This window comes from Pelobates fuscus, chromosome 1, assembly GCF_036172605.1.
Source record: "Pelobates fuscus isolate aPelFus1 chromosome 1, aPelFus1.pri, whole genome shotgun sequence".
NCBI lineage: Eukaryota > Metazoa > Chordata > Amphibia > Anura > Pelobatidae > Pelobates > Pelobates fuscus.
The window spans coordinates 34,276,610-34,420,788 of NC_086317.1; the positions used below are offsets into that span (position 1 = coordinate 34,276,610).

The 144,179-nt window shown below is 40.4% G+C and overlaps 1 protein-coding gene across 2 annotated transcripts; it reads left to right on the plus strand.

The window, feature by feature from the left end:
• The first annotated feature begins 22,305 nt into the window (after positions 1–22,305).
• RUNX1 (RUNX family transcription factor 1) lies at positions 22,306–111,074 on the plus strand. 2 transcript variants are annotated; one of them, XM_063447473.1, is made up of 6 exons: positions 22,306–23,684; positions 32,164–32,320; positions 53,391–53,495; positions 77,165–77,356; positions 103,486–103,647; positions 109,002–111,074. In XM_063447473.1, the coding sequence occupies exons 1-6, from the start codon at positions 23,415–23,417 to the stop codon at positions 109,493–109,495; spliced, it is 1,380 nt and encodes a 459-aa protein (XP_063303543.1). In that variant the 5' UTR covers positions 22,306–23,414; the 3' UTR covers positions 109,496–111,074. The 2 variants fall into 2 exon arrangements, with proteins under 2 accessions (XP_063303543.1, XP_063303552.1); XM_063447482.1 differs by lacking the exon at positions 77,165–77,356.
• The last annotated feature ends 33,105 nt before the right edge of the window (positions 111,075–144,179 follow it).

Here is a 144,179-nt window from a genome sequence, read left to right on the forward strand (position 1 = left end):
GATGTTGCAGTTGGGGAATGCAGCTGTGGATGTTGCAGTTGGGGAATGCAGCTGTGGATGTTGCAGTTGGGGAATGCAGCTGTGGATGTTGCAGTTGGGGAATGCAGCGGTGGATGTTGCAGTTGGGGAATGCAGCTGTGAATATAGCAGTTGGGGAATGCAGCTGTGGATGTTGCAGTTGGGGAATGCAGCTGTGGATGTTGCAGTTGGGAATGCTGCTGTGAATATAGCAGTTGGGGAATGCAGTTGTGGATGTTGCAGTTGGGGAATGCAGCTGTGGATGTTGCAGTTGGGGAATGCTGCTGTGAATATAGCAGTTGGGGAATGCAGTTGTGGATGTTGCAGTTGGGGAATGCAGCTGTGGATGTTGCAGTTGGGGAACGCTGCTGTGGATATAGCAGTTGGGGAATGCAGCTGTGGATGTTGCAGTTGGGGAATGCAGCTGTGGATGTTGCAGTTGGGGAATGCAGCTGTGGATGTTGCAGTTGGGGAATGCAGCGGTGGATGTTGCAGTTGGGGAATGCAGCTGTGAATATAGCAGTTGGGGAATGCAGCTGTGGATGTTGCAGTTGGGGAATGCAGCTGTGGATGTTGCAGTTGGGAATGCTGCTGTGAATATAGCAGTTGGGGAATGCAGTTGGGGATGTTGCAGTTGGGGAATGCAGCTGTGGATGTTGCAGTTGGGGAATGCAGCTGTGGATGTTGCAGTTGGGAATGCTGCTGTGAATATAGCAGTTGGGGAATGCAGCTGTGGATGTTGCAGTTGGGGAATGCAGTTGTGGATGTTGCAGTTGGGGAATGCAGCTGTGGATGTTGCAGTTGGGGAATGCAGCTGTGGATGTTGCAGTTGGGAATGCTGCTGTGAATATAGCAGTTGGGGAATGCAGTTGTGGATGTTGCAGTTGGGGAATGCAGCTGTGGATGTTGCAGTTGGGGAATGCTGCTGTGAATATAGCAGTTGGGGAATGCAGCTGTGGATGTTGCAGTTGGGGAATGCAGTTGTGGATGTTGCAGTTGGGGAATGCAGCAGTGGATGTTGCAGTTGGGGAATGCTGGTGTGGATATAGCCGTTGTGGGATGCTGATGTGGATGTTGCAGTTGGGGAATGCTGCTGTGGATGTTGCAGTTGGGGAATGCTGCTGTGGATGGAAGTTGGTGACATCTACTGTCTCTGTCAGATGATGACGAATGGCCTTCTACTTCCTGACGGTTTACCGGCTGATACTGTGAATATGACAATTAATGGTGATCATCCAATAAGCAGAGATTATTATTATTATAATGCTTTGCTAACACTTTAAACATTTGATACAAAAAAATATTCCTATGCTTTCCTTTCTCATCCTTTAAAAAACAATGGCACAGATGTTCACAAAGTATTAGCTGTTATTTAATTACTCGACAATAAGACAATAAAATCCACATTTGACAAAAATCTAAAATCAGTCCAAGTATTTAATAGACAGACAATAGACATAAAAATCCTGAGAACTTTATGTTGTCAAAATGAAAACCAAATCTTGACCAAGCTTCTCTTATAATTAAATCAGTGCTAAATGTGGCTAACCATCAACATAAACGTTATATACTTTCATAAACTAAACAGCTGATAATGCAGTGTAGCATACAGTAGATGGTCATAAGACAAGCATTGGGTATGACACAACTGCACAAATATATTCACAAACTAGAACTAAGTTAATACGTTTGATCACACATTAAAAAATACTCTGTAAAGAAATCTAATTCTTGCAAGTGATGTTTAGCACGTACATTTTTATTTGCTATTTATGCCGGTAACACAATTTTTTTAATTTTCGTTTTGAACGGTTAATAAGGTAAATTAAACATAATTAAAAATATTGCAAAATTAAAATTGCATATTTTTTTCACACAGTTCATTTTTTACGATTATATTTCAGTTGTGACTGGTTAGTACATGCCCCCCAAAATGAAAGATGATTTGTAATTCTAGGGGGGATTTTATTATTGATTTTGTCGATATTATATGCCTGCTATCGATGTGGCCTGAGAGGGCATTGCATAAATAAAGACACTGAGCATTCACTTTATTTCCCTTACTACAGTAACACTGAACCAAAAACCATTGGAGTTCTAAGTAAAAAGCAATTGTAAGAGCAATATTTTAAAACTGGAGCGGTCACCATGGAAACCAATGGAATGTTTACAGTAAGTTTGCTCCACTTTTAAAAATATGCCCTAAAATACTTAAAGGAAATGCTTGATACATAGATCTTATCCAGGGCCGGTGCAAGGATTTTTGCCGCCCTAGGCAAAAAAAAATTTGCCGCCCCCCCCCCATATGTCCAGCCCACCATGTGACATCACAATGCCCCGCCCATATGCTCTGCCATATGGGCCAACGCCAGTCTTCACAAAGTGTCTTATCTGAAAAGACAGTGTGTTTACATTAAAAAGCCTACAGGCACAGGCTATAGACACCAGAACCACTACATTATGCTGTAGTGCTTCTGGTGACTATAGTATCCATTTAATGTGAGGTAAATTAGAGATTAGTGCCACTAATAATATATTGGATTGCCTACTTACCACCAGATGAGGACAAGAGGCTGATGATGGGCTCAGTCTGGCTCCACAGGTCTGGTGTAGAAGAGGCTCTCTGGAGACTGTTTTTAACAGTGCTCACAACAATTAACGAACAGGAAGCAGCTCCGTTTTTTTAGGGCCCCTTACACAGCTCAAGGTCTGGGCCCCCAGGGGGCATACGCCTACAATGCCCACCCATAAATCCACCTACATGGCCCATCCATGAGTTGGGGATGTTTTATGTGTGCAATTTGTGTAAGGGATGTAGTGTGTTTATAGGGGATGTAGTGTGTGTTTGCGTGTAAGGAATGCATTGTATGTTTCTGTGTGTGTGTGTGTGTGTGTGTAAGGGGTGCAAGGTTTGTTTCTGTGTATGTAATTGAATGCAGTGTGTGTCTGTAAGGGGTGCATTGATTGTGTAAGAGAACGTAAGGGATGAATTGTGTGTTTCGGGTGTGTCTGTGTGTGAGTAGGAATGCATTGTATGTTTCTGTGTGTGTGTGGGGGGGATGCATTGTGTATGTGTGTAGTGTAAAAGAGAGGGTTTGTGGGGGTAGGATAGGGACTGAGATGGGAACAGCTTTCTTTTTTTTAAAAAAAATTCATAGTGCTCTCCCCTCAATTATTGATTTCCCCTTCCCTTCTGTCCCTCCGTGTTCTCCCCTTCTGTCACTTAGTGCTCTCCCTTGGCCCCCTGTCCCTCTGCAGTCCCCCTTGGTGGTCTTCTCACTCCCCCCTCCCCCTTTAGTGGTCCTTCCTCTCCCAAACCCCTTAGTGGTCCTCCCTCTCCCAAACCCCTTAGTAGACCTTCCCCTACTCCCCCCACCCCCTTAGTGGTAATCACCCTCCTCCCCTCTCCTTAGTAGTCCTCCCTCCTTACCCCCCTTAGTGGTCCTTATCCCCCCTCCCCTAGTGGTCCTTATCCCCCCCAACCTCCCATAGTGGTCCTTATCCCCCCCAACCTCCCATAGTGGTCCTTATCCCCCCTCCCTCCCCTAGTGGTCCTTATCCCCCCTCCCCTAGTGGTCCTTATCCCCCCTCCCCTAGTGGTCCTTATCCCCCCTCCCCTAGTGGTCCTTATCCCCCCTCCCCTAGTGGTCCTTATCCCCCCCTCCCCTAGTGGTCCTTATCCCCCCCCCCCAACCTCCCATAGTGGTCCTTATCCCCCCCAACCTCCCATAGTGGTCCTTATACCCCCCCATCCCTCCCCTAGTGGTCCTTATACCCCCCCCATCCCTCCCCTAGTGGTCCTTATACCCCCCCATCCCTCCCCTAGTGGTCCTTATACCCCCCATCCCTCCCCTAGTGGTCCTTATACCCCCCCCATCCCTGGTGGTCCTTATACCCCCCCTCCCCTAGTGGTCCTTATACCCCCCCCCCTCACTTAGTGGTCCTTATACCCCCCCTCCCTTATTGGTCCTTATACCCCCCCCTCACTTAGTGGTCCTTATACCCCCCCCTCCCTTAGTGGTCCTTATCCCGCCCCCCTTCCCTTAGTGGTCCCGATACCCCCCCCCCCTCCTCCCTTAGTGGTCCTTAATACCCCCCCCTCTCCCTTAGTGGTCCTTAATCCCCCCCTCCTCCCCCCCTTAGTGGTCCTTAAACCCCCCCTCCCCCTTAGTGGTCCTTAACCCCCCCCCCTTAGTGGTCCTTAAACCCCCCCCCTTAGTGGTCCTTAAACCCCCCCCCCCTTAGTGGTCCTTAAACCCCCCCCCCCTTAGTGGTCCTTAACCCCCCCCCTTAGTGGTCCTTAAAACCCCCCCCCCCCTTAGTGGTCCTTAAACCCCCCCTCCCCCTTAGTGGTCCTTACCCTCCCCTCCTGCCCATGTAGCGTGGCCGGGCGGCGCGGAACGCGGGACAGGAACCTTTGTTTCCTGTACCCGGCCGCCGGCGGAATCACAGGAAATGCTCACTGAGTGAGCATTTCCTGTCATTCCGCCGGCGGCGGGTACAGGAAAAAAAGGTTCCTGTCCCGCGTTCCGCGCCGCCCGGCCACTCTACATGGAGAGACCGGCAGGAGGGAGCGCTCTGCGCTTCCCTCCTGCCGGTCATAAACCCGGCCGCCCTCCATGCAGCAGTGCTGCGCCGCCTGGGGCTTGCTAAAGCGCTCAGGCGGCGCAGCATGAGGAGGCGCAGCGGGGACAGGGATCCGGCGCCCCCTGGTAAGTTGCGCCCTAGGCGGCTGCCTAGGTCGCCTTACAGGTGGCGCCGGCCCTGATCTTATCATACCTTGTGATTAAACTCAATGATACTGATTCTGAAAGCATTTTGCTGCACCGACTACAGTCTGTTAAAAATTACATTGGGGGATCAAAGTGATCTGAAAAACTTCCTTTATTTTTATTCTATAATCTGTTCATATTTATGAAATTGTTCTACAAATGGTCTAAAAAAATCAAATCCTGCCATTTTTCACAGAAAAGTAAATTTCAGAAAAGAAGCCCATATTTATAGTGGAGGGGTAAAAAAGGCAAGTGAAACAAAACACTTGTCTGGCACAATGGCATTCATTCAAAAATAAATAATACTACTTCTATAAAACTACCACAACAAGAGGACATAGTCTTAAATTAGAGGGGCAAAGGTTTAAAAATAATATCAGGAAGTATTACTTTACTGAGAGGGTAGTGGATGCAGGGGCGGGCTGGGCCGGGGGGCAGGGAGGCAATTGCCCCCCAGGCCGCCCGAAATTCTTTTAGGACTGGCCTCGGTGGGCCGGCCCTTTAAATGCTGCAGCCGCCTGAGCAGAGCGCTCAGACGGCTGCAGCAGCTTCTCCCCTCCCTCCCCTCCCCTGTAGCGTGGCCGAGCTGCTTTCCGGTCCGTGGTCCCAGCCGGAGTGATGGGAAGGTGCACACTGAGTGTGCACTTCCTGTCAGTCCGGCCGGTTACAGGAAACAGAAACTCCTGTTCCGCGCGGAGTTTCTGTTTCCTGTAACCGGCCGGACTGACAGGAAGTGCACACTGAGCGTGCACCTTCCCATCACTCCGGCCGGGACCACGGACCGGAAAGCAGCTCGGCCACGCTACAGGGGAGGGGGTAAGAAGAGGGGAGGGAGGGGGTGAATAAGAAGAGGGGAGAGGGTGGGGTGAATAAGAAGAGGGGAGAGGGTGGGGGGAATAAGAAGAGGGGAGAGGGTGGGGGGAATAAGAAGAGGGGAGAGGGTGGGGGAATAAGAAGAGGGGAGAGGGTGGGGGGGATAAGAAGAGGGGAGAGGATAAGAAGAGGGGGGGTTAAGAAGAGAGGAGAGGGGGGATAAGAAGGGGGGGAATAAGAAGAGGGGAGGGGGGGTAATAAGAGGGGAGGGGGGTAATAAGAGGGGAGGGGGGTAAGAAGAGGGGAGGGAGGGTAAGAAGAGGGGGGCAATAAGAGGGGAGGGGGGGTAAGAAGAGGGGGGGTAAGAAGAGGGGGGAGGGGAGAGGGGGGAATAAGAAGAGGGGAGGGGGGGAATAAGAAGAGGGGGGAATAAGAAGAGGGGGGAATAAGAAGAGGGGAGGAATAAGAAGAGGGGAGGGGGGAGTAAGAAGAGGGGAGGGGGGAGAGTAAGAAGAGGGGAGGAGAGGGGAGGAGAGGGGGGTAAGAGGGGATGGGGGAGTAAGAGGGGAGGGGAGGGGGAGTAAGAGGGGAGGGGGGAGTAAGAGGAGGGGAGGGGGAGAGTAAGAGGAGGGGAGGGGGAAGTAAGGAGAGGGAGAGGGGAGGGGGGAATAAGAAGAGGGGGGGAATAAGAAGAGGGGGGAATAAGAAGAGGGGAGGAATAAGAAGAGGGGAGGGGGGAGTAAGAAGAGGGGAGGGGGGAGAGTAAGAAGAGGGGAGGAGAGGGGAGGAGAGGGGGGAGTAAGAGGGGAGGGGGGAGTAAGAGGGGAGGGGAGGGGGAGTAAGAGGGGAGGGGAGTAAGAGGAGGGGAGGGGGAGAGTAAGAGGAGGGGAGGGGGAAGAAAGAGGAGGGGAGGGGAAAAGGAAGTAGAGGAGAGGGAGGGGGGAGTAAGAAGAGGGGAGCGGGGGTAGGAGGAAGGGGAGGGGGTAAGAAGAGAGGAGGGGGAGTAAGAGGGGAGGGGGTAAGAAGAGAGGGAGGGGGGAGTAAGAAGAAGAGAGGGAGGGGGGGTAAGAAGAGAGGGAGGGGGGGTAAGAAGAGAGGGAGGGGGAGTAGGGAGAGGGGGAGGGGGGAGTAAGGAGAGGGGGCAGTAAGAAGGAGGGGAGATAAGAAAAAGGGGGAGAAAAGAGGGGAGGGGGAATAGAAGAGGGGGAGGGGGGAGTAAGAAGGAGGGGAGATACGAAAAAGAAGAGGGGGAGTAAGAAGGAGGGGAGATACGAAAAAGAAGAGGGGGAGTAAGAAGGAGGGGAGATACGAAAAAGAAGAGGGGGAGTAAGAAGGAGGGGAGATAAGAAAAAGAGGGGGGTAAGAAGAAGAAGGGGAAGTAAGAAGAAGAGAGGGGAGGGGTAGTAAGAAGAAGAGAGGGGGAGTAAGAAGGGAGAGGGAGGGGGAGTAGGGAGAGGGGGAGGGGGGAGTAAGAAGGAGGGGAGATAAGAAAAAGAAGGGGGGAGTAAGAAGAGGGGGAGTAAGAAGGAGGGGAGATAAGAAAAAGAGGGGGGTAAGAAGAAGAAGGGGAAGTAAGAAGAAGAGGGGGAAGGGGAGTAAGAAGAGGGGGGAGTAAGAAGGAGGGGAGATAAGAAAAAGAGGGGGGAAGGGGGGGAGTAAGAAGGAGGGTAGATAAGAAGAAGGGGGGGGTAAGAAGAAGAGGGGGGTAAGAAGAAGAGGGGGGTAAGAAGAAGAGGGGGTAAGAAGAAGAGGGGGGTAAGAAGAAGGGGAGGTAAGAAGAAGGGGGGGTGTAAGAAGAAGAAGAAGAAGGGGGAGTAAGAAGAAGTAGGAGGGTTAAGAAGCTCGAAGGGACAGCTCTATAGGACAGGGGGCAAGACAGGGAGCTCTTTCACACTATGCGCACACACACACACACACACACAATGCATCCCTATACATACACAGAAACACACAATGCATCCCTATACATACACAGAAACACAACATGCTTCCCTTACACACAGAGAAACACACAATGCATCCATTACACACACACACACAATGCAACCCCCACGCAAAGACAATGCATCCTTTGCACACATACACAGAAACAGACAATGCAAACACACACACACACTGCTTTTCTTACATACACACAGAAACACAATGCATCTCTTACACTCAATGCACACACATACAGACACACACCTTGCATCCCTTATGCATACAAACACAGATTCACACAATGCATCCCTTACACACAACCAGAAACACATAATACATCCCTTATACACAAATACACACTGCATCACCTGCACAAACTGGTATCCCTATAAACTACATACCATAAGCACACATATTAGATCCTCTACAATAACTCATAACACATCCCCTACACACTCCACTCCCTGTGAGCGAACTCATGGGTGGGTGGAACATATAAGTGGACTTATGAGTGGGCCTTATGGGCATACTCACCGTCAGGCCCTGGGGCCCAGACCTTGAGCTGTGTAAGAGGCCCCCAAAAAATGGAGCTGCTTCTAATTCTCCCAGAACATTGAATTTTGTGACCACAGTTGCAAACAGCCTCCAGAGATCCTGTTCTACACCAGACCAGTGGAGCCAAACTGCAGCTCATCATCATCCTCATCTAATTGTAAGTAGGCAATCTAGTATATTATTAGTGACACTAATCTATAATTTACCTCACATTAAAGGGACACTATAGCTTAATGAAGTGGTTGTGGTGTCTAAAGCTGGTCCCTGCAGGCTTTTTAATGTAAACACACACTGTGTGCAGCACTGGCGTTAGTTCATATGGCAGATCATATGGGTGGGGCATTGTGATGTCACATGGGGGGGCGGCAAATTTATATTTTGTCTAGGGCGTCAAAAATCCTTGCACCGGCTCTGATCCTGGGCAGGTGCACCAGTCTACTGGTGACCCACAGGAGGGGAGTTCACTGATTGCACTGCACTCTCCTCCTGCCCAGACCCGTCTTAACCGCAGTGCAAGTGCCCTCTGCCCTCTGCCCCTAATTTACAGTGGCTCACACTCACAACAAGCAGTGCCTGGAGCCCTTTGCAGAGACGGAAACAAAGAGGTTCTGCGGCAGCTGGCCGTCCTGCAAGCATTACATTAAACAGCTGTTCCCCATGCAGCCACAGGTGGCCTTGTGCTGGGAGACTGTGATTACTCTTCCCTTCCTCCCAGCCTACAGAGCAGCGCATGGGGGAGAGAGAGGAGGAGGCATGATTTAATCTTACAATAAATCCTCTAAGCAAACCTTTATAAATTTGGGGGGATCAGCTCTGTTTCCACAGTTTATTGGTGTCTGATGTCTGTATTAATATTGAGGGATGTCTAAGTAGTAACGTCAGTGTGTGTCAGCAGGGCCAGCCCTTGGGGTGGGCAAGCTGTGCGGTCACGCAGGGTGCCATGACAACAGAGGCACCCGGCGGCCAACACAGCTCACAAGTTGGGTACACCAGCATATTTAATTTAAACGATTCGCTGGTGGTCCACTGGTGCGCACCAGCAGTAGGTGCAGTCAGATCATATCCTCTCCCTCGTGGTTCCAGCGCTCAGTTAGTGAGTCAGAGCACAGGCTCAGAGATTCTCAGCCTGTGCTCTGACAACATTGAAAGTCAGAGCCGTGAAGGAGCGGGTATGGCAAAGAGCTACTGATTAGCATAACATCAATATCCGTTATAAAGCCAGAAAAAGGTGGGCATGGATGGTGAACTGATTTGGTGGCGCAATGGGCCACTTGACTGGTTTTGCCCCCCAGGCCTAAGGCTGCCAGCCCTCCCCTGAGTGGATGCATGGAATAGCCTTCCAGCTGAAGTGGTAGAGATTAACACAGTAAAGGAGTTTAAGCATGCGTGGGATAGGCATAAGGCTATCCTAACTATAAGATAAGGCCAGGGACTAATGGAAGTATTTAGAAAACTGGGCAGACTAGATGGGCCGAGTGGTTCTTATCTGAGCATTTCAAGCATTTAAAACCAATTTAACAAGCAAGCCGAAGCACTCAGAAATTCACTGGGGTATAAATGTCCCTGTCTGCCCAGCCAATCGTTCTTATGGGCCATAGGGTCTATGTGCAATGTGTCTGTAGAATAGACAGGCTCTCCAACTTTCCCTATTTAGAAAGTACAGTCCCTGTTTTGGGTTAAAATACCTCTTTTCTATCCTAATGTTCCTATTTTCTAGGAGCTCCATATTACCAATGCAGTCATGCTCTCCCAACCACAAGAGAACAGGAACTCAAATTCAGATTCTATAATTGTGCTCAATGTAAATTCCGACTCCACAGTGATGAAGCCCCTAATATTGATGTGACATCACCTATAGAGTTCTTGCACCATAAACACTACCATCAGCTCTACTGGTCTGGCATTTGGAATATCCCTCTATTTAAAAAAAAAATAATCATCGTAAAACACAGCAAGATTGTTAGACAATACCCTGTAATGACTTGGTAACGAAAGAGTTAAAGATCGTCAGCGATAATTACAGTATTATTATAGTATGTAATCTGAAACTGTTTCTTCTTCTTCACCACAAAGATAAAGCTGTTTAATCTACACCGGACTTTACAACGCGATTTCCTTCTGCTTGTTACAATCTGTAACCAATCCATTGCATTGGGTGCCCCACCGATAGGCCTGGGTAGCAGCTTCATCTGTGGTTATAAATAGTGCAAGTGATGCTTATTCGTGGTCAGTGGCATACTATCGCACGCCACTTACATTTCTCTCTGTGAATGAAATAGCTTTGTGGTATTATCTCCGAGCAAAGCCTCAACGAAAAAACCCACAGCATAGATTTCTTACACATAGTAACTGACAGATTACTGTCTTAAATGTAATTTGCAGAGCAAACACTGATAGATCCCTATCTCAGCTGTATCTGCAAGCAGGGCAAAATGTTTATATGTTACTATGTGTTCTATTACATTTTATTTGATAGCATTTCATTTTCAGGCCTCATTCGCATTAACTCAAAGAATCCTGCCCATCACTCTCAGCCTATCACTGCACTGCAGAAATGTAAATTCAACAAAGTCAATTGGACTGAGGAGGGGGTCTCTGGGGGGCTGGGAGTAGTCCCAGGTTTTGTCAAGTCATTCCAAAACAATTTGACAAAGACCTATAGCACTGCATACGCAGGTTCTTCAATACACCATAAACACTCAATTAAGCTGTAACAGGTAATAACCAATGTTTAATTTAAAGGAGCGTTTTATGCATCATAATTATTGATTAAAATTAAAAGGTGAATTCCTGTTGCCCATTCACCTACACAGCAATATACAATCAGAAAGCTGCCACATATAATACCAGCACCTTGCTGCTCTCAATAGTTGTCCTCATCCTAGAGATATATGATGCTGCCCTTGTCTAAGAGTTTAGGAGAGCCTTCTGTAAGTACAGCAAGTAGAGATATTATGCGGGAGTTGAAGGACATTGTAGTCCTTTCTACTCACTCGATGGTGATGGCACCATGAGGTTTCACTTAAATGTTATCTCATCCCTGACTTCAAAGTGAAGGGACAGACTGGGTACAAGGGTGGGTTGTCATATACCCACTCAATATTATTAGCATTTATAAAGCGACAACTCATCCTCAGATACTACATGCACACAGGTCACACACAATATGTGTGCACAGACACAGTAACACACATATACTAAGTTGAACACACACTTACTTACATCACATACATATAATACACGTTTATAATTACTTACACACATCCACGTTTATAATTACTTACACACATACCCAGTTACAGACACGTTTACAATCACATACATGCATACCTATTTTACACACGTTTTTAATAACATAAACATTTACCCACAAACTCACACAATCTGCATAATGTAAAGACGTTCTTCTGTTTTGTTTTGTTTGTAGTGTATGAGACTGCATGTACTTGACTGGCCAGGCATAGCAGAGAAACAAAAAACAAAACATGAAATATATAACTGCCATGTTATACAGAGTCTCATGAATTCATAGGTCTCAGCATAGCGCCACCTGTGCCCACTCAGCCCCAATGCAAAGGGGTGATAGATACTCTATCAAGCTACACGGTATATGCATTGTGTACGTAGTGAATGTGAAACAAATGGTGTCATGTTAATTAGCAGGAACAGCCAATCATTCGGCAGCAATATACCTATTATAGAATGACACTGGATTGCATCTGTCAAATGCCATCATTTCCTATTTGACTAATTGTTTGAAACTTAATGCAGGACTTTCAATGGGTATTTAAATTGCTGAATATTTGTTTTAATTAGCAGCGTATGCATTCACATTGCTTTTTACTGGCAAGATTTAATATTAATGTTATTGTTTGTTTTTTTCTAATAGGAAAACGACACAAACTATAGTTCACTGGCATGGGGAGCAACGTTGGCATTTATTATTTCTATTATCAGAATGACTGTCAAAAGGCTGGGTATATATACCACCTAAAATACAATGTCAACTCGGTATATATATATATATACACACAGTCACAAGATTAGAGATATATTTATTCATTCTTTATGGATATTTAGCATCAATTAAACATTAGCTATTAGTCATGCTTTTATTAAAAAAAAAAAAAAAAAAAGAGAAAAGAAAACCAACTTAAACCAACTTGCTTTTTTTTATTATTTGCATTTCAGAGCAAGGATGTTCTGGCACAACCTGGCATACAATGCAAATTCTAAGTGTCAGGGAATAGCTGCAAATGATGCACTTACATGGTTATGACAAAGCCAATCACCCAGTCAGATAAATGTGTTTGCATATAGTTTCGAAAGCACTTATTGGGGACAGAAAAAGAGGAAATGTCACTAACCTAAATATGTTGGTTTTGCTTTTAAGAGGAACTGCCATTTCTGGAATATTTGCACAACTCAATAGCAAAAGTTATTTAGTAAAAATCAATCATTATGTTTCCAAGCATGTAAGCCCATAAGAGTGCTTGTAAACAGGGGGAAATACAGGCCAAATAGCATTACATAGGTATGCAGAGTACATTACGTTAGTGTGTTTATGCAGACTAAATCACTTTATGCACATTTTGCTCTGAAAACGAAGGCCCCATTTTAATATTGTTGGATAAGCTTTTAAAATATTCTTTTGAAATATTATAAATATAAAAAAGTATATCATATATTAAAAATATTTAAACATATTGCAAAATGTAAATATTTTTCATAATATTAAATAATTATTTGTCCAAGTTTATCTAAAAATATTAAATCATTTGAACAGTTTATTTCACAATAATAAATGAAGGCCTAGGGCCTTTACTTAATAAGCTTTCTAAATTATTCAATACTGTTAGTTTAACTTTCCAAATGATGTATCTACAAAATTCCAAAAAGGTTTAAAGGGACACTATAGACACCAAAGCAACTTTAGCTTAAGGAAGCAGTTATAGTGTATCGGTCATGCACCTGCAATCTCACTGCTCACTTCTCTGCCTACTGGACCAGCACACAGAATTGCTGTAAAGGTAAGTGTTTTAAACTTACCTCCCCTCACCTTATTAAAGGGGCAATCCATTATCCAAATACAAAAATACATTTTAAAAAATCACTGATTAGTAGATATATCTCCAATGAAAACATGCATGCATTTAATTAAGTGTTTTTTTTCATTGGTTGTACATCTAAAAACAGCTTGCGAAATCTGCAGCCTTTCCATTATAACCCCGCCCACACTTTCTGTGGCTGTCCAATCACAGACTTCCCAATGCAGCTCAATGAGAAGTCTTAATTTATAAAAGTTCTAATATCTATAGAATTCTCATAACATTTCGTACAGTTAAATAATACATAAAGCTTTTCAGTAAGCTACAGTGCTTTAAGGGTCTGGACTGTCCCTTTAAGAGTTTCAATAACAAATGTCACCATGTCATAAATAAGGGTTTTACTTCAAATCCTGTGATTCCCATATTAAAGACTGGAATAATGAGCATTTAGTTACCAAGCTACAGTTGGAGATTACCTGCACAAACTCCGAGCAATAGGCTGTTACAGGGCTGATATTATTCAAAATATAAGCATTTATAAAATTGCCTTAATTTCATTATTTTGGGCATGCCACGGAGTAATTTAAAAAGAAATACTAAATGTATATGCTATCCCTTCAAGTTACAAATTAATGATACAGGTATTTTTTTTATTTTTTTTTTTACAAAAAATACATTTCAGTAATGAATGCTAATACTGACATCATGTAACTTGAATTACCTGGCTCATTTTTACAATTCTCACCTTCCCTAAAATTATGATTTAGAGAAAGCTAGAGGTCTGAATGAATTTAATATGTTTTTAGCTGCAGGTTTTTTTTTTTAGAAATATCAGAAAAATGTATTTGTCACATAGACAGCAATCTCCAACTCATGGTTCGAAATGGGAAGAACTGGAATGCAACTCCCATCATGATGTGGGTTATAGTAGAAGCAGGTGGAATGGTAAAATGTTTTTGTCTGATCGTAGATTTGGCACATGTTTTTATTTATTCAGGTGACATTAAGAAAGAATACAGAGAGTTGTGCTCTCTAAGGAAAACATTTGGGAGATATTTAAAGAGGGACAGACAGAAATAAAGGGAGATAATCAGTTATGCAGGAACCAACTTACTGTAATAAATATAAAAATCCTGTCCTGGTCACTGAGCAGAGGGGCAGCTCACTAGCAATGCAGACTCAGCTCTGCATACATTAAACCCCCTCATCTGTGATGCTCTGTATACAGTGAACCCCCTGATTTGCGATGCTCTGCATACACTGAACATAACGTTCTGCGATGCTCTGCAGAGTGAGCCCCCTGAAATGGAATGCTCTGCATATACTGAACCCAATGTTCTGCGATGCTCTGCATATTCTGAGCCCCCTGATGTGTGATGTTCTGCATACACTAAACCCCGTGACCTTTCCATGAGTATTGAGAACCAGAATTCATCAGCCCAGCCCCCCCGCCCCTTAACACACCTGTTATGCACCCAGTAAGCACCAAAATAATAAGAACACATGGGAATAATGTACACAATCTACATATTAAATACAAAATTAGTATAAAAAATATTAATAATAATAAATAAATAAATAAAAATGTGATTTTATTAAAAATGTCTTTATTAAAAAAAAACTACAATAAAATCTGCATTTTTCGTTCCCTCGCAATGAGTTCAACTGAAATAACAATGTATCCATTCTCCCAGAAATCGCAATAAATGAAAAGATCGCGATCCGTTTATTTCAACAAATTCACGCAATTAGTAAATAGCTATTCAAACAGTCTGTTTATCGGGTAAAAATAGGACACAGTTATTGGTTTCTCTTTTTGTAAGGTAGACAGGTTCAGCAAATGATTGCACAAATTAAAGCATAAATACGTAATAAAACAAACACCGGCAATCAGTATTATACACAAACAGATCCATTTATACACACAGACACACACACACACACACACAAACACACAAACAATGAAAACAAAAATAGAGCGATTGAGAATTATACAATATTTTAATTTGTGTGTTTTCTCAAGAAGGAATAATTCACACTTAAAATATATTCAGATGGTATTGGAAACACATATTTTTAACGACTCAAAAAAAAAAAAAAAAAAAACCGAAATCAAAACAAAAATCCCACAATTGCTGTTCTTACAGTCTGGTTACAATAAAGATAATTATGTATATCAATGAGATTCTCTTATTCGTTAAATCATTAACAGCAGTCTCCCATACACCAGTAAAACACATTGCAGACAGAAACTGGCACAGTATTACAAAATGTATGCGACTGGCATATTATAATATCAACTAAAGAATTATTCTGGTTTTTTTTTTTGTTTTGTTTAATAATTGTTCATTTTTGAAGACTCACATTATATTACCACTGGACGAAAATAAAAATAAAAATTAACCAAGCCACGTCAGAGAAATAACATGTATATAACATGTATCTGCTGCTTCCAAACAATGCTTGAAAGGGTTAAACAGGACATTACAAAGCCAGGCTAGGAGAATCAGTAAAATTAAAATCAAATAGTGTAATAGTAGCTGAATGTATTTTCTTGTTCGTTATTTTTAGTGATTTAATTAGAAGTGATTAAAAATAACGTTTAACCCTTTAAAGGCAAGAGGTCAGCACTTCAAATAGGAAACCCGTAGTGATGCATTATATAGATTATAATTATTATTATTATTATTATTATTATTATTAATTTAGGAAGAGATTTTGTGCTCAGCCTGGTTAGAGCGCGTGTACCCGTTAGGTAAACATTGTTCTTGTACTCTGTAGATAGAATGTGTGTATTTAATCTTGTTTGTTCGTTTTTTTTGTTGTTGTTTGGTTGTTTTTTGTTAATTTTGTTTGATTTTTTTGTATGCTTGTTTTTCTTTTAGAAGATTGCTTAAAGAAATCCGATTATCCGATGTTATAGAGAACATATTGGTGTTAGTATATGTGCCTGCAGGGTGCTTGCCTGGTCTGTGCAAAGTAAGCAGGTCTTAAACCAGAACATGCATTTATGCTTCATGTCCTCTCTGGGCTAGCAGCAGGTCTGTCACTGCCCCCTAGTGTTCAGTGTTAGGACCTCCACTTAATACAGTAGCTAACTGGGGGGAGGGGTGTGCTGGATTGTTTTGTATTTTAATACCTTCTCTCCATTCTCTCTTTCTTTTTCCCCATACATGTTTCCCTTTTGCAACTACTTTTTTTTTTTTTTTAACGTGTATCTTCTTCCTATTCCCTTAATTTTCTTAAAAAAAAAAGGTCTGAGCTTGCTTCATTAGTCTGACTCATTGTCATAAGTGAATAGCCTTGGCTTTCATTTCCTCTAAGAGTCATTATAAAATTCTACACTTCAAAAAGTTAATAAACTTTAAAAAAAGGCTATATCAGTCCTAAACTCCCCCCCCCCTACCCCCCCTCCCCACTTCCCCCTACCCCAACTGAATGTCTTTTTTTTTTATTATTTGTGACATTTAAAAGCATAGTGATCCTATGAACACATCATGATTAGGTCATGGTTTAATGGTAACATTTTAACTCAATGTTTTAAAGTCAGGCTTGTATAGGTTCGTACATATATGTTCTGACACTATAACTACATGCGTCCATTTGATTTTGTCGCATTGACGAAAGAGAGCACATGAATTTATTAGCAATTTGCAAGATAAAAATTATAATAACCATTCAAATCAAAGTATGGTTAGACCTTAATTAGTTAATTTTGTCATGCAGAAAGAGTTGTAATGTCATTAAATTACACTTTCGATGTGCTACGCAATTATTAATTGTGTGTGTCTAACAGGTTCCTTTGATTACATCGTCACAGCACCCTTTGCACCTATGTAGGCTACAAGGGTGTCAGGTTGCATTTAAGAAATGCCAGCAGTAATATTTACTAAACAGTGAGAAATACGAGAGATTTCTCATTATCTTTAGCACTTTGCCAGTTTATTTTTTTAGAGGCAAGAGCTTCTGGTACTAAAGACTTCCTTTCGTATAACTTTTTTTTTTAATTTTTTTGTAATTTAAAGTTTATTTACTTTTTGCAGAGGCAATTAACGTTGGGGAAGGTTGGGGTACAGAAATCGTATAACTTTTTATTTACTCACATTAACCAGGATAACAATATTGCTCCGTTGTACTTTTCAAAATTCAGTTTAGGTCAGTAGCACCAGTACAGCTCTGTTAAATGTTCAATGTCTGGGATACAGAGATGACTAAGTTTGAGGTCAGTGGGGATATTAGTGATACTTTGACTGGTGAAGGACTGGTGAAGGACTGGTGAAGGACAAGTCAATAGCTTTTGGCATCCCATCATTTTGTGTTGACAAATAGTTTGCATTATTAAAACTTAAAAATCCACGTTAGAAAAAACGAATCTCCAGTTAACATGGCTTCCAGTTTCTCTATGTTGTCCTCCTTATGTTTTCAATTTAGTGGCCAACCCACAATATGAAATCTCTCCACATTTTCATTGAACAGAAACCGGGATTCCCTAACCCTTAAAATCTTTACTGTTTGACACTTTGAGATTATTTGTTGGGTACTGAATTATAATTGGGGAATTAATGAACGTACACATATTTGTAAAACCAATACCAAGGTTGTGTCAATATTCCGTAAGTTTGCTATCTTTGTTAACTGGGGTTCCTTTGCGAAATTGTGACCCAGAGATACCTCTCTGTCAGGTATTCTTACTATAAACTTAACTAGCTTAGTCCTGTTCTACTTCCAGCTGTGGGCACATGATTTTGTCTTGTTGCTCACTCTGGCACTGCCAGTGCCAAGGCATGTGAACCATATGTCACAGGTTTAAGGGTGGATGAGAATTCTTGAAAAGTTTTTCTGAAACCCATATAGTTGTGGTTCTCAAACAATTCCGATCTAGTGGGAACAACACGAACTGTTGTGCCCCGAGGATCAGGTTGGAAAACACTGACCAAAAGGGCAAATCGTAGGCTTCTCAGTCATGTTGGCTTATTATCTAGGCCAGCTCTGTGTGGGCTTCTGGTTATTCTGGTCTTGGACTCTATATCTCCCTTATATTGTGGCAAATGAGCAGCTGCAAGCGGAAGAGGAGGAAATTGCATCTAACCAGTAACATGCCAGATGACTAACAGGGCCGGTTCCGGAGATTGCCTGATCCCCCAGAGCTGGCCATTAACCTATGGCTATTGCAGCCATTATGACCATTGCAGCAGGGCATTTAAACAGGCTTGCCAATGGACAATCTGGGCCTGTCATATGCGATGAAGTGTGTTTGTGAATTTAAAAATACTAATAAATAGTTCACAATAAAAAAAAACCAAAAACTTTTGTTCCATGTTTTTGTAAATGTTCAACTGGCTAATATCCAAATTATAAAGAAAAAAAATATTTTAGTATAGAGTTGCATCATTTGACCCTCACACTAGAATTATAATAAGGCCATCAACCTGCTTGGAATGTACGTACATAGATTATTTTATATTATATTTATATGCCTACATTGGTGAGGTTGGGGATGCTGATATTAATAGTTGTTTAGAAATTGTTATACTGGTAATATTTATTAGTTTAACCCCTTAAGGACCAAACTTCAGGAATAAAAGGAAATCATGATCTGTCACACATGTCATGTGTCCTTAATGGGTTAAATTCACCGACCCAACCTCATTCTCTTCTCCCTGGTCCTTCTCAGTGTATTTTCCCTTTTAGACTCACAGCCCAATAAAGATTCAACCTTTACTTCAAATCTCTCACATTGGTCTTCCTTCAATCTCCACAACCCAGTTTGGCTTTGGTATATTTTGCCTATATATTGTTTTGGCAAAATGTGTAAAAGTTGACAATCAATTTGCTATAGTTAACCATTTAGTAAATAACCTTTATACGCACTAATCGTAACACTATATTTTCTACCACAGTATTAGTCCATTGAGGTGCATAAAAAAAAAATTATGCAGTTTCAACGAATTAACAGTTATTATTCTACATATTATTTTTACATTTATCACTTCGCCAGACAATTTAGAAATAACCCAAAAATGCAAGTTTGGCCCATTGTCAACCTTGTTTTGTCCCTTTTACTTGTTTGTCTCATTTACCAATTGTACAACGCTGTATGATATGTTGACGCCATAAAAATAACAATGATAATAATAAAAAGTAGCGGAAAAAATTTGAACATTCACTGATCTTCCAAAAATGGCAAAGACATTAACTTGAGAATAAGACGGAAACAACATTTGGATTCAATTAACAAATCTATATCCGGATATATAAATATATAACTATCTGTGGCTGAGTTGTTTTTGTCCTAATTAAGTCAAAATCTTAAAAACGTGTTTACTTGACACCATATTTTTCTATTACTTTTTTCTCTTGTGTACGAGCGCGTGGGGATTTAATAGTTAAGCAGGTGATGTGATGTTACACAGCATATGGGGTTCTACGGCCTCTCCAATCACCCAGTAATTTGTCACTCAATCAATTTTCCTTTCCTTCCTGCCTTAGGCCCAAGTCAATAATGAATAAAGCAACTGCTAAGTGTCCTACACAGTCACACTGTATAAAGAAGAATGATTTATTCAAAGTATTCACACTAGGACATATCTCTTAAAAACAACAAAGGCTAAATACTAATACACCAAACAACGTATAGATAATGAAAATAAAGGTATTATAGAGAGGTCCAAACTTACAGCATCAGATCCAGCTCTAATATGATACAATGGCATCATCGAGAAATTAGAGAACCTATGAAGAGAGATTAGACCCTGTGGATACATAAATCTAGCAGACTAAATGGAAGGATTAAAGTGAAATAAGTGAAATTAGCAACAACAACAACAAAAATGCTGGTCTGATGATCTGAAGATTTGAAATTACCTTGATTCCTGATTCTCAAAACTCATAGGGAGAATTATATGTAGACAGTCTTACAGGCACCCATAATGGGCCATCAGCCTAGACCAGGGGTAGGCAAACTTCAGCACTCCAGATCTTGTGGACTATATCTCCCATAACGCTTGTACAGCCATAAAACTGGCAAAGCATCAAGGGAGATGTAGTCCACAATATCTGGAGTGCTGAAATCTGCGTACCCCTGTCCTGGGGGATATTCTCACTAGACGGGGTTAACACGCAAGATGTTTTAAATGAGGCCATGACATCATTGATGTTTTAAATGAGGCCATGACATCATTGATATTAAGACATATACGTCTAGACTCCAGGGTCAGTGTATTAGATGGTTGCAATGAAAGCCAATATATTTAATAGTCATTACTTGGATCACATAAAAATCCAAAATTATTTGGGCGTGTATCCCCAATCTATTTGTGAGTTTGTATTTTCTACTTTATTAATTGATCTATTAATACCTTCTTTTAATTACATGTATCATGTATGCAAAATGTGTATTTTCAACCCATTTGCAACAATGCCACGTACCTTCCAACATTTTAAGCAGACAACTAGGGGCACTTTAATTTTAGGGGTGTGAGTGAGGGTTTGGCTAGGGGCCAGGTTATTTAAAAAAATTTAGGATGACTTCCTAATAACATTTTATACAACTAAAATGTAATTTGGAACCAATTTTCCAAACACATTTATTGTAGTTTAAAGACACATTACTGTGAGTATTATTGCTTAGGAGCTCTGTGATACTGTGAGTATTATTGCCGTAGAGCTCTGTTATACAATAAGACACACCATCAATATGGAGCTCCCAGAAAAGAGGGACATTGGGATAGAAAAGTGGGACAGAGGGATATGGGTCTCATAGTTTTTAGATTTGACAAAAAAAACAACAACTTTGATATATATTCTAAACTCTGACTTGCAGTGAAGTGGATAGCTTATAGTTACATTTTGGCCAGAGAGCTGAATAAAACATTTCTCTAACTCTGCTACTTGGTCCCAAATCAGGATTTTCAAACTTTAACGCCTCCCTCTCCACCAGATTTTAAGGAACTACAACTTCTCAAAATATTTGAATTTAATATATGGGCAGATAATTATGGGATTTGTAGTCCAACAAAATATAGGCACAACACTGGTCTAAATGTTGTAGCTCAGATTGCAACGCACCGCAATTACTGTTTAGTGAATAAATCCCTTAACATATCACTGGTGCAACAAAAAGGAATATTTTATTTTAAGGAAATTTAAGGGAAAAAAAATGTTTTGCTTGTGTTGCCATAGCTTTACCTGCAAGATAGGAGGTACATTGGTATTAATAGGCCATCCTGCAAGTTTACATAAAACTTGATTCATAAACTTTAGGTTTCCACCTCTTTTGTTTTTTGGGGGGGTCACCAAGATCAAGTTTTCAGCAAAGTTTTTAAGGTGGATCAGTGAGCAGAAACATTTAATTGGGCTCCCATGTTAATATATATTCATGTACAGATGAGCATGATGCGACATGTAGATCATAAGAGCCAGCGTGCCAAACCTTAGCCATCAACGTGCTAGACCAGAGCTAAATATCAGGCTTCCTATGAAATACAGCCTGCATAGCCACTCATCTCATCTCCCCTGCCGGGTTCTTAGGAAGTGAACCCCTGGAATGTTAAAATCATGCTATAAAATAAACTTTTAAAAAAAAAATATTAAGCGGAGCACAAACCTATTCCAGAGTGCAGTTTAAAACCTTCATCTCAGGGAGTAATAAATGCTGTGTTATCAGCGTACCCTCACTCACACTGTATAGAACAGAGACTTTACTCACTCAGTATAGAAAGGCAGTTCCCTATATAACACATTGACTTTAAGGGACATTAAAACATTTCACGCCATATTGCACTGGTGGCTTCCCCCAGGCACCTGGTGAAGTGTGCTAGCAGTTAAATCGAATTATACAGCCGGGTCCCAGTAAGAGCCACCCTTTTGTGAGCAGCGCGGCGCTGACACAGGGCTGACATCTTGTGGTCGCCCGGCAGTCGCAGCGTGTCCTCGCACCCAAGGCATTCCACTGACACCCGCCCAGTCACAGTAGCTGTGGGAGGGGGGGCGGTGCAGACCTGCTGCCAGCAGCTCCCGGGACGCGAGCCACGCCCTGACTCAGACCGGAAAGCTCTGTCATTGGCTAAACCGCTCCCCTATGCAAATGAGCCCGGGGGGAATGACATTCCACCGGACTCTTACTGTAAAAGCGAATTTATTTCCAGTCAATCTCATTCATAGACCAGAGAGGAGGACACATCACTGCTGGTCCAGGCTGCAGGAAACTAAATAGCTCAATCAGGAAGTAACTCAACTACTTCAAGACACATTCTCTCCTCATGCTTGCTTTTATTTTATTTTATTTATTTTTGTATTCATTATTTTTGTTCTACTTGTGATAGCATGAAGCTTCCAAGCTTGCTACAACTTGACATGTGCTGATGAGAGGGGGCAGGAAGCTATGCCAGATCCACCTGATAGGACCCAGCATCAGAGGAGTTAACTGTCTGTACACACACTAAAAAAAAAGAGAAAAAGAAACTCAGGTTGAGTCAACAGCTCATTGTTTAGGATTTGGTTTTATTGTGTGTACCCATGATCTACCCAGAAAACCACAGAACAAGCCACAAGTTCAACCAAGAAGCACTCTCCACAGCCCACTCCACCTCCATGGGAAGCCACTAGTTGGGATGAGGAGCAAGTCCTGTACCCTTTGTATAGAGAGGTGTCCACAGCCACCCAACTCAAAGCAATTGGAAACACACAGGAGAAAAACTACTGAAAACTGATCTTATCTCCCTGTCTGTCTTTATACAGCTTGTACTGGATTTTTTATTTTTTTATTTTTGTGCTGTGTTAGAGCTATGTGTCAATCTTTGATGAATTGAATATTCCTTGTGATTGGAAACCCACACCTCTCCCACCACAGCAGATAGCTCCTCACACCCAGAAAGGGGGGGGGGGATCTGTTTGTTGCAGAGGGTTAAAGGGGGCTACAAACACCCTTATTATTCTCGGAAGAAGACACGAATGTATTTTGTGTTTTATTGGGACTTTAGAAAAATAACTTGGAAGAAAAAACTCACCGGATGGTAGTCCTGTTGAGGGTATCAGGGTAAATGGGACTGTGAGATAAACAAGAAGTGAATATTAAAAAGTTTGGGGGAAGAATTGCTCAATCAGAGCCGTGAGACTGTAGGGAGTTGTTGCATTGCTTAGAATCTTGCCTGTTGATACATTGTTGCCGGTCCTGCTGGGGCACACGGGGCTGTTGTCTCTGAGCCCCTGGTCACATTTGGACTCATTATTTTTTAGGTTCTGACCCCATTATAGACATACGTTTTCATTCACAAGGCTTGTTGTGATGCGTATCCCCGTAGATACCAGCACCAGCCGCCGCTTCACGCCGCCCTCCACCACTCTGAGCCCGGGGAAGATGAACGAGCCACTGACGCTGAGCGGCCCGGACAGCAGCGCCGCCCTGGTGGGCAAACTGAGAAATGCAGACCGGAACATGGTAGAAGTCTTATCTGACCATCCTGGAGAATTAGTCCGTACAGACAGCCCCAACTTCCTCTGCTCGGTGCTGCCCACCCACTGGAGGTGCAACAAGACCTTACCTATTGCCTTTAAGGTAAGACATGTTCTGTTCAACCTGGTGGCACATAGTCAATGCATGCATGTCCCTATTTAAATATCTTTATATGTGTGTGTGTTTGTGTGTCTCTGGATATATCCTGGCAATACTGAAGGGTTTAAGACCAGTATGGGGTGGGTGGGGAAGAGAGGGGGGTCTAAGGCTCTATTTACTAAATTCAGAATTGTAGCAAATTAGAATCCAAAGTATTAATTTACTAAACAACGAATTGTAGCAAATTAAAATTCGAATTGGAACGTTTAGGCCAAATTAAATGTTTGGGGACAATTCTCCATCTGTGCTATATTCACAGATTGTCTGTTTTGGCTTAATTTTTTCCATTCACATTTAGATTCAATGCAATTCCAAGATAAGTGGATTGCCCTGTAAAAATGGCAAAAGTACATAAACAGCTGATTTAGAGAAATTCCCCAACCCAGCTATAGTCACATGGCTGTTTTACCCCCCTAAACGTTCAGTACAGTTCAGTTTTTAGTGAATATACCCAATGAGGTATATTCATTAGTTACCAAACTGTAATGAATTAAAGACCAAATTACAGAATAATCTACTAAAGTGAGAATTAAAAGCAAATTTCACATTTGAGGCCAGATTAGCAGAGTGGAACGAACGCATAACTGACTTTGGGAATTTTTCCAATTTGACTATTTTGACCTTAAATTTATCATTTAAAATCAAAATTCTCACTTTACTGAACAGGTTAGCTGTTGAATAGTTTAACGCTGGCCTATTTCAGCCTAAAATTTGCAATACCCATGCAAGATGACCATAAACCCTGTTTATGTGAATAAGACCTGACAGTTATTCCAATCGGTTAGGACTAGCAGTTAGCAAAAATCCTTATCATTATATTTCTGGCTTGTCCTTTCCCATTTCATTGTTGTGAAGAAAGAATTTAATAGACTTGTCACGTTTTATAGTCTATTATTACCCGAAGGTAAGAGTTTAACGAACCAGTACTTTTAAAGTATAAATAACAATCTACCCAGAGTCTCCTGAACTGGTCTATTTTCCTCGGTTTTAATTAACTTTTGTAACTCAGTTTTAATTAGCCGTGAATATACTCCAACAGTAAAATCCACTGTAAATCAGTTCTATAAGGGTTGGCGCCCAATCTGCCTCAATGAGGAAGCCAGAATCTTTAGGGAGAGCCAACTTACTAATTGTTCGGAGGTGTTAGCCGTTATTTATGGGGTATGAGTAATAATAATGATGACTTATGGAAATGGATACATTGAGGCTAGAATAAAATACTTTCCCTGGTCTTATTAAGAGATTATTCACTAAACAGTGTGACTGGTGGCAAATTATCTGAGTAGCTAAATTCTGGGTAAAATAGCCAAGCTGTTATTATAACGGAGATGACATTCTTCCAAATCGGCTATTTTGGTACCAATTTTTTTTTTCTCCTTTCACTAGAATTATCTGTTTATTAAATAAGCTCATTAGTAATTACTTAAGTCACCTGTCTTGTTCTCATGGTCTCTCCACATTCCCGTGCTACTTACCCCTCATATCAATTTTACATTCAGCAAATACACCAGTAGGTGATACCCCAGGTGTTCCCATTTCATCTTACACCTTAACCTCATGAAATTATTCTGAAATACTTTTGGACTGTTTCCGGCTTTAAAAACAATCCAAGGTGGGGGACACTCAAATGCTCAGTAAAATGACCTTTAACCAAAATAACTTGTAGGGCTCAGTTAACCTCTGTTTGGCCAACAACACAGCTTTGCAAGTAGTCGTGGTTATGTATGCATATATCCTTATATGTGTGTGTATTTATAGTATTTATAGTGAATATAAATACTTTAGATTCAATGAGATACACCTTTCTGGGTAGGAACCCCCTTTTCGCCAACTGAGTTCTTTGTGGCATAGATTCAACAAACTGTTGGGAAATTTAATTAGGGATACCGGTCCTTGTTGAAATGATAGCATCACACACTTTGAATAAACTATTCAAAAGAATGGTTTCCGCCAGTCCCGTTATATCATGTCAGTTCAGGTGAGTGATCTCTCATGAAGAGCTTAACCGCATCTATAAATATATTTTTTTTAGTTTTTAGGTTTTAGTTTTTTTTAGAGGACTTTCTATGAAGGACACCTGTATGTCTAAGTTACATATGTACGGTTATCAGTAACATTCCATTGGTTTCTACGGTGATTGCTCCCCTCTTACCATGTCATCCCAGTATAGCATATTATACCCATTTCTCAATGAAGAATATCTCGCTAGTTGGCAGTCGCAGTAGTAATCACGCTAACTTTAGAATATAACTGATTTGCATAAGAGTGCAAGCTTTCAAGACAACTTAGTCTTGTCTTACAACATTCTATCAAACTCAGTTTATTTATTATTTATTTATTACTGGTATTTATTAAGCACCTACATATTCCGCAGCGTTGTACAATTAGGGCAGAACGTACAATACACACAGAAACATACAAAAGGTAGGGAGGGCAGTCTATGAGCAATCTACGGCCACTTTCTTGCCCTATAGTGTCTCGCAACAATTTAAAGCCATTTTTTAAATTAGAAACCAATTGGGTTTACACAAAAGGTTTATCAGACTGCTAAAACTGAGCAGCTGTGGATACATTAATGTGCTATTCTTGTTTTACCTGTAGTTGCTTGATCACTTTTTTTGGCACAGTCTTCCTGTGTTCGTCACCAAATTAACATATCCAATAAGCCTCCAGTCTTTCACATTGTCCCGAACTATATAATGCTCATGTTTCAAACCCCCTAGATACCACACTGCTCCCATTCTCATGTCTGGACTGTTTGATGTTTACAGGAAGAAATATATTCCTGTAAAATATTTTAACACAAGTTCTGACTCACTGTCCTGAAATGTGGCTGCTGAAATCTTTGAAAGGAGAGGAGACCAACTAACTGTTTTATTACCTGATAAAATGTACTTACCTAAAAAAAAATAACAAAGACCTCAGACTGAACAAGTCAATATGCGTAGCGTAGAGGGGTTTATTAACTAAACAGCAGATTGTAGTGAATTTCAAAATTCAGGCCAGAATAATTCGTTTGGAAAAATTCCAACTCCACTAAATTCACAGTTCGGCTATTGTCTGAATTTTGTAAATTGATTTTTTTTCTTTTTTTTTTTTTTTTATTAGCCACTGTTTGCTGTTTAGTGGATAAACCCTAGAATATGTCATGAAATAAATTTGGCTCAATTTCAAATAAACTTTTCAAAGCCCCTAATTAAAACTCTGGTATGTTTGTGTCACTAGGATAACTGCAGTTTAACATTATATATCCAAGTTAACATCTAAGTAATTCAAATTGACTTATTTATTATAGGGAAAATAAGTGCACACATATGTAAATATATAACGCATGCATTCTATACTATATTGACTAAATATGAGTATAAATCTAATATCACCATATACTTAAAAGTAAATATTCATTTAAAAAAAAAAGTTTTTAAATTGTTAATTTACATACTGGATTTGTTAGCTTTTTTAGTTTAATTATTACTCACTTATGAAGTGCCAGCACAGAGCCCAATAATATAGACTTGCCTACTCAATGATTTCTGAATACCCGTCATGTAGCATTAATAGCTAATAGCTAATAGCTTGTCAGCTTCATATAAAAAAAATCCCCCAAGTTACTTAATATACCTGTAATTATGCTGTGCCATACATGCTTTAAATTGAAGACAGTTTGACAGCAAATCAGAAAACGTATTTTAAACGTAAGACACATTTTTATAAAAATATATACAAATGACGTTTCTTTCTCTCTTCTTGTTTAAGCATGTTATTAGTGCATGTAAAATATATGGTCCTTTATTTAGAGCTTTTGAACACCTTATACTTTTTATTCTCTTTATACGCTGCAATTTGATTGGCAAGGCATACTAGTCCTTGTTTTGTATATGCACAATTATTATACAATCATTTTAGGCAGACGATGCTGTATTTATAGGAAGGTATTTTAAAGTAAGCGAAATATTGGTTACTTTTAATTTTTGTGTATATGCTATTTTGTAGGTATACATAAGGTAGGCAAAAAGTTGGATTGTGGGATATACCCTTTTATAATGTACCATCACCCTTAATACTCTTAGCACTTGGAATTTACCCCCTATCTCCCAGATACTGAATGATATTTTGTAGCTATAAATATATATTCTAGAAGAAATCTCATGTATGTGGTCTGCATTGTGTTTTCTTTAATAAATCCAGAGCTGGTTGCCCCATTGACGAATTTAGGGCTTATAAAAAAAGGATAAACCTTTATCACATAATAAAATCTAGTCCTTTTTGCACTAGAGCAAGTATAGTATCGCATGCGAATAATAATTATTGCAGATCAAAGGATCTTCTCCAAATCTTGGCCTCCCAGGCTACAATATAAATATTTTCCTAAAACCATAATTTCACACTTTTTTCTAATGTGTTGGGTAATAGTTGTTGTGTAAACGTGTGACACCCAAAAAGGGCTTTATCAATCTGTTACTATGGCATGACTATGTATATGGTTAAAAAAAAAAAAAGTGGCCGGTTTGGTTTCTTGTGACGGGCGACTGTTTGTCTTTCATCCTGCAAGAAACGTACTTAAAATAATTATAGATTTTTGCAGCTCATTTGAGCTTAGCTCGAAAAATAATCTTTACCGCAAGCATGCCACTTAACCACTTCACTACCAGAAGAAGATTCGGCTTAATCTGTGGTTTCCTTTGGTTAGAAAAGTAAGATGTATAGTGACTCTTATTTCAATTATAGTGAGACATTTAAAAAAATAAGTATATATTGAGATGTAAGCTGTGCTGGCTATGTTATCCTACCCGGTTACATGGCTAGGTATGGTAATACCAAAAATTTTTAAATATGTAAATTAGACAAGCCCTCAAGGGATGAATATAATTGTAGATAATTTTCGATACGCTGCTGCCTATAAACTTTATATAGACTTAGTGGTTTATATACTAGAAAGGGAATTGCTCTAAGCCACTTTGTAGACCATGGTAGCAGATTTAAAAAAATTCTCTAACTTGGCAATATTAGAAATGTTTTCTAATTCGTTTATTTTGGCCTACATTTTACAAGTCAGTTGTCGATGATTCTGTAATTACGTATACGCTTTAATCAATTCACGAGTAGTCAGTGTGAGTGTGTTTGTGTGAAAGAGAAGAGTTCACTCTATGGTTCTAATATAGATTTAACATTTTATTAGGTGAGAATTAATTTTAGTTATCACGCAAAGACATACCGGCAAGTGGAAATGGAAAAAAATAAAATAAAAAACAGAACAAAAAACGTAGATAATGGATAACTTGGATAATGTTGTGTATGATAATTCAAGTCTTAACAGGTGTTTGGCAAGCAGAGCATTGCAATGCTTTGGAGCTGAAGGGGTTAATCCTTGTGAATCTATTGTACAGTGCTGCCGAATTTGTTGGCGCTTTATAAATGCCGTAGTCATAAAGAATATTTTGTTGTAGAGGTATACCTGTTGTTACAGTGAAACAAAAATGCAAATACAAAAGAAACCTGTCAGACTACATTAAGAGACTATGTGCATTACAATCAGTCCAAAAACAAAGGTGAACATATCTCATGGAGAAATAGTATGGGATAGCTGGTAATATAACCACTATTCAGGATTCAGAGATTTTTTTTGCCACTTTAGGTTTTTTGGCCTAAAAACTCAGTTTACTGAATAACTCACAGTCTTTTGACATTTGGCCTAACAAAAAATGTTAGATAGGAAGTGAAGAAACCAAATTATAAAATAACTCAAAATTAAATTTATGACTATAAATATATACATCTTTTTAGAAACTCTGATTTTTAGGTCCTCTATGCTATATATCAGTTGTGTCATTTAAGTGCCTACATCACTCTGCAAAAAATCTGTTTCTAGGAAATTAAAAATTCTAGGACTTTATTAACCCACTAACCATTTAAAAGCTGCTGTTACCGTAAACCCCTCTTTTCTAGATGGCTAACCCAGTACAGTGATCCAAGGGTTAACACAAGTGCGGTAATATTCAAACGACATGTAATACCGGATTGAAAACAGTATCCTTCCCCCCTCAAATCAAATTAAAGAGCAATCGAATTAAGAACAATTTAAAATATACTTGTTTTACATCCTTAAGGTCAATTCTTAGCTTTAGAGAAAATGTTTAGTTTTTATTAAATAAACCTCCCATGTTGAAATATTTGTTGCTGGGTTTTATTTTGTGCAAGAAAATATGCTTTTCTGTGAAAGTCTGAACAAATTAAAAAGTGATTTTGCAAACATACTGAAAGTATGTCACATGTCACATGTCGAGAGGACAAGAGAGACTCACATCCTGAATTAACTGGTGCGGGTTGTTCTTCACTAGGGTATCAAAAGCTAATTCGGTAGATCAGTCAGTGTATAATATGCTTTTTACTAACTGGAAAGAGCTTGAGTTCAGTAAAATGCAATTTGAACGATAGGAAAACAGCAAAAACAAACAAACAAAAAAACAAACAGATTAAACAGACAAAAAAATAAATATTATTTTCTGGGGGCGATTAGCAGATGACTTTGGGCTATCATTGCTTGATCTAATTAGAAAGGAATTGCAGGTCTTCATAAAATTTGTCGTTTTACACCTATTTCTTCCATTTAATATTCCTCTGTAGGTTGAAGTACAGTAATTACAGACAGCAAGCTTACTACTAATCCTGTAAGGCTGAACATATCAACAAAACACTGTCAGCCCACACAAGTCTCTGCTCGTCAGTTGGGTCTGTTTTCTTCGAGTTTGTGTACATTCAGCCTTTGCTAAAAAAAAAAAAAAAAAAAACCCTCTAAAAAGCATTGGACCATTTTTTTTTCCATCGCTTTAGATCTCTAATTTCTATTTTATGTCTGTGTCTTTTGAGAGACGAGGTATTTAGCTCAGTCTCTGAACTTCTAAAGTGTAGACTTTCAGGTTTTCATAGCCTTTTGTGAACCAGTTCCTGTTGGCGGCAATTCGTCCGTAAGAATTAAATACAAAACAGATCTTTACTGTGGCAGTACAGTTATGTTTGAGAGAGAACAGCTAATTTTAAATGAGCAGACAGTTTCTGAAAACGTGGCCACATTATTAATACGCCCAGGGGTCTATCCACTAAGCAGTGACTTGGTATGAGCTGACGTTTGAGGACCAGCTGAACAGCAAACTCAAGGCCCGAATTGTAGATGTAAAATCTTTTTTATACAGAATAAATCTTCATCTGTTTTTTTTTTATTCAAATATTTGTCGTAAAAAATGTTTAATTGCTGTTCCTTGAGATACATAGGTGTGTGTGTGCATGTATGTGTGACTGTATGTATGTGTTTATGTATGCACACATGCACGTCTACAGACAGAATGTGTATATAGCCACCTCTATCTCCCCATCCTTCTGTATATCTCTCTGTATCCATAAACATGTTAACAATGTAAAAATGAGTAATAATTATTTACTAAGACTGACCTGTTTTGGTTGAGCCTGCGGAATATGGTTTGCTCAAAGTTTGTGCTGTTTGGGAAATAATTTATAACAAAATAAAAAAAATAGCACATGCTGTAATAAATGGGGAGTAGGTACAGGAGAATGAGATATGTTTGAGCTAAATATATGAAATAATAACGTGACTGTGGTTTAGGGGAATAATTATGAATGTACGTATTTGTTTCTCTTTTTTACATTTTCCTGTAAGATTTATATTTTTTATATATAATATATATTGGTAAAGGTATTTAAAATAAAAAAAAATGGGGTGAAGTATAGCCTAAAAAAAAAAACCCTCTAGATTATTTAGATCAATTTGTTGCAGTAAAAATGTAAGACAGACTGCTCACTGTTTTCGAGGTTATATTTTATTTACATCATACCAACTGTATTTACACAGAAAGCCGGAAAATATACACGTTTTAAGGTAATGTTGCCTTCAGAAATATTGCTTGGTAACACACATAGCTAAACAAACCAATACCCGTGTATTATTGTTCAATTATAGTCCCGGCCACATGCGACAGTTATAACATTTTATTTCAAGACACTAATAAATTGCTTATAAGGATCTGATGAAATCTCGGAAAAATCCAAGATCCAAGGCGTACCGTAAAATAGAACTGTTATGGGAAAATTTTATTGATGGGAAGCAATTGCATCCTTTGCCTCTCTGGATAAACACCCGTGAAAATGGAAATGAGTGTAGATTTTTCACTGACTGCAAAATTGTTCATACACTTTGCATAATAACTACTTTTTATGTATTTGGATAGAAATGTGTTAATCAGTCAATGTGTTGTACCATCAGGACCAACTTTGCCACCATGCAAAATAATTTTATGGGTGGAGAACTTGTATTCCTGATGTCTAGGCTAAAAATCTCTCCTCAACCAACACTCCACTTTCTACTAAATACATTGTCTTCTCTGACTAAATCAGCTTGTTTTGTCCACAGGTTGTGGCATTAGGGGATATTCCAGATGGGACTTTGGTGACGGTGATGGCCGGGAATGATGAGAATTATTCAGCAGAACTTCGAAATGCAACAGCAGCTATGAAGAACCAAGTGGCTCGCTTTAATGATCTGAGATTCGTTGGGCGATCTGGAAGAGGTAATGGTATTATCAATGTAATATGAAGAATAATTATCACACGGTTAATAATGTCAAGATATATACTGTTAGTGCTAGACTCATGCAGGCTACTGAAAAGGTTAAAGAAAACCGGCTGTGGGTTTTCAGTAAACATTTACCTTGTAAATAATATGATATAAAGCTCAGTGCAGGTGTTAATGTGTATAACAGTGTAATGTTGTCTACAGACTACTTGTATTTAGAGCAGTTATCTATTCCACTATGCTTAAATGTCATAAGGAAGACTATAGTGTTAGTAATACATGTATTTCTTACGCTATAGAGCTCTGCTAACTACCTAGGCAACCCACCCCCCTCACCCCCTCCCCATTGGCAACAAATAGTTTTTACTTAAAAGACCACTATAGGCACTCAGATCACTTCAGCTCAATGAAGTGGTCTGGGTGCCAGGTCCAGCTAGGTTTAACCCTGCAGGCTGCAGCTGAAAAGATAGCAGTTTCAGAGATACTGCTATGCTTACACTGAGGGTTAATCCAGCCTCTTGTGACTGTCTCACTGACAGCCGCTAGAGGCGCTTCCGCGATTCTCACTGTGAAAATCACAGTGATAAGACACTGACGTCCATAGGAAAGCATTGAGTAATGCTTTCCTATGGGCGGTTTGAATGTGCGTGCGGCTCTTGCATTCGGCGCTGACTCGGCAGGGGGAGGAGGAGAGTTCCCCAGCGCTGAGAAAGCCCAGCGCTGGAGAGAGGTAAGTGGCTGAAAGGGTTTTAAACCCTCCAGCCCACCTGGAGGGGGGCCATGAGGGTGTGGGGGACCTAAGGACTACTTAGTGCCAGGCAAACGAGATTGTTTTCCTGGCATTATAGTGCTCCTTTAACGTTTAGCCCTCGCCATTCTGGTGTCTTTACTGATGCTCCGCCTCCCTGGCTGAGATCATAAAGATTGTTGTTTTTTTCCAAACAATACAAATCTTCTCTATAGGGCTAGTGCACATGCGCGTTAAATCACCACACCGTGCCAATCAAATGCTCCTTATGAGCGGAATTTGATTGAGACCCGAAGCGCCTCTGTTGGCTGTTCCTACAAAGTGGCAGTGCATTACATTGCATGGCAGAAAGGGCAGGGGTACTGCACCCACACCACTTCATTGAGATGAAGTGATCTGGGTGTACTTAGTGTCCCTTTAAGGGTTTTGCAGTTTGTAAATATGTAAAAAATATAAAAAGTACAATACATAGCAACTATGTTTTCTAAAGGTTTTAATCTTCATTTTATAAAATCATCGCCCCTACAAACTGTCATAAGAAATATATAGATCGCCTCTTAATTATGTTTACTGAATGTATTGTTTTTGTGTTACTGTTGCTTTAAAAGGTTCTAAAAACAGCATCTTAAATCATCCTATTCCAGTATAAGTCGCAGTGATGCACTGTGTAGTTTATGACCTTAATATACACAATGAGATCATCTGGTTGCCACTGAATTTGTTTGTTTTTATGTGCTTTGCAGACATTGCGAAACAGTTCATTGTACTTACTAGTCGTCCAGTTAGCAAAATCTATCTATCAGGATTTTCCGTTGAAGTCCTGAATTCCAGACAAAATACTTCGATGTAATCCTGCTTTTCATTAAGAGCTTGATATATTATAACATAAACATGGAAGGGACCCACTTACTAAACATTGAACCTTGTTCATTTACTGCTTCGTATACTGTAAAACAAATGGGTTTATTGAATAGATAGTCACTGAAAACCCGACCTGCAAAGCTCTTGGCAAAAATCTGATGATTTGGTAACATTTCCCTGCTCATCTATAGTCACAGTCTGTCTATTTAGCCAAACCAGGTTCTAAAGTGTGAATGTAAAGTGAATAAAAAGTGGATTTCCAATGTAAGGCCAGTGTAGCCAAGCTGAAAGTATACCGAAAATCACCTTGAACTCCCATTTTTTGAATAAGCCTGCGTGTTTTAACAGCACATTTCAGATCTCTACACTTTATTGATTAGTATGGAACGTACATATGGAACGGGCCTATTCATTAAACAGTGCACTAAGGGCTTTATATCGTATAATGCAGATTATAAAGTAGCATATTCACTAAGCAATGTCGCCTATTCATCAAATTCACCATGTCAAGTCTGACTTTATTCTCACAGGGAAGCCCCTCTAGTGGTTGTCAGTATGACAGATATTAGAGGTGTGTGTAACCCTGCAGTGTAAGCATTTTAGCTTCTAAAAAAAACTGCACCATTTTACGTTATAGGATTAAAACTACAGCCCACTGCATTCAGACCACTTCAGCGAGATGAAGTGGTCTGGGTGCTCTTAGTGGCTCTTTAAATAGACATTTTGTTTGTTTTTAAAAAAGAATACAGGTAGCCCGAGCTGCAGAGATCTAAGAGAGTGATTTTTATATAGAATGGTCAGGGTTATATTCTCACTATAGTAGAAACATACTTCCCAACTGCCCTGAATTTTGTAGAATATTCCCAGTTTTGGGACTCCCTCCATCATGTGGGCCCCAGAGAAATAACAGTACGTGCATGTTTTTACTACTGCATGTGGTCAGATTAGCTCACTTTGTACAGGTAATAGGATTACCACATTTTGCATGATTTCATGGACACAGTATCGCTTCATTGTGCTAATGGAGAGCACATGAAAAGGGCTGCCCTGCAGTTCGTGTTATTCAGCAGTGAATAAAATTAACTAACCGTGCCAGCTCTTTCCAGATTCCTCCTTGAGTCAACAACCAGTTTCCCTCCTGTAGCTTATTAATGGTATATTCTGAAGGGCAGAACTTTTCATTTGCAGTCCATCAGAATGTTGAAAAGATGTGGGTCCTGGAAAACAGGGTGGATCTATTAACCAAAGTTTGCTAAAGTACTTGGCAATTTTACTGCAATGAAGTATTTTAACATTTGCTTCTGCAAGGAAATCTTTTTTAATATAAATTGTAAATCCGTTGAAGCAGAGTACGATCAAGTACTTCAACGTGCTTACTAAGTTACTAAATGTAACAGGACACGGCAAACCGGCACATAAGGTAGAGAGGGCCCTGCTCACAGATTTACACAGTGATTATAGTCTGCAAAATGAACTGACAATTTGCAATAAGAAAGCACTGACGTGTAGATTGCATGATTTAGCCCACATGCTAGAACCATTTAGTCATATTGCAGAGGCGTCAAGGTGACTTCACAAATATCTTGAGGACACGGATTCAAGTGATTGGCATTTGCACAGCAGCTCATGTAGTATTTTATTTATTTATTATAAAATATTTTACCAGGATGGATACATTGAGATTTCTCTCGTTTTCAAGTATGTCCCGGGTGCACAAAAAATTGCATTGTTACAAAAGGATACAATATTAAAAAAAACACAACATACAAACAATATATATATATATATACATACACACACATATAAATTTAACATATAACAGGTGATAAATATATTCAACCATGACACCTTCAAACTACATTCATGGTGACAGCTTTTGTGGTTAAATCATTTTACAAATTGAATACGCTTACTACACAGCGCTTGCAACCCAAGCTGTAGAATAGCTTGTGCTTGTGAAAGAATCTAGTACGTGTTGTGAAAACTCAACCCTGTGTGATACAAAGTGCTAATTCCTGCATTGGGTGACTGCATTGTAGACATGCTTGTGTAAGTCAGAATCCTCAGTACAGTGTGTTACAATGTCTATACAACGTGATCAAGTCATTTTTCATTTCTATCTGCACATTTACTGATTGAGTGACAATGGCACCACATCAGAGGTAGGTTGTGTATAGACAGTGGGAGTTCCTTGCTTTAATAAAAGTTTGTTTGATCAGACAACAGCTTGCGAATATGCGAATATTAACATTACCACAAAATTCAATATAATAATTATTGCAAATACCTAAAATAAACACCTTCAAATCCTTATATGACTTGGCTTGCTTTTTGTTCCCAAGACCACAGGGGAAAACAAAACATTGCCTAAATATAATTAAATAAATATAGGGGTGTATTTACCAAAGGTTTGAAATGCTAATTGGAGATTTCCAGTTTCCAATTCAGCTGACATTTTCCAACCAGTTTGATATACCTTTAAAGGGACACTATGGCTTTAGGAATGTAAATCTGCATTGGGATTCTGATGTGCATGCGTGGTGAGCGTTGTGCACATCAAAAGAAAATGCTTTTCTGTGAACTACAGCCAGACTGATTTTCCTCTCACACCTCACCCCTCTGTCAGTCCTTACATTGGCTTCCTGTATCCTATAGGAGTCAATTTTAAAGTGCTAACCCATAACTATAAAGCATTGATCATTTCTAGCCCCTCTTATATCTCATCACAGATCCATAGGATCCCTTCTCGGTCTCTCCGCTCTGCCCTTGACCTTCTCCTGTCCGCTGCTCGCACCGGTACAGCCAACTCATGCATGCAGGACTTCTCGTGGGCGGCTCCCTTCCTATGGAATAGCCTGCCTACAGCCATCAGACTCTCCCCTAGTCTTCAATCGTTTAATAAGTGCCTTAAAACCCATTTCTTTAGGAAAGCTTATGGCCTCCCAGAGTAACCTCTACCTCACATACCTGTCTCTTGCTCTCTCCTATAGGGCAGTGCTTTACTCTCTCCTCCAGCTCTGCTTCTCTCCCACCTTATTTGATTGCTATTTCATGTCCTAATGTGTTTTACACCCCACCTCCTATAGACTGTAAGCTTGTTTGAGCAGAGCCCTCTTCATCCTATCGTTCCTGTAAGTTTTCTTGTAATTGTCCTATTTATAGTTACATCCCCCCCTCTCATAATATTGTAAAGCGCTACAGAATCTGTTGGCGCTATATAAATGGCGATAATAATAATAATAATAGCTGCTGCATTATGTGACCATGTTTTTTCTCGGTCAGTGCAGTGGACGCACTATTGGCTGTCTGGAAGAATATTACAGTTTCTAAGAAAACTGCAGTGTTTTACAGTGACAAGACCACTGCACCCAGACCACGTCATTGAGATGAAGTGGTCTGGGTGTCTTCACTGTTGCTTTAAGTGACACATCACATGCTGCTCTGATGTTTTCCACTGAACATGTGGTTTTTTGTTTTTTTTAAACCATCATTACATTTAAGAACTGTCCACGGTGACTTATTAGCAGTAAGTGGGTATTGCCTGCTGTGCAGTGTAATTGAAATGATCACTCCCAAAGTAAACTAGGGTCGTTCTGGCTAAATCATGTCGTCACACAGATGGCTGTTTTAGAGGCATAGTGGAAGCTTTACCAGATCCGGTCAGATTGTGAGTGTCACCATGAAAATGGCCACAATGTTAACAATTATGTATATATTTAAAAACACATCTTCATATAGCTAGTCACTTAAAAAATATTTATAAATCAAAAAAGAGGCCAATTAACTAGCGGTGAATTAAGTAGTCATAAAAGGGGGAGGGGGATATTGTGCACATCTTGTATTAAATGGGTTAAAAGAGGGTTAACGTGTCCCCCCCCCCCACCGAATTTTTAGAATGTTCTCAAACACAGCCGTTGGAATAAGCCCCTCCTCCCTTTGCATGTTCCTGCAGCTTCCTGTTTTGTAAACCGCAACAGGTTTGCAACCACAAACACTTGTATAACAAAAGAGGAATAACTGTATAGCAAAAACAGAAAAACATGATGTAATATCACTAAAGTTATAACTGTTGCTTGTCAACAAGACTGGACTAAACTGCTGCTATATTCCTTAGTGTCTTGGTAACCGAGTGAGAACAGCTAGCCACAATCCGACCTCTCAGAGATACACAAATTAAATCGATACTTCATTGACTTTACCACCCAGCCACACATTTCGGATGCATTAGGGAGATAAAGCAAAAAAAAAAACAATTCTCCCCAATAAATGTCCACGTTTTGCAGGAAATCTATACATTCTGTTTCATCTGCAGTTATGTCCTCTTCTTTCGCGAACTGGTCTCAGCCAATCCTCGTTTCCCATAAACTGCATTCCATGATAGTTTACTTGACAGGTGAATACAGAATTCAGTAAGTGGCCACACAGATGTCACATCTTATGTGCAGGACGAGGTACATCACCCCCTTGTAAACTTTATTTTCTCCGTCTGTATTGTGATAGCATAGCAGCAGAGGTGGGGGAGAGCCTCCCACATACCCCCCACCTACCCCCCAATATGCTAGACATGTTTGTTAAAGAACATTAATATGGTTTGACAATAAACTGCGATATGATACTCGCATAATCCTTCCACCAGAAAGGCTACAATAAGCGATAGTGGTTATAGTGTGTAAAATGACTCTTTAAGTGGACCTGTCATATTTCAACTACCGTAATTCATTTATCTGACAGTGTATTTGTATTAGAAACATTTTTTTCTGTTAGCTTGTAATGTTTTTTTTTGTTAAGTTATAGCTGCGGAAGCGTCGGTCTTCCTGATATCCCCACTAAAGGCAATCACAGAGACATGGCACCCAGACCACTTTATGCTATTCTTTAAAGTCATTTGGGTGCCTACAGAGACTGCCTTTAAATACTTAGAAGAAGAAAAACAGAACATGGAGACATTACAAATTCAAATATTATTTTTAATAATGGGTGCTTACATGTACCCCAATTAACACTCTTTAACAAATATGGGTAATAAAGGGGGACTTTTACATAAATTAATAAACAGCCTTGTCCACACCATTTTAAATACCATAAAGTGACGCAAGAGAAAACGCATTTTAAATGTGGCAAGAGGTATTAATATGATGTTGCCTGCCATTATTTTCCTCTTACAGCTTGGTGGCATGACTTTATGGGACACATTTATCTCAAACTAAAGTACTGCGATGATACCCTGTCTGTAAGGGTTAATAAAATTCACAAGGGCGTTAAGTACGAAGTAGATGTGATGATTCCCATATCTAAAGCGGAAACATCCGAAGATGTTAGATAAATAAGCCTGCTTCCTCTTCTAGAAAACAAATCATCTTGTTTATTAAGATCCAGTAAAATGACTTTTGTTTGTAAGGCTTAAGGAGTAATGTTGACAAATACATGTTAATTTCCATAGAACTGCTGAGTCTCACTTCCCTTTTAACGATTAGAGACAACACAAAAAGTCTGCAGAACATTACATTAGGCCATGACCCTCAACTGTAGTTTAGAGTCAGGTTGGTTGATAGTAGCTAACACACAACACACTAATCCTCTCCAATGTCCCTGCTTTCTGACAATACTGCACAGTCTGTTTAATTTAGAATTTCTTATCTCTTTTAATAGACTTCGAGAGCAGGCATGAAGTTCAATTAACAGAGCAGTTGATAAAAAGTAAAATGTCTAAAGCAAGTTAACATCTGCTTGAAAATTTAAAAAAAAATTCACGCAGGCTGTGTGAGTCACAGCCAGGGGAGGTGTGGCTAGGGCTGCATAGACAGAAACAAATGTGATTTAACTCTTAAATGGCAGTGAATTGAGCAGTGAGACTGCAGGGACGTGATCTATACACCAAAACTACTTCATTAAACTAAAGTTGTTTTGATGCCTATAGTGTCCCTTTAATAATTATTGACATCTTTACAGCTCCTTCTAAACTGGCATATCCATAAAAATCGTCCTGGTCAGGTGTGCCCAAATATCACAACTTAATTCAGAGCAAATACTTTTCCGGCCAGATGGTGGCACGAGACATTATTGACGTCCTGTACAATGCTTTATCAATAAGACAGTTTATCAATAAGACAGTTTGTCAAAGGGGCAGATTTAGAAGCAATGTAAGAAAGATAATTTTCCAATTTCCGGAGTATTCTGTGCTTTGGCCAGAGTTTGTCCTAGTGTTTTTGCATACAACTACATCATTTTCAAGATGATATATTGCAATATATTACGTATACAGGGATATTTATTAAAGTGAGAATTTAAAGTTCAAATTCAAGGTAAATATAACCGTACAAGACACATTCTCTAAGTCAGCTATGCTTCCAGGTCAGCTTCTTTGGCCTTACATTTAAAATCCACTTGGAATTCTTACCTTAGGGAATAGCCCTGATCATTTTTAAAAAGCAAGTTTCACTTTGTTAAATTATTGTTGAACTTGCCTTTTAAATGTGCATTAGCGTTCCAGGGGATGATAGGCAAAGAGCCTGCAGTATTTGGGTGGCTGTTAACAAAACAAGTTTGAAGTAGGGAATTCAAAGAATTTCAAATTTTAAACTAAAAATGCTGAATTGAAATCATAGCTGACTTGAAGAATTTTTCCAGTTTTCTAATTTGTCCTAAAATTTTAAATTTATACTGAGCATCTGAATATTCACACTTTAGTGTAAACTGTGAGAGTATTTAAATCATGTATCGATGATGAACCGGTGAGAGTGAAAGAAGGAAGGAAGGGTGAGAGAGAAATGTAATATTAATAGTGATAAAATAGAAAAAGCAACACAATTAGCGGAGGGAGGCGGGAGAGAGCATTCTGCTTGCAAGGGGGAAGACTAGCACGTCTGACGCTAGCACGCTGTGCACGCTAACAACCAACGCAAAATATGCACAAAATTGACATTAGGCAGTTTGGAACAGAGTTCTGGACTGCCAATGTCTGGTGTGCTTGGGGTGCAACTAGCCCTCAACACATACAGACTCCTACAACCATAACCACTTCAATTCACCAAAGTGGTTGGAGTAACCCTTTGAGTATACCTTTAAGCAATTGTAAAATAACAACAACAACAAAAAAACAAATTAAATTGTCTGGATCTCTGTTGCCCCCTATCTTTGCTAAAACGGGCAGGAGCTCTGGAATTAAACTTTATAATTCAGTAAAGCACCGAACAGCTAGCACAGGTAAAAATATCCACTACATCTGACTGACAGTTTGGAACATTCAGGGTTAATTTAGTTAATGTCCCCTTTGCTCTGCCTTATACTGAGTTAGTGACTAAATTATTCTCACAATGCTGTGCTGTTTTCCTAAGGTGTTAGCTGTTTGCCTTTCAATGCATGAATTACAATGTTCTGTTACTGTGTTTGCATAAACACTGGATTAAGTCTAATGTGTCTGGTTTCTTAAGAAATTCAATGTTACACACATTTTTTTCTTTCAAACTTAGGACCGAATACAATAGCTTTCTATATTTCATTTAACCACTTCTGGAATTCTAGAAATATGTAACGCCACAAATCAGTTTTAATCTCCGCAAACATGAAACCATATTTTATTTATAACATGCCCTTAAACTGAATAAGTCAATTAATTTCCATCAGATATTGATATAGGCCGCAAATACACTAAAATATAATATAATAATATAAACACCTAATTTATCCTGAGACGAGTTAGTGTATTTTTCCACTCATTTTTCCCCGAATGGTTTAATGGTGGGGACTAGTGGTATTTACTATGAAAAATAATTCACATTCAGCTGAGAACCACATTATTTTTGCCTGAAAATGTAACATAATTGTACCTGCATAAAAAATAACATAAAAAAAAACATAAACATAAAACATAAAAAAAAAACAAAAAAACATATACGGTATATATAATATATTATATTATTAGGGTCGATAATTACGTTATAGAACAAAACCATAGAACAGAAAACATGACTTGGAGGAATTTATCAGTTAGGCTATTTGTATTTTTGCCTCAAACCTGAAATCCCAGATAAATCACAATTTAGTGACTAACTCTCGAAATGTCAAGTTAGAACCTTTTTAGATACGGCACGATAAGACATTCTTTACGCACTTCTTTGCCAAACAGAGAAAATGATTAACCGGAGTAATATTGTAACGCGTGCTGAGTGCTTTTACAAAGAAAATGACAGCTGTGTCACGGTATTTTTTTTCAGAAATTGACATCTGACAGGTTTTATGAAAAGCATATGTGAAGCATTTTTAACAGGTGCATTCTGTGCTCCTCTTAAATAGTCGTTTCCACTTAAATAATAATATACATTATGGTACCCATATAAAACTCTGATGGCATTTATACAGGCATCTGTGCATTCAACTGGGAAGAAAATAAAGGGACACTATAGGCACCCAGACCACTTCATCTCATCGTCCCTGTCCCCTTTACCCTGCAGCTGAAAATATAGCAGTTTTAGGGACACTGCCCTGTTTATATTGCAGACTGCCACTACTACTGCCACTACCAGACAGCCACTAGAGACGCTTCCTGCCGTATCACAGAGTTTAAGTCCATGAAATGACGCTGGACGTCCTCACGCTTGAGGACGTCCAGCATTTTGCAAAATCTCATATGACAGCATTGATTGAATGCATTCCTATGGGGAAGGCCTAATGCACGCGCAGCTCTCACCGCGCATGCGTATTAATTTCCCTCTTGTGACGATGTTAGATGGGGCAGAGATGGAGCCAGCGCCTTGGGACATTTGTATTCCTAACACTATAGTGTTCCTTTAAACTGACAAAAAAAAAAGTACATATTCAGAAATATAAAATAGTTAGAAAAAACTGTGGCATTCTGGCTGTCAATATACCACAATCTGGTGTTTAGTCAATAGTCTTTGCTTTATTTTATATGCATTACTAAGCACAATAGAGATATAAAACTCATTTATCTAGGCTATTGTAAGGAACACAGCAGGTACCATAACCACTTCAATATATTGCCTAAGGCCTGTAGGTGCCAGGTCCCACATCAATGCTAAACAGTTTACTCACCATTTAGCGTTTACAGACTTTAGGCACCATCATCACTGCAATGACTTGAGACATCATTTAGTGAATAAGGACCACTTTCTTTTTTGACAGTTCTTGATTATCTCTACTTTAATTGTTTACAATAAGCACTGCCAGTTCTGAACATGGAGTTTCAAAGTGAAAAGCGTAATTTATGAATCTTCCTTATAAATGGCTGTGCATGCTTAGATTTCATTTTATTTGAAATAATGATTTTAGTAGCTTATTTCCGTAACTTTTTGCAGAAAAAAAAGTTACTTTTTGCCTTAGTATGTGAATACACCTTTAATTGGCCAAAATTGAAGAATTATTACAAAATCTAATTTTCAATGTTTTGGTCACCATTGAAATTCCGTGCCATGTGTGCTACATTGTAATTGTGAAATGATTCCGTTCCCATCATGCTTTGCTGTCTGTTTGCAGCTCCCTTGTCATTAGGTATTGGTTAGAGGCGCTGAGGCTTGCAAGCCCTGTGTGATGTAATGATCAAGTCTGAGGATAGATGTTGGGTTTACCGCAGATTAATACAATAGACTGAAACTGTGTGTTTGTTCTGTGTGTAATATTTGTCTTAGAATAATGCTGGCTCACTGCATTTCAGACACGAGTGCCAGTGTAAAATAACCACTAATTTGAATATGGAAGGTTTTTTTCTTCTCCTTTGTCTGTGAGCCACGTCTGTGGTCTCTGAAACCACCATTTCTTCTTCCAGTGTGTACGACACGGTTCATCCTCTTTAAAGACAGATAATTACACTGCGGGGCACTATATTTCAGTCAACAATGTTACTTCATGTTCGTGTAAAATGTTAATTAACCACACCAATCTTTATCAACAGTTCTCTCAGTATATGCACATATCCATATTAAAGTGCCTGCTTTTATATAGCTTCTTAGAAATGTTCAATAATCGCGTATTTTATTTAAAATACATTCCATGAGCTTGCCACTGCTCCTACGGTACATATATATTCCTATGGAAAATATTTTAAATAAAACACACGGCTGGTAATAGCCTAAAGATTGTTCTACTTATGTTAATTAATCAGTTCTACGCGTACCTCTCTCCTTGGTTTTTGTCAATCCGAGTTAGGGTCCTGTGATGGGGAGAGCTGCTTTAGACAGGCATTGGTCAGACTTCCAAAATACAGAACAAGAACATTCGAAGGGGTACAGCACAAGGACACTACTGTGACCAATTGATACAGTGTACTACTGTACACTTCATTCTAAACCGGTTTCATAATTTTTAAAATCACTTATCGTAAAATAATGAGATACAAAATGTTGAATATAGTCATATGTTGGATAGCCTGATAAATATAGAGAGATTTATAATAGTGAAGTATGAATTATACTCTTCAGCTGGCTCACTCTCTCCAGCAGCCCCAGCAAAGCCCTACTTATCTCTAAAATTATGGCGGCAGCCGCAATTGGCAGGACCAGCTGAAGGTCTGGAGCGGTGGCTCCAGGCCAGGATCCAAGCAGGGTTTTTAACAGGAGTTTGACTCCCATTACAGACAGTGAAAAGTTAAGCCTTCGGTTGGGTGGCCTCAGAGCAAGACGTGCTGCGTTCATCCAATGGAGGACGTGGGTACGTCAAGGACAGCTAGTTTTAGTCAAACCTCTAACAAAAAAAACAAAATGTGTGACCAAGAACCTAAGACAGTCCGTGCAGCCTAATAGAAGCATAATCACAACATTATGATGCAAAATCTGTTAAATCTTTTAACTGACTCTTTCACTGTTTCTAAATCTGAATGATTTCAGTTGAAATTCTTGCTGTGTTTTCCTCTGCCGACTCTCATTGACTGAACGTGCGCCCTATTTGCTCCGTATGTTTCTCAGTTATTTTAACAGATAACATAAGCTACACAGTCTGTTCCTATAAGGATGAAGTGGAAAGCACTGATTGTATTGGCATGTTCCTGTTGAATCTTGGCTTTGAAGTAAACTTCTAAAAAAAAGCCATCTCCCTGCTGTTTTATGAATAACCCGATGGTTGCAGACAGTGTAGCCCTGTGCAGACCTAGGGAGACGGAGACCTGTGTTTTTCTCTACCAGACAGCTCGGAAAGAGAGCAGCAGACTGTTACTGGCTTGTTGCCAAAACTACAACCATTCATGTCAAGTTCAACAAGCTACTGGCAAAACCGGCTTGTCTTCCTCCCAGACCACCCAACTGAGGCTTAACCTCTTCATTGTCAGCCAAACCTCCAAAACAATGCTAGTCTATGGAGGATTATTGACTTAAAATGTAAAACATTAAAATAGATAAAACTCTTTAAAAAAAAAAAAAAAAAACATTGCAGTCTATTGTGAAAAACAGTGGTTCTTGCCTTTATTGACAGGAATCCGTATTATGTACCTGACATCAACTTGGCTACCCATTCTTTAACTGTAATGTATATCAAAATCAAAACTAATTCAGAAAAACATGACCCTTCCACACTGTGTCAGTGTTATAACGGTCCGCAGTGCACCAATAAGCAGGCTATGATGCTACAGGATACAGTAAGCAGTTTAATGTGGGCACTTGCATGTGGTCGAAACCTGATGTTGTGTCCGTTGCAGAAGATGAGGACCAACAGGAAAGGTTTGGGTACCCAATCTTTACTCCTTCTTTCTGATCAAGGGATTCACAATCACTTCTTGGGAAACTGTCTATAGTCTGGTTTCGTTGTTGATTGATAACCTGAGTTGTCCATTTGGCCACTTTTATGACTGAAACAAAGTATAGACCACCGGAGATTGTTCGGAGTTCCATTGGTAATGCTATCGAGAGTGAGTCTGAGCTTGTAAAAAAAAAAATTCCGTGTAAGCAGATCAGTTTTGCCTTTGGTATTAATAAGGCCCTATTGACTTTGTCATGAAATTGAAAATTTATTCTGGTCATTATTTATGAATGTTACTGGCAAATTGTACACTGTATGCATTTAAAAAATCTTTTTGTTTAAGTTTAGTGTTGGGTTTTTTTCTTTAGTTTTTATAATATTTTTTTTCCTCATGTTTGTGTTAGAAGATGAAGATTTAAAGATTATCTTTTGTTGGGAAATTTTGTGTCCGTCCGCCAGCTGGTTGTGAGTGGTGGGGGTTGTACAGAACCACATACATACTGCGCATATTACGTGATCAATCTTTTAACTGAACAGGTTATGTAGCTTCAAAGGACCCACGTTTCCTTTTCTAATTCACCTCTTATATGGAAACGCTTTCTTCTTTCATAGCTTAAGGGCCTGTAATTTATTGCTTGGGGATAAAATGTGAATGAGACATTCTTTCGGTTATTACAAAATGCTATGTTACATTCAGTAGTCAAGGTCAGGGAGGGATGGGTGGATGGATGGATATCCATCCATCGCTGACCTTGGCTACTGAATGTAATATATATAGATATTTTGGTGTGTAGATAACTATATATAGGTAGGTAGATTAGTAGGTACATAAATACAGATGGGTAGTTATATAAATGATTGATAAGACATAATTTGTTACTAGTGCTGGTAATTCTGACATACTATAAATTGTTATCATTTTATAAATAAATTGTTATAATTCATAAGCAATAATTGAAAGACCATTTTTTTGTCCTTTTTTAAATCTAGATTTTTTTTGGTCCATAATTTGCAGCTGAAATTCTTTAGCTGACGATCCTTACCCATTGCTGTGAATTTTAACAAAGAACTTAATATTTAATCTCTTTTTTCCTTTGAAAATGGAATGGGATGTAAGCAGGAAACACGATGCACAGTCAGTGATATGGAAGATTATTTTAAGTGGCTACTTTTGTAAAACAAGCATATAGTTTGTACAACATGTTAGTGGCAAGGACTCCGTATTCATGTACAAGTCATGACACAACCTGGACTAATTTCTAGGTATCTGTTCCCCTTTTAAGAATTTCCCTTTAAGTTTAAGCACGGTGGGGTGATGTCTCCCGAGGGGTCGCAAATCTTCCATTGATGGAAATAAAATGGAAAACTCCAATCGGTTCACATTGACATATCTCATCGTAATGTAACATGGGATTTCTTCTGTATCTTCAGCCATAGAAATCAATGCACTTTCACGCTTTAAAACAAACGCGGCTTTCGATGGAAAGTATAGTCAGAGAGCTTTATTGATTCAAAGTAAAAATTAAAAAAAGACTGACGATATCAAGGACACAAAAATATTGCATAGAGTAAAGCAGCTTCATGACTTTTACGTGCATAGGCAGAGAATGATAGAACATTGTAGGAAACAAAATACGTAATAGCTTCACAAAAATACTGGTGGCATTCGTTTTTAATTAGATTTTACCTTTTGGTAGTTTCTTACCCTATAGGGTTTATTTACTAATCTGGGAACTATTGGGAATTGGAATCTAAAACTGCACTTCAGCTCACAGCCAGGGCCAGATTAATATAGGGGTTATTGAAGCTGAAGCTCCAGGCCAATGTATTGCAAAAGCCTAAAGGTTGCTGGACGGGTTGGTTTTTTTGTGATCTGCTGCTGCACAAAATGCTGGGTGCTATATTCCTAGCATGTGGACAGGGAGGAACTAATGGAACGTAAAGTGTTCAAAATATCTTTCTATCAACTTTATATGTTAATCTCTATCTGGTCTGTGTCCTGATTAGCAACTGGGACGATGGAAATGGGTCCTAGATCTACACATAGGGGTGAACTATCTCTTCACCAAGCTCATTGCATGCAGACCTTCTGTACCCCAAAGGATGAATTCCCAGTGCCCATTTACCCATAGAATGAATTCCATTGAATTCCCGGTGTCAATGTGCCATTTACCCATATGATGGATTTCCAGTGCCCATTTACCCATAGGATGAATTCCATTGAATTCCCGGTGTCAATGTGCCATTTACCCATATGATGAATTCCCAGTGCCCATTTATCCATAGGATGAATTCCATTGAATTCCCGGTGTCAATGTGCCATTTACCCATATGTAGAATTCCCAGTGCCCGTTTACCCATAGGATGAATTCCATTGAATTCCCTGTGTCACTGTGCCATTTACCCATATGATGGATTCCCTGTGTCATTCTGCCATTTACCCATATGATGAGTTCCATGTGCCCCGTTACCCATAAGATGAATTCCCTGTGCCCCATGACCCATATGATGTGACCCCTTCAGTCCCTTGTTTATTTAACAAATGTATCTTTCTCAGTCTGTTTGAAGATTTTATAGGCTTACAAAATGTCCAGTTTATAAATGCACACATGCCTGCAAAGTTTAATTGTAGATTGAGGTCAGGCATATGACATCAGGCCTATTGAAGCTGAGAGAAATATACAGCTGGGGTCTCTGGAGCCTCTAATCTCGCTCTGCACATGCTGCCTGCATGCAATGGGAGTAAAAGTCCACACAGCGCCATTGAGATGACATGGGGGTTATTTATAAAGATTTGTGAATTGCAAAAGTGGAGCAATAACAGGAAACATGTCATTGGTTTCCATGGAGACTGCTCTATATTAAGTATATTAAGGCCTGCTCTATATTAAGTATATTAAGGCCATTGAGCAGGGCCCTCAATCCCTCTGCTCCTGTGTTAGTCCACCCATTGTACAGCGCTACAGAACTTGTTGGCGCTTTATAAATAATAATAATTACCGTATTATCCCGGGAAATACTCTTTGTAAATAATGCCCATTGTGTCTTTAGAAGGGTTACCCTTCTACCTCTACTTCATGAAAAAACTCACGCGTACACATTGTCTGAAATAAAACCATATTATGTGTCATATTCTGAGTAGTAAAAACCTAACAAAAACAACTCTAAATAAATACATCATTGTGTTAACGCATTTATGTAACTTATTACGTAATTGAACAATATCATGGAAAGTATATATAATATGCTGGAGAACTATAAACAAAAGGATTATTTTATTGCACAAATGAGAATCCTCTCATTTTTCCAAACTTACTCAGATTTGAAAGTGCAGACACATCCGATTAACATTTATCATATCAGAGCTCCATTTGGACTATGTCCAACATCTCCACTATAGTGCTTTATAGATAAAAACAGGTAGCAGCACGTTATCTAATACCAATTAGCATCTGCGAGAATACAGAAAGTGATCAGTTTTACATTTTCATGCTAAAACTTTGTTTTCCCTTTCTTGAATGTAAACATTAGCATAAAATTAAAACATTGTTGTACGTGTATTTGGCTGCACTACTGAGAAATGTATCTACCTTTCAGGCAGGGGCAGACTGACAACTCGTACATATATTCCCAGATATTGTGTATGGGGTCGTCAAAGGATGCTACACTCTGGAAAATTGATCAGCTGCCTCCCTAGTATCGCCTCTGATTTGTATTTTCCCCTGAGATGTTGTTGAGAGTGTGCCTGCTGCAGATCTGATGTGCTCGAAGTTCGAAGCGGGAGAGATCTTAGTTGAATGATCTAAAAAAACTTTTTTTACATTCCACAGCTGTCTGTTCAGAGGGAAGCGCCACGGTAAAAATATCTTGTTGTTTTCAGTGTCAGTGTCTCGCATGGAGCCTGAGGACACGAACGGAAGATGCCTGCTGTTACATGTGTCTTTTGCCCTAAATACATCAGTTTTTGTCACCTTTTTAGGACACTTTCCTAAACCAGCAACCTAAATCGACTTTGATTTTTAATCTCATCACAACCCACCTTCAATCCACTAATAAGTCTTACCTTGCCCCAATGACAAGAGCCTTATTATTAATATACGTATTCTTTGTCTTCCTAACCAGTTTCTTCACATTTTGAGGAAAATGGCACAAACAACCTTTTCTTCTCATCACGACAACAACCCATTTCAGTCCTTACATTATCAAAGCAGTCTACAGCTCTCACATGCAGAACTTCCGCTAGATTACCCAATGCTGTGTAAGGCCTACTCTGCCCTATTTTTAGTATTATTATTATTATTTATATAGCGCCAACAAATTCCGCGGCGCTGTACAAACTATACAAACATAAAAATACGCCATAATGATAAGTATCATCCAATATATATTTTGCTGAAGCTGGTAATTATCTTAGAAACACCATAGACCCCTATATTTAGACCCTGACCCTTAATTTTTAATAATGGCATCTGCTTCATTTAACCCCTTAAGGACCAAACTTCTGGAATAAAAGGGAATCATGACATGTCTCACACGTCATGTGTCCTTAAGGGGTTAAAAGGACATGTAGCTGTGTTTACAAATACTTAAGACAGTTATTGTCTCTTGCTGGATCCCCACTCTCATGATTCTGTACCTACCAATATGCTGAATTGGATGTTGGCTAGGACAGAATTATGGGGGATGTAGTTCAGCAACAACCAGAAAGTAAATGTTAGATATCCTTTTTGATTTACATTATAAAATTAGTTTTCTAACACCTTCATGGAGAATTGGGAAAATTAATTACTTTTCAGAGTCAGTTATTTTGGTGTAATGTGTGATTCCCTGATAAATGTTTCACTGTCCCTGATTTATTGAATAGCCCTACTTATTAAAGGCTTTATGAAGCTCCTACGACTGCAACTCCCACTATTCTCAGCGAGTTTACTGCCATCTCCATTATGAAACATGCCAACTTTTAATGACCAGCTTCGGAGTGCCAGATTTGCTTTGAAAGAAATGTCTTGTGAATTCTTATCTGATCCTCCTAAATTTTTCGTAATCCTACCCACTTAACAGCAGATTTCCAAATATGCAGTCATAGCACATCCTGGTATTAACGTTTCAGGCTAAATTATTTTTGAAAAAAACAAAAACCACATTGATCCGTGCGCTTCATGGGAAAGAAGTATATACAGCGTTTGTGTCCAACCCCTTTATACAAACATTTATGAACAGCAAATATTTATGATTCACACAGATATCTAGCATTTTCTAAATAAGTATTACCTAATCATGCATTTGTATTGGCTAATTGCCACAAAGGAGGGGCACCAAGTATTTATCCATTCTTCATCACCATTTCTGTCACCTCCACCCTGTATGCTGTGCAGAAGATAGTGTTACCCCACAGGGCATCTGAGGCCTTAATTTTATACACTTGGGATGGTCGTCAACTTCCCAGTGCACTGAGAGGACAACTATTTTCTATCACATTTTAATAGAATCTTGTTATATTTATCGATTTCAAATGCAGTTCTAATTGTTTTATTTTAGGGGTCTGTTAACTAAACAGTGTGGAGGGGGGTGGGATAACAACTAACTTGGATTTAATATGCAATTCTCCTATGACAGTTTACATTTGAAAGGTTGATTTTAAAAATAATCAGAGCTCGCTGTTTAGTAAATAAACCCTTTAAGGTTGACACTTAGATATTGCAGTCCGCTACAGCTGGAGTGCTGAGAATTGCTGACTCCTGCAGTAGTTATTTGATGTATGTGCACCAGAATGAGTTCTGTTCACGAAGGGCTGTGCCCTTATACTGTCACGATTACAATGCTCGGTATTTTTAATTACTGGTTTAATGGCCATTTTTTGAAAGTGAATCAGCTGTTTCGGTCTAAATTTTGCACTTTGAAAAATTCGGATTAACTCATCATAACTCACAGTTTAGGTAATAAAGCCCCGTTTCGTAAAGAGGGTGCTGTGATTAAGTCATGTTACTTTGTGTCATTCAGGTGGTGTAAGGTTAGATTTTATTCTACGTAAAATTTTTCTAGCCTTGTTAGTAAAATCACAAAATTTAAAAAGTAAAAATGTCTATTGCTCAGATTACTGGGCCCTTCTTCCAATGCTGGGACAGTCTCCTTGTAGCAGCTGATCCTCCTCTGATTACATAATCAATCCTGATAATTTCTATCCAATCAGATGCTTTTCATAGAGAAGCAGCGAAGACACACCGCGCATGCACAGCCAAAACGCGGGGCTTGTCTATGACAGCATGAGACGATTAAGTGGTTTGAAAAAGGATCCAAAAGGAGGAAGTGGTTCTAGTGGTTCCTTGACATCCAATAAAGACATGTTTTCAGCAAAATGTAACGGTTTAAATTGTCTGCGGAACGGATTGTGTCTGTTGATTAAAGCCACCACATTAAGAAGTATTGGTTTTGGTGCTTAGATTGTACAATTTGAATACCATATCCAGTCATCCACCCATTAGGAAATGGATCGGCATACTGATGTTAGATTCTGTATTGCTAAGTACCACCAAGTCCCTATTTGTGCACAAAAAGACAAACAGCAGGGCTAAAATATCCACTGACCACTTTATGAACAGCAAATATTTATTATGATTCACACAGATATCTAGCATTTTCTCAATAAGCATGACCTAATCATGCATTTGTATTGGCTAATTGCCACAAAGGAGGGGCGCCAAGCATTTATCCAATCTTCCTCACCATTTCTGTCACCTCCGCCCTGTATGCCGTGCAGGAGATAGTGTTACCCCCACAGTGCATTTGAGGCCTAATTTTTATACACTAAGTAAGACACTAGCCACTGGCGAGTAAAAATTTAACCCTGGCAAATACAAATGCACTGCTGTTGAGTGTGGCATACATCTTCAAGGCTTACAGTGGCAAGTACATTTTAAGGCCTGGCTAGTAGTGTAGGATTTGAAATTATAAGTCCTGCTACCAGTACATCAGGGGTTAAAATGAGCTACAACCACTTATCCATAGAGACCATTTACTGATCCAAACCAGTAATTGTGTCTAGCTATATAGTATTAACTGTAAGTTTAGTTTTTGCTAATATTTTGTCACCTACCAATAATTGCAATTGTTGTCTCTATTACAAGTTACTACTCTGCTGCGTATCAATGCATTATAAAGTCTCTTGACTGCTGACCCAAATACCAAACCCGTTACCCCCAATAACGACATGACACCTGATTGTTGGGTAAGGGCAACGGCCACAGCTTTATTAAACTTTAACACAGCCAGCATTTCCACCTGTCAGCTGTCGGGGTGACTACCCAACAGACAGATACTCCAAGTCTTTATCCAGAGTTCGTACAGCCTGCCTTCGGCCATCAGCCCTAGCAGGCTGCGACTCCCCAAATCCTTTCCGTGCATTACGTGCGCTGGCCAGGAACTCCGCCACCGCGATGCCGGCCCTCTGTAGACGGAACAATAAGTTATTGATATATTCTGCGTGCCATCTACAGGACCTTCTGATAATACGCACACAGCAAACAGCGCTGCCTATCACTTTTATAAATTTTAAATAAATTGGCCATAAAAAGTGATTTGGATTTGGAACGATTCAAAGTGCTATCCACAGTCCGAAATTCCTCACTATCACAATTTGAAGATGCTTTGACATCGTAAGACACTTTCCACCATACCCACCTTAATAAGCTGCCGTAGTTCTGATACTAAAAGTATCTCTAACATTCTTGTGACATTTGCTTTAACAAATCTTTCTCATTATTTTCTCATTTTGCAGGGAAAAGTTTCACCCTGACCATCACCGTGTTCTCCAGCCCACCACAAGTGGCCACATATCACCGAGCCATTAAAATTACCGTGGATGGACCTCGAGAGCCGAGACGTAAGTAGCACTTTAGCCACCAAATTCTAAGGGATATCATCAACTGTCCAATGTATTCCAGTATGTCCGGCATGTCAAACAATATCTTCTGCTACTAGATGTATTCATTCAGTCACAGTCTAAGGCAACGCTACATTATTTAATTATCTTTGTAAGATCATACATTGCTATGTTAATAATCGTGTTTATCTGTCCTGTGATGTAAAGATTTGGATTTACCAGGCGCAAATATAGCTTGGAGGAAAGAGGAGACAAGGGGGATATGATAGAAACATTTAAATACATAAAGGGAATCAACACAGTAAAGGAGGAGACTATATTTAAAAGAAGAAAAACTACCACAACAAGAGGACATAGTCTTAAATTAGAGGGACAAAGGTTTAAAAATAATATCAGGAAGTATTACTTTACTGAGAGGGTAGTGGATGCATGGAATAGCCTTCCAGCTGAAGTGGTAGAGGTTAACACAGTAAAGGAGTTTAAGCATGCGTGGGATAGGCATAAGGCTATCCTAACTATAAGATAAGGCCAGGGACTAATGAAAGTATTTAGAAAATTGGGCAGACTAGATGGGCCGAATGGTTCTTATCTGCCGTCACTTACTATGTTTCTATGAAATGGTTTGCACAGAGCAGGAAGGAAGTTTCATAGTTATAAAGTGCAAGCTAATTTCTTTAGTAAATCCACAAGCTCGGCTATTAAAGAGTCAGTTCTTTTTCTAGCCCTAAAATCAAATCACCGTACCCAATTTAGTGCCATTCTCACCCATTTCAGGCAACCTGTATCCCAACAAGGAGAAGACACATTGAGCCCAAATACATGTCTTCTTTGCCCTGTTTACGGCCCAGATAAAAAAAAAACTAATAATCACTATTTAGTAGATATACCACTATTTAATTATGCATTTTATCATTAAAGGTATATCTAAAAAGCACGTGCAAAAGCTGCAGAGCCTTTGCAAGTCCTCCCCAATGCAGCTCAATGAGAAGTCTTTGTAAGACAGATGCTCTGAGTAATTTTCTGCCTCTTGAGTTTAACTACACTGAGCTAACCAAACCAGGAAGTAACAGGATTGATTGTCTGAATGGCAGCAAGAGGGGTGTGGCAAAGTTCATTTATACAAATACAAATTTCTATTAAAATCTGCACTTTTTGTGAAAAAAAAATGAAAAACAGGGGGACACACTCTTCACACATAAAGCATTTCATCAAACTCAAGGACCTTAGGTGTTTGGAGTGTTCCTTTAACACCCATTAAAATTGCTCATTTTAGATCAAAATGGCAGATCCCAAAAATATCTACAAATAATTTTTTGTTAGCTAAACCATTTAAGCCTAAAATTTGCAATTCCCTCCCCAGGCCTTTACAATTCCTTACTTAGTGAATAAACCCTATTTTTCTTTTTAAGTGTTAACATTACCTCTTTCCCTTTCCCGTGAATACTTTACCAGCTCTGCGAGTCACAACCTGTAACTTGCACAGCCTGGCTAATAAAGACTTAGCTCGGACTTTGTTAAATCCGATGTGGCAACTCCGACCGACGCCAGTTTTGACACCACTAACATTGGCAAAATATAGATTTAATAAGTGTCTCCACACATTCAAAGGGAATATTGAGGCCAACACAAGTCACCTTGTTCTAGCACTTTCTCAGATCTTTTCCTGCCTCTCCCCATGTTTAAGGCCTTCTGACCACAGGACCACAGGATAAAATAAGAAACAGGAGCTGACAAGACGAATAAAGCAGTAACAAAAATATTGTGGTTACAGACGCATGCTTGCCGCAGCCACGACAAGTTTCAAGCTTTGTACTTTCCACCTTATGTTACTGTATAATTTACAAAATCAGGAATTCTGTAATATAGTACCGCACGCTGGCAGTAGGAATGTAATCCGCTGGGGCACGCGTTTTTATGCCAGACAGCCAAAAAAGATTCTTTTGTCCTTTTATATCTTTGATACATTTGGAGGGGGCTGTGAGTTATGAAGAAGCAAAGGATGAATGACTCGCTGTCCCCAGGGCAGAATCTACATCTTTCACATGTACGTTTTTTTGTGAAACAGATGTAGTTAAGGTCCGTTAGTCTTTTGGAGGCTGCATTCTATTTTTATATTACCACGGGCAATAATTGACTTCCTTTGCTTTAGAAGAAAAAAATATATATATATCCCAGAATCCTACTGTGAGATTGCGCTTGTGAATTTTCTTAAATATATACACATAAAGACATTTGTGTGCATTATTTATAGATTTTTTTTTTTGTTTTTTTGTTTTTTTGTAAAGCGGAGATTGATGAGTGGAGTAATTCTATACAGCCCAGTCACATATGTGTTAGCAATTTCCTTCAGAAGACAGAAAAGACACATTAAAAGCTCTCCCTGTCTCCTGCCTACTTAATATTCCCGGTATATGTTAGAATTGCTTAATTTTTCAAATTCTTTACAAAAAAACTTCCCCTGCAGCACTTCCACTAGCTGCTATACACATGGGTAATTACTGTATTTATCTGACGTTCGGTTTCGAAGGAAAAAAAGTTACAATGACAAAGTGCAGAGTAATGTATCGAGTAATCCTAAAAAATAAAACAATCTAAAATGATGCCATAATCCATCGTGGACATTCGTTGGAATAATACAGTGGAACCTCGGAACTCGAACTGAATCCATTCCAGAAGGCTGTTCGAGTTCCGATTTGTTAGAGAACCGAATCAACATTTCCCATAAGAATGAATGTAAATTTGATTAATCCATTCCAGACTCCCCAAATTACAGCATTTTAACACATTTTACAGTTTAAGAATACTTTATATGCATAAAATCATATAGGAAAATAACAATAAACACAATGTACAGTAAATTAAATAAAAATGTAACTTCACTTTACCTGTAATGATGAGACTTGATGGCGTAAGTGGGAAGGAGAAGAGATATTATTGTTTAAATGGGGATAGGTAACTGCTCTTCTGGCACTTAAATGTATCTAATTGAACATGTTTGTAGCATGATTTGTTCAGGTACCGAGGATCGTTCGCGTAACGAGACATTTTTGTTCGACTTTAGAATTGTTCGAGAACAGGACTGTTCGAGTTCCGAGGTTCCACTGTATTAGAGCTTCAAAGATTAAGTAGGGAGAATCGATTAGTGGTTGAAGTACCATTGCTTCCCAAAAGAAGTGCAAAAAGAATTTTAAAAAAATATACGAATCCAACTCAGCACATTGTGTAGCAGGTATAAAAGGGCCTCAAACACATACATAGATTTTTCATTTCAACCTCAATTTTTTTCACTCTCTTTTTCAGTTTTTATTTTAAGTACATTTTATTTATGAATCTTTAATTTGCTGTATAATATATAGGCTGCATTTATCAAAAGCAGCTACTGTCCAAGCGTTGGTTTGGCTTTGCTGCGTAAGATCCATTTAAACCACAAAGTACACTGCCTGGTTTCCATTTTCCAGAAAAATGCTATTTTTGACATTTTGAATATATTTTATTTCCCGAGGCATGCCCAGCCAAACATATGGTGAAAACATTAGGGAACGCGTACCAAAAACAGGGATCAATATGGACTGTTAGTGTTTGCTGGTACATGATCTTGTTAAGCACTTTTTTAATTGGGAGGTGGTGGGAGGTGAGGGGGTTAGAATAGAAGGATTTTGAATAGCCTGCTAATATGGAATGTGTTTACAATGTATCAAAATGGCAGGCATTTCTTTAGTTTGGTCTTTTACCATTGGCTAGTGACAAGTTAGCCAAGGCAAGTAGAAAATCACCACTGGTGAGTAAGCCATGGACTCTCCAGTCTAGCTGTGGTGTGTAAGCTTTTCTGTGATTCTTGAGCACAAGGTATGGGCCTAGCGTAGAGGAGTCCATTGACGCATTTTCTGACATGCACCTATCAGACGACAAAAGGTTTCGACCAAAGGGATTAGAGACCCAAAGGGAAATAAAATCTTTCTTAACATCGAAAGTTACATCAATCCTGTAATCCCCCAGACTCCAGTAAAGTAACTCTCTGCTTATTCATTACTGTACAACTTCCGGACATTGCAGCTTCACAATGTTGTTATAAAACACTGATTTGGCAAAAGGCCACGCCATGTTTATCACATATAACCAAAGAATCTTTCGATGTTTTCTACTCCCATGACTTAAGACAGTGGCCCAGCTCTAGCGAGTGACTATCTTGCAGCCGGCTTTGATGTGACTGATTGTGTAAGATTTCAAAGAGAGACTTTTGTACTTTGCATTTACTTCTAAAAGAAATGACACTTTGCATTTTTTTTCCGTTTTGAACATTGTACGAGTTATTGTTTGGATCAATTTCAACAGATTTCCAACATTTGGGCTAAAATACACAAATTGTGACAATAGCAGAATAGTTGCCTTTATAATCACATGTCACTTTTGGATTTACTACAGTTTGGAGTTGAATGATGAAACCTTTTGAAAATCTGTCTATAGACCAATACTATCAATTTTGTTTTAGGAAATCATGAAATCTACAAACTGACCATCCGATTTTTTTTTTTTTTGATTTTTTTTTTAATGGCCTGGCTGTATATGGGATTAATATGCTGCATGATTTTTTATTGGTTTATGGATTCCCTGCCTTCAGCCTATGAATTCAGCATACTGAATGGGCAGCAGTTTTCATGTGCTCACCATCACAATACATAGGTGAATATTTCCAAAAGGACACAGTGGATATGGCATTTATTTTCTAATTTTGTATGTGTAGAGCACCGACATATTCTGTAGCGCTGTACAATTAAATGAATGAGTTAATATGGCCATCGTACATTTAACTCATTCTGAGCCTTACCAAAAACACAAAATTTATGTAGGGAGTTAATGGGCAAGCAGCTGCACTGTGACTCGCATGATACATACTCGAGGAATGATGGTGATGAGGTCATTTCCTGGGCTGTGACTCATTATGAGCAGTACACAGGTAACAGGAGACAGACAGCATTTGCTCTGTGGGTGGCTCAGAGCATGTCTCTCCACCTTAAAGCAATTGCTCTGCAATTAATAAGTATATATTAGTTTAAAAATGAAATGGTAGAGACAAGGACAGAAACACCTTGCTAAGCTTCACTAATCTGCCATTAACTCTCTCGCAATTTAAATTATTTCCTACCTGAGGGCAGTAGAATGTTGGTGTCATTTTTTCCCCTTTTGTAATGAAAGGGTTAAGGTTCTGGCATTTAAAGTAAGGTGAAGGTGAAATGTTTTAAAGGGCAATCACAACGTGTACGTCTTTCGGAAGACCTGGAATAGATATTTTGAGCTAATTGAAAGAAAATTGAGCGAAATTGCCAGAATTAGGGCCGCCGCCTGCCAAACCCACCATGGTTTTGGGGACGCGTATATCCAACCTACACGAAAAGCTTTGCCCCGAAAAAAATGAACAGGCTGTAGGAAGGAATTCATTTAACTAGTTAATGCACTTTGGGATTCTTTTTTGGTTGGTAAAGTGATTTATTATAGCACCAACATTTTCTGCCATGCTTTCCAGTTATAACATGGCGGAATAAGTGCAAGTAACAAATTATAACAACTAGTAACTGGAGACGAGGTGATTGAATTTAATTTACTTAATTTCTGTCCTATCTGAATGCTACGTAATGAAAGGGAGAACTGTGCTGCCAACAGCATGTCATATGGTGGACGATAGATAACCCCACTTAACAATGGACCAAGTGACCCCTCCTGGTTCTGATCAATTGTACATGAGATGTAGTAGTAGACGGCGTTATTTGGCTGTTTTGGAGATTCATTAGCAAAACTCTCGCCTCTTTGTCGTGCTGGTCAGGAGATGTTTGAAGTTTGGTTCTCTTGCAGCTTTTGAGTTAGGGTCCCCATTTGTGATTCAATGTAACAGAGCACACTGTAGTCAGGAGGCACCCTATCTGTGTTAGATATGTATCTCTGGGTGCCTTTTCTCATCAAGAACGTAGTCTCTTTTAATCTTTGCGTCTATTAAAGTAGCAAAAAATAAAACAAACAAAAATGTATGTTGCCTTTTTATTTACTGTTGTCAATGCCCCAAGTATATTCTCCACAATATCAATACGGCAGGGTGGACGGCCAAGCTGTGTGTGCCAAATTTTTTAATATACATTTTTATGTCCAAAAGGGATGGCACCGTACAATATCTAGTGAGTTGGTCAATCGTTCAAATTTTACATTTTGCACTTAGGCCGTTGTCATTATTTACTATTTAGTGAGCAAACCCTAAATGTGTGTAATTTAGTTAAATGCCATTTCTAAATTGGTCTAGTCCTCCAAATGGTTTGCTGGCTTCTCAGTAGCCATCAAATGCATTATCTTTTAATCCCCTTTAATACGGGCGAGGAATGCCTCCGAGCTCTGCAGACACGAGGGGATGGTCTGTGGAAGAAGCACTGGAAGCTTGTCGGTATAATGTAGGGTGATACATTGTTATACGCAATATGTTGTGATATACTGTAGTTATATAGTTCCACTACAATTCACTACTTAGTAAATAAACCCCTATGGATTGGTGACATCATTATATTTGTGGAGAGAGGGTGAGTAGCAGGATTGCGCTATACGAGGATATTATTCTGGTTTAGATGTTCGTGCAGACAGGGTTTACAGCAATAAGGAACTTCTAAGTATCTGGATTGCGTGACAAGTCTATTTTTTGAGTCAGTTAGTGTTGCTTGATTATTCAAGTTTACTAAATGCTTATTCACTGTAAAAGCTAATGAAATGTAATCTGAATTAGTCCAAAATAGGTGATTTGGGAAAAAAACATGTCATAGTCTACTATAGTTACAGCCTGAATTTTGCAATTCACTTTCCAGTCCACCACAACTCACCATATAGTAAAATAAACCTTCATGCCTGCTTCATAGTGTGTCTGCATGGAAAGTACTGACCTGAATAATGCAGCATTCATATGCTACAGTGATCCTGTATCTATGAACTAATAAAGGCAGTTCCTTTGGGTTAATTAAAGGATCACTCCAAGCACAATAGCCACTACAGCATGCTGTAGTGGTTATGGTGCCATGAGTGTGCTGGAGCCTCACAATGTAAGTAGTCAAACTGGCTGCTAATATAGTTACTTACCTGGAGTCCACTGAGTGCTAGTCCCAAGACTCTTTTTTTTTCTTCTTGCTAGAATTTTATTTTGGCTGTTCTGAACTAAGCCCTGCAGTACATAGTACTCCTCGCACCATAACTACTACAATACTCTGTAGTGGTTATGGTGCTTTGAGTGTTCATTTAATTGATTTCCTTCCTACTTAATATAAATGCTTTCCATACACTTACCTGCTGCATGTAGAGCTGATCTATAAAACTAAGTTGAATTTCCAATTCTCCATGTGAGGAAGTTTCTATAGATGGAGGGTAACTCGCCTGTGCGATTATGCTTGGCTAGTGAGCGGATTCATTTTATTTTAAAGGGATAAGCTATTTGTTCTTCTATTGGCAACTAAGTGTCTTGTGCGTTAATAATAATATTAATGCGATTTGGCCAGTGATTGAGCAACCCCCAGCTACCTAAGGCAGGCAGTGGCAAAGCATCATGGGACTTGTTGATAGTCTAGCCCTGTTAAGATGAAAACATTGTCAGTGGATATCTCACATCCCTTCCATCATCAAACAAATATGCATATAGAAAACATTATTAAGAATACTCACAGATCTAATATGACTTCCCATGTAATAATGTAAGAAAGTCAGGGAAATTCCAAATCTCCCAAAATATTCAGGATCAAAGATTGAATTTTAGCTACTGTTTTTTTATTTTTTTTATTAACTGGTGTCAGTCTTAATCTGCCATTACCCTCAGACCTCCAATAATCAGAGAAAGAAAGGAGGCTCGCTGACAAGCCACACAAGTTACCTGTTGGAATGCAACTCCCATCCACCGCACGTCAGGCTGACTGAGGTTGATGGGAGTTGAAGCAGTCTCACAATCTCTAAAAAGCCTACAGGTTCTCCTTTACCTCCCTTACCCTTGCACATGTTTTACATCATTAAAATGCACAACTTCCTTTAGACTGTACTCCCCTGGTCTTGTTTTCCATTGTAAAAATGCCTGTGGTTTCAGTAGTATTTAGGGCCTAGCATCAGTTTTCCTACCGTTCATACACCGGATATCTCTGTCACAACCTTAGCCTGTAAAGCAGCAGTAAAGTTGGCCATTCATGCCAGGATTTCACATGTTTCTGCTACCCACAGTTCCACAGACTGTTCTTCGTAACCTGCTGTATCTATCTGCGCGATCTAGCCGCAAACACTCCAGGCTGACCATACCACTTCCCTATTGAAAGTTAAAGCGGCACTGTCATGCCGAATTCCGTTTTTTTTTTAACCCCCCTGCCGCCTCAACTACATCCAATCGACCCCCTAGTCATCCCCAAATGCCCCTATGCCCCCCACATTACCTATTTTTTATTCTTTATTTTCTGCCCGATCTTTATTCAGGGCACCGCCATCTTTGTGTGGGTAGGTGAAGTCCCTGTGGGACACGTCATCTACCCACACTACACAGACTGTAAGATTCCCGCACATGCCCAGTGAAACACCTGGACATGCGAACGGGAATTTCACCTATTCATTCATTCATCAGACAGACGAATGAATGAATAGAAAAAATCAGACGAACAAACTAACACTGTGTATCAGTGTTAGTTTGTTCGTTCAGTTTATTACAAGGAGGGAGCTACCGGCGTGCAGCTCCCTCCTTGTAATATGTAACTATAGAAGCGGCAGGGAGCAGAGCTCCCCACCACTTCATAAGCCCCCCAGGTCCCCCCCTCACTCTATGGGGGTCAATATGACCCCCATAATAGCACAAGGGAGATTAAAATCTCCCCAATGCCCCTACTCGCTATATCGCGAGTAGGGGCATGTCCACTAAACAGTGAGCAGCCTGTGGCTGCTCACTGTAAAAAAAAAAAAAAAAAAAAAGGTAATAAGGGGGGGACGGGGGGCCTACTGTCCTCCCCCGCCGGCCCCCACCCCTGGACGGCGGGTGGGGGCCATAATGGGAATGAGGGGGGACCTACTGTCCTCCCCTCAGGCCCCCACCCCTGGGCGGCGGGTGGGGGCCATAATAGTAATAAGGGGGGGGGACCTACTGTCCTCCACCCCCCCGGCCCCCACCCCTGGGCGGCGGGTGGGGGCCATAATAGTAATAGGGGGGGGGGACCTACTGTCCTCCACCCCCCGGCCCCCACCCCTGGGCGGCGGGTGGGGGCCATAATAGTAATAAGGGGGGGGGACCTACTGTCCTCCAGCCCCCGGCCCCCACCCCTGGGCGGCGGGTGGGGGCCCTAATGGAAAAAAGGGGGGGGGGGACCTACTGTCCTCCCCCCCGGCCCCCACCCCTGGGCGGCGGGTGGGGGCCATAATAGTAATAAGGGGGGGGGACCTACTGTCCTCCAGCCCCCGGCCCCCACCCCTGGGCGGCGGGTGGGGGCCCTAATGGAAAAAGGGGGGGGGGGACCTACTGTCCTCCCCCCGGCCCCCACCCCTGGGCGGCGGGTGGGGGCCATAATAGTAATAAGGGGGGGGGGGGGGGATCTACTGTCCTTCCCCCCCCCCCGGCCCCCACCCCTGGGCGGCGGGTGGGGGCCATAACGATAATGGGGGGGGACCTACTGTCCTCCCCCCGCCCCCACCCCTGGGCGGCGGGTGGGGGCACTAAGTAAATTCCCCCCCCCCCCCATCAAGGTGACTAGGGGTGCCCAAGCCCCTAGTCACCCACCCCCCACCCAAATAAAAAATGCCCCTACCTACCCCCCTCACCCTAAAAAATAGTGAGGGGGGAATAAAATTGCTAACCTGTAAAGTAAAATTAAACTTACCATTCGACGTCTTCTTTTTTCTAAAATCTTCATTTTTCAGCCCCAAAAAAGGCCAAATAAAAAAACCATCATAGCCGTCGAACTAAAAATAAAATAAAAAACCCGAGCGCAAAAAAAAAAACCCGACGAAAAAGAAAAAACCCGAGCGCACAAAAAAAATAATCCATCTTCACCCATGGAGGGCTCCGCGCAGACTGAGCTCCGCAGGGCGGGGCAAGGCTTATAAAGCCTTGCCCCGCCCTGCAATTAGCCTAAGAACACTCTGATTGGTGGGTTTAAGCCAATCAGAGTGCTCTTTGTCATTTTACAAGCGTGGGGAAGTTCTTTGGAATTTTCCCACGCTTGTAAAATGTCACAGAGCACTGTGATTGGATGGCTTGAAATCCATCCAATCACAGTGCTCTGTGTCATTTTACAAGCGTGGGAAAGTTCTTTGGAATTTTCCCACGCTTGTAAAATGACACAGAGCACTGTGATTGGATGGATTTCAAGCCATCCAATCACAGTGCTCTGTGTCATTTTACAAGCGTGGGAAAGTTCTTTGGAATTTTCCCACGCTTGTAAAATGACACAGAGCACTGTGATTGGATGGCTTTAAATCCATCCAATCACAGTGCTCTGTGTCATTTTACAAGCGTGGGAAAGTTCTTTGGAATTTTCCCACGCTTGTAAAATGACACAGAGCACTGTGATTGGATGGATTTCAAGCCATCCAATCACAGTGCTCTGTGTCATTTTACAAGCGTGGGAAAGTTCCAAAGAACTTTCCCACGCTTGTAAAATGACACAGAGCACTGTGATTGGATGGCTTTCAAGCCATCCAATCACAGTGCTCTGTGTCATTTTACAAGCGTGGGAAAATTCCAAAGAACTTTCCCACGCTTGTAAAATGACAAAGAGCACTCTGATTGGCTTAAACCCACCAATCAGAGTGTTCTTAGGCTAATTGCAGGGCGGGGCAAGGCTTTATAAGCCTTGCCCCGCCCTGCGGAGCTCAGTCTGCGCGGAGCCCTCCATGGGTGAAGATGGATTATTTTTTTGTGCGCTCGGGTTTTTTCTTTTTCGTCGGGTTTTTTTTTTTGCGCTCGGGTTTTTTATTTTATTTTTAGTTCGACGGCTATGATGGTTTTTTATTTGGCCTTTTTTGGGGCTGAAAAATGAAGATTTTAGAAAAAAGAAGACGTCGAATGGTAAGTTTAATTTTACTTTACAGGTTAGCAATTTTATTCCCCCCTCACTATTTTTTAGGGTGAGGGGGGTAGGTAGGGGCATTTTTTATTTGGGTGGGGGGTGGGTGACTAGGGGCTTGGGCACCCCTAGTCACCTTGATGGGGGGGGGGGGGGGAATTTACTTAGTGCCCCCACCCGCCGCCCAGGGGTGGGGGCGGGGGGAGGACAGTAGGTCCCCCCCCCCATTATCGTTATGGCCCCCACCCGCCGCCCAGGGGTGGGGGCCGGGGGGGAGGACAGTAGGTCCCCCCCCCTTTTTTCCATTAGGGCCCCCACCCGCCGCCCAGGGGTGGGGGCCGGGGGCTGGAGGACAGTAGGTCCCCCCCCCCTTATTACTATTATGGCCCCCACCCGCCGCCCAGGGGTGGGGGCCGGGGGGGGGAGGACAGTAGGTCCCCCCCCCCCCTATTACTATTATGGCCCCCACCCGCCGCCCAGGGGTGGGGGCCGGGGGGTGGAGGACAGTAGGTCCCCCCCCCCTTATTACTATTATGGCCCCCACCCGCCGCCCAGGGGTGGGGGCCGGGGGGGGAGGACAGTAGGTCCCCCCCCCCTTTATTACTATTATGGCCCCCACCCGCCGGCCAGGGGTGGGGGCCGGGGGGGAGGACAGTAGGCCCCCCCCCACTTATTACTATTATGGCCCCCACCCGCCGGCCAGGGGTGGGGGCCGGGGGGGGGGACAGTAGGTCCCCCCCCCCCTACTACTATTATGGCCCCCACCCGCCGCCCAGGGGTGGGGGCCGGGGGGGAGGACAGTAGGTCCCCCCCCCCTCATTATCTTTATGGCCCCCACCCACCGCTCAGGGGTGGGGGCCGGGACAATAGGTCTCCCTCCCTTATTTTACTTTACGGCCCCCACCCGTCATTTAGGGGTGGGGGGCAATATTTTTTTTATTTTTTTTCTACAGTGAGCAGCCACAGGCTGCTCACTGCTTACTAGACATGCCCCTACTCGCGGTATAGCGAGTAGGGGCATATTATTTACAAATACCAAGTCATTTTTACTTGGTGTTAGTAAATTTGGCTGAAAGACCAATTTAGGTCTTTCAGCCTTTTAGTAGATAGCTCCCTGATACCGTGGGAATTAGGGAGTTATCTACTAAGCGGCTGCAAGATGCAGCCACAGCAATGAATAGGATCGGAGTTTCATTCATTTGAATGAAATTCCGATCCGAACAAAGTACCGAATTGCATCCTAACACCAATGGAGAAACGGTACTCATTCTGTTAGGATGCAATTCGGCAGTTTTGCCGGCGTTCTGTCTAAGTGACAGGACTTTCGGCAATACTGACAGGAAGTATTGTGGGAACTGGGAGGAAAGCTAGGGATCATGGGAAAATTGCTCTGACCAGCGGAAATGAAGCACACTTTGCTCCTCCGCTGGTCAGAGCTGGTCAAGCGGAGGAATCCCATAAGACAAAGAGTCCCTACTTTGTCTTATGGTTTTAAAGAAAACTAAAGAAGACAGGAAGAAAAGAATAACAGATCCTGAGAGAGGGGGAGAAGAGGAAGAGATTGAGGAAAGGTAAGTTCGGCATGACAGTGCCGCTTTAATACTGCTTGATTCATTTCGTGCTACAATCGCAGAGCCAAAGAAAACAGTCCGCAGAATAACTTGCTTGTATGTCGTTTGGAACGCTCTCCGAGGCGCTGGTTTCATAATGCCATACAGTAGCTTACTATATCTCTCCCCAGCTGCAGGGAAAATCTAGCAGGCTTAAGTGTTGCAAGACAGGGGCTCGGCAACAGCACTTGAAATGTATGATCTGTCACGAAAAGAGTGGATTTCTTCTTGCAAATGCCGAGGTCCCACACAGGGCAGCGACTGTTAAATATAGAGAGAAAGGTGCAAAGCATTTTTTATATAAATATTTTTTTTTTTTATATTTTGCTACATGTTTTTAAGGATGTGGGAACTCGGGTAACGGGGGGTGCAAACACCAAATGCAGTCTTTCCTTCGGAAACAACTGACGTCTACACTGCAGAGACAGAGAAAAAAAAGCTTATTTTTCTTAAAAACAAATATAACTATAGTTAATTCTTATATTTGTATGATGAGAAGTCATAAGATGGAGTCGTTTTATGAGTCCATAAACTGCAAATTAACGGGAATAATCATCAAAGTGTAAATGGTTGGGAATTCAAAGGGAATGGATTTAACATTTTCAGCCAAATTGACATATTTTGTAAAACACATTTCTGGCCAACTTTGTTTTCGGTTCTGTCGATTTGCCCTAAAATTTGAATTCACTTTGTCTTCCCAGAAACACAAAGGGTGGTGTGGAAACCTTTATAAGATAATTCATAAAGAGAATTACAGAACCGTGATTGGCACCAAATTGCGAAGGGTTCAATGTTGCATGCTATATGTCACTATTTTTAATGAGTGGATAATTACAGTAGGTTACAGCCTGGAGATTGCGACTGGGCTCAATATTATGCTACTACTAGCCTTTCATAAGATAAACTTTACACTGTAATTTATTTTCAAACTTATTTTGTATTGTCATAAATCAATCTGCTAGATTCAGTTTAATATAGACAAGAGTTATTTTGATATCGTCCGTTAGTGACTTGGAAGTCCTGGCACGAATAAGGTGTCTGATGTGATGGGGCTCGGTGGTGCTGATGAGATTCCTCTGTGCATATGTCTAATGTTGTCGAGAGAGTTTTAAAGTGTTTTGTTTTTGATTTGGTTCTTTTTTCCCCCTCCACATTGTACATATTTCTCCGTTGTTGAGAAAAGAGTAGCGTATAGGGATTGCCAATTCCTTTAAGGTCTCATGTATCTTTAAATGTTCTGCTTTCAAGCCAAATGATAACTTGTAGAAGGTGCTGTGATGAAGAGCCCTGTGGCTATTATTGTGTTTGCAGAAATAGGTGGGTAGATATGGTCTACTTGCAGTGAGTGGGTCTTGATATTTTGCGGGGGTGCTGTGTTCTGCACTCAACTGGGATCCTGGGAGCGCATAATATTCAAGGCTTCAGGTCTACACTGAATTCTGCACCGCACAGCCAAGATGGCTCCGGCCTGGTCAATGCTGTCCTGACCCCGGACCTATGGGGGATTCTCCCCGACCAATTGTCTATGTTGAAGCAGTGTTCAGAGGTTTGGGCAGGTGATATAGAGCCTTCATAGAACGGTTCGGTGCGGAACAATCAAGCTTGTGTCTGCTTCACTTGACCCCTCACCCAGGAATCAACACTCTAATTTTCATTGTATCTTTGTGATATTTTTTATTTTTTAAATAAAAGATCATCTCATAGTCTGCGTTTGATGCTAATGACTTGGTGGTGGAGAATCCTCCCATCACAAGACCAATCTGTAGTGAAAGAAAAGTTTGCTTTAGTTTAGTTTCTCCGCTACATGACTTCATTTTGGGGAGGGGGATGCCCTAAAATATCTTTGACAGCCCCTGAAAGCTCCTTGGTACTGTAAATAGGCAAATGAGGAATTTTAGGGGCCAGTGAGAGTACTTTTGAGTCCGGGGCCTAGCCTACTCTACGATTTCATCCTAGCTATACTCCTGCATCCGAAAGATGTTGCAACTAGCTGGTTGTAATACGGCATGATGATTATACCCAGACGTTTGATTTGGGGAAAAAAATCTTGAAACCTTTGTTACCAATTACTGTATCAGCCGTGCAGTTACGGCAGAATACGCTCGTTTCAAGACCTGTGATCTTCCTGAGTTTACAGGCGCCCATTGTTGGCAGCAAGGTTAATTATGCATTCAAATGCACACACCATTTAAAGTGTTGAAAGACCTAGACTCATGTTGACATCTATATTTGCCCTTTACTTTTTCCTCTTTGGGTGTAACCTTGATACATTGATATAGAACTTTTTTTTTTTTTTTGCATCGCCTACTTGTTCCGCTCTGCTGCATCTGTGTAGGATTCAAACTATTATCTCACAAACAGTGTCCAAATGGTAGCCTTTCCCTATCGGCTCTGCTTTTGCAGGAATAAGCAAAGCTATTAACTATTTGCACTTTTTTTAAGGGGTGTGTGTCTCATCGTTACAAAATATAAAAGAAAACTTTAATTTATTATTAGCCACTGGAATCTCTGTAAGGCCTACTATTATAGTAGTAATGAGTTCCATTTAGGTGAATACTGGCTTAAAGTAACACTATAATGTCAGGAATACAAATATGATGATAGGTCGTCATCCCCCCTCTCTTTAGAGAATAATGGTATAAAACTTACCTATTCCCCCACGCCACGCCATCTCGCCACAGCTGTCCCCGCCATCATGGCTGAGATGATTAATCTTGATGATCTCAGCCAATCCAATAGGAAAGCATTGGAAGGCTATAGCGGATGCGCAGCAAAACGCAGCTCTGCACCAATCAGCATCTCCCCATTGAGATACATTGAATCAATATATCTCTTTTGGGAACATTCAGAGCCCCCATACAGAGCGTGGAGACTTTGAACATCAGTGCTGCACACAGTGCAGCACTGCCCCAGGAAGCACCCTATTGACCATCTGAGTGACTGCAACTACAGATGTTCCTAGGCAGCAATGTAAATACTGTGTTTACAGTGTTTTGGGGAGCAAAATAGTCACTAATAACTTAGTATCTTTAAAGCTCAGTACTGCCATCTCTCACATCTGCACACTGGTTTTATTTCATGGCTGAACAGAGCTGATGGCTTGATGTGTAAGATGTGATGTCATCACAAGGAAATGTAGGTGGAGTTATGACATCACTGTAGTGGACAATGCATAACAAGTGGCCATGTTAAACACGCGTTATATTTTTATCTATATTTCTCCGCTATAAGAAGTGAACAGTGTGCTCTCCTAGGTTGCACCCTGCTTATTAAATTCTTTAAATGTTTTTCACCATCATACTTGCGTGGCCCTAAAAAATGGGGGGGGGGGGGGGTGAGGGGGGAGGAGGGAGACAGATGAGATTAATAATAATAACAAAAAAAGGGTTTAAGGTTGGAATACAATATGTCTTTGCTACAGCATAATATCTTTAAAAAGAGTTAATATTTGCAATTAATATTAACACTGAAACAGGAAGCGCTGCCAAAACGTTTTTGCATGGTTCATTTTTCGAATACGATGTCCCAGCCAGGTGGAAATGGGCCAAGAGCAATGTAGATGCATCTTAAAGTTTATACAGTAATCTGTTTATTGTATTCTTAACAAAACACATTCCTTTAAAAAAGGATCAAGAATAAGGTCACCATTTTTTTTTTATTATGGTGTTTAACCCCTTATGGACCAAACTTCTGGAATAAAATGGAATCATGACATGTCACACATGTCATGTGTCCTTAAGGGGTTAGGGGGAAAAAATTGTCAGTTTTAAAAAAAAAAGTAATTCTTTCTCAGCCATGCTCTTAAAACCACAGATGTTTAATGTTTGAATAAACTCTCAGTATCTAATTAGGTCATTGAGCGGTTTATTATTTAAATGATTACTAATAACATGTATAGAATTCTATCGCTAAAGAAATTTGAAAAAAGCTTACACATTTCAAGATAAAAGAGAATCAAACCCTATAAGATAATGATGTATTTATACTGTATGTATTGCCTAAGACCAAGTGAAGACACACAGAATGTCTCATCCTGTATGAAAGAGGAAGTCTGCTTAATTTAGACATCACCCGATTTAAATGCTTAAGAAAGCCTAAGGAAATATGTGATCTGTAGATACACACGCTTGCACATGCACACATATATGTATATTACATGATCTGCCCATTACATCACTGAACAGGTTAGCTTTTAAATATCGTCATGCACCATATGGCGGACACTGTGTCATGAAAGGGCCGCTAGAAAGCATAATGACAGACCCCCAACCTGGCTGAGATTAGCAGGAGTTGCACTCCAGGCCCGCAGCTGGTATTTATTATACACGTTATTATGAAGTATTTTCTGAGTCCCTATTCTGAGTTCTGCTATACAGGAATGACCAGGCCTGGCCTTGACTGGTTAGGAAAGAGTTCTAGTGCCTCCAATATACACGTCAAAGCATGTTGTCGAATAAACTTATACGCCGTAGTTTTTGTGTATGTTTATTTTCAAGTCGAGGGGGGAAATAAATTCATTGATAGTTAGTGCTCAAACCTTCAAGTTCATTCCTGGTTTTCAAGCATAGAATGTTCGTGCGTAACACAACACTTTATTCTTTACAAAGGAAACATTTAACACACCCAGCAATCCAGAAACCACAGCGTCTTTTACATCCAGAACCTACTGTTTGAGGGTTCTGGCATTTTTCGGTCCCTGTGGCACTTTGACTAGGAAGAAGAGTGAAGTAAAAACAAGTGCTTTTAGGATATATATATATATATATATATATATATATCCATGCACTCTTGCTCAAAGTAATTATTTTGTCTTAATAATACTTGCCGGGTGCCAATTCCCATGGGGATCTAGATAGAACATAAACAGAAGTTGCAGGGCTGCACTCACGGACTTTAGTAGAAAAAGAATACATTTATTCCATAAACCATAAGAAGATCGACGTTTCGGTCCACACAGGGACCTTCCTCAGGATCAAAAGATGGACAGAGGGATTTGCTATCTAAATCCTTCTGCAGTCCTGGGGAGGCCTCATCCGCACCCACTATAGAGACTCCCTTGGGAAGATCCCTTTTGACCATAGGTGAAGAATCTTTTCCATTTTAGCAAAGTGTGTGCTTGGCAAACCTGTTTTCATGTCATAGGCGTACGATATAAGGAAAAGGGCAAAGCCTTGAGTTAATCTAACCCTGCTGTCAGTATATGTGTATATATATATTACAGTGTGCATGTAAGTAGACAGAGAGAAATGTATACAGATTTATATATGAAAATGTGCTAAGGTACAAACCAGTAAGCTATAGAGTTTTTGCAGTTGGGGAGTTAGTTGTTCCACACATATATCCAACGTAGCTAAATAAACCCCATAGCCTTATAAACTAATCACGTTATAATGGGACCAGAATTACAGGGGACAGCCTTGGTTTTGGTGTATTGATTAAAAGCTCGTTCCGTTTCTCAATTTTGTTGCGGTTCTTCAGACAGAAGATTTGATGAAATAATTGTTTTTCTTTTTCTTTTTCTTTTCTTATGAACTTTAAATGAAAGCTTTGGCAAAGAACGGACGGAAACTGTGTTGTACAAAATGCTTCATATTTGGCAGCCCAGCCCGTGGGCCTTCAGAGAGTCAGGCTAATGCTTAAAATAGCCTGTATGTAGGAGACAGAGCATATGTACACAGCTTGCGTGACTCCATGTGTTTGCATTCTAGTCCACTGTCATGATATAGAGAGCTAAACAGAAGTCTTAGATTTGCATGCTTGACAAATTAAGGAGCGAGCCGCGTTTGTCTTGCCAAAAAGGCTGGCGTTTTTTGTTTTTTTTACCTCATGTTTTTTTTTTTCTCATGCAGATAAAATCATTGCTACAAAACTGGCTCCATTTTTCAGCGCAGTGGGAAATCCGATATTTTCGCCAATGTATCTAGCAAGGAGTAGAAAGAGCAGGCCAGGCCACTTATATTTTGAACACAAAGGTTTACAAATACTTTCTTTTTAAATTTGCAGTGACTTTAAATTTCCTTTTGAAATACACATTTTCCACAGCTGTTAAACATTCTTCTGTGTGTGATTTCTCTACCCAGAAGCCAAATATGCGGATGATATTGTGAGTGGTGACAGTACCACAGAGCATTCATTTGCTAAAAATAATTTAGGCAGCATAAAAGATCGGTATAAGCAGGGGCGTACCTAGAGCATTTGGCACCCGGGGCGGACCCTGAGTGTGCACCCCCCCCCCCCCATAATAAAAATTTAAGAAAACACCCACAATTTTTTGCTTTCCTATGGACTGTTTGAATGTGCGCGCAGCTCTTGCCGCGCATGTGCATTCGGCTCCACTCGGGAGCTGACGTCGGCGGGGGAGAAGAGGTCACCCCTTAAAACCCATTCAGCCACTTACCTTTCTCCAACGTCGGGCTCCCTCGGCGCTGGTGACCTCTCCTCCCCCTGCCGACGTTAGATCCGAATGCGCATGCGCGGCAAGAGCCGCATGTGCATTCAAACTGCCCATAGGAAAGCATTACTCAATGCTTTCCTATGGACGTCCAGCGTCTTCTCACGGTGAGTTTTACAGTGAGAATTGCGGAAGCGCCTCTAGCGGCTGTCAGTGAGACAGCCACTAGAGGCTGGATTAACCCTCAGTGAAACATATGTTTTCAGCTGCAGGGTTAAAACTAGAGGGACCTGGCACCCATACCACTTTATTGAGCGGATCCTTAGAAATAGCATAGGAAAGGGATTTGAGTTCAAAAGATGTAGCGGCTAGGGCAGAGGTTTTGTAGAAGGGGGCCAGGGCAGGGATTTTGTATAAATGCGCCATTTTTGTAGAAGGGGGAAGACCAGTGCTTTTGTAGAAAGGGGCTGGTGAGAAACTTCTAGAAAACTCCTCCCCTGCCCCTTTCTACAAAGCCCCTGGTCTCGCCCCTTCTAGAAAACCCCTGCACACTGATCACATAAATTTCATACACTCGCTACACATAAAAACCCTGCACCCCGATCACATAAATTTCATACACTCCCTACACATAAAAAAACCTGCACATCCCCCTTAATTAAAAAAAAACCCTGCACACCCCCTTAATAAAAAACAAAAACCCTGCACACCCCCTTAATAAAAAACAAAAATCTGCAGTGCACATCCTCCCTTAATAAATAAAATACTGCAACCCCCTTAATAAAAAAAAAACCTGCACCCCCCTTTAATTAAACATAACCCCTCTAAATAAACTTCCCCCGTGCTGCACCCCCTTTAATTAATCCACCCCCTCTTTAATTAATCCACCCCCTCTTTAATTTATCCACAACCCCTCTTTAATGAATCCACAACCCCTCTTTAATTAATCCACAACCCCTCTAATTAATCCACCCCCTCTAATTAATCCACCTCCCTCTAATTAATCCACCCCCTCTAATTAATCCACCCTCCCTCTAATTAATCCCCCATAATTAATCCACCCCCTCTAATTAATCCACCCCCCTCTAATTAACCCAACCCCTCTAATTAACCCAACCCCTCTAATTAACCCAACCCCTCTAATTAACCCAACCCCTCTAATTAATCCACCCCCTCTAATTAATCCACCCTCCCTTTAATTAATCCACCCCCTCTCTAATTAATCCACCCCCTCTAATTAATCCACCCCCTCTAATTAATCCACCCCCTCTAATTAATCCACCCCCCTCTAATACACCCCCTCTAATTAATCCACCCCCTCTAATTAATCCACCCCCTCTAATTAATCCACCCCCTCTAATTAATCCACCCTCTCTAATTAATCCACCCCCGCTAATTAATATACCCCCTCTAATTAATACACCTCCCTCTAATTAATACACCTCCCTCTAATTAATACACCTCCCTCTAATTAATACACCCCCTCTAATTAATACACCCCCTCTAATTAATACACCCCCCTCTAATTAATCCACCCCCTCTAATTAATCCACCCCCTCTAATTAATACACCCCCCTCTAATTAATACACCCCTCTAATTAATAAACCCCCCTCTAATTAATAAACCCCCCTCTAATTAATACACCCCCCTCTAATTAATACACCCCCTCTAATTAATAAACCCCCCTCTAATTAATACACCCCCCTCTAATTAATACACCCCCCTCTAATTAATACACCCCCCCTTTAATTAATACACCCCCTCTAATTAATACACCCCCCTTTAATTAATACACCCCCTCTAATTAATAAACCCCCCTCTACATAATACACCCCCCCCCTTTAATTAATCCACCCCCCTCTAATTAATCCACCCCCCTCTAATTAATCCACCCCCCCTCTAATTAATACACCCCCTCTAATTAATCCACCCCCCCTCTAATTAATACACCCCCCCCTTTAATGAATTCAGCCCCAGACATAAAATAACTACTTTATACTTACATTTTGATGATGCTTTGCTTGCCCGCCGAGTCCGACCACTAGGTGCCTCACCGCCCGGAAATGGATCCTTCCGCTGAAGATCCGTGAAGGCGGACTGACGGCGTTGCGCACGTCGTCATCACGTTGCGCGACGCCGCGGCCCGCAACGCTCCTCCCCCTCCTCCTCATAAAGAAGGAAGTCCCGCCGGTGTTTGGCCGCAAAGGTGCTGCGGCTGTGCGCAGCGTAAAGATGGGGGGTGACACATGACACTGGAAGTCATGGCACCCCCCTAGTCAGTGGCACCCGGGGCGGGCCGCCCCCCCCGCCCCCCTCTTAGTACGCCACTGGGTATAAGCACCTCTTCTGTTTAAGAACAGTTTGGCTTCTTACCTCCGTCGGGTGCCGCTCCCTGTCTCCACTACTGCCAGAAGCATCGGCCAATCAGCAATAAGCTAAGCCCAGTTTAGAGCTGAGAGGTCCTGGCTGCAGTGGTGTATTTTTATTTATTTATTTATTTATTTATTTTTTTGCTCCAGCACTTTTACCCAGCTTTTACCCAGCTGAGAAACACCTATTTCTACCAGAGCTCAATTCTGTCTTTCTGCATACTACCCCTTCTACCACACTCTACATAAAACTTTAAAGATCACACTTCAAGGCGGCCTTCTACCAACCAGCATGGGAGGGGGAGGAAGTGAAAGTTCTGAACATACAGTGTACAATACAGATCTCCTTTTTCAGGCTGCAGTGGAAGCCTACAATATCAAGTATAGCAGATAATCTTGTAATAACTGGACTTACTTAAAGGAACACTTTAAACCACCAACTATCCCCACTGGGCCCACTTGCCCCCCTAAATATAGTACGATCTTACTTTTGTTCAAGTCTGCTGGTGCTGCCTCTACCCCTGATCTGCCTGCTTGGCTGACATCAACAGAAGTATTGTCCTGAGCCAATCACAATGCTTTCACATTGGATTGGCTGATATTGTCAAGTAGGCAGATCAGAGGCAGAGACAGCACAAGCCAAACATGTCCCTGTCCAATCAGCGTCTCCTCATACGCAATACGAAATGCATTGAATCCTTGCATCTCTATGCAGCACAGACCTAGGAAGCACCTCTAGCAGCCATATGAGGAGTGGCCAGTGGAGTTATCCATAGGCCGTAATGTAAACACTGCATTTTCTCTGAAAAGAAAGGGTTTACTGCAAAAAGCATTAAGGGACTGATTCTACTTACCAGAACAAATACAATAAGCTGTAGTTGTTCTGGTGACTGTAGTGTCCCTTTTATATTTTAGTGGCATTTTTGGAAAGCAACATTCCAATTGTGTATAATATTTCTGCTCCTATGCCAATATTTCATACTGTTACTGTATAGCTTTTAACGTATAGTTAATACATCATTGCTTTGAGAATGCCATTGTTACTATATTATTTCATGAAGGTACATGTTTCTATGTTGTCACAGTAAGAACATGTTTTTATTACCTTTAGATAGCTGCTGAATTGGTGTAGAAAAAAACTTTATATCTCGGCATGGTAATATGATGGAATTCACAGATTTAATTTATTGAACAGTCTCCTGGGGTGAGAATTATTTCACTCAGACATCGTAAAGCTTGAAAGTAAATTTGCTTCTGAATGAGCCCAGTGGAGTACAGAGTAAAAATACATTTCCATTTGTTGTAGTGTGTGTATGTGTATAATATAGGGATGTCCAGGTCCATGACCTTTCTATGTACCATTTATAATTTGCTTGGAAATTTTAGAAGATATATATCCTTCAATTTAGAATTTAATTCCGTATACTCTCTTTGCCTGTGTAAGAAATCTCTTTACACTACTGTGCGGCAAATCCCTTATTACTAGAATGTCTGAGTTATAAATATCTATGATATAAACCCATTGGTCAGGTTTGGGTCCCAATGCCATGTCTTTGTACACCCACTGATTGGAAAACCACAGGACCCCAATCAGACCTCAGGAAACTCTTCACCGTAAACTGGTTTCTGTAGAAACTCTGCCTTCCCCGGTGCAATTTAAACCCTCTATGACACTGTGAAGACTATAAAGAAGGGGAGTTTGTAGGCTAAATTTTACGTGTCATTCTACAAATTAAGATTGAGTCACTGTTATGTATATTGTTTAGTCAGATCCCAGTCAAGACAGGTTAAGGGGGCAGTATGAGTACTATAGCCACTATATGATTTTGATTTTGAGTGCTGTTGGGCTGAAGACGCCACCTGTTCTCCCCCGTTTCCAAGTTAAACAGTTTTTAAGTTGTTGGACCAAAACTGAGGTCCACCAAGGAACACACAACTCAGCCCAACCTTACTGTATTTCTAATACGGAAGTTCAACATTCACATTAGCAGTATTAATTTAATCTGTATATGAACGGCATTGAAAGGCTGATCATGTCAGTTGATTTTATTCACTAAATCCAAATTAGTTATAAACCTCATAGGAGCTACTCCCCTCACCTACTCTGGAGGAGTTTTACAACTCTAATCCGAGTTTCCTCAAGGTGAGTCCTCATTGACTTCTATATTGGTTTGGCGTGGACGCTTGTCTCTAAGACCGTAAATCGTATCCATACGATAGATTTTAAGACCTCTTTTTCACCTCCCTCATTAATAGGGCATCGTCAGAAAACAGATGAATTGACAAAGCCCGGAAGCTTATCATTCTCTGAGCGACTGAGTGAACTTGAACAACTCCGGCGAACGGCTATGAGAGTCAGCCCACACCACCCAACTCCCACTCCCAACCCACGGGCATCGCTGAACCATTCGACGGCATTCAATCCTCAGCCACAGAGTCAGATACAAGGTGAGTACTTGACTATCAGCCACAGCAACTTTTAATATACGGTGAATTATTGTGGAACCCTGAGGTCCCCAATCCTCACCTCACTGTTGGCATCCATTTGTGCCATGATTTTTATGATTTGTTATTTAACTGTTCCAATTTGGCAGAAGATGGTAAATCTTGTCCACTTTAGAACGAGGGGTGAGATTAAGTGATTTCAGGATAGGCGAGTTAGCAGTGTTTGTATTGTTCTCACAAAAATCACTGTCTCATGGTAAGTGTGAGGCAAACACTGACAGATATGCTTTAAGACAATTTTATATTTATTTTCTTCAATTTTTTTTTTCCAACACCAGCTTATTATATATTTGTCTACTATATCTAAATCTATATTTGTCTAAAATTATTGCTCCCTCTGGTAAAGAGTATTCTATAAATTTGACACATTCTGTCAAACACTGAAAGGATAAAGTTTTTTTTGTACGTTTTTCTTGCCCCCGCCTACTCCCCCTCCCTTCCTATTGTAAGGGTTCCTTACAATATTTCATTTAATGATTTTCATGTTTACAGGAGGGCAACCAATAATATTTTATCAGTGTTGATTAGTGTTTTTACTTGTGTGCATTTCCATTTGATCTCTGATATAATATATGGCAGGTTTTATAGCATTATCATATGTTAACACCTGCTAGATAATTCTGCTGTCCAGCACAGTAATCAGTTCTGTGAGGACATTATATCCCCAACAAGGTATACAAAGCTGGCTTTTTGGGCATCATGCGGTATGCCCTTACTATACCTTTTAAGAATATCCTTCGTCCATGACATTTATGGGGAAGTGTAGAGGGTCTACAGCCTCTTAAATCTCCTGTAGTCATGTAAGTGGCAAGTTAAAATTGATATTGAATTTGGAACAGTAAAAAAAAACAAAAACAGTTGTAACAAAAATATTTGTGAATACCGATATTTAATGTAATCGATTTAATTTGGCCTAACAATCTTACCCTGGTTATCTAAAATAGTGATAAATAAACACAGGAATCTCAGCCCTAGTCTTGTGCGAGTCATATAAAACCTAGAGTTATTACTTGAAATGTTTGCTGCGGTCTTAAATGTAAGACAGCCAGCTTTGTAACCACCGAACTGACGGCTAAAGAGACAGGTGGCAGCTCCCACACACAGTCACACATGCCAGGCATTTGCCACCATGTCCGAGTGAAATCAGATTGATGTTACGCTGCTTAGTCTTCAACTCCTAATCCAGAGAGGCAGCCTCTTGGTGCCTGGGACCATTTATCTGGATTGCTACGGAGGGTTTTATTCTGTAAACTGTGACTTGTGATTGGATGGAATGGCAACTCTAGGGCAAAATAAATGATAGGAGATCATTATGGAGATACATTTTTAATCATGAACTAGTTTGCCCTAAATTTTACCAAACTTCAAACCACTTGTTCACTCAAGTTGCTACTTCGAGACTTGCCTCAATCCATGAATGAGGCTTTCATTGTAGAAACGGATGGGCTTGTTCATGAATGAGCACAAATTATCACCTTACATTCAGCCACGTTAATTCTTTCAATGTGCCATCTGAACTAGCTAAGGTAGTGATAGATTGGCAAACAAAGACAGACCATGACAGGCAATTCCGTTTTTAGTATGACCTATGCAGTGGAGTCACTTTTGAAGACACTTTGGCCCCAAGCTTATTTTTCTGTCAAGTGCCCAGGTGAAAGTGACTGCACCAACCTGCAGTCAAGTTTGTGTATACAGTATTTGTTGAGGGTATAGAAGTGGATGCTGATGACATCAAAGCATAGAATTGTTAGATTGTCGCTGAATTTGCTGTATAACAAGGCAAACTTGTTTCTTCTCCTGTTTTTGAAATGGGTCGGCTAATTGTTGATTGCCTATCCCTTGTTCTATCGAAGGACGCAAAAAAATGGCAGTGGTTAAAGAATGTATGTCGTAGACGTCTATTCACTAAATGGTCATGTCATAGAGATTTATTCACTAAATGGTGCGTTCGTATGTTTAGACCACCAACGAGCCAATCCTAAAAAATTCAACTTAGCAAAATCAGATGTTTCCAGTTCAGATACTTAAGTCTAAATAATTTGACTTGGTGGTCCACTCCGTACAAATCACTATTTCGAGATTTTGTGTTCATGTAGTAAGATTGGGTTGGGCGTTCAATAGAAGAAAGTCAAACCCAGTTTGCACGGATCCTTCTATATACCACATACTTCCAATAAGCACCGCAGCTGTTTCACAGTCCTCTGGTGTTAAAAGACACAGTGCAGTGGCGAAGCCCAGAATGCATTGCTGGAAGTAGTAGCTGCTGAAACCGTGCCTGTGTGCGTGGCGAGAATTGAAAAGGGTGACTTTCGCTAACTCTTTACAAATGATTCATACACATTGATTCTGCAACAGAGAAAGGGTAGTGTGGGGCCTGTCCACGAAACACGGAATTGCAGGGGACTGAAAGCAGAATTGCAAACTGGAGGCAAAAATAACGGATTTTGAAAATGTCGACTTGGCTTTAGCAACAGCTTGGACACTTTTGCCTCAATTTAGCAGTTTGGTTTGCAATTCATTCGAGTTTGTTATTCGTGGATAAACAGCGAATGCACTCTGTGTGAATACACCCAATGTACAGCTGCAACTCCCATCAGCCTCAGTTATAAAATCTGTATGGTGCAGAAAACCATGTCTCATTAGCAACACAGAACAAGTGGTGCTTGCCTTGCAGTTGCCACGTTATGAACCCTATCAGCCCCAGCCAACCTAAGCTCTAAGCTGTTTCTTCATTATAAGGTAGAAGCGTTTGTGTATATATTTGTAGCAGCGATCTTTATGACAACATAAGTGGCGAAGCACTGCAGTCAGTAGAACAGTTTGTGCGTCTCAATAAATGTATGCCCCGATCGAATTTTGCAATATGTTACGTACACAGCGTGTGAGTAACAGTACACCTGTTAGTTTGGAAACATCTAAGCAAACAATTTCATAGACAAAAGCAGGGAACGAAGTACCCCCCCACCCACCCCTCCGCACCACATCAAACAGCTAAGAGCATGAAAGAATACGCTCTGCACAGAAATTTAAGAAAACAAAGCAGTATATCTGCAGACTAGTACTTTGCGCATGCAAAACCATGCAAAGCAATATTCCGCTTTTTTTATTCTTTTTTTTTTTTTGACTGGTCTTTTGTAGTTCCCCCCAGGTGCATTTCTTCTTTTCTTTTTTTTTCCCGCCTTACATATATATATCATTTTTTTTCTGATCTTCTGAAAGTCCTGCTCTTTTTCTGAATTCAAATGACGCACAGAAACACTGCACTTGATTTTAAAAACTTGTGCTTTTAATGTAACTATGATAAATGTCGCAAAACTTTAGGATTTTAAAGTTCCACATATATCTCATGTGATTTACTTATTTTTAATTTATTAGCTTTCCTGCGAGAAATAGTTTAACTGCTTGTTTTCGTAAAATCAAATATACATTTTGTCTTAAAGGAACACTATAGTCACCTAAATTACTTCAGCTAAATAAAGCAGTTTTAGTGTATAGATCATTCCCCTGCAATTTCACTGCTCAATTCACTGTCATTTAGGAGTTAAATCACTTTGTTTCTGTTTATACAGCCCTAGCCACACCTCCCCTGGCTATGATTGACAGAGCCTGCATGAAAAAAAAACTGGTTTCACTTTCAAACAGATGTAATTTACCTTAAATAATTGTATCTCAATCTCTAAATTGAACTTTAATCACATACAGGAGGCTCTTGCAGGGTCTAGCAAGCTATTAACATAGCAGGGGATAAGAAAATCTTAATTAAACAGAACTTGCTATAAAGAAAGCCTAAATAGGGCTCTCTTTACAGGAAGTGTTTATGGAAGGCTGTGCAAGTCACATGCAGGGAGGTGTGACTAGGGTTCATAAACAAAGGGATTTAACTCCTAAATGGCAGAGGATTGAGCAGTGAGGCTGCAGGGGCATGCTCTATACACCAAAACTGCTTCATTAAGCTAAAGTTCTTCAGGTGACTATAGTGTCCCTTTAAAACCCCACGATGAACTACCTCACTTATAAAGTATAGTGACACCCAGCAGTCCTTTTCTCTGTGGCTGGTTAGTTACATTTAACCCTCTTATTTCTTGACCTTATCAGTAACCTGCTGATTTCCAACGCATAATTCTTCATTACTAAAATCAAACTATTTAACCAGGAAAGGAATGGTTTAATCTAGTCACTAATGTCCAAGTACATCTCGGGGGGTCTGACTGTTTATATTCTTACTTACCCGTAACTAAGTGGTTATAATTTTAATGACCTTGGAGGCATGGGAGGCTAAGACTTTGTGGACCTTGTCAGGAATCGAACCTGTGACTCCGATACCGCATCTGGAGCCCTGTCAACTGAGCTATCTCATCAGTATTGTGTGGGTGGTTTAGTAAACTAGGAAAATTGGAGAATTGTCAAGGTGATTTAAAATTGTCTAGACAGAATAGGAAAATTCAATAAATTCTTCTATTTTTATTTATTTATATTTTCCATATAAGCTATACTGGCCTAAACTATACAACTCTTTAACCGCGACACTCAGTTTAGTGAATGATAGAATAAATCTGTTATTTTCAGCATATCTTGAGTTACTTGTCGATATGAGAAATCATGGCGCTTGGAAGGTTCAAAGGTTGTCAGTAATGGGTTCAATTTTAACGGAATATTCATGTTCTATAACTATTAGTAATAAAATAAACCGGTAGATCAAGATATTGAACACCTAACGTATAGCAAACCACTCTTTATCCCTTCGCGTTTTAAACAGTAATATCACACAATCTCAATATTTGCCAAATTGTTTACTCTGATTACCATGGGCACAGCTCTAAATATTAAACCTCTACCATGCCCACTTCATGCTCACAAACAAAAACATATCCATCTAACTATTTATGGACTCTCTCATGCAAAACATGGATGCCTGTTGGTAGCTATTGTCACTGTGTTCCATTTCATAGAATATTAAGTTGTGTAGATTGCTTTCTCTTTAATTAAATATATTGGCATTTAAAATATTGTTTAACTTGGCAGCCAGATGTCTGGAGGAAAAACATATGAGTACATTGTGTTCCCCTTCAAATTCTCATTTAGCCTTTTAACTCCCCTTACAAGAACTCGTTGGTACAAACTATTTACTGCTCACTAGTGCCAACTGTCCACATTTTCTGTGGACAGTCCCTATATCAATGTTAAAGGGTCACTTCAACCAAAACAAAGGCTAAGAAAGTAACCAAGTAACCCTTCCTATCTTGGTCACCTCCCCCAGTCAATCCCAAAATAAGTAAATAAAATAAAGGAAATAGCTAAAATGTATCTCCATTCTGGTCATTGAATGAAGTTACTCAACCGACAGTAGAGGGGCTAAATGTATGTATGTATGAAACGCTGCACAAAACAGTGAAGTAGTTATGGTTCTTGGCGTAGTCATTTTAAAGAATAACAAAACAAACTGTCCTGTGTTTTCTTTGCACTAATATAAATATATGCTCTATATTTTGTAGGATAATATTTTAGCTTTATTGGAATAGAGAAGTAAAGACTTCCCAGTGGAGTCAGCGCACAGGAAGAGACTTTATGTGTTTTTGTTTCGCCAAGACTAGTTATAGATCCCTAGAGATTTATTCACTAAATAGTGCATTGTTGTAGTGAATTGGAAATCCAGGGATGTATTCACTAAGCTAACTCAGCTGAGTTGAAGATATTTTTTAACTTTACTATCACTATCATGCGGCCTGAGCATTTAGTACACGTATTGTCTTTGATATGTTATGATATTTGTATTACGTGATTGCTTGTTTTTATATGAGAGAAAGTAGATTCTGAGGTTTTCGGTTCGAACAAGTTAGTTATAGAGGGATTAAAAATAGCTCATCTTGAAAAATTCCTTAAGTTGGCTAGAATCACAACTTAAATTATTTTAGATTCAATTTTGCCAATTTGTAATTTCGATTGATAAAAATCTGAAGCATGGTAAATAATACCGAGGCCTAAGCATACAGCATCACAAAATACACATAGGTAAGAGTGCCTAACTAACTATATATATTTTTTTATTTAATACATTTTATGCAGGTAGATAAACGGAATCACACCCATTTGTATACAAAGAAGTGGGAACAAGTTTGTTTAAACTTATAGTTACTTCACTTTAAACAAATGAAATAAAGTAGCACCATGCAAACTATGTGAGCATATATTAAATTTATAGTGCCAAAGATCTTTTTGAATATTAAAAAATAAATAAAAACCTCTACGCGCGAGGTATCGAGACAGAACAACATCAGTTTCTCACAACAAAAGTGCATTCATGAATGAACCGCTTTAGGCTCATATGAGAAGCAATATCTCAATGCAGTGTTTATCGGGCTGATGCCAAACGAGCCTGCAGGTAACATGTCTGTACAGCAAAGCAAATTCTTTGAAGACAATAGCAAGTGGCTCAGTACCAAACTTTCCGAACAACATTAGGGACTGTGGCAATGCGGCCGCCATCTTGTTTTAAGCCCTTCCCACTGCAGGTATGCGTACAACAACAAAGAAAGCTGAATGTGTTATGTGCCATCTCCTGGACTTTTAATAGGCTTTATTAACGCACAATTCCTGTTGAATGAATGTTTAGCCCTGATGGCTCCCCTAAAGGTAGAATTTTGTATACTTTGAATATATGTTGTTCTCTGGCTTGCTGTGATCATTGTTGACTGTCAGGGGCAGTAAATATTGTTGCAGTGCTTTTAATGTGTCTCGTCTGTGTTTCCTGACCAGGCTTGTTTTGTAGTGTATAGTGTTTCACCCTGTATGATATTTCATCACAGAAGCAGAGCTGAGGAAGAATAAGCTCCAATAAGCAGATTTGCACATCAACAGTGAATTAAAAAAAAAAGCAAGCAAGGTGAATTGTTAGAGTAGGACCCACCTAAGAGGTTTGGCTTGACGTGACAGGTGGGCTTACATCTAATGGCCATTGGAGTGGAACTAAGAACCTCAATTTATATAAATAGGCACAGGGATTTGGAATAGTGCACAAGTAACTTATTTTCTTTGATTTTATTGTATGTATTGGGGCTGATATGTACTATGGTCATTGTGGCCGCCCAGGAGTAGTGGGAGTTTGAGCGCAGGACTTATTTTTGCGTATTTAGATTTGCACATCCACAGTGAATCAAAAAAGATTCCTTCCATAGAGTGGGAAACTCTTTGTATGAAGTGAACCAGAATGCATTGCTTCAGAGGAAGCACGTGGCGGGTTGGCGGGAAACCAGTCATTTAAAGGGGAACTAACACTTCCCAGTATTTATATCATTATATTTACTCATCCCCTATATTAAACAATGATGTGCTTTTGCGAGATATGAATAATGTGATTAAAATGTGGAATCCCTCTTTATCCATCAAGGCACCTCCATTACAATTCCTTGCCAATCACTGGTGTAAGCCGCGTCCTTTTTGAAAAGAGAAAGGAAACATTGTGTCCGTTTTGTCTACTCATTTAGAATGTGCTCTGTCCTTGCCGGGACTGAATTAGAATATGATGTCATTTTACTAAATCTTTAAAATGAAATGAAGCATCACATGAAGACAAGGTTAACACAAGTTCTAGGAGATTTTCAATGTTATATTTGGTGGTGTAATTTCCATAGAAGTCCCAGTTTCCCTTTTAATACCATATTGTAGAAAATAATAGCTCTTGACAAACCATTCTGTATGACTGTTTTAGTGAAAGTCATCTAATAGGTTTGTAGAACCATTGAGAACAATGTCCGATCTGACTGAGATTAATAGGGTTTGTAGTTCAACAGCAAATGGAAGTCTGCACTCGACCTCGTATTGGTGTTACATTTTAGTGTTATGTCATAGGCTGGCTAAGGGTTATGAGAGTTGCATGTCATCAACAAACTGGGAGATCCCAATGGCCCAGATATGTTTTTATTTTCTAACAGTTTAAAAAGTTTTATTTGATTCGGCAGACAAATCCCCATGAAAGGGCAGTTATGTGAGTTTTGCCAAACTTCACCAATTTGTTTCTCCTTCACTGCTAACACTGACGGTTCAAATAGCCATTAAAGTAATTTGTTAAAAAATTTTGGGCTCATTGATTCTGTGCTTATTACGTAAGGTTCAGTAAACCCAATTGTAGCCTGTGTTTTGACTTATGATGAGCAGTGATTCAAAGTGAACCGGATTCTTAAACCTACAGAAATTATTTTTCATCACTAAACTGGTGGTCAGAGGGTTCCCGTGGGCTACCAAAGCTACCGTGGGCTTTCCACGATAAGCAACTATTTAATTCTTCTCATTATATAACATTACCCTCATTCGCCTCGACAGGGTGCTTCAAAGAAACACTATTCTCCCTTTTGGAAGTGAGGGCCACATTTTTAAGCTGACCTGAACAGTGTGGGCAATGGCTTAGAGCCTCCGGCACTGAGTGAGTTAAGAAGGGAGATTGTGCAATCTTCGCAGACCTTAATCTCTGACTGGTGTGCTCCAATGCTCAGTATATCTTTACATTGGGTATTCTTGTAATCCCTTCCTGGCAGTACTCTCCATGTGTTAATGCGGGTTCATGTTACACAGCAAAGTAAATAAATACCAGGGTTCTCTCATCCTCAAAGGCAAACATATAATGAAGCAAAAATATACTTTTTGATTTTGTAAAGCGAAATGCCAAAAAACACAATCGACCCACCCTTTTCTTTTTTTTATTAGGCTGAACATTATGCGTTAATGTTATTATTTCAACACAGGAGCGTTGTATAAATTATACAATGGGGGGTTGTTTTTGTATAGTTTTCCTTTTTTTTTTTTTTTATCGCTCTTTTTCTCCAGATGACACAATATGAGACTTTATAAAGTTTATTTACAAACCTTTCATTTTTTTAACGTCAGCAGTAGAATTTGAAATTCTAGGCCACAAAAGCCAAATTTGTATAATATGTGTACGCATATATACACATATTAGATTGTTTTGTTGTTTTACTGTATGAAGTTAGTTCTTCCAGTAAGTGAGAAGATACTATCACACAATACGATTTTATGTATCGATCAAGCTTATTTTTGGCATATTATCGGGAAAATAACTGTGGAAACATTATACTCTGGGTAGCGCTACACAGTATTCAGATAATGAATTCAAATAAACTTACAAGTTTGAGCTATTGACATTAGTGAAATATTTATGTTATTTTTGCCCAGCCGATCCTGCTTTTATATTGATAGAATATATAGAATGTTTTATATATAGAACGAAGCTCCCTCCCTAACCAAATGTTTTCTGCTCATAATGACAAGCTAACATACCGCAGGGCAGCCATTCAAAGTACGGCTTGCCAACCAGGCCAAACTAGTTCTGTTGCATAATATAGAATTTTGTGACATTCAAAAATGCATGTTAGGAATCTTTCATTCCATGTATTGACAATACTTGAAATATTTGAAATAATTTTGCTTTATCTCATCAGACTTCAGGAAAACACTTGGCCTTTTTTTGGTAGCCTTGTCCCTAGGAAGTTCTCCTCCGAGCATCTTCCAATGGCTTACTTTTTTGGGGCATGGGCATGGGCATGGGCAATCATCAATTTGGTTGATTAGGAATGGGCTTGTCTAGCACAGAATCACTTTGGATTCGTTCTTGAACTGATTGATCTGTTTATAAACAAATCAAAAGGGGTTCCATGCTGGACACATCGATTCTTTGTCAAACTAATCGACACACGCACATGCCTACTACTATTATAATTTTTTTTTTAAATGCATGCTTCAGAGCTTCATAATGTCTCCTTTTCATTAGTGGTGCCATAAACAACTCTACGTCAGGCCTATCACATTCCTGATTAAACTAGTGATGTGACCACTTTAGCAGCCATCTAAGGCGATCTGTATTAAGACACGTGCATCAAATTCTCTGAAACAACCATCAACTTGCTTTAAAAAAAATAAATTAATGTTATCCATGATATAGGTGTAGTAAAGCCACAATTGTTTTTATTTTTATTATTATGTACAGGGTATTTCATCTACATCCATAAACAACATTCATAAGCTTTTCAAATGATCACAATCTGTTAGACTAGCTTTTCAGCTGATTTATCTACAAAAGTCATCATATCCCCCAACATTGGCTCTCCATTAAGCTAGTGGGCATCGGGGTAAAGGGGCCAAGTCAGTGTGTCACTGGTGCCACCCAAAGGGGCTGTCATGGCCTGAAAGAGGGAGGATCCACCTGAAATAGTGGCAGGTTAGACTGACGTGACTGGCAGGTTTCCTGCCAATCAAGCAGGCTGGACCACTGCGGACAAGCTGTGCAGGGAGCTCATTGCATGGTCCTAGTGCCCTGAGTGCGTCTAATGATGCACTTCTGTGATGCACTTTTTGTGGACAGTTCCAAAAATGTGGATTATTCAACCAAAACTGGGATAGTTGGAAGGCTATTTTGTAAATGTAATTTGAAAAGTTTTTCCAACTGTATTGAGTCATTTGAAAAATGTATCAAAAATATTAACTCAAGGCCATGATTAGATAAGAAATACATTTCATTTTTCGGGTTGTAAATGGGATCAATTAATGGAAGGCACACCGTGGTTTGTATATCTTATAAATCGATGACTTTTCTATACTTCCCCAGTAAAAAATCCTAGGGAGGTTTAATGTTATAATTTTACGTCAACAAAATCTGTATTTCTGTGTAAATAGGTCGAGGGTTTACCGGAGTCTGTGTAGTTATTCTATTTAAACACATGCAGTGTGAGTGCCAGTAAGGATGGCTGGGACGGAATTGTCCAGTTGAGATGACTAACATTCTGTTAATCTCTGGCCGTGTTCCGTTGTCTGTTAAGAAATCATATGTCACCATATCTCGAATACCATATGGGTTTCCATAAGCACTCCATCAGCTGCTGAACAGAGATTTGCTGTTTGTCATCAAATTAACTATAGAATCTGTGAAATACTTTCATCTGTGAGTAACGGGACAACTTGGAGCCATTTTTTCTTTCTTTTAATTTTTTTTATTTTTCTTTACTACCTATTTTGGTATCACTGACTTTCAGCAGGTTATAATAGTCACAATTTTCCCCATCGAAGCATAAGACAGGTTCTGGAAATCAGGCTTGAATTTGAATTTGAATACCCTTATTCTATTTACTATCGTTGTTGTTATTATTATTTATAAAGCTCTTACATATTACGTAGCGTGGTACAATCAGAGAATAATCAAAAAAGTAGTTGCAACAAGACCAGTGGGACATACTTTGGGTACGACCCTGCTCAAATGAGCTTCAGTCTAAAGGGTTAAGCCATGAATACATTAAATGGATCATGTATCAAATACAAAGGGCTTGACTTTTCTAGGCCTTAAAAATGTTTTATTTACTTGTTCCCTACTGCATATTGTGGGCAACGTAAAAGCCTGAAATATCATACAGCAGACAACTGTGTTTTTTAGTCGCAAGCGTGCAGATGCTCTCTTTCTAAAGGAGATTTAAACGCGCCATCCGAAGACAAACGCATCCAGAAAAATTGCTTTTAGGATTTCCTTTTAAAAGGTTCTGCTTTAGGACGTTTCATGTTTAGTGTGATTTAGAGCAAATAGTGAAGGATTCTGCCAGAGTATCAAGTTGATCCCACTCATGAGCTGTACCCTTTTAAAGCCCACTTGCAGCTGTGATTCAAAGTATCCAGCCAGAAGCATAAGGCGAAACAGGTGTGTGCTGCAAAAATGGCGACAGAGCTACAGCTGTAAGGACCGGCTATTATTGGCACAAACAGCTCACAACAGCGAGCCCTGAGCAAGAGGAAACAGGGCAGCCAGATGATATTTCACTGAGCGAAAAAAGAAGGCTTAGTCACTGAGAGAACAGAAACTCAGATGCAACAGTTACAGCTCACACCGGTTACTGGAAGCAGTTAATCAGACACGGAATGAAAAGCAGATTGTTCTGCACGGCTACTTTGTAAATAGTCTTGGCCGTCAATGGGAATCTCCGAGCCTGGTGTGGGAGATGTACTAAAGCACCTAAAATGTATTATTCAGATCAGTGTTGTTTGCCATGAAAATATTTGTAAAAAACTTTTTTTACTTACCGTTTTCCAGAGCTGAGACTCCCTTAGCGCTGCTCAGTTTTCCTTCCTCCGGCCTCATAGAGGAGCATTGGGGGCCTGATGCACATACACCACTTTTGCATCCAATGATCCTCATAAGAAAGCATTAAATTCAGGGCTTTCCTGTGAGCTATAATGTTAAGTGACCAAGTTCCATTCAGTCAGTGCAGCGGAAGTGTTTCTAGTGGCTGCTAGGAAGACAGTCACTACAGGTGTGTTTTACATTACTGGTTAAAATGACAGGACCACTGCGTCCAGACCAATTCATTGAGATGCATTGGGTGACTTTAGTTATCCTTTAGCTATTTCCCAACTACTATTTTAACCCATGGTTTCTTGAATGAGGACCTAGAGGACAGCAGTAGAGAGTACATCCTTCAGATGTTCATAAATCACATCAGACCTGTGGCCTTCAGCCTGATCTCTCTGGACTTTTCTTTAAACCTTCTAGAACAAGCTCCTCGCAAATCTTTTTATCATCTTCTCCAGGTTGGCTCTAATCTTGGACCTCCATAAAGATAAATGTTATTACTGCTACAAGATTCCAAAACTCTCTTCTTCCTTTTATTAGGTTTAGCACTGCATATTTCTCATGTCATAACTTCCATTCACTGTTCGTTTTTGTTTGTTTGTTTTGTTTTGTGGGCGTTTTTTTTTTTTCTACCCCTCCGCCTCTAAATAAACCGTTTTATAGACTGGATATTTCCCATTGACAGGAAATGCAGAGCAAAGAAACCAAACGATAAACAATTTGGATGGGCTCCATATTTAAACTCTAACTTTGCAGGTTCAATTGTGTGAATCCACGTGTTACAGCTTGAGGTCGTAACCCTATGATGATCTGTACTTAGCCTTGCTGTATGGACCATGTTGTCTGAACTTGGCGAAATAGTGCTTATATCAGTGATGTCTAAACTTGGCAACCTTGATCTTTCTGAACTACGTTTCCCATGATGCTCCGTAAGACTCGTGGCTGCTTGGGCCTTATGGGAAGTGCGGTTCAAAAACCTCTATGTGTCAAGGATAACTATCGTTGGTCTGTATCATGGGGTTTATTGTACTACACTATTTACCACATTAAGGCCTAAATAACCATGTATCTAAATATCAATCATTCTATCTCAACATTATTGGCCGCATTTGTTTTGGTTAATTTGTCAACTTTCTGTTTAGTGAATAAACCCCTATGATGCTTATTAAACGCTTAATTCGTTTTTACTTTTTCTTTCTTTTTGTCAATGAGCTACAGTGTATAAAATAAGAGTAAAATGAGAAAATATATATTCCGGTGCATTATTTTAGAATTTTGGTATTAGCTTTTTTTTTTTTTTTTTTTTTTGGATGATGAAGATGATGATTTGAGGCTTGAATAAATAGGATACAAAGAAAATAAAATGAGAAAGTGATGGATTGTCTGGACAAGATAAGGCAAACATTGCTGTGCCTGCCCCACCCAGCACGAGGGTTTCCACTCCAATAACCCAAGCAGGCAAGGTCTGATGTGCCCAGACTGTCTGCAGGCTTCTTCCCAAGAAGCTGATGTTTGGCGAGGACATCCTTGCTTGATTTATGTTATGTGTGTGTGCTAAGCCTTAAATTGTTGAGTCTCTGGCTGGCTGCAGTGGTATTACTGAATGCTTATTGCACTGTGTTTTCATCTGTGAGAGCTGGCTCCGAAACCTGGGTCTCTTGGCTTGGAACTGGGTTTAATCTCACACCTGTCTTAAGACAATGAAGGTCTTGTTAGGAACGTCTCAGGCTAAATCTGCTACTGCTGGAGGGGTGGGGGGAAATTCACATGAGTAAAAGGATGAGGAAAGGTGTATGTATAAACCGAGTTCACAAGCCATTCTAATCTGCCCTGCAGTACAACGGGCACAATAAATCCTGTATTTTCTCATTGTAGACAATAGGCACTAATACTACTTAGCCAATCATAGATACAACAGAGCCTTGATGAAATTATATATATATATATATATATATATACAGTGATACCTCGGTTCACGAACTTAATTCGTGAACTGACTCTGGTCGCGAACCGAATTGGTCGTGAACCGAGGCACATTTTCCCATAGGGTTCAATGTAAATCCGGTTAATCCGTGCTGACTTTTTTTGGGGGGTTTTTGAAGCCCAAAAATATGAAACAAATGACAATACACATTAGTAAAGTACAGTATACTGTAGTTATTTATTAAGAGAGGACAGTAAGGTGGGAGGCAGTTATTGTTTGGGGGGAGAGTCCCCCTCCATAAGGACATCAGGGAGATCTTCTTCAGGGGTTTCCTCTCTCCTTTGTCTCCTAGCTGCAGGCTCAGTTTGTCTGAAAAATCTGTCCAATGTCACTTGTCTCTTTCTGCGCTGCATAACCCTCCGGAAATGAGAGACCACATTATCATTCATGAGATTTAACACTCTGTTTGTGACAGTAATGTTGGGGTGGTGCTTTTCAAAGAAATCATGGCACTCATTCCATTTTTGCATAATGGATTTTATGGCATCACTGCTAACCTCCTCCCTTTCTTCTTCCTCCTCATTGGAATGCTCCTCAAGAAGTGCCTTCTGCTGCTCACTGTGGAGTTCATAAAGTTCTTCCGTGGTCAGCTCCTCCCTATGTTCCTCAACAAGCTCTTCCACATCAGCACCATCAACGTCCAGACCCATATTCTTGCCCATGGACACAATTTCCTCCACTACCTCTGCATCAGACCCTTCTAAGTCATGTTCACGTTCAGCGACACATTCTGGCCACAGTTTCCTCCAGGCTGAACTTAGGGTTCGGGAAGTGACCTCTTCCCAGGCTTTGTCAATGAGGTTAATGCAGTGGACAACATTGAAATGTTTCTTCCAGAATTCTTTCAAAGTCAAGGATGTCTCTGAAGTGACATTAAAACACCTAGTGAAGAGCGCCTTTGTGTACAGCTTCTTAAAGTTGCAGATGACTTGCTGGTCCATGGGCTGCAGAAGTGGTGTTGTGTTGGGGGGGAGGAACTTTACCTTGATGAAGTCATACTCAGCATCCATATCATCCACCAAGGCTGGAGGGTGTGCTGGGGCATTGTCCATCAGAAGAAGGCACCTTTCAGGCAGCTGGTTATCAGAAAGATATTTTCTGACGGTGGGTGCAAACACCTCGTGCAGCCATTCCATAAACAATTGCCTTGTGACCCAAGCTTTGGCATTGGCTCTCCACATGACGGGCAGTCTGGCCTTGTTCACATTTTGTTCCCTAAATGCACGAGGGGTCTGAGAATGGTACACCAGTAGTGGTTTAATTTTCAGATCGGCGCTTGCGTTGGCACACAGCAAAAGGGTCAATCTGTCCTTCATGGGCTTGTGCCCTGGTAGGGCCTTTTCCTCCTGTGTGATATAGGTTCTGTTCGGCATTTTTTTCCAGAAGAGCCCTGTTTCATCACAGTTGAACACTTGTTGAGGGACGTATCCTTCTGTCTTCATGAATTCTGCAAATTCTAACTTGTAAGCTTCTGCTGCGGCCTTGTCAGAACTGGAAGCCTCACCATGTCTAATCACACTGTGGATGCCAGTTCTCCTGCGGAATTTTTCAAACCACCCTCTACTGGCTTTAAATTCGTCACTTGCTGCACTTGTAGAGGGGCTTCTTTGCTGTAAATCACTGTGCAATTTCCTGGCTTTCTCACAGATCATAGCTTCACTTACACTATCACCTGCCAGCTGTTTCTCATTCAACCACACCAACAAAAGTTTTTCCACCTCTTCCAGCACTTGTGTCCTCTGCTTGGTTAACATTGTTACTCCTTTTGCAACATCAGCTCCTTTGATGGCGGCTTTGTTTTTCAGAATAGTCGAAATTGTTGACTTTGCCATCTTGTACTCCGAAGCCAGATCAGTCACACGAATACCACGGTCATGCTTTTCTATAATTTCCTTCTTCAGCTCAATGGTTATTTTCTTCACAACCTTGCTGTCACCTTTACTACTGCTGTGCACTTTCTTTTTGCCACCATGCTTGCGCTGCACATTCTTGTCACTTGCATTTCCACTTTGCACATTGTCACCTGCATTTCCACTTCGCACATTGTCACTTGCATTTCCACTTTGCACATTGTCACTTGCATTTCCACTTTGCACATTGTCACTTGCATTTCCACTTTGCACATTGTCACTTGCATTTCCACTTTGCACATTGTCAACTGCATTTCCACTTTGCACATTGTCAACTGCATTTCCACTTTGCACATTGTCACTTGCATTTCCACTTTGCACATTGTCACTTGCATTTCCACTTTGCACATTGTCACCTGCATTGCTGTTCTTGTCACCTTTATTGCTGCTCCGCACTTTCTTCTTTCCACTATGCTTCTTGGGAGCCATATTGGGTGTCCAGTGAACTGTACAGTATGTACTGTATGGGATAAAATACAGTATAATCACTTATAATGCTTGCAGAGTACAGTACTTCTTTCTGTGTACTGTATGTACTGTATGTGATAAAATACAGTATAATCACTTACTGTACTGTATAATGCTTGCAGAGTACTTCTTTCTGTGTACAGTATGTACTGTATGTGATAAAATACAGTATAATCACTTATAATGCTTGCAGAGTACTTCTTTCTGTGTCTCTTATTCTTGCTTCTTCTCTCCACGGTCTTCCTACAGGAAGTCCCGACCATGTGACAGCCTGAAATTAGCATTAAAATGGCCGCGGCTTGCGTTCGTGAACCGAGGCGGAGTTCGTGAACCGGAGCATATTTTTACGAACTTTTCTGTTCGTGAACCGAGTTGTTCGTGAACAGAAGCGTTCGTGAACCGAGGTATCACTGTATATATAATAAAATGGGAAAATATATATTCCAATGGTGAATAATAATCCAAAGATCCATATGAATTTATTAAAATGATTTAATTTCCCTTTATCAGTTTTTGTTTTACATTATGTATTTTTACCATTATATATATTTTTTATATATATATATATATATATATATATTTATGTTGATTGATATTATTAGGTTTTAAATTACTGCACGCTACATGTCATTTCTTTTCATATAATTTTTGTTTTATGACATTATTATGACCGTTTGATACAAATTTATTGAGTTTAATGTTATCTTTACCATTAATACTAGTATTTATCAAAATATTATTTTTATTTAGTGTACTTTAATATTTAATGATAAGTTGAGAATATATCTAAACAGACACTCACTCCATTCCCCAAAACTTCTTTTTACATTATGGTTATGGTGCAAGAAGGACCCCTGTCCCTGTTTTACTTAATTTACTACAGTCACAAGAACCCTCCATATTCCTCCTACCTGTGTAATGTTGCAGTTCTTGTATGGTTTGTGTATGTATGTCTGCAGCCTCTATTAGTTATTCATTATTTTATATATACTGTACATATTGTAGATGTTATATAATACTGGGTTTGTTTAGATTGTGTGTATGTACGTGTGTGTGTGTGTGTATGTATATGTGTGTTTATTATTATTATTTTATTTTTATGGAAATTAAATTTGTGCATTATATACCCCTTGGGCACAGTAAAATAGAGAATTCATGTTTTCACAATTATCCCATAATTCCTAGCTCTCCATGCAAATGAGCATCATGCTTCAGATTTCCTTTTTTTTCCAGGATATGTAGATATGCACATTCGTCATTTTTTAATTTGAATGAATGCGTGGGTAGTTTCATTGTGTTTGTTCTCACCACAGCTTATATAAGACTTTACCACCTTCTTCCCTGCTACAACCTGTACTAATTAAAGAAGACCTGTTACTTTTGGGATGTATTTGCATATTTTTGAAAGACCCCCTGAAACTGTCCTTGTGCTGTACTCTCATGCATGCACGCAACACTGAGGTTTATAGAGGGTCTCAGGAGACCCTCCCGGAGCCTCCATAAATAATACTGAATGTAGGGAATAAACAAATTACAGAGGAAGAGAAATAAGGGGGAAAAGTTAGGGAAATAAATAAACTAGTACGTTTTTATTCCAATGAGCATCATTGAGGCTTGGGTCTATTGAAAATCACATTTATATTATAAGTTCATTTTGCTTGCTGTCACTAATCTGCAATGCAATAGCTTCCCCCTTTTCCCATACTAAAGAATCCTTCAATGTGACTGTCCAGAGTTCTTAAAGAAACACACTTTACCTGCAAGCCAGTGTGCAGTTATATTTCAGGATAAAAGAACATTGTTTGGATACACTTGTTAATCTTTCTCTGGCTGTAATGCGTTAAAGATTGTTTTTCTGTTCATTGCCGATATCTCGGTTTATTATCAACCTTTGTGAATATTCTAAACAAAATTTTATAAGAATTAGCCTGTAACCCAAATCATACCCAGCTAGCTTGACTGGCTGAGTGTATTGAGAGTCATTTTGTAAATAGCTGGCTCTCTCTTGCTGATCATTACATTACCAGATGAGATAATGTGCTTCAAACAGAGACTCTATCAGTAATATTGATCTGACATTTGGTTTCAGCTCGACTTGTTTGGTCTAAAATGTACAATTCTTTTCTCATTTTACCGCGTGTGGTTTTCCTAATTCTGGCTAGCAGAGTCTTGGCTCAAAGAGACATTTGCACGGTTTTCCCACAGATCTTGTACAGGAGATGCAATCAGTCCCATGATTGCACAAAACAAGAGCGTGCAATGCCTGTCGCACGAAATCCGGAAATCGAAGCAAGAACAGAGAACTTAACAGAACATCTTTTGTAACAGAAAAAAGGAACTAGATGTATTTATGGCAACGAAATCCTAACAACAACGAAAAAACACAGCAACTGAACATGTCATACATCAACATTCTCAACACTTGTATTTGCAATTTGTTCGTTATTAAATAACGTTCGCTACGCTAGTCTCTCCGAGTGCAGCTGCATTTTTCCCAAGTCATTTAATTTATTCACACTAAATTACATTTCAGTTAATATCATGTCAAAAATTAAAAATGTGTTTAGAATGTTCCTCCTTTTTTGTTGTTTTATTTTGTTTTTGCTAGGAGTTTGATTGACATGGACTTCCCCTTATTTCTTAGGACCAGGCTTGGAATCTTTCAGCCAATCCCTAGTCTCTCACGTAACTGAGTAACTATAATATGAGCACGCGCAGACATGACTCCCAATTTTCCGATAACTAACTATTGCGTCGATAAAAAGTGCAAAACAGACCTGGGCCCTGGCGTTCGCATTTATTAAAATAACACTGCCAGTTATTATAATGAATGCAATGAAAGTGTAAAGTCCAATCTTCTCTCGTCATGTATCAGTATGTCTAATTATATATCCATCTGTCTGGAACAAAACCTATGACTAACTGCTAACTTTATAATGTGCTCAGTATGCAAGTGTTACATACGTTTCATTGTTTAATAACAACCAGTGCCATTGGTTGCAAGTTGCAAAAGACTTGATAATGACACAACTCTAATTTGTATAATTTTCTCAAAACAACCTTAATATCCTATGCCACAGGCCTGACGTCTGTTTTTTGTGTGTGCCCATGCCAGGGTAGTGTGTATCGTGGCATGCCCCAAAAGATTTAACTTGTCTGTTTAGTTTCGCGCTGTGCGTCTCGGAGCTCCTTCGTGGACGTTGTAAAACGATAGATCCTTCTAATTTTTGAAGAAGTAACGTAGAAACATTAAAATATATCAATGGGTTATTCAAAGCCGGTTTAGACAATGCACATTCTTTATTTTTTTTTATATTCTCTCACATGAAGCAGACCTTACTTCACCTTGCAAATCAAAGTGTACCCTGGAGGGAGCTTTTCTCACTGCCTGGTTTGGTATCATTTTCTACCAAGGTGACTTCATCTGATGAAATCTGAAGGTTGCATTTGATACGGCGAATTCTTTTTCTAAGTCTGTAAAATGAAGCTACGGATCCTTAGATCATCACAGGTCCTCCTGCTCACCAGAAACATTTTTTTTTTGTTTTTTTTCGGTCCACCTTAAATTGTAAAACAAACCCGTGTTCTCCTTTGCTATCTCCCAGCAAGGTTGTGCAGTATTTTCAATGCTGCTCCTGCTTGGCCATCTCCTTTATTAGTTTACACGTCTTTTCTTCTCCGTAGTGAGGGATGAGATCACGATGAATAGGAATAGGAGTTATCTTCAAAGGCCGTGCTCACAGTGCCGAAGACCTGTCTGATTAATCTGTTCCAATTCTAATTAGTGTCCGTGGGCTTCCAGGAGAGGGGAGAAGAATGACCACTGACGTCCGTGCAGCTGCAACCTTTTCCAAAAGCCTTTTTGGATCCAGTATGGATTCCTTTAAGAAAATTTTTCAAAAATTTACATTTACAGAAAAAAAATTACTCATTGAACGACTGACTTTATAAATCAGGAAAACAAAGCAAAACAACCAAACGGTGATGTCTGAAGTGTTGCAGAGGGCAACCATGTTCTATATTCACATTTTATGTATTTAAATAATTTCTCATCACTACGTGCAAGAAACCTATCTGCATGACCCACTGAAATGCATTCCTTGTTGTACTGCACTTCTGCAATGTTACTGCTGCTATGTCCTACCACTCTTTTGGGACTTATGTCCGTAAATCACATTTCACCTGTAGGTTAAACTTTTCGTAACACAGGGCTTGCCTTGGCTTTTATACTGCCAAGAGATTTACATAACCCCCTAATTAGAGATCGACCGATTATCGGTTTTACCGATATTATCAGCCGATATTCTGTATTTTCAGCAATATCGGTATCGGCCAATATAGATACCGATATTGCTGATAATACCTCCTAGGACCGCCTGGCTCATTACAAGCCCGGTGGTCCTGGGGGGCCCCACAGGAAGCTATTTCTTACCTTTCCAGTAGCTCCTCCAGCTCCCTAGTGCAAATCTCGCGAGTCCCGCGGCCGCAGAGCATTGCCACGGGTTACCATGGCAACGCTCCGTGCGGCACTAAGGGCCACGAGATTTACACTGGGGAGCTGGAGGAGCTGCTGGAAAGGTAAGAAACAGCTTCCTGCGGGCCCCCCCAGTACTTAACAAGCCACCGGACCACCAGGGAATACTATATCCCCCCCCCCCCCCCTCCCTGGTAAGAAGCAGGGAGGGGGAACTAAACAAACAAACAAAACAAAAAATGTAAATATAAAAAAAATAAAATAAAATAAAAAAATGCCCCCCCCATTTTACACAAATGACATCACTACACACACACACACACACACACACTGCATTCTTTACACACACACACTACACAAACACACACACTGCAGTACATACACACACACTTCACAAACACACACACACACTGCATTACATACACACACACACTACACAAACATACACACTGCATTACATACACACACTACACAAAAACACACACACTGCATTACATACACACACACACTACACTAACACACACACTACATTACATACACACACTACACAAACACATACACACACACTACACAAACACACACACACACACACACTGCATTATATACACACACTACACAAACACACACAGCTCCCCTCTCTAAACACACTTCATCCACTACACGTGGCATGTATATTTTGTGCATTTACCTTTAGAATTAGTTTATTTTTTTCAAAATGGTAAATGTACAGAATATCGGCAAGTTATCGGCTATCGGCCTGAAAGTTCACAGATTATCGGTATCGGCTCTAAAAAAATCAATATCGGTCGATCCCTACCCCTAATCATAAAGGTCTTAATTCATGGTTTAACGTTATCTGGTATGTGTGCACCGTTGGTAAATTAATTACTCCTGGCATAAAAATGGCACATTCCCCATTTTCTTACGATGGCTGTCCTAAATGGTTATCCCCTTGTCATGAAAAGGTTAAAGGAATACGCCTGCTGTAGTTGTCCTTTTTTAGTGCATTATCAAAAACAGAAAATGAAAAATAATCATAAAAATAAAACTGCTATTTAGTTTTATAATTCCAGCATTTAATGCAAAAATCAGGAAATGACGTGACTCTTCATGTAATTTGTTTGTATTTGTGTAGCAGTGATGTGCTTATTCAGTAGCAGTGCTTAATTGGCACAGAAAGCAAACTTATTTTTTTTTTTTTTTATCTACCCCAGCTTTCAGTCAGATTCTGATGTATGTATTACTGTCCAGAATGATGTACCAACCCTTCTTTAGTGACATCTCTCTTGTGCATTGCACTCACAGGGTTAATTAACTAAAGTCAAATTTTTAGGAATTTTAGGGGACTTGCAGATTTTAAGCCCAAACTGAAAACCTAACATGTTTTGTTTGCTTCAAATTTGTCTGTTTTGATTTAAAATTTTAGATTCACTTTGAATTCACTCCTGATTCACTTTAGTGACTATCCCACCTTTCATTTACCAGAATAAGCTGGGCTCTGCCAGAAAGGACCGTTTAGTGCCAACTTGCTGTACGAGAATGTACTTTACATCTTTATGACTAATCGCTAAGACTCTCAGCTCCCTTAGTCAGCTCTGTGTCACTGAATGTCTGGGGAGCGGGTCACCCACCAGACACACTGATTGCTGTTATTTGCTTGTAGAAGCTAAAATCGACTGAATCACTTATGTAAAGCTATGATTTATAGTATTGAAAGGACCCTGAAATTTGAGAACAATGAATAGAGCAATTTCTGTCTCTTTACTGGGCGCTACGTTTTATCAGACTGTATTTCGATTCCATCACCCATAAGCCAAGTTACCATATGTTAGCAGTTGTCTGTTGCTGTCATGAAACTACATATATCTAACCCTGCTCTTTCTTAAAGGGGAAGTCGCATGGTTTAGCAGTTGTTCATTGATTTCTTTGGCCACTGTAAACGACCATTACTCTATACTATTTTGTTATAAAGAGAAAAAAAATCCCACATTTCATGACGTGCGGTGTTTATCATGATTGTTTTGCTTGGTGTAGATTGTGTGTTATTAACGTTAATTCATATTGCATCAACAGGCATTGCAGCACTCAATGAATTATTTCAGGGTTATTCAAGAAACTTCAAGTTGAAATCCGAAAGGCTAAATTTGGGCTTAAATAGCTGATTTGGAAAAAAAAAAAAAATCACCATTTCAGCTATAGTCAAAGCTTGCACTTTTTGGGGACAATTCCCTGGTTTCCCCAAAAGCGGGGCAAAGGGTCAGGACTCTAAAATAGGTACTGTTGGAAGGTCTGGATTTACCAGATCTGCCATGGTTTCCTGGAAACGCATCATTCCTGCTGGTTAACGAGCAGCACATAAAAAGTGCTATGTTGCAGTATGTAGCATTGATACGCTGCAAGATTCCACATTAATGATTAATTTACTACAGGCAATATTTGAATTCCACAGGGCAGCACATTTCCTGTGTTACCCACTACTATGGAGAAGTAATATGTGTCCAGGTGATCTGGAGACCCTAACCACATGCCCACGAACATGTGTGCAGTTTATCATGGGGAGAATGATGTCTGGAGAACACACAGGGCTGAGGGCTTGTCACGAACGTGTCTAGAAGTGTAGCGAATGTTAGTTTATAGAGAAGGCCTTTATTATTAGCTTTTCCTCTGTTATACAACGTTTCTGTCTAACTCGAGCTGCCATAATACATTATTATACATTGTATTATACAACGGAGGCGTCCCTTAGCCATTGCAGTGGTAGCTGCACATTAAATATGGACTGCAGGCCTTTTGCCTTACTCTGTTCAGTAAAGTGAGCGAGCACCGAGTGCGTTAGAAAGCGGACAACCAGCTCAGAATTCTACGAGGATAGAATCACAGGTGCAAAATATTATCCTCTAGAATGTAAGTTCTTTGAGCAAGGCCCTCAACACCTGCTGTTCCTGTGCGTCTAACTTGTCTGCTTGCAAATACTTGTCGGTTAGTCCAGCTATTGTACAGCGCTACTGTCTTTGTTGGCACTTTATATATAATAATCTTCAAATTATAAACTATATTCTCACAGTACCAATAATAATTTAAATGTGGGTCAGGGAAAGTATTTTATTGTCGCATTAGTGTGTGCTGGGGGGTCTGTGTTCACCCTGCAGCACAGCAAGTCTGCGATTTTGTTGTGTGAAGAGTTTGCTTACTCAGTAGGAAGGCCGGATTGGGTTTCCTTGCAGCATATTATAAGCAGTCCTGCTGGGACCGTACACACATTCTGATACCTCGGGTAAAGTCTACTGGGAGACAGGCAGAGTGCTTACCACTTATACTGCAACTGCTGCAGGAAAGTGGAATACCCCAATGATTGAAAATGTCACTTTATATGGGGATGGGGGATGGAAACTGCAACAATGTCAAATAATTAAAATTGAGAGTTTCTCAAGGTGGCTTTTCAAAGTTTGAACATTTACGTAGACTGAGGGTTAATTCAGCCCCCACAACGTGATGGGAGTTTCAATCTAATGAGACTAATTAGCTCATTGCTGCATTGTGAGAGGGGTACAGACTTCCTGTCATAAAATTTTTTAAGGGATATCTAGAGATAATGTTTAACGCAGGGCTACACTAAAATGTTTGTAATACAGAAGATTCCTTTTTTTTTATTAGCCAAAAACGTCAAATATGGTGACCGTGTCTAGTTCATACTACCCAACTGTCATAGATATGGCAGTGCAGTCCTGATGTGAAATCAACGTCCCAATTTTCTGGGATATCTCTTTACTATTCCATCTCTTGGGAACCACCAGCAGAATGCTACAGAATGCACACGCTTGTAATTATTTGAGGCCCTCCTGTTACTGAGATAGAAATGTCAAATAATGTATAAAAAAAATTATATTGAAAAAAAAAACAAAAAACATCTTAGCTATATGAGGCACTCACAAATTCGAGACACAAGAATGAGTTTATTTTTGTTTGTTTTTTGTACTTTTCTCAAACTGCGCTAATTATAAATTATTATAAATGATCATCAAACCTTTCTAATTGATGACATGTTGCAGAAAAAGTTAAACAAACTAACAAACAAACTCTGGTTAATAGAATATGTCCTCCCAAAGATTAAATGGTCAATGACCAACATTAATAAATATTGAAGTGTTACTTTGTACTGAATCAGACAAACAATCCATTATTTAATCTTACGCAGGAGTTGATCAGAGAGTGGAAGTGTAGCGGGGCAGTAAATAAATAAATAGACAAGATTGCGATTGGCGGGGATTTTAAATGTGCAAGTGATTCTTGGGGTTGTACTTGTTTGAGTGATGGCATTTCAGATCCTGCCCAAAAGGTCAATGTTTCCATTCATCGCCTGCTGAGAATGTCACAGCTTATTATTGTGTGCGAAAATCCTCGCTGAGCACGCCTAGTGTGTATTTGCTATGCAATGATTTGTGTCCTTAGCACCTTCATGTAGGTCCACTTCTGTCAATTTGAATTCTTTGTAAGCTCTTTGATGCCATCATGTGGTGCTAACAGGAATGACCACTTGCTATTTGCAAAAACCCTGTGTATATCCAACTTTCTCTTGAATTGTCAGTAGAAGTGCAGTTTAATTTGTCATGTCTTGTAGTCTCAAAGGCATTAATACTCAGTATGTTTTAACATATATGTGAACCGTATCTTGGAATTTAGAGATTTACAAATATTTACTTATCTATACTCCAAAGTGACTTTCCTTTCTATGTTACATATATAGAGATAAATTGCTTTCCAATAATATATTTCACTTTATCATTCTCCTGCCTGAGGTTGCTGCTGTAAGGTGTCAAGATCACCAATGTTTTCCTGGACCTACATCAATTCTATTTTCTGTTTACAGATTCATGAAAAATACTAATGTGTTATTTGTCAAATGCATATTCTTCAGGATGTTAGTCACTTAAATGCTCAAGGGAGAGTCACAAAGAAACTGTCTTGACTAGTAAATGTATGTTTAAGACTAGGGGGCAGCCCTCTTCATGATCTGCCAATCAGAAGTACAAGTAATATGGGTGATATTTTATATAATAGTATAGTTTGATCTTTGATGAGTTTCTAAACCCAGATTTTTTTTGTGTGTGGCTGTTGTAGATACAAGACAAGTTCAGACGTCACCCCCTTGGTCGTACGATCAGTCTTATCAATACCTGGGATCCATTGCCACGCCATCTGTGCACCCGGCTACACCTATCTCCCCAGGACGCGCCAGCGGAATGTCATCGCTCAGCGCGGAGCTGTCCAGCCGCCTGTCAGGTAAGACCCTCAATAAGCAATATATAAACAAGTAACTTTGATATGGTCAGAGACAGAATGTGTGCCTCTACCTTATAACGATTCCTGAGTCAGAGCTTACAATCCAGTGGTTTCTATCGATTATTTTTTTTAGCTGATGCCCTAAACAGATGAGCTATTCAACTCCCTGTAGTAAAAGTGGCAACATTTTTTACAGTACTATACAAAGTGTTCACGAGACAAACACCAGTAAGTTGCACAACGTAAGTTTGACACACAGAAAACTACAGAAATGAGATCTGTAAACAGTATAAGAAAGCCGGGATTGATGGAGACCAAAGGGGATTGTGATAGGAGAAAGCCATTGCATGGTCTAGTGTTAAGTTGACAATTCCATAGATAAAGAGCGGGCTTTCCTTTTGGGATCTCTATGGTTATACATTTTATAATGTTTCCCAGTTTCACCTATAACCCGCAGATATTGAACATGCTCCATTATTTGGATTGTGATGATGGCTAAACTTGTGTTGATCTTAACCCCTGTAGGAAAAAATATTGACTAATGCTTACATTTAAAAAAAATCACCTTTAAAGGGATTCTAAAAGCGATTCACCCGTTTTCCTGGCACTGTAGAATTCTACAGTGCCCTCCTCCCGCGCGGCTGAGGGAGTTAAAACCTCTTCAGTCACTTACCTGAATCCAGCGCTGATGTCACTCGGGGCTGTATTCAGGTCGGCCGGCGGGGGAGACCTAATGCGCATGTTCGGCCCTGGCCACACTCGCATTTATATCTCCCCATGGGAAAGCATTATTTAATGCTTTCCTATAAAGAAAACACTGATGCTTTAGGTCCTCATGCAGAGCAGAGCATGAGGATATCTAGCGTCAGATAACAGTCCAAAGGTAGACAGCCACTAGTGGAGGAGTTAACCCTCAGAGGTAATTATTGTAGTTTCTCAAAAACTGCAATAGTTACCACTGTAGGGTTAAGGGACGTCAAACATTGCACCAAGACCACTTCAATGAGCTGAAGTGGTCTGGGTGCCTACAGTATCCCTTAACCCATTAAGGACACGTGACATGTGTGACATGTCATGATTCCCTTTTATTCCAGAAGTTTGGTCCTTACGGGGTTAAACAGCTCCTACAACAGAGTTTTAATGTGCCACTCATTTAATGGTGTCAAGGCTGTATAGATATCCAGAGTTAATAGTTAAGAGTTAATACTGGCGTAGGATCTTCAGAGATCAGATTGTGGTGACAGCATGAGATTGAGATATCACTGTTCATTTAGAAGGTAGACCAGTGACCTCATTCAAATTGTAGTTTGCAAGATTAATGTAACAATATGGGTGTCACTGAGCTGTAAATCTCACACTTCCTATCCACTTGTAGTTGGTGCTGGCTGAGGCTAATGGATGCTGGCTTCCAAGATCACCTGCCTCTTTTACCTGCCTTTGTAGTAAGCACTGGCAGTGGGTTCCCTATTAACCCTTTGAGTGCAAGGGAGCATTCTGGCATGGAATAGAGTTAAATCTGAGCTTTGGAGACACAATGGAAGCATTGTTCATTTTCTTAGCGATTTCAAGACTCCCTTTCCCATGGATAACTGTACTGTGGATTTTAGTAAACAGTGCAAGACCAGACTTCCCATTGAACGCTACACCAGAAAGCAGGGATCGCTTGCTTTTCAGACAGACGCCACACCTTGTCTGAGCAGACGTTCATACCTACGGGCTTGTTTGTTTTGCGTTAATTGTACTGTATGTTGCTGCCAAGATACGGTCTGACATGGTGCATTCATTTGTGTCATGCTGATGAGCCCCTTAAGTGGGACATTACCTGTTCAAGTCATTTAACCCTCTCTGGTTCCTGTCTAAGTCACTGTAATTATCTTCTCATCCTTTTTTGGCCATGGCAAGGTTAACTGGCTCTTTTTTTTATTTTTTTTAAACTGACTCTTGTCATCTCCATTGTGTCTCCTTTAACTTGTCACTTTCAGTGAAAAATAAACAATTTTTTCTGTTATTCTGTTGATTTACGCCAGTCTCCAATGGGGGGGTGAGGGGGGTGGGGGGTGGAATCAAGGATTCCTGAATAAACTGGCACTTGCTTTCTGCGCTGAAAGAAAAATGATAGTCTTGTGTTGAGAGATCATTATATGTTTGTGAGCAGACCGGAGATGCAGTTTGAAATTTTTTTGATCTTATCTCACGATGTTACTGTAGGCAAAATATCGCATTATCTGTGACAAATACTTCTTTATATTATATTATGTTTTTGTCTGATGCATTCATGTATGGCTCCACTGTTATGGAATCCTCATATTACATGATTTACTACTAGACTTCCTGCAGTGTAGAATGTGACGCTGTACACATTGGAATTGCTTGCACATTGTCTCGTTTGGGTGCTAGCAAGCTGTAAAGATGTTATGGAGTGGTATTTTGTAACTTGTAAGGAACGTTAGGTGACACGTCTTTATATAGTTTTAAAGAAATTATTCTTGTAGGTCTTTTGAATACTTTTTGAATTAAATGGAATCCATAGCATAAACAGTATGAATATAGGACTGGTACCATGGCCCCATTAGAAATATTGTGCGCTGTAAGGGACACTCCACTGCCAAAATATAAAATAAAATAAATAAAAATTTCTGTTTAGTAGATATACCCCCCCAATGAAAGCATACATGCATTTAAATATGCATTTTTCTCATTAGGGGTCAAATCTAAAAACAGGCTTGTAAAACCTGCAGTTCTCTTGTCTGCTACTTTTGCATGCCCTCCCCTTCTAACCCCGCCCAGACTTTCTGTGACTGTCCAATCACAGACTTCCCAATGCAGCTCAATGAGAAGTCTTTGCAAGGTAGATGCTCTGGGCAATTGGTGCCTCTTGATTTTAGCTCCACTGAGCTAACCAAAGATATGGTAGGTTGTCATAGTTGAATATTTAAATTTACCTAGGTACCCGTGATAAAATGTGGGCGTCAACCACGTAATCTTTTCAGCTGTTATAACTATTATTTTCAGCTAGATAACCCCTAATTGGTACCCTTATGTGGGATTGGATTATCACCTTTAAGAGCACCAAATTAGGGAGTTGTGTTCAGTAGATAGTCTCTTATTTGGAATTCATAAATATTCAATGTTGCAATTCTACATAAGCATATCAAATAAGGGCGTTAGCTAAAAAGCAGCTGTAAGATTACATTTAAGAAAAGTCACTAGGGTTGACAATATTTAAGGATACAACATTAGGGAGCTGTTCAGTAGTTGGATACCTAATTTGGTCCCCCTAGATGGCATTGCCATATTTAAAGATATGAAATAAGTACGATACAGCCGCATCCTACGACATAGATCAGAATTTAATTAGTCCGAATGAAATTCCAAAATGAAAAAAAGATATAATTATATATAATAGTTAATAGTCTGGTGAAGATTCAGATTTGCAAATGTCTCCATTGGGTTATATGTTGGCTACTTACTGTCTGCAAAGCAGGGGAAAGGGGTCTGAATAGTTTTCTACAAGAGAGAAATACTGGTTTGTTGGGCGCTCCCCTTAGCACTTAAACTTTCAAGTATACTTCCACATCCATACTGGATTATAAAAAAAAAAACAGGTCAGTGTGCTTTGTTAGGTCATCAAAGCATGATGTTATCTTAAACCTCTTTGTGGCAAAGGTCTAGGCAAGTCCCATTGTCGTGATGCTCCTGACATGACATTTCTTACGAAGGGGTTAAAACCTAGTCTGTATCGGGTGCTCCGAGGATTGTGAACCACAACGTTAAGGACAAGAGTGTTTATTAATTCCTAGACACAAACTATCACCAGCTTTTCATGCAACTGTTTTTTGAGTCTGAAATCGTTATCGCGTAGCACATTATGTAGTCAGTTGTTGTCAGCTGTATAAAAAGGGACTTTTTGTCTGACACAAGGAGCAATGAATGAAAGGTTTGAAGCTTTTAACGGCCTCCACATTCCCTGATAATCAGCAGATTAATTTTCTCCAGAAAATGCATTTTGTTTTTATAGCATTTGGAGAACAGACAATCTTCAGGCTTGTGGGAGTCGAGAATGTTTTCTCAAAGCCAAGACAATTACGGAATCTGTACAGCTTGGGGCTCGATATTCTACAAAAGAGAGTTATATTATTTACTATTCCATCTCTTATACAAGTATCATTTTTACTATGTAGTTATTGCTCAGCCTATTCTACAGACATGGCCAATACAAGTTGATTTTTGGTTAGTCTTCCAGACTCGGGTCCCGGTTAAAGCAGGGGTTTGGCTAAGATTCCAATTATCCTTAGTTTCTATTCTTTAAAATAAAATAATCATGCCTTCTTTTTGAGCAAATAAAAGCACCAGTTCATACATTTATTGCAGAATTCAACCCCAAATCAAATACTGATTTAAACTTTTGTGCAATAGAGGATCCTGCCTAAATCACATATATTATCTAGATTCTCATACCATAAATTATAATTAATCTATATAGATTATTGCATCTAGCCATGTGACCAGTTATTTTACCATAATATCGCATATGTCACGTTTTCTCATTTGGAAAAAAAAAATGCATTTTGTTCTTCTTGCTATGTCAACAGATTCCATACAATATATTTGGACCCCATTTTCCCTCTCCCTGATATGATTTTGTCACTTAGTATCCTTTCTATACACAGTACAGTGGGACCTCGGTTTACAAATTTAATGCGTTCTCCGGGACGTTTCTTATTGCGAAAAATTGGTAAACCGACACGCTGTTTCCCCTAGGAATGCTTTGAAACAATTTCCAGAATGGCTCCAAAACCTGATGCAAAAACCGCTCCAACACCTCCACACTCGACGCCACGTGCTGCCCACAGGCTCCAACATGCAGGGGGCGGTGCTATAAACCTCCCAGGTGCAATGCATCCTGGGGAAACTTGCTTTGTATTGCAAAAAAAAATTTCAAACCAAGGCATTATTTTCTATGGATTTTCATTTGTAAACCGAAAATTATGTAAACCGAGTCGTTTGTAAACCGAGGTCCCACTGTATATCGGCCTATTCGCTGAGTAACATCTCAGCTATTAATAGGAATTTTTTAAATACAGTATTATTTTATAACTAGTGGCTAGAATAATTATTTGATAGTAAGATCTCTGTGACCAGAACACTTTTCTCCTTCCTAAGTAGTCTAACACTCGTAGACATGATACCAAGAATAGGAATTCATGGATTCAAACTCAGGCTTATTCTTTACAATAATTTATTGGGATTAATGTGACAATACCGTAAAGCTTGTTATGTTCTGAATTAATATTTCATATGTTTAACTGTTATGTTTTAACTCTGATTTTCTTTCTTCTTTTTTTGCCCCACAGGAGCCTCCGACCTTACAGCATTTAGCGACCCTCGAGTTGGGATTGATCGCCAGTTTTCAGCACTTCCTTCAATATCAGATCCACGTATGCACTATCCGGGGGCCTTTACATATACCCCAACTCCAGTCTCTTCAGGAATAGGAATTGGTATGTCCGCAATGACTTCCGCCACGAGATACCATACCTACTTACCACCTCCATATCCAGGATCATCTCAGGCTCAAGGCGGTCCTTTTCAGACCAGTTCACCCTCCTATCATCTGTATTATGGAACATCAGCTGGATCGTACCAGTTCTCAATGATGTCGGGGGGAGACAGATCACCACCTCGTATTCTTCCACCTTGCACTAATGCCTCGACAGGGTCCACTCTCTTGAACCCCAACCTTCCAAACCAAAGTGATGTAGTAGAGACTGAGGGAAGCCACAGCAATTCTCCAACCAACATGGGTACCACACCGAGGTTGGAAGAAGCAGTATGGCGACCATATTGAGAGGGACTGAGCCTGGAAGTCTTATGAAGTCCAAAAGGGAATTCACTTCATTTTACGGACAAATTGGTTTACATGGCTGCTGGAAGATATGCTGATGAAACTGATTACTTCTGGCTTAACAATGCTGTGAAATCACAAAATGAAGAGAAGAGAAATGATTTCATACACTTGTCTTTTCCAAGTAATATATGTTTCAGGACTTCAAATTTTAAAGATGGAGTCGGGGAAAACATGTTTTCGCGTTTAACTTTTTATTTGCGTTTCTGGAGGAATTCTCAATCTGTGCAAGGAGACAAAGAGGGCCTTGTAACTGAAAATTTAAATTAAATTATTTAAACATTTCGTAGCATCGATATAGACCATGGCGCTTGTGAACCAATCATCTACTGTAAACCAGTTCATATTGAGTTACATTTTGGCTGTTGTATTGAAATACAGTAAAATACAGTTTGCCTTGGACGGAACTTTTGTAAATAAAAAAAAAAAAAAAAAAAGGCTGCCCCTGTCTACTGGCACCTTAGACTTATTATTTGCTTTTCCTACTGCTTTCAGATATAAATTGCCCTCATTTTTTTTACATAAACGTTGTAGCTTTTTATGTTGATTTCAGTACTCCGCAATGACTGTTGTGTTATATGAACTGCAGAGCCCCATCTGGGATTTTTTTATTTTTTTTTTATTTATTTTTTTTTGTGTTTAATATTTGGGGCACTTGTTGAGGATGCTTGTGTTGTCTCTTTTATACATGAACATTGTTTACAATTTAATGTTTTTGGATAATTTGTCCAGAAAGTCTACTATATTTTCAAAAATGTCTTGCCAAATCTGCAGATTATTAATCTATTACAAGTAACCTGTGATAATATAATGTTGTGCATAGGTTATCGATGTATTTTGCTCAGCCAACCAAATAACAGTGATGGTGATCCTTGCCTGGTACCAAGATCCCAGTGTGTTTAATGCATACTCTCAGCTCTCTTTAGTTGAAAAAAAATAATCATTTTTTAATGTTACATTTTTATTGTCCTCCGCTAAGATCACATGAATAAAATAGATCATGGAATTAAAAGTCCCCATATTGTACGATGTGAAGTTACTTCTCTCGGTTTAGAATGAAATTTCACCTTTACTTCGATCGAGTTGTCCGTAAGCCTCATACATATATGAATTTTTGGGCAAGCCTCACTCTATTTGGAATCATCTAATTTGCCATCTTTTCTTCTGGCATAAGGGAAATGTTGGCTGGTGAACTAGTGAGGCTATGCAGGAGAAAAATTACTACACCTATAGTGGCACAGACGGCTCTTTATTGATGCATATCTAACTCAACATTGTTGTTATACACAGTGGTGCAAGATGCAATATCAGGTACCCACCCTGCTTTCTAATATAACATAGCTGTCTGGCCAACTGGTGCTCAAACTACATTGATTGCTGTTGTTATTGCTCTGTCTGAAACTGCAGTAGCAGGCAAGATAGGATGAGCAGCAGTTCGTCAGATAATAGTCGAGTCTGACACAGCATGACTCCAAAGACACATTAAAAAAAGTGAACTTTTCTCCCCCCCAAAAAAAACATACACATGATTTTAGAAAAATAGTTTTCCTGGCACTACAGTGCCCTGAGGGTGCCCCCACCCTCAGGGTCCCCCTCCCGCCGGGCTCTAGGAGGTGGAAGGGCTTATACTTACCTCTTTCTCCAGCGCCAGGCGGGGAGCTCTCCTCCCTCTTCTTCCGTCACCGGCTGAATGCGCATGCGCAGCAAGAGCCGCGCGTGCATTCAGCCAGTCCATAGGAAAGCATTCTCAATGCTTTCCTATGGACGCTGGCGTCTTCTCACTGTGAAAATCACAGTGATAAGCGTGGAAGCGCCTCTAGCGGCTGTCAATGAGAGAGCCACTAGAGGCTGGATTAACCCATAGGTAAACATAGCAGTTTCTCTGAAACTGCTATGTTTACAGGAAAACAGGGTTAATCCTAGCTGGACCTGGCACCCAGACCACTTCATTAAGCTGAAGTGGTCTGGGTGCCTATAGTGGTCCTTTAAATGTAATAAACCTTTAAAAAATGAGAAGTGAAAATTTGATGACCGTTGCATTTAATTTAAATGAAAAAGTTGCAAAGACAATAAAGTATCCAGACTTTCATAGGAAAAAGGTATTCATTGCTGGGTCGCTGGACCTTGTATTTGAAGAAATCCTTCCAGATTCATATTTATCTGTCTGTAGTAAAGCTGAATCTCTGTATAATCCAAAGCAGCAACAATTATCCCTGCATTACCCCTGTAGCCGGATCCTACTTTTAAGAATAGCAGTCATTGGGGGTATTTATTAACATGTGATCAGTATTAAGAGAAGGTTTGTCTGTGATTATAGAATGTTTATACCCGTTATGGAACCCAATGTAATTGAGTATATGTTGTGCATATGCTAAAAGTACTGGACATATCTTTCCATTCTATCATACTTTTTACGATAGTTTAATACTTTGCTTCATACTGCAGAGGCATAGGTTTTGCACACCTTTGAATGTGGGATTCTGATATAGAAACTCCTGGACTTGATAGCTCAATGTTGGTTCTGTGGAACATCTAATGTGGTGTGTATCTACATCCACACCTAGCTATAACCTGCCTGTTCTTGCCCCTTGTCTATATACTAGCACTTTTCACTTGTGTATTGTTGCATACTCACAGAGGATATTCATCCCGATAGGTCTCACCTTGCCCAGTCAAAACTTGTAAGTAGGAGACAAGAAACCAGGCTATTAATGCACTGATGTTTCCATAGTATGGGAGAGAAAACCAGTCAATTGCCATAGCAGTTTTGCCTGAGTTAATGTGAGGTCTTCGGGGCGTTGATCTTTCAATATTCCCAAAGTAAGGAATAGAGTTCCAGCCCAATAAACCACCAATTCTCTAAAAGTAAAGACAAAAAGGTTAATTGTCCACCTCTGTTCTCAGATAAAGGATGATGGCCCTGGGCCATTAATTCACCAATGATCCCAGACTTAAGGCCAATGAACGAGCAATACTCTTGGAACAAGGATTAAACTTAAAGTCCACTAATTTACCAAAATTCCAAGATGGCCAACCCCCAATGATCCACCAAAATTCGCTAAGTAAGAGTGAGAACACAGAGCCACTTGTCCTCCAATTGTCTCGGAGTAAAATGTAGGTCTTTCAGCTAGTGTTCCACCAATGTTTTCAGCACAAAATATAGGATTCATAGCCATTGACCCACCCGTATTCTCAGAGTAAAATGTAAGACTGCTGCCCACTTTTCTATCAATATCCCCATAACATGAACCAGGACACGGATCCATCAATAATCCCAGTGTAAGACCAGGGACAAGGGACCAGTATGCACAGAGTGATAGTGAAGAAACTAGGACTACGAACATCAACTATTCTCAGAGTAAAGAGCAGGGTCTCTGAGCTTCTAATACACCAATATTGCCAGAGCAAAGGATATTACTAGTTATACCATTTTTTTAAGTGTCAAAAGAGTGTGATATAATTCGTACAACCTGTAATATAGACGTGTACAGTTGGACCTTGAACTTACATGGAACAAACTATGATGGCAACTTTTACTCACATGAAACATATAAAAAGTGGCTTCTTCACGAAACCGTGAATACTGGTGGATTGAAAACTGAATTACAAAATTTAGGTCAGAAAAAAGCTTGTTCTAAAAAGATCAATTAGAAATTTTTGCGATGCAACGGTTTTTCTTACATTTCAGAAGCTGAATTTCGATTCACCACAACTCCGTGTTTAATGAATAAAACCTACCGCTTGCCATGACAGTTTGTGGTTTGTTTTTCTAATTTTTGTTTCTGGCAAATAAAACATTTTCCTTTTTTTTTTTTTAAATTCATTTTCTCTTCGGTCTCCAACCCTACGTTTTATGAATGCCAGAATCAAGATGATACCGTGTTTGTAGAAATTGTGCGTTTTCATAACTCATTGATCTTAAAGGAGCACTGTCGCTTAGATTATGTATAATAAATATATAAATGAGAAAATTAACCATGATCTATGCATTGAGCTAGCTTTAAGTTACGCCACCACGATCACACCAAACCGTGTATGCAAATTCATTGAAGTTTGTTTCTGTATGAAGCTGCATGGTGATTATTCAAAGAGATCTGAGGCTATACATTTTCGACAATGTTAATTCTTAATTCATACGTTATTCTACAGGTAGAATATATACATTATGTTTTGTTGTTTTTCTGTTGTTTGTTTTTAATATTTCTTATGCATGTTTAAATGCTGTTGACAGTTTGCCATTAAGCCATACAGTGTGTTAAATGTGTCATTTAAAAACATTATTATTAATGCAGCCCCTTCGGTGCTCAAAGACGTGTCCTTCCTTGGCACAGAAGGGGTTAAATAATGTAGGTTTATTTCATTCCACTGAGTGTAAAATGAGATTTCATATGCAACGGAAGACATTTGTTTGCTTGGATGCAGTGGTAACATACAAATATAGATTGCTTGTGTTCATTTATGTTTGTTTAAGTATGTAAAAAAAATAATTTTATTTAATGTGCTTTTAAAAATATTGCTGGTCAACTCAGAAGACTATTTGAAAGCAGGGCTTCAAATCAGTGTTTGATATAAAAAAAAATAAATAAATAAAATGAAAATTCCCAGCTGCAGGCAGCTCAGCATTTGGACTTATTTAACATTGTTTGCCATTTAAATTTTTTTTTTACAGTATATAAATAAATATATAGATATAAAAATATATTTTTGGCTTATTTGCACTTTTCCAATGCAGAAGCACTTTGGTTGGAAAAGTGTAGAATTAAAACATTTCAACGGATTCTGGAAACAAAAAAAAAAATGAAAAAAATAATAATTTCTTTAATCTTAATCTATATTTACACTTGTTAGTTAGAGCTGCCAGGCAGCTTGCTATCTTAAAAATGTGTCTTCATCGGCAAGGAAATAGTTTGAAATATAACGCCTTAAATGAAGCATTCTTAATATCTCTAACAGGCTTAATATACGTAGTCTGCTAGTTACATAACTTTCCTGGTTTCAACTTCTTTTGTCATATATTGTTTGCCACCACTAGAGGTCAGCAGCGTACCAGTTTTTATAAATTGGAGATGATGCTAAATTCTACTACTGTTACAATCCTCATATAGACCACTCGAGAACAGATGCATCTCCTGCACTTTTCAATGTTTTAGTAGTAACATTTTTTTTATTTATTTTTTAAAGCGATCCACGCATACAAAACATTTGTATTGCATTACTTCATTATAACCTTTCCAGTGCTGTGGAGGAGATGTATTTAAAAAAAAAAAAAAAAATTATAATGCTGCCTCTTCATAGGTTAATAATCTGCCAAAGACAACAATTAAATTCTGTTGTGAAATCCTCAATTTCTAAAATATTTCCAGAAATAAAATGTAAATGACATCGTTTTAACCATTTGTCTTCCAGTCCACTCAAATATTGACTAAACTCAGTCCAGGCTTTATATTAACAGTCTCTCCCTCTCCATATACTTGTAGACTCTTTAACCCTTTTAATGCCAGGGGTGATAATGGTCTAGTAGCACTGGGGATGGGCTATACTGTCCTTTTAAAGAGGCAAAATTTGGCACCTGGAACCTCCCACACCCCACACCTGTTCCCATAAACAAAGAGAAGTTTTTCTTTGATTTTGCCCTTCGCTGACGAACGATAATATATCGATGTCTTCAGTGTTTGCTGCTCTGTGGCCTTTAAGGGGTATTCTCTTAAAGATTGACTTTTCATCTCTAAAATTATTTTTTAAAATTGCTAATTTATAAAATCTATATTTTTTGGGAGAGCATTTATGAACTTCAGTGATGAAGAATTCACCTTTAAAGAGAGCATAATTCTAAAAAGTATAAAAGTCTACATTTAGGTGTGCGTCTAGGTCTTTTTTTATTTTAGCGGACAATCTGTACTAAATGAGATCAAGAAATACGAATTTTTAAAAAGTCACGTAGCATGACATAATCATCTATTTAACATATTGCATATGAATGTCATTACTACAGTAACAGACAACTGGAGCCGAACAAAAGCCATATTTACATACAGCCATCCGTATTCACAAACATTTCAAACTTTTATATCTAGGTGATGATCCTAAAAATATTTCCTTTTAAGAAAAATATATAAAAACTATACAAAAAATATATATATATACAGTTTAATGTTTACCTGCGTCATCTTCATTTCTCTGGGATTGAATTGACTTATTTTTTATTTTTTATTTTATTTTTTTTCTATATAATAATGGATCTCTTGTATTTATGTTAATGTAAATAGATCCCACTGCTTTCAGGCATGAGATTCTTATCGCTTTGATTAAATCGCTTTGCATTTGCAGCATTTTGTATCATTTGCCTTGTCTTAAAAAAAGAAAAAAAAAAACGAACAAAAAAAACACTGGTTTGTTTTGAATTTTTATTTACTGATTTTTGGAGTTTAAAATGCTTTTTCATTCACTTTTGTATACCGTTTAAAAAGCATGGATATTTTTATTCTTTTGTTTCCACATAGAGGATTTTAAGAAGGATCCTGCATTGGCTGTAAACGGGTTCAATTTGCATTGAGCTACGATGTTTCGGATGTGTAATATGTCACAATGTCCAAGTAAACATTTGTCCAAACTGAACTTGCTTTGTGGCCTCTCTGCCTCTTTTTATGACTCTCAAACGTCAAGTATTTGAACAGAGCTTTAAGAAGGATTAGATAAAGTTAAAGTGATGTTCCAAATTCAGACCTGACTTCCAAATGTTTACACATTTCCTTGAAACTACAATGATTTTTTGAAGACCAATGATATTTAATGATCCGGTCTATACAGACACTACAGCTAAAGAACAGTCACTAGATTTATGCTACTTACCTAAATTAAGAAGCACTGCCCTAGACCAACACTTTTTATTCATTGTCAGCAGACCCCCACATCCCTGCTGTCCATAAACAAATTGGACATTACACGCCATCATGGAATTTGTTAATGACTATTGTTGTACTGCAGTGGTTATGGTGGCAGGAGTCACCAGGGGCCATCTTAGGGTAAGCTGTCAGTTACATTACACACAGTTTGACACTTACCTGGCTCTGTCTGGTATACACAGTCCTTCCGGTCTTTAGAAGAAGGATCATGGACACCGTTGTGGGCCTTTGAGGACTCCTTGCAACATAACCACTGCAGTGTGCTATAGTGGATATAATGCTTAAAGTGTTCCTTTAAATGGACTCTAAACGTTTTTTTTTTTTTTATTTTATAGAAAAAAAAAAGTTCAAGAGAGGTTAAAATATAATAAACACAAACTCAATATCTAGCTCTAGAGTCAGTTCCCACCCAGGCCTCTTAACACATTTTAGCTTACTTCTGCCATTCCTAGGAAATCTATACATGTAACCTATCATATTTGTTCTAACTGTAAGGGATGTCCAAACCAAATAATAGGTTACCCCCAGATTATCTTTTAGATGTCTATTGAGACTCTTCAGTGAGGGAATGTTGATAATCCTTTGGAAAAGTGACCATATTCTATAATACAAACAGCAATTGCCTTAATAGAGGCTATAAAATGATCATTTTAAGATACGTAGCTTATTTTTTTACCCAGGGGGATAAAGTTGATGACAAATGAAAGTGTGCGGAGAAGGGGATATTAAAATTATTGGCTGAGGATCTTACGATGGGGGAACATGAAACTGGTGGCAACTTAAAGGATACATGGAATGGATGTGCGTTTAGGAGCGTGAAATTGGTGTTTTGGGAAAGGTGATGTGAATGTAAAGGCTGGTGAGTGGACCCGAGGGAATTTTACATGGCGTGACTTGGGAAACTGATTCCTATGGTTCCTAGAGTTTGAAGTTACATTAATTTGCTTCTCCACGCTCTTTCTTCTGTGCCCTGACAGCCTTTGTCCTCTGTTAAGTCTTTACACTCCTCTCCTGTTTCTCTCTAACCCCCTAAGATCCCTTTCTCTACCCCATGACTCCAATTCTCTTGATCTATATTTGACTCCCTCTGATTCCCTCCAGGTACCGGATAAATCATAGACCCCACAAATTTCCCTCCAATTTTGATAAATATATGGTGGTCCCGTTTAGATACATCCTCTGGTCTCCCCTGGTGGCCCATGTGCGGCATGACTGGATTTACTCTCCGTGCTCAAAGGTAACAATAGGTTCCTAGCGATGTGATGAAAAAGGCAGCTCAGACAACCAGAATCTCTCCTTTTCTGGACATGAAAAGTTTGCACGAAGAAGGAAGTAGCGCCTTGTAAAAGTCCTCAAATACAGGTATATGTAACGAGAAGAGAGGACAAGGAGTGGAATATAGTGTAGTATGTCACTTATTAATGGAAGAAAAAAAATAGACATGCACTTACAGAGTATGGAACTAATATTTAGCTCCAATTCAGTACTCCTGGGCGGTACAATACCCGCCTATGGATATATGGTAAGTATCTTGATCCAATAAAGTTAATCCGGGAGTATTTAAAATAAACAGAAAATAGCACTAATATAATGTAGTAGATTGTGGGTCTTCTTACAGCTTAGAAGAAGGGCGAGGCTGATTCTGACATAGTGGTAGCAACCTAGATTTAATATAGACTTTAATATCATTACATGCTTATCTAACTCCTGTGTGATACAAAAGTTCATTTGGAACACAACTGCAGAAAAATATTACATTTGATACTGTCACTTTAAGAAAGTATAATTTATTGAAATTAAGTAATTTAACTTTAGCAATCTTCTGTAGCAATATGATTTGAAAATAATAAATTAAAGCATAAGCAACATTAAATCCTGCTTGGAATTGCCTTCAGTATAGCATTCAGTATAAATTCAGTAGAAAAAAATAAACAAGGTAACTCCTTAATTAGGAAAATATAATACAGTCCATAAGACTAATAGTGTATCACCCAGGCATTAAACGTGTATGAGAAGTTAGGAACTGATGTGTCAGTAAAGAGTAGGGCGTCATGTTGTGGAGGTTGACAATATATGTAAGTGGGTTGGGTGGTTAGGAGGCCTACATGTTGGTCAGTACAGGTGGTATGGTAATCCTGCTCAGTTCCGGGGAGCAGACAGGCTATGGCATTGAGATTTTTTAATGTAGAACGTGAGGAAAGCAGGCTATTAGACATCATTGAATTATAGGTTAGGTTTACACTGAGCAGTTAAAGGTTTGAAGGTAAAAGACAAAAGGTTAACCGTCAGTATCTATATAGCACACAGTACCTTAGATTTACAAGTGTACCCTTATAAACACTCAAAATTCAGTGACAAGAAAAAAAGAAAGAAAATCAAGGTACAAAATATTGTGAATCACCAAAGTGATAATGTATGAATGAATATAATACAAACTGCAGATGTGTAGAATTATATGGATTCAAAATAGTATCTGCAAAAGATATATAAACACAACATAGGGTAATATTGTAAGAGACCACTGAGAAGTATGGGTGGTAGAGAACTCACAAGATTAAGCAGAAATCAGGCGTATCTCCCTCTAAAATGGGGAACTGGACAGTATAGAAGATCTCCAGCGTTGAATCTCAATATGAGATGATGACAAATCTTCTAATGCACTCCAAATACAGAAAAGAGAATAGATAGTGCAGATGGTATAAAAAATTAACAATTTAATTGCATATATTGCACTTACAATGTATCAGAGTAAAATCAGCTTTTCTCCACACTGGGTGGTATTTATAAGCAGCAACTGAACCAATCAGGATGTGGGATCAGGAACAGTAGTAGCAGCACCAAACAATGTACAAATAAAATAAAATAAAAGTTCGGTATAAGAAACAAATAAAACAATTCCAACGCGTTTCGTCCTTCTGTGGACTTCCTCAGGGATGTATGACTGTGATGGGGGTAGGATTCCTCTTAAATATCCTTCAAATCATCTTCCAAACGATCGCCGGTGTAGGCGTGCGTTCCACTGTGGAACGCAAGTTGCTTCCGCATGACGTCATTTCCGGTATTCCGGTATAAATATCTAAATATTACAATTCTTCAAATTTTTATATTCTCAAATTAATATTCATTTCCATATATTACTATATCCATTGGCAATGAATTCCTTTTACTCTTTATTAATTTTGAGAAATTATATAAAATACATTCAATATACAAGGAGATATACTTTTTCTAATATGCTCACTGTCCAGCTAATTATATATGTATGTAAGAGGTTTTATGGTGGTGATGTTTGTTCACTACCACTTCAGTTATGTTTAAATTGCTGTTTCCTAAAGTAGATTGCCTTTTTTCTATTTTTTCCTATCTGTTCGTAATACCGGAAGTGACATCATGTGGAAGTCACTTGCGTTCCACAGTGGAACGCACACCCATATTGACGATAACTTTGAAGATTTGAAGGACTCTTAGAGTCATTCTTAGTCATTTATATATGTATAAAATAGGTTTTATGATATTGCTATTTGTTCCACTACGGCTATAGCTAGGTTTAGCTGCTGTTTTCCAAGTATACTATTTTTTTCGATCTGTTCGGAATACCGGAAATGACGTCATGCGGAAGCAACTTGCGTTCCACAGTGGAACGCACGCCTACACCGGCGATCGTTTGGAAGATGATTTGAAGGATATTTAAGAGGAATCCTACCCCCATCACAGTCATACATCCCTGAGGAAGTCCACAGAAGGACGAAACGCGTTGGAATTGTTTTATTTGTTTCTTATACCGAACTTTTATTTTATTTTATTTGTACTTTGTTTGGTGCTGCTACTACTGTTCCTGATCCCACATCCTGATTGGTTCAGTTGCTGCTTATAAATACCACCCAGTGTGGAGAAAAGCTGATTTTACTCTGATACATTGTAAGTGCAATATATGCAATTAAATTGTTAATTTTTTATACCATCTGCACTATCTATTCTCTTTTCTGTATTTGGAGTGCATTAGAAGATTTGTCATCATCTCATATTGAGATTCAACGCTGGAGATCTTCTATACTGTCCAGTTCCCCATTTTAGAGGGAGATACGCCTGATTTCTGCTTAATCTTGTGAGTTCTCTACCACCCATACTTCTCAGTGGTCTCTTACAATATTACCCTATGTAGTGTTTATATATCTTTTGCAGATACTATTTTGAATCCATATAATTCTACACATCTGCAGTTTGTATTATATTCATTCATACATTATCACTTTGGTGATTCACAATATTTTGTACCTTGATTTTCTTTCTTTTTTTCTTGTCACTGAATTTTGAGTGTTTACAAAGGTTTGAAGGTAGCCCGCGAGGACCTCGGTAAAGACAGGAGTAGGTTAGTGTGCATGGGCCAGTGCAATTCGTGTATCGTAAGTACTGTCGGGTTCATACTCCGTGTGTACTTATAGTGAGCTAGGAAGGACCCAAGTAGATCTGTGTATGTAGGAAATTCGTGGCTAGTGTGCGGTGTCTGAGTGTACAACTTGGCTTCGGTTAGTGTGACTCGTGGGTGGTAAGAGGTATGGGGACAGGTGAATTTAGTAAGAGCCAAACTATATTAGCGTCATGCTGTGTAATGCCAGTCAGTCCTTCCGGTGAGTGACTGTTGGGTGTGTGAGGCTGTTTAAGCTTTGTGCAATAACTGGGTGCTCAATATATCAATGTGCCACAGTTCACCAGCAGTCGAGACAGTAAATGGGGGCACAGTAGATAGGCACAGGAGTGAGTAAAAACAGTGCAAGCAGTAGGAACTATATACATCATACATTATCCCGGTATTGGGGCCGATAGGGTTGTAGTCCGCTTCAGGAGTGTACAAGATTCCATAATAGCTCGTTAGCTGAGGCATAGTTGGAAAATTGGGTTGCTACAACCATCCATAGAAATCCATCACCTGCGTAAGAGTCCTTAGCTGGTTGACTGGATTGTGCAATTGTCCCTTGATAGCCGTATTGGAGCCCAGCAGAGAGTGGAACAATAATCCGGATGATGGTTAGTGAAGTCCCAGAGGTTATAGGTTGCTCGGCAGAGGTGGGTGTCATGGTCCGGTATAGCCAGGTGATGGCAATGTCGGAGTGGAGGTGAAGGCGCCTCAGTTCTGTTTAGGTGGTGACCGCGGCATATGTGACTGGTGTGAGGTTTCGGGGTACGAATGGGGCACTGCCCGCCGGGTTCCAGCTGTGAGTCGGTGTGGTGGGGGCTCTGAGGCCCATCTGGAGGAGTGAGTCCCACGTTAGGCCCAAGGTCTGTAGTAGTTCTGCTGCGTCTTGTGGGTCGTGGATTTGGTGGGTTGTCTCACCGCGCTGCACATGGAGTGAGTTGGGGGTCTGCCAATGATACGGAATATTGTGTTGCTGGAGTGTGGCGGTAAGGGGTCGGAGTGATCTACGCCACGCCAGGGTTCCCCTTGACAGGTCGCCGTAAAAGGTCAGCTTTCTCAAATTGTAAGGGTTTTTTTCCCCGGAGGGCCGTGAGAACCGTCGCTATGTCCGCTCCGTTTTTAAAGGGAAGTAAAGTGTCCCTTGTGGCTGAGTCTGGGGCTTTGGCGGGTTTTGGGATCCTGAAGATATCTGTGGGCACGATAGGTTTAGTATTACCTGGGGGCAGTATGCTGGTCAGAAGGCGTTTGATCTTGTGCGGGACTTCTGTCTCCGGCAGTTCTTCTGGAAGCCCTCTGACCTTAATATTGTGTCGTCTTCTCGCGTCCTCCTGGGCATCCAAGCGCCGTTCAAGCAGCGTATTTTTGCGGTTCAGCTCCCGCATTTCTCTTTGCAGTGTGGTGATAGTGCGCTGGTGTTCTTGAGAGGAGGCCTCCAGCACAGTAATGCGGCCTGTCATGCCCTGCAGTTCACCTCTTAAGGCCGTGACGTCCGCGAGAATATTATTTTGCAGATCTGCCAGTAGGGCTTTTAGGACCCCGGTGGTCACGAGGTCGGCATCAGGGTCTTTCATTGTATTGCTTGGGTTTTTCTTTGGTTTTGGGTCTAGTGTTGGGAGATATTCCTCATCTGCTTCCTCTGAATATTCGTCCGAGAAGTCCGTGCAGCCTCCATGGAGCGCCGCCATATTGGCTTCACTCGGGCCGCATGCTCGCCTCCACATTTCCCCTATTGTGAGCCCCGGGGCTGGTACATCTGCCGCCTTCTTCTTATGCTTGCATCCCATGTGGCTTGTGGGGTACCCGCGTGTAGTCGGCGTTTAACGGGGGTAAGTTTGGCTTCGATTAGACGTGATTTCTCCGATTTTAGCACGGAGCTCCTGAGTAGTGCGTCTGTTCGCCTCCCCATTGTCAACCTAATCTCCACCTCCCCTAGCTTCTCATTTTGCTGTATAATCTAACCAGGCATACCAGATATCCTCAACTCACACTAATCATTGTTCCACAGAATGGGTGTTTGTTTCTCTCCAGAGGGCAGGTACCAACAACTTTGCCATGTTAGTTTATATTCGGAGAGTAGCAGTGCTGTGGAGAACAGAAGAACATTATCTATATTGAATGGAGGTGTATTTCCCAGTATTTTGGCAACTTTAGTCTTAACCGCGTCCCAAAAAGCAGTGATGCGTGAGCAATACCACCAGATGTTCTCACTGTGCCCACTTCTCTGCCACACACCTCCAGCACATATCTTGAACGGTTGGGAAGATTCTGTGCAATAGCACTGGTGTTCTGTACCAATGTGAATGTAATTTATAATTGACTTCCTGGTATCTAGAGCTGACCAAGCTCTTGTGATGTAGGATTAGGACTTTCTCCAACTGCATTTCTGAGAATGCTTTGTTTGTCAGTTCCTCCCACTGTCTTCTGAAAGCAATTTTGCGTTGCAAATGTTCCACCAGAAGGTGTTGGTATAGCATAGACACAGTCCTTTCCGTCTCGGTGTTTCCTATGCAGAGTTCCTCAAACTTGGTTAATTCCGGGTGTACCATCAGTCAGGTTGGCAATTATGGTAGAAGTGTTGCAATTGGGAATATCTAAAGACCTGCATTAAGGACAGGGTAGCATTTCCCAACAATTCCCTTAAACTTTTCAATCCCGCATTCCCTAGTGCCCTTTGCAAGGGAATAAATTCCTCTCCTCCAAAAATGTTCAAAGCCATTGGTGTAGGGGCCTACTCCCTGTCCTTTGTAGTATGTCAGTGGGATCACCGGGAAAGGGAGTGGTGTAAGCTTCCACAGTAGATGTTTCATGCTGCACATCATCTCCAATTTCGGTAACATCTGGGCTGTTGGGGAGTCTTTCTGTATTGTGAAGTTATTCTCTGTCCCCCAATACCATATTGTCGCTTGCAGGGATATCTCCGCACTACTGCTGCATGCCATTCTCTGATTCTCTGAAGGACTGCAGCCTGGGTATGCCTATGGAAGACCTAATTGTTATTTTATGTTTTTTTGTTTGTTTTTTTACATTTCTTAATTGGTGCCATCCACGACGCTTTAAATATTAATATTGTTTCATCTGCTCGTTACAGAATTTTGATCTCTATCTTCTGTATGTAAATATTTATTAAGGTGTTCAGTGATTTAATCCTGACACCTTCATGTTTTTTCTATTGTATTTAAAGTAATAAAATGTTTTTGGAAAAAAATCTGAAAGAAAAAGAAAGACAACTGAAATCCCTACATACTTGTGGTAAATGTGAATGTCGGTGAAATGAAATTCATATTTCAAAATTCAGACTAAAATAACCAAACTGCAAAAATATGTCAGCTAGACAAGTATCTCCAAAACAGCTATTGTGTCCTAATGTTTTTCAGTTAAGTTTTTTCAAGTTACTCCAATTCACTGCTTAGAATGAACCCTACAGAATGCATATTCTTTTCACTCGAGGAGTCAGCGATTGTCCAAAGTCTCAGATGTCTTTTCCATGATGTCTTGTAATCCTGATCATTCTAGAACACTGCACACACACACACACACACACACACACACACACACACACACACACACACACACACACACACACACACACACACACACACACACACACACACACACACACACACACACACACACACACACACACACACACACACTGGGTTTTGCATACATTTTTGCTGCATTGGTTACCAATGTATTCACACCATCTGATGCTACTAAATGGTAAGGTACTTTTCCTGATACCAGGAGGGTTATTGTATAAATGGTGCATGCCAGAAATATTTAAAATGTTTTGTTTTTTTTCAATTCTTTTATTGTTTATACACTTTATACTGTATGTCCTATCACTGCACCCAAGGCCATTTCAGCAACATGGAATGTGAAGCTCTGGCAATAGCTTGTCTTTCAGTACTAAAGACATGAGTCATAACATGCAGGGCTGAGAACATCTCTGGCTGGTAAAGCATGATAACGGGGCCACCTCTCATGTACACTCCATTTGTACCATTTAAAAGAACACTATAGTCCCCTGAATTACTTTAGCTAAATAAAGCAGTTTTAGTGTATAGATCATTCCCCTGCAATTTCACTGCTCAATTCACTGTCATTTAGGAGTTAAATCACTTTGTTTCTGTTTATGCAGCCCTAGCCACACCTCCCCTGGTTATGATTGACAGAGCCTGCATGAAAAAAAAAACTGGTTTCACTTTCAAACGGATGTAATTTACCTTAAATAATTGTATCTCAATCTCCAAATTGAACTTTAATCACATACAGGAGGCTCTTGCAGGGTCTAGCAAGCTATTAACATAGCAGGGGATAAGAAACTCTTAATTAAACAGAACTTGCAATAAAAAAAGCCTAAATAGGGCTCTCTTTACAGGAAGTGTTTATGGAAGGCTGTGCAAGTCACATGCAGGGAGGTGTGACTAGGGTTAATAAACAAAGGGATTTAACTCCTTAATGGCAGAGGATTGAGCAGTGAGGCTGCATGGGGCATGTTCTATACACCAAAACTGCTTCATTAAGCTAAAGTTGTTCAGGTGACTATAGTGTCCCTTTAACACTAGACTTTCAGTTACAAGCAGTAGCTGATATTTTAACTGTAAATTGTAATTTAGTAAATATGTCCATTTTTTTTTATTAAACCAACATATATTTTCCCATTTTTTAAAAATATATATTTAATAATATTATTATATCACAAGGAAACTCTGGAATTATAAGATTAATGTAATATTTTCTTCCTGGGCAGTTGACCATTAACACTGAACTGTAGTGACTTTACAACCTAATTGCACATTTTAGGCAAAATGTTATTTGTAAAAAATATTCAATTCTGCTGTAGTCACAAGTCTGATAACGTTCACACTTCTGTGAATATCCCTGATAGAGATGAATGAATGCCTTTTTAATAGTACCGATCAACAACGAGGCACGGAATGGGTCAGGGGCAAATGCCACCCAGACCTCTCTAGATGGCCCTTACAACAGTCACACCGTCCCACCAAATTCCACACACAGTACCGCAAAATAAAAGCAGCTTGTGTGTGATTTAGACAGGGTGTTACAGCTGTAAGTATGAGTTAGTGGGGACTGGGAGATGATGATGGAGGTCCATTGGATGGCCCTCACAATTAACCACCTGATGGGCATTTCTGGTCAGGGCCATTAAAACCTCAGTAGATGGGGCCTCTGTCACATCATTAGTTCCTCCATAGTTTTGCAGAGAGCTGCATAGAGAGGAGAGGAGAGGGGGAGAAGAACTGAGGAAGCCTAGTGACTCAGACTCCTGCCAGCATTGGCCACTCAGCTCCCATGCACTGCACCTCAGGGAAACAGGATGGTGACTAAATATGTAAATTAATAGTTATATGTGTGTTTCTGAGTGTGTGTGCATATATGTATCTGTGTGTGACAGTGTGTTTATCCAAGCATTCAAATGCCAACACTGCACTCAAAGAAATCCTTTGTGAGGGGATATGCCCATGTACTACAAGTCAGCTGGTGCCCCTACCTCCCAAAGTAGGCAACATATCAGTTTCACACCCTCAGACACTTTTCAGAATTTCTGACGCCAGACGCTGTAGCACCATGCACTTCATGACATCATCACTTTATTGTCAATGCCCACTCTTGTTTTGGGGGCGTGACAAACAAGAAAATACCCACAGACCTAAAAATACTTGAGCTTTACCTTTATTCAATGCCCTGTCGTAGTTTCTAGTTTGGTTATCTTATCCGAGAGCATGTTTTTTCTATACTCTAATTATTGGTTACTGATCTGGTCTTGTCTTGGCTATTCTGTTCTCTGTATCCCTAACCTTGGCTTGTTGATTGAGTTAGTTTATCTCCATTGCCCTTGACCAGTGGCGGAACTGCCGAGATCGCAGGGGTCGCAGCTGCAACTGGGCCCGCCACTCCAGGGCTCCCAGCCTCCCTGCGGACCCCTGCGACCGCAGTGCCCGCTGCCATGTGTTGCGCCCCCGGCCCTCGCAGTTGAACATATATACATAGATTCATTAAGGGGCAAATCGGGACCCAGCCCACGCGGTTGAACCACTGGGGCCACACGTTAAGGGGAAAATCATGCTCTTATGGAGACCTGATGGAAATTAATTGCTGTGGCGTTTTAACAGTGCCACTGGGCACCCTGTGATGACATCACAGTCCGTGTGTATGTGTGTGTGTCTGTATGTGTGTGTATCTGTGTGTGTGTGTGTGTTTGTATGTGTGTGTGTGTGTTTGTATGTATGTATGTATGTGTGTGTCTGTATGTATGTGTGCCTGTATGTGTGTGTCTGTGTGTGTGTGTCTGCATGTGTAGCTGCTTGTCTGCATGTGTGTGGGGGGGGGCAACGTATGGAGGAGGAGGGTAGACGTATGGGTAATAGGATGGGGGGGCTCCAGGCCAGTTTTCGCACCGGGGCCCTGTGGTTTCTAGTTAGGTCTCTGCCCATGACATTTATTTGACATATCTATCTCTTGTTCTTTGCACGTTAACCCATCCCACCTTAAGTTCCGGAAATACGTATTGCTATCTACTGTTTTTCCAGGGCTTATGTGACCTTATTTTGCGTGTTGGGTTACCTATCCTGACACCAATGCATTTAAACACTAACAATGTACACAAATACTCTGCTCAATTCAAAAAAGCCAACACTGCACACAAATATAACCCTATATTCAGATGCCAACAATGCACACAATTACACCTCTGCATTCAAACACCAACATGGGACACACATATGCACATGGGCGTCCGCAGGGGGGGGCAAGGGGGGGGGGCACTTGCCCCCCCCTGGATTTTTCAGCTTGTTCTGGTGATTTTCGTGTGAGATTTAAAATGACTGCAATACCGGCGCCGCTGTGTATGGAGAGAAACAGGGATGGTACAGGAAGCTGCATCTATCCCTGCTTCTCTCTGCTGAGTGAAACCTCAGGGGAGCAACACATGCAGCCAGAGACAGCCTACAGATCAGGTAAGTGAGGGATGGGATGAGGGGGGTTTAAAATAGCCTATATATTAGGGGAGTAAGGCATGGGGGGTAGGCAGCCTATATATTATATATATTAGGGGAGTAAGGTATGGGGGGGCAGCCTATATATTAGGGGAGTAAGGGGGGGCAGCCTATATATTAGGGTAGTAAGGCATGGGGGGGCAGCCTATATATTAGGGGAGTAAGGGGGGGGGGCAGCCTATATATTAGGGGAGTAAGGGGGGGGGCAGCCTATATATTAGGGGAGTAAGGCATGGGGGGTAGGCAGCCTATATATTAGGGGAGTAAGGTATGGGGGGGGCAGCCTATATATTAGGGTAGTAAGGCATGGGGGGGCAGCCTATATATTAGGGGAGTAAGGGGGGGCAGCCTATATATTACGGGAGTAAGGGGGGGGCAGCCTATATATTAGGGGAGTAAGGCATGGGGGGTAGGCAGCCTATATATTAGGGGAGTAAGGTATGGGGGGGCAGCCTATATATTAGGGGAGTAAGGGGGGGCAGCCTATATATTAGGGTAGTAAGGCATGGGGGGCAGCCTATATATTAGGGGAGTAGGGGGGGGGCAGACTATATATTAGGGGAGTAAGGGGGGGGCAGCCTATATATTAGGGGAGTAAGGGGGGGTAGGCAGCCTATATATTAGGGGAGTAAGGCATGGGGGGGCAGCCTATATATTAGGGGAGTAAGGGGGGGCAGCCTATATATTAGGGAAGTAAGGCATGGGGGCAGCCTATATATTAGGGGAGTATGGCATGGGGGGGCAGCCTATATATTAGGGGAGTAAGGCATGAGGGGGGACAGCCTATATATTAGGGGAGTGAGGCATGGGGGGGCAGCCTATATATTAGGGGAGTGAGGCATGGGGGGGCAGCCTATATATTAGGGGAGTAAGGCATGGGGAGGGCAGCCTATATATTAGGGGAGTGAGGCATGGTGGGGGGGCAGCCTATATATTAAGGGAGTAAGGCATGGGGGCAGCCTATATATTAGGGGAGTAAGGCATGGGGGGGCAGCCTATATATTAGGGGAGTAAGGCATGGGGGGGCAGCCTATATATTAGGGGAGTAAGGCATGGGGGGGCAGCCTACATATTAGGGGAGTAAGGCATGGTAGGGGCAGCCTATATATTAGGGGAGTAAGGCATGGGGGGCAGCCTATATATTAGGGGAGTGAGCAGCCTATAAGGGGAGTAAGGCATGGGGGGGCAGCCTATATATTAGGGGAGTAAGGCATGGGGGGTAGCCTATAAATTAGGGGAGTAAGGCATGGGGGGCAGCCTATAAATTAGGGGAGTAAGGCATGGGGGGGCAGCCTATATATTAGGGGCGTAAGGCATGGGGGGCAGCCTATATATTAGCGGAGTGAGGCATGGGGGGCAGCCTATATATTAGGGGAGTAAGGCATGGTAGGGGCCGCCTATATATTAGCCGAGTAAGGCATGGGGGTAGCCTATATATTAGGGGAGTAAGGCATGGGGGCAGCCTATATATTAGGGGAGTAAGGCATGGGGGGCAGCCTATATATTAGGGGAGTAAGGCATGGGGGGCAGCCTATATATTAGGGGAGTGAGGCATGGGGGGGGTAGCCTATATATTAGGGGAGTAAGGCATGGGGGGGCAGCCTATATATTAGGGGAGTAAGGCATGGGGGGGCAGCCTATATATTAGGGGAGTAAGGCATGGGGGGGCTGCCTACATATTAGGGGAGTAAGGCATGGTAGGGGCAGCCTATATATTAGGGGAGTAAGGCATGGGGGGGCAGCCTATATATTAGGGGAGTGAGCAGCCTATAAGGGGAGTAAGGCATGGGGGGGCAGCCTATATATTAGGGGAGTAAGGCATGGGGGGCAGCCTATAAATTAGGGGAGTAAGGCATGGGGGGGGCAGCCTATAAATTAGGGGAGTAAGGCATGGGGGGGCAGCCTATATATTAGGGGCGTAAGGCATGGGGAGGGGCAGCCTATATATTAGCGGAGTGAGGCATGGGGGGCAGCCTATATATTAGGGGAGTAAGGCATGGGGGGCAGCCTATATATTAGGGGAGTGAGGCATGGGGGGGCAGCCTATATATTAGGGGAGTAAGGCATGGGTGGGCAGCCTATATATTAGGGGAGTAAGGCATGGGGGGGCAGCCTATATATTAGGGGCGTAAGGCATGGGGGTAGCCTATATATTAGGGGAGTAAGGCATGGGGGTGCAGCCTATATATTAGGGGAGTAAGGCATGGGGGGGCAGCCTATATATTAGGGGAGTAAGCCTATATATTAGGGGAGTGAGGCATTGGGGGGCAGCCCATATATTAGGGGAGTGAGGCACGGGGGGGGGGGAATGAGGCAAAGGGGGGCAGCCTATAGATTAGGCCAGTGAGGCATGGGGGGGGCAGCCTGTAGATTAGGCAAGTGAGGCATGGGGGGTGGAGGGGGCCTAAATGAAGTCAGCAAGGAGCAGGAAGGGTCTGCAAGGAGCAGGGGCAGCATGGAGCATGAAGGGTCTGCAAGGAGCAGAGTCTGCAAGGAGCAGGGGCAGCATGGAGCATGAAGGGTCTGCAAGGAGCAGAGGCAGCAAGGGGCAGGAAGGGTATGCAAGGAGCAGGAAGGGACAGAAGGAGCACAAAGGTAAAGGAGCAGAAAGAATCAGAAGGAGCACAAAGCTAAAGTAGGAGAATGAGCAGAAAGGGTCTGCAAGAAGCAGAAAGGAATCAGAATGAGAAAGCAGTAGAAGGGCGCAAAATAAGCAGAAAGGAGTAGAAAGGTAAAGGAGCAGAAGGAGCCAAATATAGAAGACAGTGTCAGAAGAAAAAGAAGACTGTCAAATGAAGGAGAAGAAAAGGAGATTGGAGCAGGAAGGACAAATGAAGTGAACCCTCCACTTTATTCTGGACACCACATCATAAGGCTTTGGTACCTGGGGCTGGCAGGGAAACTCTGGACCTTCTCATCTCCCCAGGTAAAAAAAAATATAATTGTTAATGTGTTCACTTTTATGAGTGTCAGGAAGCAAAGAGTGCCGCTGGGTAGGGATGTTGCTGATTGGCTAGAGCGGTCAGCTGGCACTCTAAGCCAATCAGTAGCTCCCCATTCATAAAAAAGTTATGAAACGGGAACTGGCGATTGGCTTAGAGCATCAACTGTCAACTCTAGCCAATCAGCGGCACCCATGCCTGACGTCAATCTGCACTTCCTGACACTCCGTTTCAGATGCCGAATACCACTGAGGGAGCTGGAGGAAGCCTTTGGGGTTAAACCATTTGAGAGCAGTTAAACCCCTTAAAGGAAGAGCACCCAGGGGCTTCCTGGCATCATAGCATTTTCATTTAGATGAAGTTGCTATGGTGACCAGAATGTTCCTTTAATTTGCTTAAAGGAATACTATAGTGTCAGGAATACAAACATGTATTCCTGACACCAAAGTTGTGAAAACGCTATTCACCTTGGCTTTATGTGATAATGACTATGCTCCTCCCCTTCATGACACTGTCAAAAAGGGGCCAAGCATAGATGTCATTGCAATTATGCCCCCCCCCCTGGAAAAATTCCTGCGGACGCCCATGCATATGCACCACTTTATACAAAGGACAACAGTACATACAAAATCACAACTGCACACAGACACTAACATTACACAGAAATACACCCCTTCATTCACACATACACACTCTTTACAAAAGCATACTTACATTCAAACACACAATCACTGCTCACAAATACAACCCTACAAGAGATCCCCAGCCTAATAAGCATCATGGGAGTTGTAGGAAGGTTGAAGGTCTACCTTTCAGCCACCCATGTCTTGAAACACCAGATGGGCCGAATGGTTCTTATCTGCCGTCACATTCTATGTGTATTGTACCGTGGCTCTCTCTATATGTGTTCCACCAAACTCCCTTTAGATCATCTTTTATATAGTTGATGACCGAATACTTGTGTTGTCAATTCATGTCACTGGAGAAATAGTCCGGCAGTCACAGGGGGAACTATTATTTTTCAGTGTTAAAATGTGATTTATTACTTTGATTTTCTTCACAGTTTTTTTTTTTATTCAAATGAGGCATCTGGGTTGTACTTGCCCCCTGGGCCAAAAGTTGCCAGTCAATCCATGTCATCAGCTTACAGCAACTGGCTGTTTAGAGATTGAAGGGAAAATATTGGTACCATATCCACTTTATCTCGTTGAAGTGGTTATGGCTGCTGGAGTCCCCTGGCATTATCTTGCTGTTCAGTGTTAAACTGCTTTTAATTGGTTTGACACTGAATGAGGGCCCCGGGCACCTGTGGCTACCCATTGCTGGTGGTAGGAATAATGCAGAAGCTTTTCTGCATTAGCTATACAATGTCATAACACTCTCACCCTATCACGGCTGGCATAGCTGGACAGGTTAATGTGGAAGGATTAGCCCTAGCTGCAGAGAGGGGATTGGCTGTGGGGTCCTTCAGTGTTAAACCAGTAGAAAATAGTTTAATACTGAACAACAAAATGGCGCCAGAGGACTCCAGGCACCATTATCACTTCCCTGAGATGAAGTGGTTATGGTGCCTAGATTATCCCTTTACATTTCTGAGTCCATCTCGTAGTGCTTTGTGCCATAAAAGTGTCCTAATAAAAAAAACATTCTGGTTGAACGTCAGGTCAACTTATATTGCTGTACAATGGATTCTACCTTCGGGACATTTGCTATGCCAACTGCTGACGTCATTGGCACGTCTGAAATCTTCTTTTTGAAGAGTGCTTTATTAACATACGCAATGTAAACAACGGAAATCTAAAGCTACATTGAAGCACACAGATAGATGCAACAGTTTGCCTACACATTTGGGGGAATCTGCTGTTCAAGCATTGATAACAGACATTTAATGTGTTTGCACAGAGAGAGAAAAGGACTCTGACGTTGGAAGTTCTATTGCTCCAAAAGCACAAAGCAAACCACACAAAATAGTGGAGACACGTCGCCAAATGTCAAAAATGTGACTTAAGTTAAGTGGAATTTGATAGGGGGTCTTGTTGGTAGGGTCTACGGGGAAAGCACACATTTATAAGGGTGCTATGTTAAAGAGCAACACATAATCAAGGATCTCTTGGACAAGCCTTATCGAGAGGCGCTGCTGCTTAGAGTGTTAGCCTAGAAGCTAAATCTCTTAAAAAAGAATGGACACTCTGACAATTTTCAGTTTAGTTATTGCATCTATTATTTCCACATCATGTCTAGCAAAGTCCTCTCCTTTGATCGCAGACACTTTCCAGATGGGTGAAGGTACGTAACAATGTACTCTCAATATAATGCAGTGTAAAGCTCAAACGTAATTTATTGTTTGGATTTTGGGGGGTTGTGCTTTTATCTATTTTGGGGTTTTTAGGAGCCAGAGATGGATTAACCAGCCGGTCATTTGAAGTAAGTTGACAACATCAACACTTAGCTGTAATGGAAGAATTTTTCCACCTTTAATAATTTGCCCTAAATTTTGTGATATATTAGTCTATATAGTACAACGCACTGCATAGTAAGACCATCTGAAATTAGGTACTGACGGTTAAAATGTAGAATCCATGGGATTTGCCAATCAGTCCAAAATCTAGTTATTCCTGTATATTATACCCAAAATAAATACATACGTCATGGTTTTTGAAAGTCTCAATATAGAACATTCTGTCTAATTTTCCATATCTGCGCTTTGACCAACAAAAATCAATATAGCGAATAAAATCGCATTAATGTCATAGTGAATACAATGATCACAGTAAATGTCACCTTAACAAAGCCATATATTAAAAGATATAACCTGTTTTAACGTGGGCTGAGCCAATGTACTAAAATAGTTCTCATTTATGAAAGAATATATTTTCATATTTATGATTTTTACTGAATATTCACTAGTGCAAACACAATTAGTAACTATCTACTAGCATTTAGTATTGCTTGCACTATTTTAGTACATGCCTTCATTGTGCGTATGTTTTCTTTCCGATAAGTAAAATTCTTACTTTTTGTGGCTGTGATATTTATTGTGCTTAGATTCAGTACTTATCCCAGTAGCGCTGTATCACATTTGCTTTAAGACAGTTAAGAAGCAAATAAAGAAAATTAAATGTGATTCTAATTGCTGCAATTTTGTTTCACAAACCATTTATTTTTACAATTATTTTTTCAACTGTAGTTGGTTAGTAGACACCACCATAGTGTATTATATGTAGAATTTTTAAAGTATGCTATAGACGTCATTTTTATTATATGGACTATAGCAGGGATAGGCAACCTTTGGCACTCCAGATGTTGTGGACTACATCCCCCATAATGCTCTTACACCCATAATGCTGGAAAAGCATCATGGGAGGTGTAGTCCAAAACATCTGCAGTGCCGAAGGTTGACTGTGCCTGGGCTATAGCTTAGAGCTATGCTCCCAAATCCTGACCTCAGAGTGGACGTTTGGCAAATTTACCAATCTTCTTGCATGAGCACAGGTGAGAATCCTTTTCTCAGGTACATCTGTTAAAATGTGAGAACATCCTGACAGTCAGGACCACAGAGCTAGTATTTTAGATTTGTAATATATATTATCTTTCTTTCTCATTAATAAATACGTATAATTGCTGTACTGAATCTATAATAATTGTGACACCTTTCATCTGCTGCTTACTTATATTGATATATCCACACCGAATTATGAGTAATTGAAAACCGAATTTCAGAATGCAGGTTCAGATATTCAAGCTGGGACAATAGATAAGCTATAGCTTTTTCCGAATTAGTTTTTTTGTCATGAATTTTGCATTTTGTTTTTAGTGAAAGTAAAATCTCAGTATTTATGGTGAATCATCAAACTGATTGCTTTGTTGGGATATGGAATTAACCAAATGTACGTTAAATTGTATTTGGTTTACAGTTAATGTTTATAATCCACATAGTTCAGACAAAAAAAAAATCATTGTAATAGGAGGCAAACACTCATTTGAATGTACAGTTTGACATCTCTGACTTTTTGCACCTGTTTGTAATGACTGCAATAAGCCAGGGAGAGATTCTAAAAATGTGAATTAAAAAAGCAAAGATCACAGAAGAACCAGTAGGTGTGATATGAGGATGTATTAAAACAGCGGCTTTTAACCTTTTTTTCTTACTGGGACCAAAATGATGTGCATCACAGTTATGAACTCCATTGCAAAATGATAATTTGCCAGATAAACTTCAGAGCTGTTATAATTGTAACATACAGGGTTATTCACTTCAGTGAGAATTCAAACTGAATTCAAAGTGAATTTCCAATGTAATGGCTCAACATAACATTTACTTGCCGTAACAAATTGTGCTGATGTAAGAATAGTTAAACTGAACAACTGAATTCAGTTAACTTGATGATACAATATGATTTATAACTAGCTTTCTTTTGCGTCTTCTTAATAGTATTCCTGTTGTACATGGAGTGAAATAATTGTGGCATTAGATTATGTCATTTAATTAAGATTAAGATTAATTAAATCTGTTTAAAGTGTGTGTGTCATGTATTGTATTTTAATTTAGATTTTCCTTTTCTTATGCCCCTTGTATCTAAATGATTATACTCTCGACCCTGCCACCTGCCTTTATTTATATTTATCTTTTCTTATTCGTGACGAATATCAATATATAGGGGCAGCCATTTTGTTCTCCTCTGACTCATGATGTCTGCTGTTTGCCCTTTCTGTAAGATGGATGTTACTGGTGGATTTGGGGATAAATTTGATTAGCAAATAAAACCGAGCCTTGCTTTAAGGTAGTCCCTACTTTTATTTACCGGTATGTACTTTATGATAGCTAGAGTGCTCAGGAATAAAAAATAGATTCATACTCAGGGAGCTTTATAGATGTAGATTAGATACATATCTACATATTTGGTGAACGAACCGCTTTGCATTAATTATAGTTTTGTACTAATTACTAAAAATAGATGGCCTGGGATAAATTAAGTGATTCATTAGTGAAACTATAAAAAACTATCAGAAAATATATTAAACAAGATACAACACAACGAAAATGTGTCCATTGCCAGTGTATTTCTATAATTCCTTGTCATTGCTTCATTGACATTATTTATTATAAACTCATATCTAATTTTAGAAGAGGAAGAGCAATCTCTGGCAGAAATCATTGAACCAGATCAACAGGAGCAGATCATGACATTTCTAGCTTTGTTGAATAAAGCCGAAAAAAGCGCCAATGCAAGATTCGCCGCCAGAATTACTGGAGTCCGGGGTAAATGTACAATATTTTAGTATAAATGTCTTTTGTCTGCGGGTAACAGGGTTCTTTAGCCCCTTAACCCCTTAAGGACACATGACATGTCTGACACGTCATAATTCCATTTTATTCCAGAAGTTTGGTCCTTAAGGGGTTAAGGACACATGACATGTGTGACATGTCATGATTCCCTTTTATTCCAGAAGTTTGGTCCTTAAGGGGTTAAGGAGATGTATGAAAATGGTGCGCATGTTGATTTTTTTTTTATTGCTATTGTTGTAATATCTTGAAAATTGCTGACTAATGACATCAGTCACACAAACAGTTGTGGCTGAGAATGATGAGACTTACCGTTTACAGCATCTTCAGTATATAACTTATAGACTAGTAGCACAGTATCCTAAACCCCTTAAGGACACAACTTCTGAAATAAAAGGGAATCGTGACGGAATATTTCAGTCATGTGTCCTTAAGGGGTTAAAACGTTACTCGGACATTATAACCACTACAGCCTGCTGGGAAAATTTGCAGAATCGTAATGTTCTGTACAGACACTAATTTCAATAAGTAAGAAATAAAGTCAAACAAATGACCCAATAGAATGTTTTGAATTTTCACAGTGATATTTTGAATGGTTGTGATTCCATATAATAACTGTATCTCTCATACACAGAATAACTGTAATAACGTATCATTTGTATTATAGTTTGTACTGGACAAGAGTACATGTCAAGACATATCATAACCCGCAGAGAACATCACCATCAGTATAAGTGGCTACGTTTTATCCCGGACTGGGTTCCATGCGCCTGGCATCCCAGCTGTAGCTGTTGTAAACCACCTTACAAGCTGTTTAGACGGCCTTACTGCCAGGATACTGAATCTTTAAATAGGAAGAATGTTAGACTATGTACATTAAGTGCATCACAAAACAGAGAACAGAATTGGACCAGTAAAAGTTAACATCTGTAAATGGCAAAAAGTCAAGAAAGCAGTTTTTTTTTTAAGATGTCCTAAGCCACAAAATAAATCATTTTTTTATTGGTTAATTAACAAATATTCTTTCTTTTTTGTGCATTTTAGGGAACACAAGATTAGTTGGAAAAAAGAACAGAATGGTAAGGAAAATTTTAAAAAGCACATTTTTAAATCGCATAAAAATGTTAAATCATCAAGTACCGTACTTTCTTTCCTAATTGTTTGTCAACTGCATAATCAGTTCGGGTCCTGTTCAGACACGTACATATGTATTTCAAAGTGCTTTAAGCATGTCAATATATTTTCAGATGTCAAGTAGGGTTGTATTCACTAAACAACCAGTTCTGGTACATTGTCATCCTAGTTGCAAGGTTTAGGCAATAATGCAATTAGAAAAATATAGTTTTTTGTCAACACAATAATAGCTCTTTTGCCGTTATTGGATCAATAAACAGAAGCCTGCACCTTATAGAAAACCTCAACCTTATAGATAAATACAGAAATACATGTCATCCTCTAATTTCTCCACACATAAATGTACCGTCAAATGGAACTTGTCTCTAAAACATTATGCACGCTACCATATTCTTTCCACCAATGGATAAAAAGTATACTTATATAATGACCTTGTTTAGATTTGAGATTCTAAAGGAATTCCGCTCTAAATTATTATACTTTAGTTATAAATGTACCACTTGTTTTACTTATATACATATATTGCCCTTGGAAATTACAAGCAATAGTACGATCAGTTTCACAGGAGATGGATCCATCCTTTAACATCAGAATTTGACCATAAATGATTCTCAGATCTTAACGGTTGTCTTCATCCTACATTGTTACTGTAACGGAGCTCCGTGTACTCCGACCGAGTACCCTCCGTTGATGGATGCTCCTAGCGCTCTCAGAGGACTCCAAGCACTGCAGACGACACCACAACCACCGCAGGCTCCACAACCGCCGTAGCTTAACTGGAGCCGCGCCGTCTTCCTTCCACCCTGGATCGGCTTCTGTCCTCCAGGACCGTGTGGGGAAGACCTCTCCTCCAGGAGAGCGTAACAGGAACAAGCTCTTAAAAGAGCTAAGTGATTAAGAGCTCAGGGGAATATGCAGAGCATAGCAATCCCCAGTGTGATATAGCAGTTCCCTCCAATAACGAGACACGGCTACGTATTGAGGGTCAGAAGAGGTCTGAGGACTGGAACACCCAGCCTGCTTTTTATTAGAAATAGATACACACAGAACACTCCCAGGGGGAGGATGAAAACAACCAATAATACAGATGGTAACACCCCCACGTCTCCTCCCCTCAGATAACTACATAACCCAATTAAAATGTCCACATTTTTCCACCAGTTCTGGATGTACCCCAAAAACAGGGGGTACAGCTTTAAATCCGGTAGCGCTGGATAGCTCTCCTTCAGGGGGACAATATATCCAAAAATCACCCCATTCGGATGTACAGTTCGGGAGATACAACGTTCCAAAGTTTTGACCGACCGCACAGACCAACTAGCCGAAATTAGTTCCATGAGTTTTGGCCTTGCGGTCGGTCTCCGTTCGCACGGTAAAAAGGTATGATACTCTGGCCATCCATGCGAATCGCGGGGTTCGCTGGAATCCCCATAGATGATTGCATATAACTACCGAACGAGGGGACGTTCGGTAGTTTCCGTACGAACTTATGGAGGTCTGGAGGATTCAGCGGTGTTCGCCTGTTTGCGTATCCGTTTTCAGTTCCATGCGGTTACAGGCAAACACCGCTGTTCGCACACAAGATGGCCGCGAACACGTGGAAAGTCCCGAAATGGCGGCCACCTATTCAGAGTACACAGAATTCGCATGAAATCATGCGAACGGCTGTATTCTCCAGTAATGGCATTCTCATGCACTATATTCGCCTAAATCCCCTGGCTGTTAGGTTATATTAGCAGTCCAAACCTACAGCATAGATAAAGGGAAAAAGACAGTCTAATACAAGTCCATATGCCGGAATACAGGGTTTGCAGTGCAATATAGTCCAGGACCATAGTCGCAGGGGAGGAGGCGGGCAAGCAGGCCTCTCCAGGACAAAGTGGCGAAGGGCACTTCGTCACACATCTCCCCTTTGGGGGGAAGACTAACCAGGCACCTGACCTTCTGTCGGTCAGTGCCTCCGTTAGTCGATCCACCAACCCACAATAAACAGATGTCCGAGTGGCCCCCCCACAACATCAAAGTACAGGAACAGCCCACCCACAACACACAGTCACTGCACCTGGGTATTTGGCTGTGGTAATGAGGCCACATGCCGAGGGTACTTGAAGGGCAGAGGCCAACTGCACTCTGCCCAGATGCCAGCTCTTCTGCTGGGGTAGCCTGCAGGACATCAGGCTCTGGACCAGGGACAAAGGTAGGGCAGAGGCCGACTGCGCTCTGTCCAGCTGCCAGCTCTTCCGCTGGGGTAGCCTGCAGGACATCAGGCTCTGGACCAGGGACAAGGGTAGGGCAGAGGCCGACTGCGCTCTGTCCAGCTGCCAGCTCTTCCACTGGGGTACTGAGACCATAGTCCGGCTCAGTAGTCAAGGGAACATGGACGTCAGGAGGGGTTAGCATCGCCTCCGTTAACCCTGGTGCCACGCTAGGGGTTAGCTGGGGAGGGGAATTTGTACTTACCCCCTCCTCTGGGTGTCCTGGTGAGGGTAGTTGGGGATCTGGAAGGGCTGTCCAGCATCCCTGTAGGTCAGGCACAGAGACCACGGTCCCATCTGCGCCGTCTGGAGGATTGGTGTCTCCCCTTGTTGGGGGAAGCTGCCGCTGGGGCGAGGGGGTGCTGTGCTCCTCTCCTGGAAACACAGGCTGCCGCTGGAGAGGGAGACCGCCTGTCTCCACTCCTTTACCATGGTCCTGTTGCTGTAGAGAGGGACCAACTGTCTCTGCTCTCTGTAGGACACACTGCTGCTGGGGGGGAAGAACGGCACCTTCGGCCCCCTGGGGTACACACTGCCGCTGGAGAGGGAGACCGCCTGTCTCCGCTCCCTTACCATGGTCCTGTTGCTGTAGAGAGGGACCAACTGTCTCTGCTCTCTGTAGGACATACTGCTGCTGGGGGGGAAGGACGGCACCTTCGGCCCCCTGGGGTACACACTGCCGCTGGAGAGGGAGACCGCCTGTCTCCACTCCCTTACCATGGTCCTGTTGCTGTAGAGAGGGACCAACTGTCTCTGCTCTCCGTAGGACACACGGCTGCTGGGGGGGAAGGACGGCCCCTTCGGCCCCCTGTAACTCACGCTGTTGTTGGGGCGCAGGGACGGAATACTTTGCCCTCAATGCCCGATATTCTGCTTCCATCTGCAGATACTCCGCCAGTTCTCTCCTTATTCTTGGTACCATTTCCTCGGTTAGAAGGGACCCGTAGAGATCCAACCGCCGCTTCAGCATAGCGTCAAACTGTACGTGACTATACCAATAGTCCAGTTTTGCTGGGTGTTCCCAGGATGCTGTTCCTCGCCCTAGGGAAGCCATCCTGTTGTAGCCAGGGGCGCTGCCCAATGGCTAGCGTTGCCCTCAATTGTAACTCCAAACGTTACCAGTGTCTCTGAGCTGCTTCTCCTCGCACTAGGACGCCATCCCACCGTTGCCACCACTGTAACGGAGCTCCGTGTACTCCGACCGAGTACCCTCCGTTGATGGATGCTCCTAGCGCTCTCAGAGGACTCCAAGCACTGCAGACGACACCACAACCACCGCAGGCTCCACAACCGCCGTAGCTTAACTGGAGCCGCGCCGTCTTCCTTCCACCCTGGATCGGCTTCTGTCCTCCAGGACCGTGTGGGGAAGACCTCTCCTCCAGGAGAGCGTAACAGGAACAAGCTCTTAAAAGAGCTAAGTGATTAAGAGCTCAGGGGAATATGCAGAGCATAGCAATCCCCAGTGTGATATAGCAGTTCCCTCCAATAACGAGACACGGCTACGTATTGAGGGTCAGAAGAGGTCTGAGGACTGGAACACCCAGCCTGCTTTTTATTAGAAATAGATACACACAGAACACTCCCAGGGGGAGGATGAAAACAACCAATAATACAGATGGTAACACCCCCACGTCTCCTCCCCTCAGATAACTACATAACCCAATTAAAATGTCCACATTTTTCCACCAGTTCTGGATGTACCCCAAAAACAGGGGGTACAGCTTTAAATCCGGTAGCGCTGGATAGCTCTCCTTCAGGGGGACAATATATCCAAAAATCACCCCATTCGGATGTACAGTTCGGGAGATACAACGTTCCAAAGTTTTGACCGACCGCACAGACCAACTAGCCGAAATTAGTTCCATGAGTTTTGGCCTTGCGGTCGGTCTCCGTTCGCACGGTAAAAAGGTATGATACTCTGGCCATCCATGCGAATCGCGGGGTTCGCTGGAATCCCCATAGATGATTGCATATAACTACCGAACGAGGGGACGTTCGGTAGTTTCCGTACGAACTTATGGAGGTCTGGAGGATTCAGCGGTGTTCGCCTGTTTGCGTATCCGTTTTCAGTTCCATGCGGTTACAGGCAAACACCGCTGTTCGCACACAAGATGGCCGCGAACACGTGGAAAGTCCCGAAATGGCGGCCACCTATTCAGAGTACACAGAATTCGCATGAAATCATGCGAACGGCTGTATTCTCCAGTAATGGCATTCTCATGCACTATATTCGCCTAAATCCCCTGGCTGTTAGGTTATATTAGCAGTCCAAACCTACAGCATAGATAAAGGGAAAAAGACAGTCTAATACAAGTCCATATGCCGGAATACAGGGTTTGCAGTGCAATATAGTCCAGGACCATAGTCGCAGGGGAGGAGGCGGGCAAGCAGGCCTCTCCAGGACAAAGTGGCGAAGGGCACTTCGTCACAGTTACATCAATGGAATGAGGTGTGTGTGAAGCTCTCTTATCATTCCTTCTCATTATTTATTTTGGGCAGGAGGATATGCGTGAGGAAATCTCCAATCCTTCTGTCCACCAAGAAGAGTCAACTGATCACATCGATGAACTAACAGAATATAGCCCTATTGGGGGAAAACACTTCAGGAAGGCTGTGCAGAACACACCACGAAAGAAAAAGAAACGAGGTAAGACTTATCAACCCCTCAAACATAGAGACAAGAAAAAAAGCTTAAATATACAATCTTCTTTTTAGGATTGCTCTTTTATACATTTTAAGAGCCATATTTGTAGTACAAACAGTATGTGATGGCAGAGAGGTAAAGGCAGAATGCTAAATACTAAAAAAAATGTTAGTCTGATAACATTTATTAATCCTATAGACTTTAAGCTCGTTTGAGCAGGGTCCTCTTCAACCTATTGTTCCTGTAATTGTCCTATTTATAGTTAAATCCCTCCTCTTATAATATTGTAAAACGCTACGGAATCTGTTGGCACTATTTAAATGGCAATAATAATTAATGATAAGATTTTCTTGTTATTTTGGCAAATCATTTCCTTCCTTTCCTATTATTCAATCTGATTCTCCTTACCGCAAATCTGGGACAAAGTATCTCTCCAGATTGTTAGAAGTTGTATCGGACATGTGATAGGAATCATGGGAAATGTCATTTGCGTTAGGTACTGTTTCAGAAGAAAAATGAGACATTATAGCAAAGTATATTATTCTAAATAAATAAAAAAAGACACCCTTGAAGTATTTTTATTTAAATATTATATTATATATGACAGACTTAATGACCAAATATTTCACTTTTTGTCATCGTTATCTGGTTCCTAAATTCTTTACGGACAGAGTTCCTTTATATTTATCACTAACTGCTCTACAATGTCCATCAAAAATTAATTAAATTACTCATTCCATTTTGGAATATGGAGGGAACAATAAACTTCAAGTCCAGTAGTTTACCCATTAATTTAACAATAATTGAAACTTTTCAAATGATTTATGTACAAACGTCACTATTATAGTCTATGAAGATTTTTGTAACAGTTGAAGATTTTCCCAACAGTTTTGCCAACAGTTTTGCCAACAGAAGTCCATCTCTCTAATAAAAATGAATAAATGGATATATATATTATAATATATAATTTCACTGGTTCTTGCAAATGATCTGAAATGTGTTGCGTTTTGTTCCAGCCTGCTTTTGGAAATACTGCATTCAAACAAGTAAATGAATCTGACTTCAAACGACCCGTTAAAGGTGATTCAGCTTGTAGAACAAGACGAAGAACTCTTCATTCGAAGACTTCTTACATTTATTAAACTTAGAGGTGACTCACGGTTAGATCGCTCTTCTCTATTTAAAGAAACAATGTACGCACCATAGCAACACCTTCAGAATGAAGTTGTTATGGTGCAAGTAGGTCCCTGGCCGCCGGCTTACCTCAAGGGGTTAAACCATTAATGAACGGTTTACCTCGAAGTGTTGAATCTGATGCCCAATTGTTCTGCCATCTAACACATGCAGCAGTGCCAGGCTTGAATCAGGAAGCTTTGGAGAGTAGCTCTCCGCTCACAAAACAGTTTAAGAAAAATATGTATGTTTCTCAAGTAGTTTTGTGAAAGGTGAGCTACTGGCTGTACCCCTGTCCAGGCTTCCTGATTCAATCTAAGACTGCAACAGATGTTAGTGGGGAGAACAATCGGGCACCAGATTCAACCCTTTAGGGTTAAACCGTTCGTTAATGGTTTAACCCCTTGAGGTAAGCCAGTGTCCATGTACCTCTCAACACCATAACAACTTAATTCTGATGAAGTTGTTATGGTGCCAGGAGTTTGCCTTTAAGATGTGTAAGAAACTTATAAATATGTTTTTTTTCCCCTAAAAGAAACTGACAATGTAAAACCAGCTCTTCTTCTAAAGTAATGTTATTTACAATGTATTCAAAACAATCTGCTGTTTAACCCCTTCACTACCAAGCACTTTTTAGTAGGAAAACATTTTTGCCTGCCAGTAGCTAGTATAGCGAGCATATAAAAACACGACAATTTTGTTTACAGATTGCTTCAAAGACAAAGTTGAATATATTAATTATGTCAATTTGCACAATTTTTATTTTTCACTTATTTGACATCTTTTCTAGAAATTGGGAAATACAAAGCTTTAGAAGGTATACGGTGTTCTTAACTTGCAAGGTTTCACACAGGTTCTGA

Coding starts and splice junctions, on each gene's coding strand:
- RUNX1 (XM_063447473.1), top strand. CDS start 23,415: ATGCGTATCCCCGTAGATACCAGCACCAGCCGCCGCTTCACGCCGCCC. Junction 32,321..53,390: donor CGTTGGGCGATCTGGAAGAG/GTAATGGTATTA, acceptor CTCATTTTGCAG/GGAAAAGTTTCACCCTGACC. Junction 103,648..109,001: donor GCTGTCCAGCCGCCTGTCAG/GTAAGACCCTCA, acceptor TTTGCCCCACAG/GAGCCTCCGACCTTACAGCA.